At 43.9% G+C, this 128,262-nt stretch overlaps 1 protein-coding gene across 2 annotated transcripts; it reads left to right on the top strand.

Annotated features, from left to right (window-relative positions):
* Positions 1 to 46,925: 46,925 nt before the first annotated feature.
* On the top strand, positions 46,926 to 114,762 carry AMK2 (adenosine monophosphate kinase). 2 transcript variants are annotated; one of them, XM_086781843.1, is made up of 7 exons: positions 46,926 to 47,073; positions 47,359 to 47,460; positions 47,678 to 47,806; positions 47,987 to 48,121; positions 65,114 to 65,260; positions 100,993 to 101,067; positions 114,182 to 114,762. In XM_086781843.1, exons 1-7 carry the CDS (start codon positions 47,050 to 47,052, stop codon positions 114,302 to 114,304), a joined length of 735 nt encoding a protein of 244 aa, XP_086637969.1. In that variant the 5' UTR covers positions 46,926 to 47,049; the 3' UTR covers positions 114,305 to 114,762. The 2 variants fall into 2 exon arrangements, with proteins under 2 accessions (XP_086637969.1, XP_086637968.1); XM_086781842.1 differs by having other exon boundaries at positions 46,929 to 47,283.
* Positions 114,763 to 128,262: the final 13,500 nt, after the last annotated feature.

Below are 128,262 nucleotides of genomic sequence, written 5' to 3'. Positions count from 1 at the left end.
GTCATAAAAGCAAAGAGAGGGGGTAAAGAGATTGATATATTTAAGGTATGATTTTAAAAGGGGGAGAGAGAAGGTTTGTGTGTGTGTGTGAGAGAGAGAGAGAGAGAGGGAGAGAGAGAGAGAGAGAAGAGTAATCAAGCTTGATTTTTGACGAGCATCCTTGTCGTTGAAAACTGATGAGTTTGGTGTGTGTGAGAGAGAGAGAGAGAGAGAGAGAGAGAGAGAGAGAGAGAGAGTAAACAGGCTTGATTTTTTATAGGCACTCTTGCTGTCGAGAACTGACGGGTTTGGTGATTTATAGCAAGTTTTCTGGTATTTTAGTGCAATTTTTGGACGGGCACTTGAAAATTTTGCGAGGATTTTACGGCCAAAATGCTAAAGGGGGGGGGGGGGGGGGCAATGACAACTCTGAGAAAGCAACTATGAGGGTAATGCATTGTGCATTTCACGTGAATGGTCACATCAAGGGAGCTTTGAAGATTCTTGGAGATTATGTGTGTGTGTGTGTGTGTGTGGAGGGGGGTGTGAAGGTAATGGACTCCAGCACACAAGGACACAGGGGGCGGTCATAAAGGGAGGGGGGCCGACTCGACTAAGGGAAGACCTTAGTGAAGTGAAGGGTAAGCGGATTGATTCGTTTCCAGCCGCCCGTGTGGAGTCTTGTGACCACGCGTACCACCTTTGACGTTGACACGCGAATCAACCGTGAGCATGAAATTTTTTTAACAAATCCTTGCTTTTCCGTAACCTGAAATATCAATTTAAAATGTCACGGTGACATGAAAGCTTGCATTTTATAAAAACACCACTCACACAAGAGACAACCCCCACACGCATATCTTTTATTGATCCTCCAAGAGCTTCATAGACTAGCACAAACCTCACTCACATGCCAAGATCATTTCCTCTCCATCCAATCTTTAGCCCTCTTCTCCTCCATATAAGTTCAACCTATGTACTTACCCCTCGTACAAGCATGGGTAGTGCCCATCATTTATTGATCAATTTTGCCTGGAAATGAGATCGGGATCGAGTTCAACCTATACGATTACACATCGTAAATGCATGGCTGTTGCATATCATCTATGGACTAGGGACAAGATGAACTTTTGCATCCTACTCAACCTTTTCATCCTTGAGTTTCAAAAGGGCCCAATTCGTGTGAATAATCCTAATGTGGGCCTAGGCATGAGAGATTTCGTATCATTTATGGACTAGGGTCAAGATAAACTTCTCCATCCCATGTGGCCTAGGATCTCTTTAATTGTATCCAAGAGATCTCATATCATGTATGGACTAGGGTCAAGATGAACTTCTCCATCCCATGTGGCCTAGGGTCATGATGAACTTTTGGGGTCTCATATCATTTATGGACTAGGGTTAAGATGAACTTATGCATCCCATGTGGTCTTTTCATGCACAAAATGGACTAGGGTCAACATGAACTTCTAAGGTCTCATATCATTGATGGACTAGGGTCAAGATGAACTGCTACATCCCATGTGGCCTTTTCACCCACAAGTGTGTAAGGGCCCTAATGGTTATGTACAAATGGACTTGGACACGAGAAATCTCATATCCAAGAATTATAGGTGGCCAACATAGTGCCTAAATAGTCCTCTTTACACCCATAGGTGTGTGATGGGTTGTATGATGGGCTTAAGGGTGTTTATAAATAATTTAGGTAGGGGCTTGGATGTTGTAGAAGAAAATTCAACCATCCATCTCTCTCTTATGTGTGTGTTTGCTTTCAAAGAACTCAAGCTCTCCCTCTCCCCCTCATTCGCTTTTTGTGGTGTTATAGCCCTGGTTTATGGGAGACCTAAAGAGGCAAGAATAAGGCAAGCTACTAAGTGAAGATTAAAGGGCTTACAAATGCCCTTCCTTCTATTAGATCACTAGGAGATGATGATGATATGGTTTCTATGACCTTGAATGGTCTTAGCCAAGAATACAACCAGTTTCGGACCTCTATTGGAGTTCAAGAGAACTTCTTAATTTTCTCATACACGAGGAGATGAATATTGAGGGAGGTTCATCCTCTAGAAATTCACGTAAGCAAGCCTTCTCCTCAAATGTAGGTAGAGGTAGAGGCGGAGGTAGATCATTATCTAGAGACTAAGATGAAGGCCATTTTAGAAACAAAAATCATTGGCAGCAACAATAACAGGAATCTAATGTACAAAAAGTGGAAGAGGCCACTCTAGAGGCAGGGGAAGCCAGAGGGGCCGAGGTTGTTGGTAAAGAAATCAAAATGGTGATAATAGAAGTGAGCAACTAAGCACTTGCTTAGTTTCATGATAGGAGATTTGTCAGGATCATGAGATACTTGATATGTGGATTCTACCACCTCTAACTACATGACCAGTCATGGTGGTGAGTGGTTTAGAGATATGTAGAAAATGAAAAAACTAAGATATGTAGAAATAGGTGATGATACTATGCATCCCATTATACATGTCAGTAAACTGTCATTATCTATGCAAGATGGCAAAATGAGGTATTTGACATATGTACTTCGTGTTCCAAATAATACAAAGAACCTAGTTTCTATTGGATAAATGGTTGAGTAGGGTCTGCAAAGTGAGGTTTAATCCTCAAGGATGTTTTGTGGAAGACTTCAAAAATCAGTGGTGCTTGGTTATAAAGGGTAATAGAAATGCCAAGATATTTACTTTGGATGATGTTAACATATCAGAGGTGAAGACAATCATGTTTGTGCATGTAACAAGTGTCATTATAGATATTGACATATGACATAAGTGTATTGGTCATGTTAACATACCAGAGGTGAAGACAACCATGTTTGTGCATGTAACAAGTGTCATTATAGATATTGACATATTGCATAAGTGCATTGATCATGTGAATATACAACGGCTAAAGTCTATGTAGGCCCAAAATATTTGCAGGTTTGCCAAAATTTTAAGATTGATTATATACATAAAGTATGTGAAAAGCATGCTAGCTTGGTAAGTATGCCAACATGCTTTCCCATATGAAGTATTTTCAAGAACTAACTCATATTGAAAATCTACCAATATATGCGAGAGCCATGAACCAAATAAAAACCAAATGGAATTCAAAGTGTACATGTCATGACATCAAAGACAGCAAATGCATCATTTGAGAGGATGGTTGTTAGCACACTATCTAACCCTCCTCACACTCATCATAGCCATAAACAAAATAAAAACCAAATGGAATTCAAAGTGTACATTTTCAACCAAAAAGAGAGTGATAGAAAGGACATGGCAAATTCAAATATGAAACTAAGTGTCGGTGTCCAAAGTACTTGTGCCAAGGACAAGTCAAATACCCAAAACATCAAGATAAAAATAGTCATCCATTGCCACATATAGTGAACAAGGAACAATCCATATGATCGAGATAAAGATATAAAAAGGAACAATGGGAATGTCAGTGTAGTAGAAAATCTCCACCCCAAATGTAGCAAAAAGGAGCAAAAGAAGTCAAAAAGGGACTCTCAAAGCTCACTAGTCATTATAGGGGTTCAGCCCCGCATGAGCATCGATATCATCCTCCAAGTGCTCATCCACTATCATCCTCGAAGAAGAGCCTGCACTCGTGTAGTTGCACAAGTACAGATCTACGTAGCTAGAGATGATGGCATCATCTACGTCCATGATCTCCCTGAACAAAGGCATGCCTTTAGAGCGGCTGTTGTGCCACACCTTAACTCCAAGACAATACCCCGTGGATGACAAAGTAGCTACAAGAAGTATGACAAAAATGTATGGCTCCACCTCGAAGCTCCAATCCTCCACTACTGATAGTACGCTCACTCACTGGCAGGTAATGCATAACACATGAGTCCATGGCTCCCATTCACAATGCCTCAAACAATGGTATGCTCACTAGAGTGAAAGTGGGTGCAAACATCCCTCTTTTGCAAACAAGGTACATCATAGAAGTCTGAAACTGCATTTTCATTCAAGAAACATGTATAAACTCAACCATGCACAACAGAATCTAGTTACATAACACCATAGAAACAACAACGCAACTGCCAACATCATAGAAGTCTGAAACCACAGAAACACGTATAAACTCAACCATGCACAACAAAATCTAGTTACATAACACCATAGAAACAACAACGCAACTGCCACCATAGGGCATTAAAAGAGCAAGTCACATTACCTATGTCATGCTGCCCTCTTGTTCAATGTAACCGTATGTCATGCTGCCCTCTTGTTCAATGTAACCGTATGCCGAGTGATGAAAGACAACAACCCAGTGCCAAACCTCCATGTCATATACTCTGGAGTAGCACTTAATCCACCTCATAGAATCTCCTACACAAACCTCTTGACCAAGTTGGATCCTACAACAAGCAAATGGTGAAACAAAAAATTGATTTCAAGGAAAGCTCTAACCTTGCATGTAGGACACCACCAACCAACCAACCACTATTAGAAAGAGTAGCAGTTGCCAAAGATAGACCATAATAACAGACATGGTCCTCTATAAACACATCCCATGGAGGCCTAGGCCTATGCACTCCCGTGGAGACTCCCTCCAAAATGGGAGGTCCAACAAAACAAAGTCTGCTGCCCATGGGACCTGTTTACATTTCCTAGTGTGCACACAACTCATGGGGTTATTCTTCATTGTGTAGAACTCGTGGATGTGGATGTACATCTCTCTTACCATTAGCAAAAGCCTTGCCTATCACAATATAGTCCCCATGAACAGCCATACACGGAGAGACACCATTAAAGCGTATAGTGTGCTCCCTCAAAAAAACGAACGAAATGGGAAGCTTCAAAGTAGATGCAGGTGATGGAAGAATCTCTGCACAAGAGCACTAAACAAAGAAAAACCATCACACAAACACCACGATGCAATGGTCACTAGATTTACTAAAGGAGGAAGGCACCCACTCACTAGTACAAGCCAACTCATCCTCTTTGGTGGAAGGCAAGTCATCATCAATATGGTCCACATGCGGCTCAACAACATTGGCTCCCCGCTTTCTTTTTGTTTCACCTACAAGCCCACAAACAAGCTTAGGAAGAACAAATAACATATTTCACATTAAGTTTTCACAAATTGCCCAAAAAACCTTGTGCTGACAATGTGGGGGATCATCCGATGTATCCTTTCTCATCATAGAATGCATCTTGAATGCCTCTTTCTCTTGTTCCGGAATGTGGCCTTTCTCCATGTCCAACCACCATGGAAAATTATCCAACTCCCAATGGCTGAGGGAATGGAAAGTTTGGGGGTACATGGTAGTTTCCACAGTAGCCATAGAGATCCACTACCTTAGACAAACCACCCAAAAGCTGGCTCTCCTTCAAGGAGAGTAAATATCTGTTGAGAAAACAATTCATAGTCATGTTGCTTGCAAAACTCGACCAAAACACAACCAATCTACAAAGCCATGGAAATCAGGTTCCAAAGTGGAGAGTCTAGGTTGTATGTAGCTGAACACTAGACGTTGTGCAGCCATCTACACCATGTCCACTTTCTTTAGAGCTTGCACCTCTTTGTCTCTTGAACGGACCTCGGTCTTTCTCACCAATGCGACAGAAACATGTATCTCCTTGATTCTATCGTCACTTCCTCATAGTAATCCTAGAGTGTATAATCAGATGGCAACACAATGCCCTCCAGGATGGACACATAGTCTGCCAAAATCTCTAGGGCACGTTTCTGGATTTTGTCCAAAATAAGTTCCCTTGGGAGCCACCTGCTGAGGACACCACACCAAAATAAATGAAACCAATATCAAAAACAAATCGTGAAAAGAAACCACCCATAGAGCCATTGAAGTTGGAATATCACATTCTATACTCGTGGTCACCTTTGAGAAGAGCAAACATAGCTTTTGTAGTCTTGTTTGCTTCAAAAAGTGAAAGCCATCGCAACCTCACATCCGTTCTCACAACACACAAAGCAAGTAAATTAAGCTTCTTCAATGAAACAAAACTATCTTTACTCCATTTCAAAGATAGTATTGCCTTCTTCCATTCATCACCCAACTTTGGATCCAAAATATTCAGTATCTGTCAAAGCCAAAGAAATCTTCAACTCCAGGGTGGTAATGACTTTCAAGACATACATTGCAAGGTAGAAGCCAAAGAATGCACCAATAATATACCTTCCCTATTCTGTCTGAGTTTTTTTGAGTGAGGTTTTCACTTTCTTTCTTCTCCAACTCAGCAAACTCCTCATTGGACACTTGACCTTTGAGAGGACCAAGCCTCTTCTCCAACGTATTTTGAAATTGCACCTACATAGATCACATTATATACACTTTTAAAAAAAAAGCACAACACTACATTAGCTATCCAACATGTGCATGGAAACCTACATTATAAATAAGTTTTCCAAGGTATCCCCGTGTTAAGGGGAACCATGGCTCAACTCCCTTAGTGTTAAGGGGAACCATGGCTCAACTCCCTTAGTGTTTCTCCAAACGGATGGCATCCATTGTCTTCACATCCCGAATCGGGAAGCTCGCTCAAAAAATCTTGAGAGTTAGCTGAGCAAATATTTGCAATGTTGACAATCTCATCTCTGAGTGAGGGCACCACGTGGACATGTGCTGAGAGACTACATATAAAAACAAGAACGAAAGGTAAAATTTTGACAAGCATCCCCAAAAATAGATCACACTCTCAAAATATTTCAAAAAAAAATATTAAACCAAGAGACTCACTACACTCTAAAAATATTACAAAACAAAAAAATATTATGCGGAGAGACTTACATATTCATTCTTTGAAGTCCCGTCAATAAAGCAATTTCACTGACCTTCCTAGGATCAATGATTGTGCAAAACATTCTCACATGTCGACTCTTTGTGTCAGAGAACTTCTCTGTTATGATTGATGGCCATGCCACTATCCTATGTTTTCCCTCCCATATTCTCTGTTATGATTGATGACCATGACACTATCCTATGATTTCCCTCCCATATAAAACATGTGTCTAGATCAGATTTTCAGCTCGTCACTATGTGCGATGTCATTTTTAAACTCTGTATTGACAACCCTCCAGTGCTCATCCCAACTGTGCTCAATGTCATCGACCATGCTCTCCTCCCCAAGTGATGTACACAAGGACACTATAAAAACCCCCTTCTCCTCCATGTAACCCTCATGTTGAAAGGCTGCCTCTTTAGAGAAGAAACATCATCTCACAATCCACGAACTTTGGCATGTGGAATCAAGCGACATAAGGAATAGGTGGACAGACAGTAGAGCTCATAATCTTTATCTTCCTTATGATGTCCTCACCACGAATCATGGTCATGTCACCTTTGTCTCACTAGCCCTTGACTCATTCTCTGAGGTGGATACATATGGCATGATTTGAAGGGAAGCCTGAGTCTCATCAACTTGCTCTTCTCCCCTGCTTCATCCATCCCACTCCCATCTCCATAAGCCTCTTTCAACTCATCAATAGTCGGAGGACTAACTTTCTCCACAATTTCTTTGTTGCGATCCTTGAGCAACACTCGATTTCTCTTTCTTCTTGCCATTTGTTTTTTATTCCTACCAATTTTTCTCTCCATCCAGTGAACACAAAACAAAAACACCACTCAATCATGCATGAAGAATATGTATCCTACCTTATGCATCAAAACAACTATAACATAAGAACTTCAAAGAGACTCCATGTATTTAGCATTTCTTGACCATGGCTTGGGCATAGAAGTGACTAAGTATATTAAAGATTAACATCATATGCTCGTAGAAGTGATTAACATGAATAGAAGTGACTGTGGCTCAGCCTTAGCATTCACCTTGGTGGACCTAAAAAACTCATATGAGAAAGCAGCATTAGAAAACCACATATCTAATGTGCATATGTGCAAGCCACATATGAGTAATTAAAGCAATGCCCTCCAACTCAATAAAAAAGCAACCAACTGAGTGTGCAGGCCATACATGAGAAAGCTTTACAATGCTCTCCAAGTAATAGTAATAGTGTTGTGGGAAGCAGCCCGTGTCGACGCGAGTTGCTTCCCAACACTATTGGCCTCGGCGCGGGCTGCTTCCCAACATTATTAGCCATTGCTTGGAGGGCATTATGTTGCATGGACAGTATTGTTTCAAGACATCATGTATGCTTGGCAAAAGCTTCTTGTAGTATATTTGTGCTTGTAAAGTTAGGAATATTCCACTTATAAAAGGTAATAGTTTGGACAACATGAACACTAAAATACGAGGACGATTGATTTCGTGCAATCAAGAATTAATTTCAAAAATCAGAAACCGAACGATGATATTCCACTTCAGAATAGCAATCTAGCATAGGTTATGTAAAATAAATTGCTTGAAGGGCCAAGGCTTGGCAAAGGCCAATACACTGGCCAACACATGGCTTAGCAAAGGCCAATACACTGGCCAACACATGGCTTGGCCAAGGCTTGGCAAAGACCAATATTATTGGGAAGCATCCCGCATCGACGCGGGCTGCTTCTTCCCAATAGTATTTGTCATTTTGCCAAGGCCAAAGCTATAGCTCAATGCTAGCATTCTCCTCGTCTACTCACAAATGGGCCAAGATGTTTTAGAGGGAGGTAATACATACCTAGTGCTACTATCAAATCAAATTTGGTGGGGCATCAACCACGCTAGGAATAGCAGATCTTCACCTGGCTTTTTTTTTAAAGAAATTGCATCAATTTTTGACAAGTCTAGTGAAGTTTCTTCACTTGGAGCTCTTATTATCATTGAGAGTAAGAGCTTTATCTAAAATTCTCCATCAATTTGCATTTCTATCAGCTCAATTGGGATTAATAAGCTTAATTTCAAGCTCCATTTACAGCCAATTTCTTTCCTTCATTAATCATATCTACTTTCTTTTTCTTCATCCTGGTATCACCAGTCATTACCTCATCTTCTAAGTTCCCAGATAAGTTTAATGGCCAAGGATTTCATACTTGGAAAATTAAATAAAAGGAAACTTAATGAGAAAAAATCTATACGGTCTTGTGAAACCATTGAGTGAGAAAGAGGGGGCTGATACTAGAGCTACCATAGCTGCATTACAAGACAAAGATGAACAAGCCTTGGGAGTCATCATCACATCACTTGAAGATAATTTCATACACTACATAGATAAAGCCATTATGGTTGCCAAGATTGGGAAACCCTAGAGAGGATATTTGGAGCTAAGGCCAAACATTCCCCAAAATTAGCCTCAAAATGCAACTTTATGGGTTAAGTATGGAAACTAATGAGGGCATATCTAGTGTTGTAAATAGGCTCAAGAGTCTTATGACACAATTAGTGTATGTCAAATCACCCATTCCAGAGGAAGATTCCATAGCAATCTTACTCAAAATCATGCCTCACACTTTTGCTCAAATTGTGACCGTTCTAAAGGAGGATCCCATCCCTTCTTTAGAAAGTATTATTAACTCTTTGTATGAAGAAGAGAAGAAGGCTTCACACATCCTAGAAGGCGCATATGCAGTGTCCTACTCCAACAAGAAGAAATGTGCTCATTGTGGAAAGACCAATCACTCATCCAAAGACTGCTTCATTAACAATCCATGCTCTCATTGTGGGAAAACCAACCACGCATCTAGCAGGTGTTATCTCAAGGAAAAGAAGGAGAAGAAAAAGGAGAAGGCTCTCATTATTGAGGCAGAGGAGAGCCATGTTATGGCAACAAGTGGCATTGAAAACTTTCATGATTCTTATGCATTTAAACTCTTTTGTCCACTCTTTTTTTTAAAAGCCTTCTTTTAATCCATTCCCTTGATTATTGTAAGAGAAGAGTACACACACCCTATTGTTATAAAAGGGGGGTCTCTATCTAATTGTTTCAAGGAGGATAATTGTAGGCTAAGTCCATGTATTGGGTGTCTTTCTCAAGTTTAGCTTAGGAGGGTTTGTTGCAATAAGCCCAACTTGTAATCCCTAGCCTTTTTGATTATCTTGCATAGGATATCTTTTATCCTAAGATCAAAGATGTAATCTACCAAATTCCATAAGCAATGATATCATCCCAACAATGTATCTAGTCACATTGAGTGTACCTCTCATGGCTATATAAGCCCTATGTATAAGATCATTTGATAACAATGCAATCAAGCTCTTTTTTATCATGAATGGCTCATTTTCTTTTCCTCCTTAATTCTAATAGGTTATGCAAAGCCTTTTTTGGCTTAAAGGAGGCACCTAGAGCATAGCCAAACAAGATCAGGGAGTATCTTGTTACCATTGGATTCTAATGTAGATTTTTCACTTTATGTGAAAAAGATAGATAGAGGGATCATGCTATTACTTGTATGGATGACTTAATTATCACCTTGGTGATAGTGATGCTGACATACATGATGTTATGATGATTTTGAAGTAGAAGTTTGAGATGAAGGATTTACGTGAGCTATGGTATTTCTTGGGAATAGAGGTGGTGAGATCACCTCATGACATTTTCATATTATAGAGGACATGTTGTCCAAGGATGGTATGACAGGTTGTAAGCCTATTTCAGTGCCATTAGAGTAAAACACAAAGCTTTTTACAGATACAGGTGAGCTTTTGGAGGACCCCACTATGTAGTACAAACACATAGTGGGTAACTTGATCTACATGAATATTTACTAGGCCAGACTTAAGCTAGGTTGTTGGACTTGTGAGTTAGTTTATGTAAGCCCCAAGGAAGCCACACATGGATGTGGCTAGATGGATTCTCAAGTATATAAAGTCCTCAGTTGATTATGGACCTTTCTATGAGGCTAGTAGAGAGAGACAGCTACATGGATACATAAATGTTGGGTGGCTTGGTAGTGTAGATATGAGATCTACCAGTAGCTTTATATTTTCTTTTGGGAGTGTTGCTGTCAGTTGGAGTAGCAAGATCAATTGTGCATTGTTGGGTATAGAGGTAGAATACATGGTCATTACTGTGGTAGCTTGGTTTCAAACCTTTCATCTCCTTCATGATTCAAGCTAGAGGGTAAGGGTTAACATTGCTCAGCGGCCGAACAATTGTAAAGATTGACCTATGGTCCCCAAAGTCTTTCCACATGCTCATTACCGCTAAAACCATTGGTACCTCCCAAAGGAGGGCGGCAATAAGGCAAGGGCTACCTTGAGAAGTCACAGGCCTACCAAGATAATAACTCCTTATCCCACTTATCATGAATCATCAAAGAGGTCCAAAATTGGGTTAAGCATGAGGAGCTAATGCTAAATGAGACATTCACATGTAAAGAGAGTGTTTGAATAAGGGTTTGAAGATAAGAGAATGGCAATGACACAAAATGCTCAATGAGGAAGCTTCATTCATTCATTTGAAAGGGAGAGGAGGGCTCCTTTTATAGGTGGAGAATCACCCTCTCTTCCATTGTTACAAATTACAACATAAAAATCTTCAACCCTTCAGTGACATAAGGGTAGATGTCACCATCAATTGTCCTCTTAGGCTAAGTCTTCTTTTGATTATTAAATTGAAGACTTTTTTACTTTGAAAGTGTGATGAGATAATAGCCAAGTCTAAGTGGCATGTAGGTGGAGATCCCACTTACACATGGCGGAATTCTCCTCTTCCATGTAGGCATTCAAGAAGAATCTTTCCCAATTATGCACCTACACACACTCCTCCACATGCCTTCCACACTCCCCAACTTGTAGTCAATACTATATTAATAATACAATTAAAATCCATGTGAGCATGAAGGCCCACTTTTATTTTCCACATCACTAGCCTATCTACCATACCAAAGTATTTATCAAGCATACTTGTGGCATTTACAGCGTGTGCACCCTAAATCAAGTAAAACCATTATATTTGAAGATAGAATGCGGTTATCAGGGTAGTTGTGGGCGCCGCAATCTTCTTGGACAAGCTTCCACCTTATTACCATTGAGAAACCATTAAAATATGTACAAAATTAAAAATGAAAGATATCAATTTTTCATGTCACATCTTTCCCCCCCAGCAGATCCTCCATGCTTGTCTTGGGGGTCTGCTAGCCATGGTGCTCGAGGGTAAAATATCTTTAGCCGGTACTCATTGGCACGTCCGGGAACCTCCTGGCCACTTGCATCCTCTAGAAGATAGGTGTTATTTTTGAACTTTTGCTTCCTGAAGGGGCCTTCCCATTGTCGAAGAAGCTTCTTATCTAGTCGTTTCTCCACACGGCTATCATACCTCCATGACTAAGCTTCCTTGCTTGAGTTATGGATTCTTCTTCTTCTTCGTGAGAGTGTCATGCCTTGCCTTGCGCCGTTGTTATGCAGTCTCTAAATTTTGAAGTGCCTGAAGTCGCATCTCATCCAAGATCTCCAACTGTACTAAGCGTTGGGCATGTGTTTCTTCTTCATTATTCAAGCGTGCAAAAGATGTGCGAAGGCTTGTGATTTCCAATTCTATTGGCAAAATAGCCTCCATTCCATAAACTAACTGAAAAGGTGTGAAACCAAGAGAGAGTTTGTGAGTTGTCCTATAGGTCCATAGGACCTCTGGCAAATGCACATCCCATAACTCCTTATCCCACTTATCATGAATCATCAAAGAGGTCCCAAATTGGGTTAAGCATGAGGAGCTAATGCTAAATGAGATATTCACATGTAAAGAGAGTGTTTGAATAAGGGTTTGAAGATAAGAGAATGGCAATGACACAAAATGCTCAATGAGGAGGCTTCATTCATTCATTTGAAAAGGGAGAGGAGGTAGGTGGAGAATCACCCTCTCTTCCATTGTTACAAATTACAACATAAAAATCTTCAACCCTTCAGTGACATAAGGGTAGATGTCACCATCAATTGTCCTCTTAGGCTAAGTCTTCTTTTGATTATTAAATTGAAGACTTTTTGACTTTGAAAGTGTGATGAGATAATAGTCAAGTCTAAGTGGCATGTAGGTGGAGATCCCACTTACACATGGTGGAATTCTCCTCTTCCATGTAGGCATTCAAGAAGAATCTTTCCCAATTATGCACCTACACACACTCCTCCACATGCCTTCCACACTCCCCAACTTGTAGTGTTATGGTGAATACTATATTAATAATACAATTAAAATCCATGTGAGCATGAAGGCCAACCACCTTATTACCATTGAGAAACCATCAAAATATGTACAAAATTAAAAATGAAAGATATCAATTTTTCATGTCACAGTATCACCCATTATGGTTGTGCCTAAAAAAAATGAAAAATTGTGAGTATGTATTGATCTTAAAAAGGTCAGCAGCAAACAACAAGATGAGATCATTACCCCTTGCCATATTCAAAACACATACTCAAATAAGTAGCTAGCAAGGAAGAATACAACTTCTTAGATGGTTATTCAGGATATAACCAAATTTCCATTGCTCTGAACTGCTTTTGTTACAAAACACGGAGCATACGCTTATAGAGTTATGCCATTTGGCTTGACAAATGCACCAGCCACATTCCAACGGCTTATGATGAACACTGCCTTTAAAGATTTTCTAAGGACATTTCTTGAGGCTTTCTTAGATAATTTGTGCATTTATTCATCATGGAAGGAGAATTTATCCTGCTTATAAAAGGTATTTGAACGATGTAAACTTTATTACCTATCTCTAAACTCATTTAAATGCCAATTTTGGGTTAAACACGGAGTCATCTTAGGATATATAGTGTCCAAAAATGGGATTTACACAGATGAGAGTAAAATCAAAATTATCTTGGAATTAGCCCCGCCAACAAACTATAAGGGAGTCCAAAGGTTTATGGAACATGTAGGCTACTATAGGCGATTCACCCTCTTCTATGTCGAGATTACATGTCCCTTGTACAAACTTCTCATTATATTTGAATGGATAAAAGAATGCTAACAAGCCTATGATACGTCAAAGTAAGCTTTGGTTAGTGCTCCCATACTATGAGTGCCAAAATGGGATGTTATCTTCCATGTGGATATTGATGCTTTTAACTTTATAATTGGATGCGTCCTAGCCCAGCCAAGTGAACATAAACTAGACTACCCTATAAGTTTTGCCAGTCTTGGCAGTTATGTGAGGCGGCTAAGATCAATTATACCACCATAAAGCGTGAAGGTTTAGGAATGGTATATGTCGTGGAGAAATTTTGACATTACCTTCTAGCTAATAGATTTGTTTTCTATGTCGATCATCAAACCTTGCTATACCTCATCACAATAAACCTTGCTCCAGAGGGAGAATCACTAGGTGGTTGTTGATGCTTCTTAAATTTGATTTTAGAGTGGTGGTACGGCCTAGCAAGAAAAAATATCATGGCTGATCATCTATCTTGTGTGCCTAATGGTGAAGCACCAACTGGAATAGATGATGATCTATGTGATGCTCCACTGTTTAAAGTTGAGGGTATACTAGAGTGGAGTGAGAAAATCGTTAACTTTCTAGCTAATGGTTTTCTAGAGATAAAGGAGCTAAGGAAAGATCTAACAAGGAAGTTGCATAAAGAAGCAAGACCTTACCAATTGATTGTTGGAACTCTTTATAAAAGAGGTAAGGATGACATATTACGGCACTACCTCAACAAAGATGAATACTTATACATCATCAAATAAGAACACCAAGGGGTAGCCACAGTGGAAACTTTGCAAGAGATGTTATGGTAAGAAAAATACTCCAATCGAAGTATTGGTGGCCCACGCTCTTCAAGGTTGTGCACTATTTGTTAGAGGATGTCACGAGTGCCAATGATGCACTAAACCAAAAAAGAAGGATATGATGCCCTTGCACCCTATTAAAGTTCTTGAACCCTTTATAAAATGGTGCATTGATTTTATGGGACCCATCAGTCTAGTTGAACGTAGCACCTAAGTAAGGTACATTTTAATAGCTACAGATTATGTTACAAAATGGGCCGAAGAAAGAGCTTCAAGAAATACAGATGCGATGGCAACAGTTAAGTTTATTTATGAAAATATCATTACCCGCTTTGGTTGTCCTTTTGAGCTGGTGAGTGACCAAGGGAAACATTTTAAAAATGATGTAATCCAACATCTCACCACAACGTTCATGATCTCACACCGTAAATCCACTCCCTACTACTCGCAAGTAAAAGGTCAAGCTAAGAGCACCAACAAAGTCCTCATTTTCATACTAACAAAAATTATTGAAGCTCAAAGCAATGATTGGGAATTCAAGCTCACAGTAGCTCTATGGGCTTACCAAATCTCTTATAAAGTTGCAATTGGTTGCACACCATTTAAGATGGTATATGGGGTTGATGTGGTAATTCCATGGGAATTCATGCTACCCAGCTTAAGGGTAGCAGTGATGACTGAGAGACTTGAGGGTAACATATTGGCCGACCGGTTGTTTATTCTTGAATAATTGGAGGAAGAAAGATAAATTATTGTGTAGAACATGTTAACACAAAAGGATCACCAAAAAAGTGGTTTGATAATAATATCAAGGATAAGAAAATCAATGAAGGAGACCTTGTACTTATGTACGGAGTACATCCAAAAAAAAAACCTAAAGCATACCAGAAAAAAACCATTTTGAGTCTACAAAATAACACCTCAAGGTAATATGCATGTTGAAACCCTTGACGGGGTTGAAACCGTTGTCTTCCTTAATGGTAGTAAATTCAAAAAATATTATGGTTCTTGTTAGTTGCATTTCTACCCTAACATGGAAAACAAGAGAGTCACCATTGCTGCTCTCAGCCAATATCCATAATCGTCAATGAATCATACAACAATCCACACACTCTCTACCCAGCAACTACTCACAACAACTAACGTGAATGATCTAAATGCCCCCCCAAATATAAGGTAGGTGGGCACACCCAACTCCGGCACACTAGCTCTATAATAAAGTGAGCCATTCCGCCGTGTTTGACATCCAACAGCACTGACCTGATTTGGTAGTAAGGTGGTTGACCACCCCTACGGCTGTCCAACCGCCAACATTTAGCACGCTCGGTGGGTCGGATTCCCAATCCGACGACTCAAACCCACAATGATAGGGCCATGCCAGCGTTGAGCACATGATATGTAGCTAGTGCAAGTACAGTGCAACCATTTCATGGCAACATGCCAGGGCTGGGAACCCATCATATACATGGCCATCCAGCCATGATCATATAAAATGAAAACATAAACCCATGTGGTCATAAGTATGTCCATACTCCACTGGCATGGAGTAGACACAGGGTAGGCATAATACGGTTGACCAAAAAGATATGTTGAGGATGAAGCTCCAGCATCTGCTACATGCTGATGTACACCAAATGGCACAACACCTTAAGCTCGACTCGATGAGCATGGCACATCATCTCCAAAGAAATCTGCTAAATAGCACAAGAGTGTGTGCATAAGCAGCAAATGAAGCACTTGAACCACATCTACATCATGCTATGTAGGCTCATCAAGAATACTCAAACCATGCTCCACTGCATTTGGTATACAAGCATAATCTGTATGATCGACCTCCTCTTACAGCAAGGTGTCAAACCAAGCTGCATCAACCTCTGCAAGGCTATCACCATGGACAGGCACGTCGTCATTGGCAAGCAACATGTCAAACTAGTCTATGTCATCATCTCAACATGAAAGCTGGAAACTAAATTTTTTGGACTATCTACACCATGCGAGAAACCTAATGCAAGGTTAGAGACATCCAAGGGCATCACCTAGCTCTTCCGTCCTTCATGCTCCTTCCATGCTCTCTCAACCTTCAGCATAACCAACCCATCATCATGAATAAACATACCAAATGGATCATCTGAATCTCCCTCCCTTGCTCAACATCCGAGCATAAATTGTATTCTGGGCATTCACATGCTTATCCATCCAAGGGATCTTAGCATAAATTGTATTCTGGGCATTCACATGCTATCCATCCAAGGGATCTCAGCATGTGAGGGTTTTTCCGGGCTTTTGTAGCCACACTGCTCCTACCTGAGCACATCCTTGTTCTGATGCATCAAAGTATCCTGGAGATCATCCTCCATGCTCTCTAGCATATGTATCTGAGGGTTCTTGATATGAGAGGGCTTTTCAGGGCTCTCTCGGCCATATAGCTCCTCCATTGCCTCTATGCTCTCCGGTATATTCGTCTAAGGGGTCTCAACCTGTGAAGGCATTTCTAGGCTCTCTCGCCACACCATACAGCTCCTCCATTGCTTCACCCTCTTCCTTATCCATGGGTGTATGCTGCAACCTTTTCTGCTCATCCATCCGAGCATCTTTAGAAGAAACATACTGCTCATTCATGCGAGCATCCACAAAGCGAACCTCCTTCTCATTCATTCGAGCATCCACAATGTATGCATTCTTCTCCTTTATTTGAGCAGCCATCCGGCAACCATGCTGCTTCTCAAGCTTTGTCTTGGGTGTCATGGGACTGTCCAGCCACCTCTACTTTTGTGGATCAACATTTTCTTCGATCTCAAAGAGCTTGCTACTCCTCCACAGGTTCAAGATTCCATACAGGAAATTCAGCCCTATCATGCTGCTCCAAGGTAGCCATACCTTCCAGGAAATCTCCCTACAGGTTGTGTTTGTCTTTTACTCTTCCTTCCTCCATCATGGCACAATGCATTTGTTCCAAGAAATCCCATGCTTGCTTACTGAGCCCTTTATCAGCATTTTCAGAGATCATAGAATTCTGGGAAACTTCCTTCTAGATTAATAGAGTATTTGCATGGACATTTCCTTCCTCCTCCCTCTTCCATGTGTGAGCATCCAAAAAACTCAGATTAGCGGAATCACCATGAACTACATCATGAGCATGTGCCAGTGGTTCATACATCCGTGGCATTTTTGAGTGGGCTACAATTGCCATCTGGGTATCATCAACCAAATTGGAAATATCCCAGGTCAAACCTTCTCCAGGTACATCATGTACATATGCAACAAGAGCCTCCTCTTCCCGAATCATACAGGAATTCTGCCACCATCAACAGTGCATATGATGGAGATTCCAGAAATATTTTCTTTGATGACCTATTGGTTAGGGGATGGCCATCCTCAAACAAAAAGCTGGGGTCAAAGAAGTCCAAAAAACTTCAAGCACATAAGCTTGCTACTACACCTGCTACTAGCGCTGCTTCTGTCCAAAGGATTACTTTCCACTACAGGACACCAGAAAAATGATACAAAGCCTCCATACTATTGAAATATACAAGTGAAGCAATTTTTTCAATTAGCTCTTTTTCAATTAACCTCTATACCCCCAGCTGGTGGAGGAGCTCTCTTTCCCTTCACACATAACATTGGCCCAAACCCTTTTAGCCAAACATAGCTACACTCCCTGTCTTGCTTCAGCCTATCAAAATGAATCGCCAAACCGCCATCGTGTGCTGCAGATTCTGCGTTTTTTCAAGTGCCATTTTTCTGAATCAAAGCTAAGATCCCTTCTGCACCAGATATAATTGGTCTGATTCCTCTTGGCCCCTAGGGTTTTCAAGGGTGCTCTACAAGCTGGTGAAGATAGTTTTTTATTTCATCAAGTCTACAGTGAAATCTAAGCTCTGCATCAAATCTGCAGGTGACTTTGGTAAAATAGAGATTAAGCATTCAATGTTTGGTCAAATCTTGTGTTTCTTGGCTTAATCCTCTACTAAACTAACTGCTATTGATGGCTTTGAAAGGAGTTGAGCTCATTTGAACTCTAAGGCCCCAGATCTGGACTCCCCATATACTCTATTTTCGGCACACAAAATAGAGTATTCTTTTGGTAATCTGTGTGATTAATCAGCACTAATCACTATATTTTGGTAATCAATGTGATTAATCAGCACTAATCACTATATTTTGGTGCAATTGAGGGTTCAAATTAACCATTGGGTATCTGATACAGATCCCTATAGCTTCACATTACAATTCAAAGATGGTTTGATACTCCAACCATTCAGTACATATTTGTTACCCTTTACTTTATGTAATTTCTAGTGAATTTATGCTGATAAATCTGTTGTAATCATCACTTAAACACCAGATTGAGTTGTAAAAGGGTAGACACTGCCCTTGAATCTTGAAATTGGATCAAGAGGTAAGACCGCCTTCACATCATCATGAGCACGGCACAAGAGATAGCTAAATTTAATGGGGAGAGCAGTTTTATACATGGCAAACAAAAACCATGTATTTGCTCATGAGGAAAAATATGTGGGAGCTAGTTGAGGGAAGAGATGAATGCCCAGAGGTGAGTGGGAAAAATGAGTGGAAGAGCAGGAATGAGAAAGCATTAGGACTCATCGCACTCAGTTTAAATGATGAAATCATTCATCACATCACAAGGATACAATGAAAAAAAGATGTATGGGATGAACTCAATAAATTATTTGGCACTCAAGCAAAAAATTCGAAGATAAATCTGTTAATACAATTCTACAAACTTGATATGAAGGAAAGTGAACCTTTAATCACACACTTGAACAAATATAAAAGCATTAAGCAACAAACTAGCAGCCACCATTAGCAAGAAGGTAGAAGATGATGAGGCCCTAGCAGTGCTTCTGAAGAGTGTGGACAAAGGTGAATATGAAAACATTGTAGCAACCTTAAAGAATGTATCTGAATTGAAGTTGCACGAGATAGAAGGAGCTCTACTAGAGCAAGAGACCAAGGTCAAAGAGAGGAAATAGGTGGACTCAACAGCTGGAGAAGAAAAAGCATTCTTTACCCAAGGAGGATTCTCTCAAGGACGAGGACGAGGAAGAGGCAGAGTAGGAGGAAGTACCTTCACTTGCCACAACTATGGAAAGCCAAGACACATGGCAAGAGACTGCTACAGCAAACCCAATGGAGAAGGAATGACATCGACAAACTTCATGGAGGCTCCTAAGGAAGTGGAGTCAGATCATCTTTTCTGAGAGAGAGAGAGAGAGAGAGAGAGAGAGAGAGAGAGAGAGAGAGAGAGAGAGAGAGAGAGAGAGAGAAACCCCACAACCCAATGTAACCTGCCCCAACAGAGTAAAACCACCTCTGAGCCACCGATGATGTAGGCCATGTGGTAGATGTATGTGTGAGCACTTTAGTCAAGGTCACGGCGGGCACTTGTAGTAGCCTTGGATACATAGAGAGAGAGAGTGTGTCAAGGACTATGAGTTTAGGGACTTGAGGCACTGGTCACGGACTACCAAGTAAGAGGGAAACTTGGTATAGGGTCCAGGTGTGCTAGGAGTATTCACTTGAGAGGAGGTGTTGAAATATACAAGTGAATAGGGTGTGTGCGGGAACAAGCCCTTAGCAAGAGGCTATAAAAGAGAATCTGTAAATGAGAGAGAAGCTGTGAAAAGATGAGAAGTATCTACTAGGAGAGAATAAAGGGTAGCATGAGAAGATTTAGGATGTGTGGAGATATTTTGGAAAGAGGTGGAGAGAATCAAGCAAAAGAGGTGGAGTGAATCAAGGAGAGATCAGTGGGATTAGATGCTTGGATGTAAACTCTATAAATTGAGGCATTGGCCTAATGAGAATTTGCTGGTTTTTGATTATCCATGCCTACATTAAGCTATCAATTAATTGCTCACTAATCTATCTTAGTCATCGTCTAATCTCTTTGTTTAATGATGTTGATTCTAGCATTTGATCCACCATAGCTCATCACATTGCTGTAAATTTAACACATATAAGTGCTGGTAGAGGGCGACCCTCTGAGTTCCGCGAGCCATAATATCTAGTTCTTCGAATGTAGGACTCACCAAGATGAGACTGATCGGAGTATCCTGATGAGTTAAACCATCAACCAAGGTGGACAACCCACTTCAACCAAATCTAGATGCAATAGTGAAAGCCGAGTAGTCGGATGATGCTGAATTATTCTGAGTCCATCCGTTTGACGTTCTATGAATTCATTATGTGCGCTGCAAAGTATGGTAGATCCAGGTAGACTTGGTTGATGGGTCGAAAAACATGTAAGCATTGTGGCAGCAAGCAGCAGTGAATGTCTTACCTATAGGTAGTGTGGCCAACATGGCCATTGAACTAATGATTGCTTGTACCATGTGTGTGGCCAATGTGGATTCCAAGGTCACAGCTCCCAGGTATGCCCACATGCATTGTTGGAGCAGCTTGAGGATATACAGCACCGATGGCTCAAGCGGAAGAATGCCCGTGATATCGACCACCTTCTAAAGAGTAAAAAGAAGCTAAAGCAGTTTCTCAAAGATGTTGCCTCAACTCTGGAATGGCATTCCCAACACCCTCGAAGAGGAGATGCCTTGTTGTAGGAGATGGCATGGACGTTGATTGCAAGTGGAAACTTCTTGTCTGATGTCAAGCGTGCAATTGCAAACCTCGAGGATCAGAACAATAGCAGCCCGGAGAGTAACTCTAAAGCTTCTTATGTTGATCCAGAAACTGACTATGGTTGCCATGATAATGTAGCAGATATGGGTGTGGTTGACCTCTAAATAAGGAGCTTTTGGCTACCTAGAATGTCCTTGCATAGCATGGTGGTGATCAGCAACAGCACATTGATTATATCCCCCATGTCAGTGATGGTGCCTGGCATAAGCTGAATGAGTAGCATGTCCCCCTTCCCGACGAGGATGATGCCGTATCACTTATGGAAGAAACCCATACACCAATGATGAACCTGATGTATGGCACATGTTCTTACCAAGCAGAGCAGTAGAGTTCATGAACACATGGGCTGAAAGGTTTTCGAATTTTGGTTTTGTACCTCCTGCATACCAACATCCACATGATCAATTCGGATTAGGTTTTGGCCAAGTGTGGCCGGATGGGCAATGTTCTAATGTGGCAAAAGATGATGTGCAAACCTATGAGAGTCCCAGCAGGCAACCAGCTTTCGGGTGTGGCCGTGGGTAGAGTAGAGCTTTCGGGTGTGGCTATATGGCAACATCGTCTCCTATGAGAATCCCAGGCAACCAGCTTTCATGAGGTGAGTGACACACCCCGACTATGAATTTATGTGTTAGGCCATGGTAAATTGGTTTCTCAGTTGAGCTGTCTATGCGCCCGAGTGTGGTTGGGAAAAGCCCCATGACATTGGGTTGTCCCTGCATTCTTTCTATGGCACCACCAAGGCTTCCCAGTAGTAGCGAGGAAGTTTGCATTCATCATGGAAAGTCGCAAGCCTAGGGCCTACTGACCAACCCTAACTAAGGTCCTCTGGTTTCAAGATCAATGGCTTAGGGGTGGAATGGGCTCACTGGTGCGAGGCCCTTAGGCAAAGTGGCCCCCTAGTGTGACGACGCTCCCTGGCCAAGTTGACCCCATAGTCCAAACCTTGTGGAGTAAAATAAAAATAAGGGGAGTGCGGTGGGGTCGACGTAATAGCCTACTATTGGGTGGGTCATATAAGTTTGATGCTTTTCTTTTTGAGCTTATATGATGTTTAAAAGTTCTTGTAAGAACCTTGCATGATACAAAATATAGCATACTTGCATTGTTGTTTTAATTTTCCCTACTTGGTTGTGTTCTAATGTGTGATGAGAATGAATGGAATCAATGACATTTAAGTTTTTAAATTTGTGTCCATGTGGGTTCTTATGCTATGTGTTACCCCTTTGGACTTGATAATGGAATTCTAGGACCCAAGTGGAGACAACCCTTGCATTCCAAGCTTAGCAAAGATTCTATCTTTAGATATGATGAATCCCAGAACTCAATATTTACTCAGCCCATGTATTTACTCTTCTTAGCAAAAGTCTATGCTTTCTGAGTATCTCTAGGACCTTGCGAATATGCTTCTTATGATCAGGAGTAGACCAAGATATCAAATATAAGGACAAAATTATATAGATATTCCCTAAAAATTTCTTGCATCAATCAATAACATGGGAATTTTTCAAACTGAAGGACATTACTGTGAACTCGTAATGTCCGTACCTTATATTAAAATAGTCTTTGAAATGTCATGCTTCAATCCTGATTTAATAGTATCCTGATTTCAAGTCGATCTTGGTAAACATTTGAGCACCATGAAAATGATCTAACAGTTTTTCTATACTTATTTTTAATGGTCAAATAGTTCAACCCCCTATAATCAATACATAATCTCAGGGTTTATTTGGACACCATGTAAACAATCTAAGAGTTTTCCTATACTTATTCTTAATGGTCAACCGGTTCAATCTCCTGTAATCAATGCATAATCTCAAGAAGTGTTAATTCAATTCTAGGATTAACAAGATCTACCGCCATTATCTTACATCAAGGAGTCATGTTAGATACACCAAAGGGTCATACATTCAAGATATGAAGCAATAGTGTTCAAAGCTATAACCTGGATGGGTGCCCGTAATGGTGTGACGACAGAGTACTTAACGATTCCCGCTTCAAGAGTGTGTGGTAGCAAGTTAGGATGAAGTCCTAAGTGATGTACTTCATGGATATATTATGAGAGTAGTCATTGTAATAGCATTAGATCTCTTATGAGCCTAAAGTACCCGGCCGGTCATAGTTTAAGTGAGTGTGAATACCTATGGCCATGTATATAAGTGAATATCTCTCATAATACAACATACTCTCCCATTATGCAATTGAGTCTTGCTCTTGCTTATCCTCTCTTGCTAATATCTCTCCCTAATGCATGCTAGTGAGTGTGTGTGAGTGAAGTGAGGTGAGAGGAGGAACGAGCACCCGTAGTGCAACGTGGCGGTGTGACAATGCTAGTGGAATTGCTTCTCAAGGAGTTGTAGAGCTCAAGGGTTTAGAGCTTGGCCATTGAAAAGATCCTCAACACGATAGTTGCGGTTTACCAGGTAATCTCTTTTTGGATGTGTTTCAAGGAGGGTTAGGGTGAGCCATAACATTTTTGGCGTCGCTACCGGGGAGCTATCCCTTGGCTTTTTCCATTGTTTTGCCTTTAATCTACGCATAATCGATTGTCCTTTATTTTGATTAATGGCTTCTCATGAAAAAGATGTGGATTTGATGGTGATTTGTGTGAGATTTGGTGTAGAATAGCTCTCTTTTTTGTTTTTGAAAAAATTACCTTTTGCTTAATTTTTAGATTAATTTGTTGTTTTTGTTGTTGTTTTTGTGGTTTTTTTTGTTCTTAGGGCTTGCAAATAGTTTGTATTAGGCTTAGTTTGCATCCATTGCATCAAACAATGCAATAGATAGCAATTTTTAGTGAATGTTAGCTCTATTTAGTGTTAAACATAGAACTAAGATAATTAATTTTAGTTTAATTGTGTGTTTGTTGTTCTCCCCCCCCAAAAAGGGAAATTTGTATTTCCCACTAGACTCAAAAAAAAAATTCACGACGTGAACCATTTTTCTGCGCAACTTCATGCCGAAACCTGAGTTCATGCCCAAAAGGTTCTTTTGAAAACCGTGCGCAAAAAAAAAATCACGGCGTGAAACCATTTTCTACAACTTCACGGAATCTGAGTTCACGCCCAAAAGGTTCACGTTTTCGAGAACCGCACGCGCCAAAAAAAAACCTTCATGGAACCTCAAAAGTTCACAGAACCCCTTTTTTTTTAGTTCACGAAACCAAAAAAGGTTCACAAAAACCTCAAAAGTTCATGGAACCCTTTTAAAAAAAACTTCACGAAACCTTTTTTTTAAAAGTTTCACTGAACCTAAAAGGTTCACAAAACCTTAAAAGTTCATGGAACCTTAAAGGTTCACGGAACCTCAAAAGTTCACGGAACCCTAAAAAAAATGTTAAAAATCAAAATTTATAAAACCCTTGAAGTCCGTCTCTCAGAGTGAAAAGGGGTCCGTCGGCCCAAAAAAAAAAACTATGGAAAACACCCCTGTTTGGAGGCCCGTATCTCCTAAACCCTATATTCGAGAAGGCACTTAAGGCTTATCGGAAAGCTGACATCAAGCTCTTCGCCTTTGGACTCAGTTATCCCCGAAGTCAAAAACGACCATTTTGGCCTCCGACCAACAGCCTCAAAATTTGACCCGAAAATTGAGGCAAAAAACAGTCAAACCACAAAAAATCGCAAAAAATAGTACAAAAACAACGACGAGCCATATTCGGGCTACTTTTTGAGGGTCCAAATGACAAAATCACATACGACTCAGGGAAACAAAGTTATAGTACTCCAAAAATACTATAACTCCCTCATACAGAATTTTTCAAAATTCCTTTTAAAACACCCTCAAAAACGTGTTGCAGAAAAGAAAATAAACTCTAAGAATTTTTTTATTATCTTGAGTCAGTGATGGAAAATAGGTTTTAGGACCTCCTCTTCTATCTGGGAAGAGGACCTCCTCTTCCATCTGGGAAGGTACTAGCATACGCTTTTTCCAGAAAATTATCTCTAAGGTCGTTCACGCGCTATAGCGCCTAAGCTATTTAGGGCGAACAGACATCCGTTTGATCCAATGAAAAGTACGCCAAGCCTCTTGAGGCTGTTAACAGGCTGTGGGAGAATATAAAAAGCAAAAAAAAAATGTGTTTGCTCATCAAGGAGCATTTAGGCGCTCCGACTGCCAAAGATCACACAAGGACTAAACCCAATGGTGACATCTTCGAGCCATTGAGATCTATGCCGCAAATTCACCTCCCAATACCATTGGCCATGCCTATAACAAGCATGTCATTGGGTTTTACACCCCCTATCACTTCAATCCCACTGGGCTTTGGTCCCTTACCTAACATTCCCGCAAATCCTATAAGTACCAACCCTTTCCTGGATGCCCACACCCTAGACATACTGCGACTAGTCTAGGAAGGGGGATGGCCCAAGGACTCAATGAGTCTCTTCCAACAAGAGCACTTATATATGCCCTCAAAAATAGGGCCGTACAAATTTCCAAAATTAAGGACAAATATGACATAACAACAGACCCTGTTCAATTCATTCAAATGTTTGAACAGAGATGTGAAGCCTTTGGAAATCCCAACTGTCCCACCAAGGTACATGCATTGAAGGGAAAAGCTAGTCGATGGTTCATCACATTGATGCTTGCGATCAAGATCAACTTCAAAACCTTGAACTTAGCCTTTATACAAGGTTTTTTCAGACAAGGTGATCGGTGAAGTGCAGCAATAGAACTCTATTCAATTGAGCATCAACCAAATGAATCCATTAGAGATTTTATCCTTCGGATAAAACTCTTAAACTCACATTGTGAGTCATGGAAAAAATTAAACGATGTTCAATTAAAGAGATGTTTCATGATGGGCTTGAAGATTAACAACTAACACAACTTAATCATTGTATCCAATCCAAAAACATTCAAACAATGTTGTAAAGAAGCAATACGTTTAGATGACAACATGCTAGAAGATGATCATGCTATGAGGTGTTCCTCATCTAAACCAAGTGAAGTAATGGCAAAAGAAAAATCAATCTCAGAATTGACATTCCTAGAATTTTATGCAGCCTTGCTTAAAACCTTATAGCCAACATCTCTAAGAGAGGATGAAAACCTTCAAAACAAGACATCCTTTATGCCTCTAAAAGTGAGGAACGAAATGCCTTATGTTGAGTGCAATCACTACAACCATCCCAATCCTCATTGTGCATACAAGGCACCTATTCTTCTATACTACATATATTGTAAAACCTTTGACCACGATACTTAAAAGTGTCTTGCTTCATCCACAATTGACTCAAAACCTCCATCTCTCGGGTACCAGACAGAAACCATCCAAAGGGTAGAAACTACTTAGGAAGCAGTTAATCGAACACTTCAGTGTTTCTATTGTCGTGGACCTCACAAGGTGGTAGACTACCAGTTTGGAATACTTCCATACACCCATAGTCATTGACACTTTGCGACCCATGTGTAAACGATGTGGCATTGATCACATGTTCCAAGATTGCCCAAGACGAGTTGCTTCAATGTAACTTGTCTCACAAAATACAACTCTTAACATCTTAAGTGTACAAAACGGGCAATTGGCACAGTACCCTTGAATGTGCTTACACGCTTACAAGCTAAAGCATGAGAAACAATAAAAAAGAATGCAAAAGACAATACCTCAACATGGGTAAAAGAACATGCTTTAAAGTAGAACCCAAAAGAAAACGCAAAACCTTCTCAAACCAAGAAAACCCAAAAGAACATGCTTTAAAGCAGAACCCAAAAGAAAACGTAAAACCTTCTCAAACCAAAAAAAACAAGGGACAACAAACTTTCGAAACCAAGGTCAAATTAAAAGACATGAAAAATGAGCCTATGGAGAACATAAACCCAAAAGGGGACATAATCCCAAAAGAGCCAAAAGATACACAGGATGCAGAAGCATCTACATCAAATGCAACCACATACAACACAAAACCCATTTGTGCGACACATGATACAAAAGCCCAAAAGAAAATTCGATCTCTTCGCGTGGGTAAAAATAATGAAAAACTGACAAACCAAAGAAAGTCAAAAAATGAAACAAGTTCTTGTATGTCACTAAAGTGAGGATGAAACAAGTTCTTACTCTTCACTCAGTGCACCACATAGACCAATCAAGAAACTAGAACCCACCCAACCACCCCAAATGGATATTAGTAATCACATGACATATGCCGAATGCAAAAAACAAGTTCAGGAGAGCATGCTTAGCTTGGTTGAATGTCTTACAGGGTCACCAGTTGTGATTGAGCCTCATAATGCCAATCCTAAAAAAGCAACCAAAAAACAAACCCTAGAGGAGTGCCGCTTCCCCTTTCAAGAAAAAGACATACTCTCTATAGAAGAGTCATTCGAAACAGATTAGACGAGCTATACGTTTGAGAAAGCATGTGAGGAATTTGATAATTCCCTCACAAGATTAAAACAATCTCTCAAAACCTCATTCGAAGGAATGCTCTTATCTCATGAGATAAAGCCAGCATCACATCAGCACTTACACCTTTAAGGGCTCAACCTGAGTTATACCAAGACATTAAGAACTCCATAAAATAGGACTGTGAGGATTTGCAAGTTTCCAAATAGACCTCATTAAGAATTGTTAGAGGGCCAAGTGTCCAGTAGTGTACGCATTGGGTAGCCTTGAAAAAGCTGAGACCCAAACAATGGATGAAAGTGAATGGGAATATGAAACAAATACAGGATCTGAAGCTGAAACAAAAACTGAAACACCCATGGTTCCTTTGGAAGATTCTATCATGATATGGTTGGATTTTCCTACAGACAATGATGTTAAGTATAAACATGCATTGATTAGCCCTCGCGTTACTCATAACATCAATAGACACTTGGGTGTCATTGGGACAACCTAGCTCATCCCAATAGACAATAGCCTTGCAAGAGGAGCCAATGGACAAGACATTGAAGTTCTAGGTTACTTTAACTACACTACTCAAACAATCGATACCGATATGGAATTCACATTCCATGTTACCCTAGATTCCCTTGAGTATGATGTCATCCTTGGTGGAGCTTGGATAGGTGAATCGTTGTATTCAATAGATGAATCCACACAAATAGTGACATTGAACACTCCTACACGCAATGTACAATTGCTATTCGGGAGGAAGAAACCTCGCACAGCAGTTGGAACTTCCAACATATCTTACTAAAAAGATCCCTAGGATTTTGGTTGGATTGGAAATTTCAAATAAAATCACCACAACTCAAGCAGAGCTTTATCTAACACGAGAACACAATCTTATGACCCTCGAGCTATGGTATTTGTTAGGTCAACCAACACTCAAACGGCACATCCTGAAAGGATTACCTTTACACAAGACTTGAACATGCCATGTTTAGGGTACTTTGAACATACAATGTATATTGAAACTAACCCTCTTACTTGCAAGTTTTTTGTGGTTGAGTATGTGTTGGAAGCATATTTGATCTTGGGGCATAAATGGACTATTTATGCCCAAGCACCAAAGTGCTTTGCTAGTGATAGAGTCATCATGATGGTCAATTACAAAAAATTGACAATACCATACTGCAAGGAAGAGGATCCAACTTTAATGGAAATCTAACAAAGGAAGTCAAAGGGAAGGCCTCGGAGCCTATGCATCTTCATCGACAAACCTCACCAAAGGAGATAACCACATGCTCAAAGGCCTCGTTATCTCGACAACCACTCCACAAGAGACTCTAGCCTCATCATCGTCAACAATGCCTATGAGTCTCAAACCTGCAACCTCAACGCTAACCAAAGTCAAGGAGGGCCCCAAACCTTCCAAATCATCCTAAAAGAAAACTCCACACGACAACCACAATCAAGGTATCTTAATAGTATTAAAATGTAGGTGGAGAAGCAGCTACTTGTAGCTCAAGGCTACTATGAAGGTGCCAATCAAATTTGGGTGCCTCAATAATCAAAACCTCTTCCTCAACGCAGTACTCGGAGGCCAAGGAAAAAGAAAGTACTCCACAACACAGTCCACAAAAAGCCTATGCGAGTTCCTCAAAAAACTCCACCAAGTCATCAAGTGTGGGTACCAAAAACACTGCTGGACGCACAAGGGTACTACCAAAAGAAATACCAAAGCTTGGGTCCCCAAGCGCATCACAAAGTCCCCTAAGCTTGCACAAAGAAGAAAGCCTCAGCACCAAGCACATCAACTACCAGAGCTTGCACAAAGAAGAAAGCCTCAGCACCAAGCACATTGACAACAAGGATACTATGATGGTAATTCCATCATATGGTTGCCAAAATCGAACAATGTGAAGAAAACCTCACCACCGACTTCAACCTCAATAGCTTCACCTACAGCTCAACAAGAATGGAGGCCCAAGCAACAACAAACAAATCACTCAACCACTCTCGTGCATTCAGCACACCAACACAAGAGCTTGTGTGTTCAAGCAAACAATCAGCAGTCTTACCTACTGCCTCGACAACATCTGAGCAACAAATTCAAGAATCAATACCCACATCTGCATGAAGACTTATGAGCGCATCGAGGACAAAATAACAATGCTCTTGTCACCCCTCTAGATGTGAGAAATAAGTGCACAAGATGCTGTTGCTTGCAAGTCATGACCTAGCTGACCCATAAAATCATTTTTTTAAAACTATCAAGGTAAAAACCTGCAACTTCACGAGGTCAAAACCTACAATCTCACGGAATTCCAGTTCACAGAGCAGCCTATAAATTCATGGATTTAAATCTCATGGCCTTACACTTCACGGAATTCCATCTCACGGCTTGCACTTTCACAGGATTAACTTTCATGGGATTAGGCCATCTCACTCACGGAATATCCCTTCACGGCCAAAAAACCTACAATCTTACAAGTTTAGGTTTCTCACGAATTATAATCTCACGGCTTAAGAACCTGCACTTTCACGATTTAAGCCTCATCACACACGGATTAAGCCATATCACGCATTAACACTTTCCCAACGATCTTCAATAGCCATTATATTTTTGTTAAGCTTATTGCTTACTATTCTTTTGGTTAAATTAATGTAGCAACTGCTCCATGAGTACATATCCATACTCTTGCACTGGAGAACATTTGCACCAAGCCTCACCATCGACAACTTCTAGGTACATCTCTGGAGGATAGGGAGGCCATGGTGGGCAAAAGCTTGGTCAATGGTACAACCCATCGCCTGGAATTTTCCTTCAAATTACAAACCTCTCCAAATGATGCTACCATCTTCATAAATCAATGATCTATTTATATTAGCCTCCTCGCAAGTCAACGTAATTCTTTCAATCCTCACCAACAAGTGACTAATTCAACACAGAGCAGTTCAATACAAGTTTATACGACTCGATTTTTGTCCTTCATGAAAATCTGCTTCTAAGAGCACTTAAATATACATAAAAACATAAACAGCACATGGACAGAAGAAGAAAGGAACCAGTCCTTCTCAACAACATTTGACAAGAATCCTGCCACATAAAGGGACATCATCAAAAGCCAATTACTTCAAAAGATGAATGTCGTTTCAATGAATCAAATGAGGAACTGAGAATCACCATCTCGTTCTGATGATTAAGTCTACGTTCCTCCGGATCCTTCCCTCTCTTCTCTCCCATTATTAATATCTTTTAGTGTCCCCACTAACAAAAATCCAATGTAACCTTGCCGATGATTGCCAAAAACAAATTGAGCAAAAAAAAAGGGGGGGCTCACACAAATATAAAAAAGTAATCATTCGTAAAAAAACCCCCACCCCGTTAGGAATTCCCAATACACCACTAACCTCTTCATTCATTAACTAGCTTTTCTTATTCCTTCTAGAGGAACAAAGATCATTGAACGTCACTCAAAATTAAAACCATCGCCAAAGCTTGTTCTTTCTCCCCACATAAAGGTCTTCAACGCGATCACAAGGACACGATCACCATCAAGAAAGGGGGGATGTTAATCCAATTCTAGGATTAATAAGAGCTATCGCCATTATCTTACATCAAGGAGTCACGGTAGATACACCAAAGGGTCATACATTCAAGATATGAAGCAATAGTGTCCAAAGCTACAACTTGGACGGGTACCCGTAATCGTGTAACGGAGTATTTATGGCGATTCCCGCCAAGATCGTGTGGTAGCAAGTTAGGATGAAGTCCTAAGTGATGTACTTCATGGATATATTATGAGAGTAGTCATTGTAATACCATTAGGCCTCTTATGAGCCTAAAGTGCTGGGCCGGCAATAGTTTAAGTGAGTGTGAACACTTATGGCCATGTATATAAGTGAATATCTCTCATAATACAACATAATCTCCCATTGTGCAATTGAGTCTTGCTCTTGCTAATCTCTCTCCCTAATGCATGCTAGTGAGTGTGTGTGCGTGAAGTGAGGTGAGAGGAGAGACGAGTACCCATAGTGCAACACGGGGCGGTGTGACAACGCTCACGAGAGGCACGGTGGAATTGCTTCTCAAGGAGTTGTAGAGCTTGGAGACCTCAAGGGTTACGAGCTCGGCCATTGGAAAGATCCTCACGACAGTTGCAGTTCACCAGGTATTCTCTTTTTGGTGTGTTGCAAGGAGGGTTAGGGTGAGCCATAACAAGAAGGTTCCATCTTTCTTTCTCTAAAAACGTACTAGTGAACCCCATGTAGATACACTTGGCTCAACAAAATCCTATTCTAAAAACTACCTCAATTATTCCTTGAGCTCAATAGTAGCCTCTAAAAAAGCACTAGTACACCCTATGATGCAGATACACTTGGTTGGACAAAATCCTATTCTATAAACTATCTTAATTGTTCCTTGAATTCAATAGTAGCCTCTAGAATAGTCCTTTTATAGGCTTGCAGAGTTGGTTGAGCTCCAAGTATTAACTCAATTTTGTGATCCATCTCCCATTACTAGGGGCATTTCTTCTATCAACGCCTCAGGGAACACATTAGCATAATCACTCAGCCATTCAAGTTCTTTGAAATTTTACTCCTTGTACTAGTAGGGTTAAGCTTGACAAGATAGATTGGTTGCTTTTTTATGAGCCCCTTCAATAATTTGGATGCTTTCACAAGTTAGAAAGTTTGAGCTCCTGTTCCTCTCATGCCTTGTGCCTTGTGAAGATCAATGAAGGAGATAATCCCTTTGTGGTGATGAATGCCAGCCTAATTTGAGTGATCCAGTCCAATGAAAGAATCCCATCATGAAGACCTAAGGGTAAGACTTTAAATTTGCAGTCAATCAAGTTCCCATCTAAAGATAATTGAATGGTATCTATCTCATGGTGCATAAAAAGCAACTTTCCACTAGCCAACTCGACTTGCATTGGTTTACCATGTCTATGATTGAGCTCTAACTTATGCAAGCATCCAAGCGAGATAAAAGAATGAGTGTTTCTTAAATCGACTAAAAGCCAAATTTCTTACCTTGGTAACTTGCTAGTGCTTGAATAATGTTCCACAAAGCGACAAATTAGAATTGTTTACTGAAGTCAAAGATGTCCTTATAGGAGGAGCAATAGGTGGCAATTTCTTTGACGAAGAAGCTTTCTTAGGAAATTCTTTCACTAAATCCATGGCCATTTTGACCGCTTTAGAATGGCCGAAGATTGCATTACATTTTGTGTTTGCTTCAGGTAACTGAAGTTGGCTTTGCATTTTTTACTAGAGTGTCCACTTCTAGATGAACCTATGAAGGAGGGTTGCCTCTCATTCATGGGTGGAGAAAAATGAACCAGATTCACAGAAAAGCTTGATGATAATTGTCAATAGTTTTTCCCTCCTAATAAAGTTCTAGGAATTCGTTCATTTTATCATCTTAATATCTTGGAGGGCAAAAGCTTCGATGAAAATAGGCCTTCATATCTTCCCATTTGACTTGATCCTGATTCAAGTGAGTAGACTCTATGTGATTTCTCCATCCTAAACGAGCAACTCTTGTAATTTTAAGGAAAGCGAGTGCCATTTTTCTATGCTCGTTATACCCTACTATATAGAAGTATTCATCCATAGCATCTGTCCACTTCTAAATAGCCTCTATAAGTTATTCCCTTCTCCATGAAATTAATTAGGCTTAGACCTATGCAATGTCTCCTTAACATCATTACCTAACTCTTCCACAAAAGGCATTATGTTCTAGGTTGACTTGCCCTGTACAATTCATGGTTGTCTAAAAAAGAAAAACTTCTTTTTCTTAAAAGCTTCATAATAACCATTCAATCTGAAGAAAATAACAAGCTTATAGTAACAAATGATAACATCTTTATTTCTCAAAAATTTATACATCAGTGGGAAAATTCAAACCCTTGTTCTCAATAACTAGACTCGTTTATTCTACCCAACTATTATAAATTTTTGGTTTAGAAGATACATACTCAAATGATTTAATATGGCCAAATACTCATCTAAGGTTTATAGGCTTCTACCATGGAACCTATATTCCTTTACGAGGTTAAACATAAATTTGATGTAGAGCATGGCAGATAATCAAGCTCTATCTCCACACTAAACTTTTCTTCTGTTTGGTCCTAAATGTGTCTCCACATAAACAAAGGTTGGTAGGGTTGATCAAACTAATACTCCCTACAATTTCGATAATAGGTAATGGCTAGCACCCTATTATTAACCATATGCTAGAATGCAACATCAATAGCTTTTTGATCTTGTAGGGAAAAACTTATGGGCCATTGTTACAGTTTTCAATTTACACTCTTAACATTACAATAGAAAATAATATACAAACAAAATAAAGAGAAAACATCAAGTCTTTTATTTTACATCATTTTTTATTTTTTAACAAGGACCAATCTGACTATAAGAAGTTCAGATTCTCAAATACAGAGATCGCACATATGCACATGTAGACATGCTACGATAAGTCCTATATCAGAGACATGTGAAGATACAATAATCCTATGTGGAGGAATATAATAGCTAAGACTTCTAGCTTAGTGGACTCTAAGATCATGCCTTATAGGTTCGTATAGTGTCATCTTTGAGACTATGCCAATGTTGTAGATCAAAATCATCACAATCAAGATGTTCTCTACCCACATCTCACTGCTAACCATAACACTAATCCTATGTTTCCAATACTAGTGCTATCTCCTAAGAACACGATAAGTCCCCAATTATCTCTTGAGAACACAATAAGTTCGATGCTTTCCTTTTCAAGCTTGTACAATGTTTGAAAAATCTTGTAAAAGAACCTTGCATGAGCATGTTGTACAAAAATATAATATACTTGTATTGTTATTTTGATTTTCTCTACTTGGTTGTATTTTCTTATGTGATGATAATGAATGGGATCAATACTATTTAAGTTTTTGAAATTATGTCCATGCAAATTTTTATGATGTGTTACCCCCTTGGGCTCCGTAATGAAATTTCGGGACCCTAGCGGAGGCAACCCATGGATGCCAAGTAGACCCAAGGGTAGGTGGGATGACACCTCACTTCCTCAGTAAAGAGTGTAGAATTCACAAACTAGTGACACCAAGTGGCTAGGTTGGACATAAGTGGATTAAGGGAGTGTAGTGTTCAGGAATGACATGGATTAGTCGAAGAAGAAAAGGGTGGTGAGGGCACGATGGTGATACAAGGTAAGATGGTGTGGAAGATAGGGGTGGAAATAGGGTCCGATAAAAAATATTGAATTACAGTAAATAAAGAGCTAAGGATTGGTTGATGAGAATAAGGGTATCCACCATGGGAGGCCCACTTATTGTTGGCAAGGTATTAAGGTCCACATACCATGAGAGAAGCATGACTAGCTTCCTTTGGTCACCCCTTCCAATAAGGTATCATTCGAGGCAAGGTCTTCCATTTAATGAATTTTGGCATGTAATAAGTTATCACCCCTTTCTTTGGTCACCCCTTCCAATAAGTTATCATCTAAGGCAAGGGTTTCCATCTAAGATTTCTTTGTGGAGGAAGTCTTAATAGGTTACTTCCTGAGAAGTCGCTTTACTCATTATGTCATTATACTCGTCTTGGAACTCAGTGAGAGTTATGGTTATCTCATGTGATGTAGCAAGGGCAACACCACACTCCTTTGCAAATTGTTTAGCTGCACAGACTATGTGGGCCCCTTTGACTTTAATGTACTTAAGCTTATCTAGGAGTTTATCTCTTTGGGCTTCATGTGCTAGGGATACCACAATGTGGATGGTTTCAAGAGCTTGGTATTGAAGTCAAAGAGCATCCATGTCTTGCTTGGTGAGTGTTGGGTAGCTCCTCCTGGGTAGCTTTGGTGATGACCACAAGCTTATTCTAAAGCCAATGGATTTCACGTGTAGCTTTCTTGAGTTTGGCTTCAAGCATGGCATTCTTCTCATAGATATCCTAAATGAATTATTTTAGAAATGGCTAAGGTTTTGACTCTCTTTCTAGATGTATGAGTGTTGATGTTAGAAGTAGTGGGGCAAGCTACAAAATCATGGGCTAGTTCTAGTGGAATGAGATGGTCCATGAGACCAATCTATAACATCCTTGAGGGTGTCTTGAAGGTGGGTATGGGATGCTCACAAAGGGAGAAGGCCAAGAAAAGTAGATGTGGTGGAGATTGGGACAAAGTAGGAGTTGGTTATGGATTTGGGAAGGGTGGTGGGAGCCGTATAAGGGTACTAAATCTCCCTTGGTGCTCGTTCTTAAGCCATAAATAAACAATGGTGCCTTCCATCTATCCACCCAATGTCGGTTCCTGATGTGCTACACCATGAGGGTATATTGGATTGGATAAATTTCTACTCCAAGAGGTTTCTCAAATTTTCTTTGATTTTGATAGCCTTAGGAACAAAAATTTTATAGGCTTTCTTTTATAGTAGGTTACACTCCAAGTATTAACTCTATTTCATGGTCCACTTCATGAAAAGGGAGCACCTCTATCAATTGTTTTGGGAATATATCAACATATTCACTCAGCCACTCAGGCTCTTTGGAGTTTGACTCCTTATTAACAGGATTAAGCTTGATAACATAAATTGTGTGCTTCTTTCTTAGATTCAAGCATCCTAAATGTCTTCTTTCTTAGACTCAATCATCCTAGATGCCTTCACAAGTTGTCAAGTAGGAGCTAAAATCACTCTGATCCCTTGCACCTTGTTCATGTGGATATCCATAAAGGTAACGGTCCCTTTGTGGTAATGAATTTCAACTTGATTTTGAGTGAGCCAATCCATTCCTAGAATACCGTCATACAATCCTAGAGTCAAGACTTTGAATCTACATTCAGTTATGTTGCCATCCAGAGAAAATTGAATGTTGTTTATCTCGACAGGTGAGGCATCTTCCCATCAGCTAATTCGACTTGCATTCTTTTACCACTTCTCTAGTCTAGATTCAGCTTTCACAAGTAGCCAAGCGATGTGAAATACCAAAATCAATTAGAAGCTTAAATTATTTACCATGGGGTAGTATGGAGAATTATTAGTTATGAGCCTGCTGATGTTAAATGGGTGCATGAATTCACCCTCTCTCTATAGCATGGAAAAGTATTGGTCTAAGCTAAATTAATAGAATGGACTAAGGTGTATTCCCTTAGTCCTTTTTCATCAATTTATCTAAGGTTTAAATGGTCAAAATAGCATAAACTATCATTAAATAATTAATTTCTTTCCTTTGGTTATTTACAGGGATTTAAATAGTGAATGAAAAATTATTTCATACATTAATTTGAAAACATTCAATTTAAATAAGAAAAAGTACAATTTGTACTCAATAATATTCAAATTTAAAAAAGGATAAATAGGCTCACATGTGTGGAGTCTTGATAATGATGTGCAAAGGTATTGCAAGATACTATAATGCGAAAATAGACTTCCTCACTTGCTCTAGGAATCCATGAATTTTTCAGCTCAAGAGATGTGTCCAAATATGCCTAAAGATGAAGTACTATGGTAAATATGACACCATTGCTGGGTACTGTGACAATGTAAGAGCCTATAGTATTATTGTAAGAGATACTAATGGCAACACTTAGCATCTATACCCTCATGAAAGATGCATGGAAAAAATGGGGTCCTTTTATAGCCTGACACCCCCCTTGCATGCATGGATATGCCCCTTGAAAAGTGGATGCCCTATCATGCACTTAAGTAATTAATGGATAACTCAAGTAAAATGGGTGCTAACCTCATGGTTCTTGTTCACTCAAGATAATTGTGAGCTATGGTGGGCTAGATTAAGTTTTAACAATTGCATAAGCCCCCCATTCACATTAGTTCACTGAAGTGAACCAATGCATGTATGCATGACATCCGATTTTTGGATAAACCACTTTTACTACTTACCATCCTTTTTTCCAATCCAAGGTTTGCATTTACTACTTCCCATTTTTTGCCCTAGTTTTTTACAATGCCACGGCTTTTAGAACATTAATCAATTTAACCTTTACCCCCATTTAATTATTTATTTACACACACCTTACTCTAGGTAATTTTAATTATTTTCCAAGGGGGATACCCATATCATTATTAGCTGAATACCTATTCTGGGGTAACTAGCACGTGCTGGAATCATTGGGTCTATTTTTTCAAATTCCCTCATCTTTAATTTATTAGCCTCTAGCTGCTGGCTGGTGCTAGTTGGGCACCCTTGGCCGACGATGAGCCCCTATCTCTTGGTTTGGGTGGGACAACTTCTACATCTTTGTCTTGTAGGTTATCTACCATGTATATTGCCTAATGGCGGCATCACTCATCAAATATGTAGTACCTAGAATTGGAGATATGTGCAGCCTCTTGTTCTTAAGACCGATCCTAAATTAATATATGGAGTGATAAGTCATCGAGCCTTTCATGGGTGTTACGTCTCATCGAGCCTTTCATGGGTGTTACGTCTCATAATGAGGAGATACTTGGTTCTAGCAATGTAGTCCCACATTGTTTTGCCTTCCTCCTGCTTGAGGTTACAGATCGGTGAGATATGACTCCATCTGGCTCCACTAGGTGAGAACCCACTATAAAAGTGTGTCTCAAGACCTCATAAGATGGCCTTTTCACAACAAGTGGGTTTAGTGACTTAAACCATTAGCCTTCTTTGCCGTTAAGGCAAAGTCTGAATGAGCAAATCTTGGTGGGGATCATTAATCCATCCCGTAGCCTCACAAATTTGATCAAACTTTTCTAGGTATTGAATGGGATCTCCAATTCCATTAAATTTTTTCATTATCCTTGAGATGTGGATTGGCTTGGTTTTGCCCAACGCTAAGCCTCGAGATGCTATTTGCTTGCAAACCCTCCTTCCCATTTCAAACACCATCCTCATCATATCTTCTACATATTTATGTGGTGGTGAAATGTAAGGAAGCGGCTAGATTCTCCCCTTTGGTTCAAGGTACATGATCTCTTGCTCTATGGGGTTGGGTTATGTGGCTTCTAATGGCACTTGTCCTTCGTTGGTGTGACTTTGAGGCTATAGGTTTAGGCGACTGAAACATCTTCTGTGAATGTCCTTGCACTTTCCTTTGTGATGAGGAGGTAGTCCCTAACATTGGCTCTTTGCCCTTCCCTATGTTTCCTATTTTTTGTCCAAACAAAGAAGAACTAGAACTTGGTTTCGTGATAAAGACACTTTTATAATGGGCTCCTATAGAGAGTGGGACTCCTACTTCTTACGTTGTGTAAGCTTGTTGTGTGCATTGAGGAGGAACCCCTAGTGGTACCAGCAAAAGTGACATGTCCTATTTACCATAATTGCGATTGTTGAGTTGCTTATCGATCATGGTTTGCTTGGGATAAACCCACCTCAGAATCGACACCACAAATGTTTGATGCATTGTGGCATCTAACATTGTTTGACCGCTTCATGTGTTAGCGAACCTTGAGGTTCCTAGTATTGCTTCCGCTCCTTCACTAGATAAACCCACCTCAGGATAACCCACCTCAGGATCGACACCAAATGTTTAAAACATTGTGGCATCTGACATGGTTTGACCACTTCAGGTGGGAGCAAACCTTAAGCTTCCTGGTCTTTCTCTTTCTCCTTCACTAGAGTTACGCCCAAAAATAGGGTGGTTGAATGCCTTCTTCATAAAATTTAAGGTACTGTTTTATTTTCAAAGCACGTTACAAACTCACTTTTGCAAACACAGTCATGCAAATATTTTTTTTAAAATCTTGAATATGTTTACATCATTGTATGTGCATTAATCTGTTCATAAACTTAATTTATGCCAAAATACAAACTCTCCTTTACCAGTATTATACAAACATTATGGTATGTAAATACAAAGTCAAGAAGTAATGAAAGTAATGAGAGAACTTGAGGGCCTCTTTGGACAACAAAGTGATCAAGCTACATAGTTTGTAGAGAGCTTTTGACTAATTTAGTAGAATTAAGCATACACCAGATCAACAAACGCTTAGAACATTTATGCAAAGTGCAACATCATTGCATGCTTAAAAAAGTATTTCAATTGAAGAAGCCTAAAAAATGCCTATCTTGAGTAGGTGCCTAAAAACTAATGCTATGCAAAAGTTGTCCACTCAAGTGAAGTGAAGGTTTTATGCATATGACAGAAGGTTTATAACACTTATGAAAAGTGCAAGAGAACACCACATCACATCATTGTTCACATCGCTGTATGCTTAAATAATATTTCAATTGAAGAAGCCTAAAGAATGCTTCTCTTGGAGAAGCCTAAAACTTGCAAAGGAGACATTTGAAGTGGTGGCACGTAGTAGCTTTGTCGCTACCCCAATTTGCCAACCAAAGAAACCTAGCTAGATCTTCCAATAGAAGAAAATGCTAGCTCAATTTGCATGCAAATGCAATCCTTACTCTTGAATCGTAGCAAAACTAGTGTAATTTTAGGGGGACAAAATTGCCAAAAAAAAAAAGACAAGGGAGATGGAGAGAAGTAGGAGAAGAGTAAGGGTCCTCATAAAAAAAGTTATACCTTTTTTTTTTCACTACGCCTTTTCTTTTATCTTTCTCTCCAATGCTATGCTGATTTTTTGCTAGAAGAAAAATCTACCTAAATTTGAACAAGTAGACAAAATACATTGCTTTGCAAGATGGAAACCCATAATTAAAAGAAAAATGTTATCTTACCTCTATTGCCACTCAAATAGGTGACAAAAATTCACTAAAAACTCTCTAATCAAGCCCAAAATTGGCAATCCTTTTATATTTTTTGAGAAATAAACAAGTTGCAAATGGTTTTCTGCATGCAAGAGTTATTTATACTAAGAGCCATCACTTCTAAATTCAAAAGAAAAAAAAAGATTCGAACTGAGAGTCTGCATGCCCCGGTGTCGTCCATGCACGTCTGCCTATCTGCATGCACCGCCCGCCCCTTTCTCTCATCGTCTCCCCCATCTTTCTCTGCTCGCTGAAGCTCGCCGCCTGTAAGGCCCTCCCCTCGTGAGGGGGGAGCTCTACCCTAAGATGTCGCTTCAAGACATCGTGCTGCTCGGCTCTAACCCTCTCAGAGAGGGAGCAGGCCCCTCATCTTTGGTTCTACATCAAGCCCCTACTGAGCCCCATGGAGGTTTCCATTCTTCACCAAAAACTGGTCATTTTCCCTCTCCTCTGCTTCAAAAGAAGGTCCGTGTGGGATTGCGAGAAGTTGAAGATGGTCCTGCTCAGGAGACACATCAAGGCAGATTTACTCATGCTCAACCCGGTCCGGTTCAGCTTGGTCAACCTATTTCCTTCGCGGAGGCTGTTTGTCATCCGAAAGCTGGTCGCGCTATATCAGGTCATGTTCCCTCTTCAGCCCCCCTTAGGTTAGATGTTAACCCAATGGTTAATCTCTCTCAAAACCCTGCCTTTGAAGAAAGGGTCGGTGTTGGCGATGCTGATGATGAAGGTGCTGTCACCTGTGATGATGATGAACTTGCTGCATGGCAGGATCACCTGTCCTCTCACTCGCTGATCGCCCTCTGTCATGGGGCTAGACCCCCTGTTTTGACGCTCTTAAGTACTAGATCAAGAATAACTGGGAACAGAGGGGTATAAGAGTTGCTTCAGTCCAACATCTACCTAATGCATATTACATGTTTCATTTTGAGGATCCTGAAAGTGCCACCGCTGTAATCAACAGTGGTCAATGGATTATTAGGAATACACCTTTGTCTTTCTTTAGATGGTTTGAAAGCTTTGACCCTAAGGGCCCTAAACCAACTAAAATCCCAGTTTGGCTTGAGTTAACAGACATGCCAGCTAAGTTCTCTCTCTGGGCCAAAAGGATTGGAGGTTCAGTTGGTAAAGTGCTAGGGCAAAAGCCCTTTCAGGTGGTTAACCCTCAATCGGCTTATCAGATGCTCATAGAGGTTGACACAGCCAAACCTCTAAAGGATAAAGTCCCTCTTAAAAACAGGGAAGGGCAGGTCATATATGAAAATTTGCCCAATGATTGTTTTAATTGTAATAAACAAGGCCACATGATTAGGGATTGCCCTGACCTACATCAACCCACAGATACCGCTAAGGCTCCCGGCAAGGATGAGGCCTTTGTGGTTCCCCAAAAAAAACATGTTTTGAAGAACAAAAATCACAAAGCGAATTGGCACATTCCTGCCAATAGGTTTGCTCCTCTCTTGGCAGATGTCCAAGATGGCCATGTGGGGAAAAGTGAAAGTCATACTCTTGAAAATTATATCCAAGCCAAGGAGACTCCAAAGGCAGCCCATTTCGGGGAGGAACATTTTTCTCCTGGAATGATTGCCCACAAGGACAGAGTCTTGTTCAGCCAAGAACTTGACTCCCCTATGGATTCAGATGATGACTTCATAGATAAAACTCAACACATTGATAATGTGTTCAAAACTTAGTTGGAAGCTAAAGATGTGGCAATGATGAAAAGAATGTCCCTCTCCCCATCTAAGCATCCCGAGGAGGGAGGGTGCTCTCCCCTTCCTTTGAGTGCCAAGATGAAGAGGAAAAAGGAAAAGGTCTAGGAGGTATTGAGAACCTCTATGTCCTCTGGGAAGCCCTCCAAAGCTAGTAAAAAATGAACCATATAAACCTGCTCTCTTTCAATTGTAAGGGGCTCACTAACCCTGAAAGGGCAGTGGCCATTAATAGATGGGTTAGAGACATGCCATATGATTTTGACTTTCTGAATTTGTAAGAGATTAAAGTTGGGGGGGGCCAGCTTCATCTTAATCTTCAAAGAATCTCAAAGAATGCCCTTTGGTTTTTTACTAATCATCCTACAGGTAAAGGGGGGTCCGCAGTTGGCATTCATAGAAAGTGGGAACACTCCATACAGGATGCATGGTCTGATGATATTCACAGTTGGACAGCGGTTAGATTGGGGAATCCTTTTAACTTCACAGTGGTTTCTATTTACGCTTCTTGTTTGGCTAGTATGAGGGCAGCATCATGGCAGTCTATTAATCAGATTGTGGGTCCCATTCTGTTGGTGGGAGACTTTAACATGGTTGAATGTCAAGGTGACAGAAGTAGATTTCTGGGAAGAACTATTAGTGGCCTTGAGAAGGATAAATGGGATCTTCTAAAGGTTGGTAAGGCCCTTTCAGACCTCTCCCCTAAAACAGGGTTCACCTGGTCTAATCTTCAAAAAGATCACTTTCACAGGGCTGCTAGACTTGACAGACTTGACACTTTCATAGGGCTGCTAGACTTGACAGACTTTATGCCTCTAGTTGCTTGGTGGACATGTTCACAAACATCAAGTGCCTTACAGACACTTCCCTCAACATCTCAGACCACTTTCCCTTGATCTGCAATCTCTCAATGGATCAGGCTAAAGGTAGGGCTGGCTGGCCACACCTGGACCCATCTCTTTTCCTACTTTCGTATGTACAACAAGAGATAAAAGATTTCATCTCAGATGCCTTCAGTCAATTTGTTTCCCCCTCCAAGGGTTGGGCTTTGCTGGTCAATAGGGTGCATACTATTTGCAGGGACTATAAGCTTAAAGCTGCTGCTATTCGTCTGAATTGCAGAGTTCAAATTAGAAAACAGATTCAAGTTCTCCTGCATTCTAACAAGGGTTTGACCGATCACACTCTAATTGAGCTAAGGAACAAACTTAGACTTGAGGAACTGCTTGCTACCAAGACTACTATGCTGTGGTACAGAGAGGCGTGGGCTGGAAAAATTGACACCCCCCACCCTAAGATGTTTTCTTTACTCAAAAGGAAAAAATCTAGAGATCTTATTCCCCTGGTTAGGAAACCTAATGGCCAGGTTGCTGCTTCTGAAGAGGAAAACCTTCAAGTCATCAAAAACCATTTTCTTAACTTGTTCTCCCACTGTCTCCCCTCCCACTCCGAAAATTATTGCAGCTAGAGCCAAAATCGCTCTCACTAGGAAAAAAATGGTTAATCCTTCATTGGCTATGAAATTAGATGCCCCCTTCTCTAAGAAGGAGGTGAAGGATGCTAACAATCACCTCAAAAAGGGGAAGTCCCCTGGGGAAGATAGGATCCCTAATGAATTCTTCCATGCCTTCAAAGAGGAGCTCACCCCACACATCTTAAACATCTAGAAAGAAGCCACGAGGAAGGGCTGCCTTGCTGATAAGACCAATGTGGGGGTTATTAAGCTAATTCAAAAAAAAGATGAGAAGGATGACTTGGGGAACTGGAGGTCCATAACATGTCTCTCTTCTCTCTACAAAGTCTTTGCTCATATTCTGACTAGGAGAATCAACCCCTAGAAAGATCAACAAGGTGGCCTTTCATGTATGCTGTATAAACAAAGAACAGGGTGGTTTGGGCATCATCAACATCGGAATGCTGGCAGAAAAACTTGCAGAGCAAAGTGGATTCAAAGGGCCATCTTCTCCAAGGATGTTTGGGCAGACTTGCTTAAAAGAAATCTGGAAAATTTTTGTTTAAAAAACAAAAGAGCTTGGAAAGGGTTCTCACTCAATGAGGTTCTTTTCTCTAAGGCCCACCTCTCTCCTACTGGCAGCAAGCTCTGCTCTGCAGAATGTGGGAGTCATGGATGGGCTTCAAAAATCTCTTTTCTTTCCAGATGTATACCAAGAGGGGCCGGTATGCGTATGCAGCTGATTCAGTTTGGTTTGGTCATCTGGTTAAGCCTATTTCCAATGATCACTTACAGATCGGCTTTTCTTGTTTCAAAGTAGGGGTGAAGGTGTGGGCAGACCTATGCGACTCGTCTGGTATGTTAAAGAGTGTTCAAATCAGTAACAAGTTTTCCTTACAGCGTGGTGGTGTTGAGCTTATTGTTCAAAGATGTAATGAATTGAATGTTGTCATTCGTCATGCAGGTAAATGTGATGTAAAGAGTTTTTAAAAGCTCTTAGATGGGGATCTTCCATGAACCTTCTCAAACTCCCAAACCCACATATTGTAGTAGCCAACTTGGATTTCAAACTCAACAAAAGGTGGTCTCTGAACTGGAATAAGCATCAATGGTCATTTCGCTTCAAAATTATTTGGGCCTTTGCCCAAGAAAGGAAGCATGCAATTTTGGTTTGGCTTGTGGTCCACAAAGCAATTTGGACGCAGGAGAGGGCTCGGAAGTTGGGACATGGGAATGGTATATGCCCTCGGTTTGCAAATCAAATCTGGAGACTGTTTCTCATCTCTTTTACTCATGCCCAGACACAAAACAGTTCCTGAGAGTGCTAAATGATGCCTTCGAGAAGATTAGAAGCTTCTCGCTCAGCTGGAAAGAAGTGCTTTTAGGGGAATGTCGTCAGCTAGACCCCTTAACTTGGCAGTCTGTCAGATGTCTCCTGTTGTGGCATGTCTGGAAACAAAGGAATGAAGCCCTCTATGACATAAAAACTAATCACAATTTCTTTCTATTTCTTGACAGTATTCTTAAGTTGGCCAAGCAAATTCAACTTAGAGGTGAACGTTTGGAAGCTGGTCTCGCTGGCAGGATCTTCCGTGGAGAAAGTGGAGGAAAGTTCTGAGTTCTTCTATCTCCAACACTAGGGCAAGCATGTGTCAAGGTTTGGAGAAGGAATGCTTCAGAAGGCTTCATTATGTTGATCATCGGGTTTAGTCCACTGAGGATTTCAGAGGGGTACAACACACTTTTTCATTCATGTACTTTACATCGTATACAGGTGGTTCACCCTCAGGCCACTAGTTTCTCTGCCATTTGTCTATGGTTTAGTTCGGTGTTCTCTTCTTTGAGTGCTTTTGGATTGTAGCTAAGGCCACTTATTGGCTTAGCTGTCTTAAGGGTCCCCCCATGGACCTTCCTCATGGGTCGATGTAATATCATCCTTTTTTAATATATTTTCCTGTTTCTACGAAAAAAAAATTCAAAAGATTATAAATGTAGACATTTGTTGAATTATTTAATGAGAATCGTCAGTTTTAAATGTAAAAAGACTCCGAAGGGAGCAGCTTTTTAATGAGAGTCATCACTTCCAGATGTAGGTAATATAGTAAGGAGTGAGTGCTGGGCAACTTTGTTCAGTCAAAGCCATCTAGTCAAATTTCTGAAAGGTCCAATAGTTGTGAGAATTTTGTTTTTTGTTCTTTAATATTTGAAGTTGCTATGCATGCCATCTCTGACAAGTTGAATATAATTACAAAGTTAATATTTGAAGTTGCTATGCATATGACATCTCCGACAAGTTAAATATAATTACAAAGTTAATGTGTGCATAATTCTCTGGAATGTCAGTTGTTGGCATTAATGATTTTAACAAGAAAAGAACTTCAAAGCATTAGTGAAGGAGATGGCCACGATGAATTGTCCTAGAATATGTGAAAAACCAAGGTTAAACATTAAGGACTTGTGTTACTAAATGCTTTGTAAATTGTAATTTGTAATTTGTGACCACAAGAATCCTAAACATGAGTTTAAATAACTAATGTTACATTCCCTACCTAATATTGGACTAACAACTTATGCTTTTGTGAAGGCCTTAGTCTTGGACCCCTTTTCCAAGTACTTCCTTATATCCGGTTTTTATATTCGTATATGTTTATCTATTGATTTTGAGTTTTTTTAACAAATATAAATCTTATATTTAATTATAAATAAACAAATAAATGAACACACATAAATTATAAATACAAATACAAATAATAATATTTATATATACAAATATATTGTATAATACCATTGGAATGATTTATCTAGTGTACTTAAATGCCATTTTAACAAGCAAATTACATATTGAGGCCTATTTGAACAAGCAAATTGGAGGAGACTTTGCAAAGGATGTTTTGCAACTTGTTTCACTTCAGGACTTCTACATATATAGCTTGCCATCCCCAGTTTCAAATAACAAAAAAACAATTTAAAAAAAGTAATTTGTATCCCGACCATTGGATCAATGGGAAGATGTTGACCATATGACTGTTGAGTGCCCAAACCATCCTACTCTTCTCAGTGTCTTGCAAAGGTAGAAGGAAAAACCAGTGGAAAAATGGCCACCATAGGATCATCGAAGATTTTAACTACTTTATGTTGAGTGCCCAAAGTAGTCCAACCCTTCACATACTTACCTTTGATTATTTGTCCATACATGGAGGCGAGGTTGTACCTATCCATACATGGAGGCGAGGTTGTACATAGCCCTTCGTGGTTATAAGAGGCCATTTTTTTTATTAACTAACACAAGGATCTGTTTCTCGGAAAAAAAAACCCTTCACATACTCTTGCAAAACTGGAAAGACCAAAAAGCTCTTCTACCCTTCCAAATTTGACGTTTGAACCCTTAAGCTTCGATGTAATCAGTCAAAGACTAGAGTGCATGGTCTGATTTTGATTTTTCTTTTAATATATGAAGAAGCAGGTGGAAACGCTTTTAGCCCTTGGGCCTCCATTGAATGTGGGAAGCCCATGCTTCTCAAGTGGAGGGAATCCACATTGGCACATCCGGACAAGGCTTCTCTCCTACTTCAAAGACCAAAAGGCTCTTCAACTACACACGAGGCGGGTTGTCACACAACGGCTAACAAGCTTCCATGGCTGCTGCTCACACCTCTCTCGTACCTCCTCCGACCAATCTCCATGATCTCTCCCCTTCTTCTTCTTCTGCTTCTGCTTCTGCTACACTTCTTTTGGGTCACCACTCTCCTCTCTCTCATCACTTTGCACCTCTTTCATCCTCATCCACAGCATTTTCCATCTCCCCTCTCTCTCGTAACAGCCTTCTTTTGAAGACTCACAATAGTTCCAAGCGGTCGCCCATTTTCTTTGTACGCTTTTTTTTTTTGGGCTACGCTTACGCTGCTTTTTATAAATGATTACTGATCGTTTGAGACTTTGATCAGGTTTCAGCCGAGCTTAACAAACGTCACGAGCCTTTGAAAGTGATGATATCAGGGCCACCTGCATCTGGAAAAGGCACTCAGTGTGAGCTCATTGTAAAACATGTAAGAGTCACATACCCTACTTTAAAACCATGGTAAAACCACGGTAATCTGTTTGAAATCTCCTTCAATTTGATGGTGGAATCATGGTAATCGTAGCTTAAATCAAGGTAATCATAGCCAAAACCATGGTAATCATAGCTAAAACCAACAATAGCCACGCTAATCTGTTATGATATCTAAATTTGATGGTAGTGAGCGGGTTTTAGCTTGTTTGCAGCATGGCCTTGTCCACATTTCAGCAGGAGACCTGCTTAGAGCTGAGATTGCAGCTGGGACTGAGAATGGTAAGAAAGCCAAAGAGTACATGACAAAGGGAGAATTGGTTCCTAATGACATAGTTGTGAATGTAAGTCGAGCCATTTTTTCCTATTTCAGAACGAGCTGATTGATAGAATTACCCATATAGAAGAGAAGGCTATGTGGAGGGTGTATTGATCACATAAGCTTTTATATTAGTTGATTAATGTGGTTTGAGCTTGCAATCGGTACATCTTGTTTATGAGTTTTTGGAAATGAGATTTTGCAGATGGTCAAAGAAAGATTAAGTCAGCCGGATGCACAAGAGAGGGGATGGCTGTTAGATGGTTATCCGAGAAGTCAATCTCAGGCTGATGCTATAGAAGCTGTGGGCATTAGACCAGACGTGTTTATTTTACTGGAGGTGAGTACTATCAATGCTTTGTCCTTTTTTGATCAAAGGGTTGCCAACTGTGCAAAGCGTTTTTTTCACTAGAGGGAGTAATATATGAAATATATTTTCCTTCTTTATATCTAAACCGACGAGGTTGCTGCCTCCCCGCAAGCTACCCTTCTTAATTTAAGGGTCACTCCACATGTGTGTTTCAACATGGTACAATCTAGCTAGGTTGCCCATGTGGGGTGCATGTGATGTCTATGTGGTCAAATGCCTACTGAAATGATGCATGATGTGTTCATATCTTATTAGCTATAGCAGTGAAATGGCTATTTGGCTGAAAGTCAAGGATGTGGAAATATTTGAGGAATCTTACACTTGATAAAAGCACGAAATCAACATTTGGATTGGATGCATCAGGTTAAGAAGGTGAGGGCATAGATTGCCAATTCAACGTGGAAGTATTGGGAGAACCTACGAATCAATTATGTGGTCAGGTCCGAAGCCTGCAAAGCTGATTTGGACAAGTTTAAAGAACTCCGTAGAAAGTTTGAAGTATGAGGTGTAGAATCGACAACCGTTTAGCTTTTGGACATGCACAGATTGGAGTATTCACTAGGGGTTGAAACTTAGGAGAAAGTTGCCTTGGATGCTGGAAAGCTTCCAGGATTGGAAGTTGCTCAGGAGGCCATTTCCTTGAGTGTGGAGTGTAGACTAGTGAAGGATTGAGAAGAAGAAGTGCTGATGTCTGCAACAGAGTCATTGCTGCTGGAAAGCTTCAAGGATTGGAAGTTGCTCAGGAGGCCGTTTCCTTGAGTGTGGAGTGTAGACTAGTGAAGGATCGAGAAGAAGAAGTGCTGATGTCTGCAATTGAGTCATTGTAAGCACACGAGTCTTGCTTGGAGGGCCAACCAAAGCCAAAGTTTGTGGCTGACCGACTGTCACTTGTCACTTATCATGATGGCTGGACGGCCGACTGTCACTTGTCACTTATCATGATGGCTGGACGCCGAACGCATTGTTTGGTTCACATCTAGTTATGGGCGAACACATGTCAACAAATGATTGTACATGAGCACTGCGGAAGCATATTGATTAACGCTAAGTAATGCAGATTTGAGAAATAATCCTGCAAATACACAAAGTTGTCACCTAATCTACTGTACATTGCAAAGGCGAATATCTACAATGCTGTGAACTCGGAGTGGGACCGAGATTTGGACTCCTTCCATGCTAGCGTTAAGCTACAATGCATGAGCAAAGGTTGTCCAGCTGAACTGAAGGTTGAGCTACTGTTCCAACTGTGCGGGCTGTAAACTGCACATCAGGGCTGCTCGTTGTCTAATTCGGGAACTCGCCTCGCCACCTAGACTCTGGCTCTACAATCTGGCACCAGCCCATCCTTGAATAGATGCGTAACTGCTGGCTGGCTAATCTAGCCCATACTTGAATAAATGCATAACTGTTGGCTGGCTAATATAAGGTTCGTGATAACTTGATGTAGTTGGTTAAGTGACCTAAATTGACCCTAGCCCATAGATGCATAACTGCTGGCTGGGTCATCTAGCCCATACTTGAATAGATGTATAGCTGTTGGCTGGCTAATCTAGCCCATACTTGAATAGATACATACCACCCACTCCAACCACTGTCGTTAATCAAGCCCCCACTTGCACAATGATCACCTGCGCCCAAAAGAAGGCTCTAGGAGGAACATCCACTAAAGAAAAGTTCGTAGATGCGTCTCCTTCCCGCAATATTGTGGACCATGCATTCCTACAAGCATACAAGGATCTTTTGACTACACCACCAGAGACTGCTATGCATGCTGGCTCACCATCCGTAGTGCCACCTGTCCTAGAACCATCACCACCCCCAATCCACTCCTTTCTTCAAGACTGTCGACTGGGAGTGCCACTTCATGATCTACTTCAGTGGAGTGCCTGGTCTTCCTATGGAGTGACAGTCCCATAGGTAAGACACAAATCCAGGCACGAGCCTCCCTATGGAGTGACAGTCCCATAGGCAAGACACGGCACAAATACTAGCTCTTCCATGGCATGACAATCCCATGGATAGAACACAGTCCAGGTCACACACGGGTGGCACCAGTCTAGCTCCCGTCCATATGACACCATCCTGCTAACACACGGGTGGCACCAGTTTGGCTCCCATCCATGTTATGCAAAAATACTGCCTTCACATGAGACACTGGCCTGGCCTCAAGTGAACGAGACACAAATCTGGAGATGGACCAAATGGTCGGCCAATTGGTGACACCATGGGATTGGGAGAACCATAACCGATCGAAGGCATGGCAAGAAGCCTCCCAGTGTTATCTCCAGCTAAGGGAGGACGCACTGGTCAAGGTGCCTCTTGTCAAGATGTCACTCCGTCCAGCCAAACCTGCCACCAACAATCACCCCCCCATTCCTCTTGAAGAGCTCCCTCCCACCTAGCAACATGACCATCATGGCAACTCCAAGATTGACCAATGCCTAGTCCATGACTCCACCAAGAGGCTGTTGTCAAACCCCACTGGATCTCCTCGTGATCGTTCCTGGTACAAGACTCGAAACCTGCAAACAAACAAACAAACAAGGGGGTGCAGGCCTGACTCACCTCCCAACCATGACAGCCGTGGGCAAGCCCACAGTCTTGGATGTCCCCAGTGAGCCATGAGCTGAGCTAACTAGGTTAACGTACCGACCAGCCTCTACCACGTGACGTCCCATACCGCCACGAAGCTACCCTCGCGGGCCTCGAGACTGCTGCCGGCCTCGGCTGCAGAAAGCAGGTGCACGTCTGCACTAGATCCAGGCTCCAAGACCATAGAGCTCTCACAAATCACGCGAGACTCTATATGACTAATGACTAACCTTGGCCACCCTTTTATAGGCTCTTGGCCGGTCATCGGGCGTCCACACTCGGGTGCCCGCCTGTCCATACTTGGGTGCCCGCCCGTTAGTCTTTCCCTAACTTAGCTCGCCAATCAGCCTGCCTACCTCCAAGCTTCCCCAAACACACCGTGCACATGACATACTCCCCTTCCTCTAAGAGCTCACTCCTAAGCTCACTAAAAAGCCAGGGTAATCTCTCTGAAGAGTAGTTAATGTCTCCCATGTAGCGTCCTCCTCAACACGACCCTTCCACTTGATCTTGTATTCCGTGATAAGCGTATTACGTAATCTTCTTTCACGAAATCCAAGAATCTTTTCAAGTTCGTGCGGAACAAATGTCATGTCCTCAACATCTATAATTTCTTGAGGAGTAACTAACTGGTCTGTTTCACCCAGTACTTCCTTAAGTCTACTGACATGAAATACAGGATGAACTTTCACATGAGAAGGCAAATCCAATTCATATGTAACTGAACCAATCCGTCGTGTAATACGAAATGGTCCACAGTATCTAGGGGATAATTTCGGAGATCGACCTGTCCGTAAAGTCTCGGAATCTTTCGGAACTCGCAAATACACCATCGTTCCTTCAGAGAACTCTCTGGGTGAACGATGTTTATTAGAATAAAATCTGTCTCGGTCTTGAGCACTTCTAATAGATTCCTTCGCAACTTGTAACATTTCTTGCATATCTTGCAAAAAATTACGTGCTGCATCGTGCTGAAGTCCTGAGAATCCTACTGTAATAGGTGATCTAGGTTGAAAACCATACATAAGCATGAAAGGACTAAAACTTGTACTCGTATGCTTAGTACTGTTATATGCAAATTCTAACATAGGAAGATAATCCTCCCATGAACTCTGTCTTTTGGATACATAATATGCTCAAAGCATATCCTCCAAAATCTGATTCACTCTTTCAGTCTGACCATCAGATTGAGGATGATCTGAGGAACTCAAATTCAAAGTTGTTTCCAACTTCTCAAAAACAAGTTTCCAAAAATCACTCGTAAACTTAGAGTCCCTATCACTGACTATGTCCTGTGGTAACCCGTACAGTCTAAACAATTGCTCGATAAACTGCCGTGCTAATTGCGTAGCTGTAATAGTCTTCCGGGCCGGTAAAAATCTAGCCATTTTTGTCAAGCGATCTACCACAACCCAAATAGAATCGTGGCCTTGATGTGTTCTTGGCAATCCGGTAATAAAATCCATGGAAATACTTTCCCATTTATTACCTGGGATTTGCAAAGGATGCAACAACCCAGTCTGTCTAAAGCGTTCAACTTTATTTGCCTGACAAATTTGACACTTGAGAACATAATCTTCTACATACCCTTTCATCTTTGGCCAATAAAAAGTGTGTTTCACTAACAATAGTGTCCTGTGTACCCTAGGGTGTCCAGCAGAAGGGGCGTCGTGACACTCCTTAAGAATCTTGGACCTAATGTCCGGGATCTGTGGTACACAAATTTTGTTATTACGGAATAGTAAACCATTCCGAATCATCCACTGGCCTCCTGCAGCCTGAATGGTAGACTGCTCAGTCATCGAGTCTTGGTCAATCAATGAGCTCCTGTCCTAGATCTTCTGCCAAAATGGACCAAAATAACTATTAGTCCTGCAAAGCCCTCTCAATGACTGAAATAAGTCGGTAGAAATCTCGGTGAACGACAAAGTATTTACCTCTCGAATTCGACTAAGCGCATCTGCAACACTATTCATGGACCCTTTCCGATAACGAATCTCAAAATCAAAATCTTGCATTAACTCAGCCCAACGAGCTTTCCTTCCTCTCAAATCATCCGCATCACACACATACTTGATTGATTGATGATCAGCCAATACCACAAACTTGGAGCCATATAAATAATGTCTCCAAACCTTGAGAGCATGAATCACAGCATAAAGCTCTTTCTCAAGGGTTGGCCAACGAGATTGAGTGTCGTCTAGCTTTTTACTTTCAAAAGCAACCGGTCTACCATCTTGAAATAGAGCAGCCCCGATAGCATAGTCACTGGCATCAGTTTCAAGAACATAAGGCCGACTAGGATCAGGTAATGCTAAGATAGGTGCTTTCTTGACTTTATCTTTCAAAAGTCTGAAGGCCATATCTAGATCTTTATTCCAAATGATAGGCTGATTGGACTTACGTCCATGACCTTTCAACAAGTCGGTCATCGGTAGTGTGAGCTGAGAGTACTCCCGCATGGATTTCCGAAGAAAAACAACAAAACCGAGAAAAGAACGAAGTTGTTTCACTGTACCCGATATAGGCCAGTCCAGAACCTTCTGAACTCGGTCATAGTCAATGCTCAATCCATCTCGAGTGATCTTGTGTCCCAAGTAAATAATGTCGGTCATAAAGAACTCACATTTACTTAACTTAGCATATAGTCAAGGACAGCCTCACTCAGAGACCATCGACGACATATTGACTAATCTTATCAACAGGTTTGGCATTCGAACTAAATTATCCAGGCTCGCTGAAGTTTTCGCCCCCCCCCTGCTCGCGCTGCAGCCTGCACGCACTCCCCCCTCCCCGCCCTCGCGACTGTTCCCCCCGCCTGCCCTGTTATCGCCGCCCTCGCATTTGCTCCCCCCATGCTTGGTCTTCTCGCGCCCCCCGCCCCAGCTCTGTAGCGCCCGCCGCCCCCTGCTCCATCTCCTTCGCGCCCCCCTGTTTCTCCCCTTCTTCAGCGACCCACCCCCTCCGCCTGCCTCCGCCCTCTCTCCCCCCACCCCCTTTCGCGTTGCCTCCACCCCCCCTGCTTTTTCGCCGCCGCCTTACGCCCCTCCCCCTCTTTCTGTGTTTTTCCGCCCCCTCTGTTTTTCTCTGTCTTCTACCTTTCCCCCTCCTCCTTTTGTGCAGCTCGGTTCTTGCAGTACTCTCCGCATTCGCTTCGCCTTCAACCTAGCTTCAGACACTGATGGAGACTCCTCCCGCCCCACCTCAGAGGGACTCTTCTGCAGCCCCCTCGCCCGCCCCTGAGGATACCCCCATCAGGCTTTCTCTTTCGCCAGAAGAGGAAGCGAGCCTCGTCGCAGAGGTGGAACGCCTCCAGGCACATTCCACCATCTGCCGTATAGTCGGCACTCGCCCCAGCAGAGGGGAGATCCGGGATCTTCTCCAGGCCCGCCTTCTTGCAGATGTGGGCAAGATCCTGGACGTTCAGTTACTGGGCCGTGGACACTACCAAATTGAGTTCGAGACAGCCCAGAGTGTGGCCCAGGTCCTAGCCATGAGTCCCCTTGACATCAGGGGCGCTCGGGCATTCTTCAGACCTTGGCAGATGGCTTCGACCTAGCAGCGGCCGAGCAGGGAGAGCGCCTATTCCATGTCACAGTTTGCTTCCCTGGACTCCGCCGCGAGAGTTTGAGGATCCAGCCCTACCTTGGGGAGTTGATTCATGCTATACCCAGACAGGATTCGTCAAGGAGCGCAGTATCCTTGACAACATTTTCACCTTCTGGGAGGCGACGGCCCGAGCTAGATTTCTCAGTGAGGACCTGGTCGTGATGCTTCTCGATTTTGAGAAGGCATACGATAGAGTCGATTGGGGTTTCTTAGAGGGCACTATGCTTCGCTTGGGCTTTGAGCCAGTTTGGATTCGAGGAGTGGCGGCTCTATATTCCATAGCTCGTAGCCAGGTGCTGATGGCAGGAGGACGGGGGCCGAGTTTTGAGTTCACCAGATCAGTCCGTCAGGGGTGTCCTCTCGCCCCGTTTCTTTTTCTCTTCTTTGCTGAGGCTATGAGCATGTATCTGACGGCAGAGGAGGTTGGTTTGAGAGAACTCCAGCTCCCAGTCCGGGGTGAGGACTTGCTCGATGCTGAGTTTGTTGATGACACGGGATTGTTTTTGCATGGCCAGGAGGCCAATCTTCAGAGGGTAGAGCAGTCGCTACAGGTTTTTAGTGCAGCTTCGGGAGCATTGATCAATTGGCGCAAGACAGTGGCCTTTTGGATCAGTAGCGCTCCCACTCTGGCATGGAGCCCAGACCGGGGTTTTAGATGGATTCCTCCTGGCACAACAGTGCGGTATTTGAGATGCCAAATTGGACTAGATTTGTCACCTGAGCAGCAGATCGCCCCGCTTCTTCTGAGCATTCGGAAGAAGCTTTTGTATTGGAGTACAGCTCGGCTATCCTTGGCTGGGAGGGTGGTGGTGACAAATCAGGTGCTTTTAGTGACCATGTGGTACATCACGTCTTGCTGGATCTTCTCGAGCTCTTGCATCAGCCAGGTACAGAGGCTGATCAGGAACTTTCTTTGGTCTGGGCGGGATGGTCACTTAGCCCGGGCTAAGGTTGCTTGGGCAGTTATTACTCTTCCGCTGGCCAGGGGGGCTTGGGCATTATAGATCCAGTTGATCAGAGTAGAGCCTTATTGGGGAAGCTTATTGTTCGGGGGCTGCTTCCAGGCGCTGAGCCTTGGAAGGAGCTTCTTTTTCAGCGACTGCAGGCTAGGGCTCCCCCAGCAGGGGGCACTTGGGCACCAAAGATACGATGGATCTTCATAGAGATGAGGAGGACAGGCCTCAATAGAGGATGGGAGGACAGATTTGCCTTGAGCATCCTGCAAGCTTGGGAGTTGCTGAGACCGGGGCTTTCTCAGAGACCTCCTACTTGTGATGAGGAGCGGGCCAGACAGCCGCTCATCTGGAGCCCAGCGGTACGCACAGAGCAGGGTCATATGCTGGGTTCTCGGCCTCGTCTAGCCTTGGGACCATTGGCGGCAGGCCCAGCACGTAGTTTTGGAGACTGGCAGGCCTTCTGCAGTCTCCCAGAGGAGATCCAGGTGGAGAGGCTGAGTCACTTCAGAGGGGGGCTGATTATGAGGGATGACATTCAGGAGGCACTCACAGAGAGGTGGTTCACGCCTCTCGAGCCAGCGGCCCCACGGTGGATGGGAGCTTTTACACAGTTGGAGATCCTGATTGCTGTCAGAGCTTGCGCTGAGGATGGTAGATGCCTCTACTATGAGATCCAGGATGAGGGCAGACTTCAGAGAGTGGAGGCGGAGTCGCCTTTGGTTGCAGAGTGCATCTTTCAGAGGATATGGGTAGTGGCCGCCGCTTCCCGGAAGTGGCGTATTGATCCACACCTTGGAGATGTGGACTCTGATTGGCGCATATGGGCATATGCTCCGCGCCCCTTGGCCCCCGGCTCCAGTGGGACCCTGGCGAGTACGAGTGGCATGATCCTTATGTATCCCCCGAGGCCACAGAGATCACCTTTTTCCAGTACACTGTTCGGTTGGGGAGACATATTTTGACTGCGAGGAGGATGGTCTCTCCAGCTGCATCGAAGCATTGGCGGCTACAGGGACTCTCACAGGAGTTCCTGGAGGATTTTTGGACCAGGCTTTGGGCTAGTTGACAGGCACGCAGGATCTCGACTTTCTAGTGGCTGGTCGCCCACAGGGGCTCTGCAGTTGGCACCTGACTTTGTCTACAGTGGTCTTCCGGCGACCTGCGTCCGATGCGCCCACCCTTTAGAGACACAGAGACACTGCCTATGGGACTGTCCACAGGCGCAGCAGATTTGGTTGCGGATGCTGCGCATTCTGGCCCCCCTCTCTCCAGAGGGCATGTATACGTGGGGTGCCGCTGCTTGGTCGACTTCGTCAGGGCCTACTTTGGGATATGAGACGGAGCAGGACAGCCAGGCCATCAGATTCATTAGGGGCCAGCCTCGCCTTGTTCCTTCACTGGATTTCTCGTCCGTCGGCTGGACACAGGAGAGGGATCTACGATGGGAGCTCCTCAGTAGCCTCACCATCTGGTTCACCTGGAGAGCTCGGTGTTCCAGGGCCTTTGAGGGGAGACTGGAGCCACCAGCAGAGACTGTTCGGGGGATTTGGCAGTGTCACGATTGTGACTTAGTTCATTATACACAGTCTCCTTATGGTTACAGATACTGAAGTGACATTATTACAGAGGACCCCTACACTCGGATGGTCACGACTATTCGCTCTAGATACATGCCTCTTCATCAAGAGCCACACTCCTTCGACGACTGGTCACACCCCTTCGCTCTAAGGTTGCAACTCTTCATCCAATGGTTGCAGCTATTCGTCCAAAGGATGTGTCTCTTCGCCTAGAGTCATGACTATTGGTCATGGGATGTGTCTTTTCATTCGTGTCTCTTGGACTCCTATATAAGGAGCCTGTTGTATCACAATTTCAATCAATCAATCAAACATCTGTGTTCAAGTCTACTTTCAGTTTCAGTCTTAAATACACAGATAAGTGGATGAAATACTAAGTAATAACAGTAATCCTCACAGTGGTATCAGAGCAAAATTTTTTCCCGGGCCTACGGTTGTGAGCCTCTCACCCTCTCCGCTCTACTCTCCTCTCGGTGTTGTATGGAAGAAGCAGAGCGATGGTGGACTTGGCGTGAATCCTTGCTCGCAGTAATGTAAACAAGTACACAAGGTCTCACACCCATATACACGTATTGTGTGTATAGCAGAGAGGGACCCCCTGCTGTATTTCCGGAATACCCTCCCTCCCTGCTGACCGGTGGTGTTCGGAGTTCGCAACATGGCAGGAACTGCCCCTTTCGCTGCTGAATATGGAGCCCCCCCCTCTCTTCGCCTAGGTTGCTGCCAACGTGCGCTCTTGTTTGCTGAGAGTGGCTACCGGTTGTGAGCCTCCTTAATACATGCAGCGACTGCTGGTGGCACACTGTTCGAAGAGGCGCTGTTCGAAGAGGCGCACCCGGCGACGTGATCCAGCCCTTCGAAAAGGCGCACCTCCTCGCATCCAGTCGGCGACGCGTACAGGCCTTCGAAGCGGCGCACCCTTTCCAGTCGGCGACGCGTCACCTTTACACACAAAAAAATAAAAAAAACAATAAGCCTTATAACTTAAGGCTTATAATTAAGCCTTATTATATACGTACGTGAAGCAGCCGGCAGCCAGCACCGAACGGCCACCCGCCAGCGCAAGGAAACCCAGCCGCCGCTGACCAGCGCGCACACAAAAAAAAAGAAAAAGAAAAAAAAGAAGAGACGGCCAGCCAGCGACCTGCGCATTAAAAAAAAAAAACCCCATACACTTACGGGTTCCTACGAAATGGCGCCTGCCTTGGTCTTCTGCGCGCCAACTTGCTGCCGCCTCCCTTCCTCGAAAACAGCCTTCTTCATTGCTACGCTCCTGCGGTCTATGACGGTGTTTTCCGCAGCTTGACGACTATGACCTTGTTGCTTCTTCTCCAGCAAAACTATTTATTATGACATTCACAGCAACAAGCTGCATTCCAGCGGTTTGAAGCCATGTTCCATCAACAACCAAACGCTTGTATCGATGAGCTTCAACATGTTTCTCAACAAAAATTCTCTCAGCATGGTTCTTCAGAGACAACTAGACACAAAGTATCTTCGTGCGAGCAACGCAAGCCTCAGCATGGATATTCTTGGAAATGTTACGGTTCTAAGCAACCAACTTCTTATTGGAATCATCAGCAACAGAAGCAGCAACATGAAGCTTCCAAAGGATCACATCTTGGAAAGAAATCAGCCATATCAAGATGGGCTTACTTAGTGGCACGTGTGTCCGACCCTAGTCGAGTACTCGGTCGTGAACGCCGCGACGTTGGACAAGTTTCCCCTCGCGAGCAATGCCCTACATTCAAGTCCTTGCAAGCTCTTGGTGGCAGTGTTGAAGACTTACTCATTCTCACGTTGTGCAAGAGGATCCTTGAGAGGTCTAAGAGGCGCAAACAACCTCAACCTCCCCCTTCTACATTGGAAGCCTTAATACCTGCTGAGAAAGCTGAAGATTCAGAAGATTCTGGTACATGTGTGACAAATACAATGTCCACAACCCCTTTTCTTGCCGTGACCCAGGCAGAAGCAATAGCCTCGTCACCGCCCGTGCAAAACGGAGTCTTTGCCTCTGACCAGATATCGGACGCCGTGGTGAATGATGATTCTTCAAAAATGAAGACTCCAATCCTTACCTTCAGTGGTGCAAATGAGTCTTTGGACATAACTTGTCCCGAGAACAACTTTCTGAGCACAGAAAAGCATATGGAAGATATTTCTTCTCAACCTACGACAACACTTGAAGACTTTTGTGTTCCAGAAAAATCAGTGGAATCCCTTTCAGACATCCAACAGGTGGTTGTCGCCTCTCAGCCGGAAAGCGTGGTGACACAATCAGATAATTTACCAATAGTTTCACTTGAAGCAGATAAAGATTCAATCTTTTCTTGGACAAAGCTCGAAGTTACCAATGATGTTAACAAAAGTTCTACTCAAGTTACAGATATGATTCTCATGCTTTTGGTAAAGACAGTGAGACAAGTTGCAGATGCAGTTAATATTCAGTTTGGTATATGCAAGATTGTTATGGTCAACAATAATGCCATGACATGGGATCTAGCAGCTAGAGCTTTGGATGCAGAAGCAATTCAATCATTTCCCTTCTTCCAGAGTCTCAACAACTACCCCTGAGTCTTATTTTAAGTGGGAGGGAATGTCACGATTGTGACTTAGTTCATTATACACAGTCTCCTTATGGTTACAGATACTGAAGTGACATTATTACAGAGGACCCCTACACTCGGATGGTCACGACTATTCGCTCTAGATACATGCCTCTTCATCAAGAGCCACACTCCTTCGACGACTGGTCACACCCCTTCGCTCTAAGGTTGCAACTCTTCATCCAATGGTTGCAGCTATTCGTCCAAAGGATGTGTCTCTTCGCCTAGAGTCATGACTATTGGTCATGGGATGTGTCTTTTCATTCGTGTCTCTTGGACTCCTATATAAGGAGCCTGTTGTATCACAATTTCAATCAATCAATCAAACATCTGTGTTCAAGTCTACTTTCAGTTTCAGTCTTAAATACACAGATAAGTGGATGAAATACTAAGTAATAACAGTAATCCTCACAGGCAGGAGTTGATCCACACCCTGCGAGGATAGTATGACCGCATCCGGGGTGACTCGGATGAGGCGATCTTGCGGCGCCAGGCCTTTCACACCACTTGGCGCAGCGGCCCCTTCTATACCCTACACGCGGGTAACCCCCCCGCTGGCACTACAGGCCACCTGTTTGGCTTTTCTCCCTTCCTATTGTATGATATAGCCTCTCAGTTCTTTGTACTGATATTTGTACTTTTTTTGCACCTAGGGAGAGTCTCCCTAGCTGCCTTGATTGGATCTCTGCTCTGCTTTCTTATGAGCAGGAGAGGGTTTTTTTTGTAGTCCAACGGGCGTTTTTTTATATAACTAATGAAAGGATCTTTTCTCGGGAAGAAAAAAAAAAGCATATAGTCGATTCTGTCTTAAAATAGATAAGACAATCGTGAGGTGTCTAACATGATCCTCAAGAGTACGACTATATATCAAAATGTCATCCAAGAACACCACCACAAATTTTCCCAAATGTTCACGAAAAAGATCGTTCATCATCTGCTGGAAAGTGGCTGGAGCATTGGTTAACCCAAAAGGTAATACGAGAAACTCGTAATGACCATACCTAGTCCGAAAGGTGGTTCTTTCGACATGCCTTTCATGAATACGTATCTGGTGATAGCCAGTACATAAATCTATCTTCGTGAAATATTTCGCTCCTGCTAACCGGTCAATTAGGTCATCTGATCTAGGGAGAGGATAACGGTTCTTAATTGTCAGCTTGTTCAATCTCTTGTAATCTATACACATTCTCCAGGTGTTGTCCTTCTTTCTCCTAAGCAACACAGGTGCACCCCAAGGTGATTTACTTGGGCGGACCTGGCCCATCCTCAAATAATCTTCGAGTTGTTTAGCCAACTCATCTTCCTCAGCTTGGCTCATCCTGTAAGGTGGAATACTGACAGGATGAGCACCAGGGATCAAAGTCAATACGATGATCTACTGCCCGTTCAGGTGGTAAACCCGATGGCAGTTCCTTAGGAAATACGTCTTGAAACGAATCAAGTATCTTCTGTAATTCTTTGCTTTCAAACACACTTAATTCATTTACATCCATGGAAGGGATGAGAAAGGAAGAAAGTGGAATCAATACACAATGGAAAGGGATATGAAGAATCCAATATATTTCCAAAATCAATTGTATTTACAAGAGGTCCCTGAGAGGGATGTATACAATCACCTAAAATACTATACTGGGTGTCCTTATGCTGAAAAGAAAAAGTATGACTAGACCAATCTATCTGGACTTGAAGAGTCTTAAACCACTCAATCCCTAATAACAAGTCTACATTTTCTAGGTGCATTACATAGCATTCCAGAGTATCTTTGTAGTCCTGAATCTGGATTGGAAGCATCTCCACCTTTCGATCCCATACTTGCCTTCCCGCAGGTAGGCGTACCTCATAGATATGATCGCTGGGTGTCGTATCAAGACTCAATTTCTGCACAAGTTTGTAGTTAACAAAGTTGTGTGAGCTGCTAGGGTATAGAAGAATGTGAATCTTATGGCCATTCACTTCTCCATAAACGTGGAGAAGATCATGCAAGCCAAATACCTTAGAATTGAACAGACAATCAGAACAAGTACTAGGGCGAGAAAGTACAGTAATTGACGTACCTGTCAAAGACAACTGGTTAGCTGTCTTTGGCTTGGGTCCTACGCTGGTCTTTGCACCCTTTTGCTTTGGGCACTCGTTACGCATGTGTTCTTCGCAGATAAAACAACGTCCTTCCTTCTTGAGCTTTAAAGCCCTAAGGAGTCGTTTCTTCTTCGCTGGAGTCGAACTTGAATTCTTCGAAGGTTGGTCCGAAGACTTTCCTTCAGTCGTGTTAGCCATAGGTACAGAGAACTTTCGTTTATGCTTGTTCCCCTGCTCGGTAACGGGTTTCGACTTGGAAGAGACCATTGTATCATCATAGATACGAGTTGAATGAATGGCCTCGTCCAATGTTTTGCATTTGTTATTTTTAACCTGTAAACGGTATGAGTCTGGTAAGCCAGTTACGAAGAACCCCAAAAGAGTAGTGGGATCCATCTTTGTAGCTTTCATCTGCAAGTCCCTAAACTTCTGGAGGTAGACCTCATAAGTGAGGTGCTGCGAGGTCATGGTAAAACCGGGCAACATCATCATAATCATCCTCTTTCTTGAGGAATTCCTTCTTGAAGACGTCTTCGAATTGTGCCCAAGTCGTTGGCTTAGGGTTGAGTTCCTTCCACCAAAGCAAAGCTTTGCCTGAGAGGAACCCTGTTGCTAATTGGATCTTTTCTCCATCATCATATGGATGAAACTGAAAATGGACCTGCCACTTATGTAGCCATGTGTCCACGATCTCCTTGGTACGCTGCTTTTGCTCGCCCCCGAACGGTTCCAGAGTAATGTTGGGGCCTAAAGCAGAGGCCAAGGTATCCATATCTGAAAGAGTAGAGAGGGTAGTGGTCAAGAGAGCGATGGAGTTCTGCAAGGCTTGCATTTGGGCTGCGATTTGTGCCTGACGGTCCGGCGAAGAAGCTTCGAGAGCTACTTTGAACTCTTGGAAATCTGATTTTGACACATAATCGTCAAAAAGATCGGCATGGGTATCTTCCGTAGCTGGCAAGCCTTCGCGTTCGACAAGGGGCTCCAACTCCGATTCTTGGGTCGACATCGTGAAGAGGACAAGTGGAGAGAAAATTCGATCTTTGCACAATAAAAGTGCGAGGGAACTTGAGAGCTTGAGAGCTTGAAAACTTGAGAGATGTGTGGCAAGAAGCCCACTTAAGGGGTTTATATAACTAGCCCCAAAAGCTACTTGAGCTTTTGCTTTTGTTTATATATATATATATATATATATATATATATATGGATATATATATTCTGTTTTCTTAAAAAAAAACAACACCTTTAATCGTTGGAGGAGCTTTTAAACTTTAAAAAAAAAAATTTAATCTAAAAAAAACAAAAGCTCCCTCCTGGATTAGCGCCGCCGCCAACTTTCTGCTATCGCTTGCCTTCCTGTCGGTGCCTGAGTTGCATAGGTGGCCTACACTGGCCTGCGCCAGCCTACGCCTAGACTTGGCTGCCTGGCTACGTAGGCCTAGGCGCCCGCCAGCCTGCTGGCTGCCTGGGTAGGCCTTGCCGCCTGGCTGCATATGCCTAGGCGCCCGCCAGCCTGCTGGCCGCCTTGCTGCAAATGCCTAGGCGCCCGCCAGCCTGCTGGCCGCCTACGAAAGCCTGACCGCCTACTCACTTGCGCCTACAACTAGTACAACAGTACCTAGCCAGCAGTACAAACGACACACAGCGACAACCGGCGACTCTCTCTCTCTCTCTCTCTCTCTCTCTCTCTCGTTCAACCCAAAAGCAACCATGCTTTTGCTTTCTTTTTCTGTTTTCTCTTTGCTGAAATTGTTTATACAGTTCAAAACCATCTTTCCTCTTCTTTGCAAGGCAAGCAACCCTTTCTAGACCACAATCGCTATCATGACGGGTTCTTATGATGAAAAAAAAACAACATACTGAATCTGAAAACACCAGTAAGCACAGAAAAAACAGCAAGTTTTTTTGAACACATACCTTTCTTCGACCTCATCTTCTCTACCTACCGACTTGCTCGTTCACGAGGCATGCTCTGATACCACTGTCAAACCCCACCGGATCTCCTTGTGATCGTTCCTGGTACGAGACTCGAAACCTGCAAACAAACAAACAAACAAGGGGGTGCAGGCCTGACTCACCTCCCAACCATGACAGCCGTGGGCAAGCCCACAGTCTTGGCTGTCCCCACCGAGCCACGAGCTGAGCTAACTAGGTTAACGTACCGACCAGCCTCGACCACGTGACGTCCCATACCGCCACGAAGCTACCCTCGCGGGCCTCGAGACTGCTGCCGGCCTCGGTTGCATAAAGCAGGTGCACGTTTGCACTAGATCCAGGCTCCAAGACCATAGAGCTCTCACAAATCATGCGAGACTCTATATGACTAATGACTAACCTTGGCCACCCTTTTATAGGCTCTTGGCCGGTCATCGGGCGTCCACACTTGGGTGCCCACCCGTCCATACTTGGGTGCCCGCCCGTTAGTCTTTCCCTAACTCAGCTCGCCAATCAGCCTGCCTAGCTCCAAGCTTTCCCAAACCTCGAAGCTAGTCTTGCGTGTGTGTACACGCACACGGTAGATACACACTGTGCACATGACAGCTGCCCACGGAGGTGAGCTTCCTAACCCTCCGTGCTCTCAAGATCCGGTGAAGGAACTCAACCTTGGCTGAGCGGAGGGGCCATGCCCATGGAGGTGAGCTTCCTGACCCAAGATGCGGTGAAGGAATTCAACCTTGGCATAGTGGAGGAGTCACGCCCGATCTTACTAGCCTCCTGGTTGTGGGACCACCCCGCCTTGCTTGCATAGGCCTCTGCCTTCTACCACTGCTACAAAGATGTCTTCGCCGGCGGCTTGGACCTAGAAGGACCTTGAAGGTGTGCGCAAACATACGTGTGTGCACCATTCCCCTATAAGACAGTGCACGCCCTGTTCATGGGCATGCATACAAGTTGAATCCCAAGTATGTTGAAGTGGGGAAGCTGCAGCTGGAAAAGATGGAGGCTGCCAACATCATATTGCCAATCGAGCTCTTTGACTAGCTATCCCCCATGGTCATCACGCAGAAGAAGTCCAACAAGATATGGGTATGTGTCGACTTCCGCTCTCTTTTAACAAGGTGACTATAAAAGATGGCTTTCCTCTTCCATTTATGGACAAGGTTCTTGAGGATGTAGCTGGTCACGCCTTGTATAGCTTCATGGATGGGTTCAGTGGTTACAACCAAGTTGCCATTCACCCAGCTGATCGTGCCAAAACAACATTTGTAATTTTGTTACCTTGTGAAGCACGCGCCTAATCTAATCCAATGCAAAACTTATTTCTCATTGATCTCTCAATGACATTGTCCCTTTGACTGACGACCCACAATGGTTTTTCTCTCTGTATAGATACCACGTACATGGCCTCAGTTGTCATGACACATGCATCTGAGGCCTGATCATGTGACATATTCTCCCCTTTGTAATGTCATAATTGTGGGTTTGTATATGCGTAAGTGGGAGTGTTTTTATATGGTTCCTTGAAGTAACGTAAAGTTTGCATCTGTTAATGCTTGATACTCGGTCGTTTGCCCAAACTTCATAGCTTAGCCATTGGTTTTGTTGCAGGTACCCGATGATGTTCTTGTTGAAAGGGTTGTAGGGAGGAGGCTTGATCCCGTGACGGGGAAAATTTATCATCTCAAATACTCACCTCCTGAGAGTAAGGAGATTGCAGAAAGGTTGACACAACGGTTTGATGACACTGAATATCAGGTTTGCTATGTGCCTTCTATTTATTAAAGTGTCACTTGCTTGGCAGTAACGATCTAGTGCTGGCCTGGCAGGCCCGTGTGGTATTTTTTCTAGCATTGGACTGGGCATTTATATAAAATCTGTGATTAAGCTTTTATAGATGCAATGTTGACAGCAGTAATGATTGCTTTATACTACACACACATCCAGTCTGTAGCATGCACCATTGTAGTTTCCTTGCTGAGAGCTATCATATGATATAAAATATATGACTGTGCCCCCACATGTAGTAACTTGTCGTCACCTCATGACCTCATGTCTAGGTCATCACATCTGCAAACGTTTATCTTCTATATGAGTGCATATTTGCTACTCCAAATATACACCAAATCAGAAGAGTTATCTCAGTTTTAAATCTTCAATTTTTTTCTAAAATATAATTTTTATATCTGGGATCTTCTATGATATTCTTCTACCTCTGATATTTTTCTTCCATCCTCTTGCATAAAGTGATCCTCAAGGGAGAGCTCAGGACACCTGTTGGGCAGGTTTTGCCTCCAGGGCTTTCAAAAGCTGCCCAAACTTTCCTGTGTGCTTGCTGATTTGATCCTTTCTTTTCTGTCCATGAATGCTGTGTCTGGTCCTAGCTTGTAATTTTCATTGGCAAATTGTCTTAGGGACCTGGAAACCCATTACAATGCATCTAATACCTATGTCCCTCCTGAATCTCACCTTCACTTAGGGTTTCAAAATAGGGTGCACAAATGTCGAGCACCCTGGTAAACCCGAACCCTGATTTGTCATTGTTCAGATCTCATGTTATGACCAAATAGTGACAAATTGTCTCAGGCCTGGAAACCTATCACAATGCATCTAATCTACATATGTCCATCCTTAATCTCACCTTCCCTTAGGGCCTCAAAATAGGGCTCATGCTCACAAACAGCAAGTGCCCTGCTAAACCCTAACTCTGATTTGTCATTGTTCCTTTGTAGTCATGATATATACATTCTTGTAGGCATACATCTTTTGTGTCGGATCTCGTGTTATGACCAAATAGTGATAAAAAGTGGTGGGTCAAGTCATCATCTCTTGTGCATTTTTTTTCGAGTACAGGGCGAGGATCAAAGAACGAAGAAAAAGGAGGGGAAGAATGCACTTCTCGTCTGGCTTGCCGCTCTATGTGGAGAAGGCTATCTCATACAACAGGTAGGGGGGGGTGGTGGTCGATAGTGCCAAGTGGGCTCACCACCACTATTTGTGAGAAAGGGACCAGGTCACCAGAGCCTTAGGAAGGCTTCTTGACGCTTCCGCCTACGGTCAGAACCACCGTGAAGCTTCCCCCACTGGCCGTGGTGGAGGGTATGAATGATGTCGAGCTAGATGCTCTTGATGGACTCCGCAGTCGGAGTGTGGGTACCTTCGATGGCTTCGTTGCATCAAGCTCTCCAGATGTGCCGTGCGACCATGCTACTACAAGTCCCCGTCTTTGGCTCAAAACTAGGAGTCGAGTGACGGGTCGATGGGGCTGGAATTGGCACTATCGAGATGTGAAGGTGAGAAACCTGAAGGGCTAGTCCCCCACCTTCCTCCTCGTAAGCCATGACAACCTCGGCCTCAGTGGCGCAAGCAACGGGAAGAGGCCCTGTCCATAGTGAAGATGCAAAGAATCCACTTTGCTAAACCTATTGTGAGCCTTCGGGCAATCCCAAAGCAATGTCGTTGAGACTGCCTGGGATGGCCACATCTCGGACATATGATGTTGGTCTACTTGCAATGGCAAACCATGTGCCTACCGCCAAACTCCTATGTGCTAGTAGCCACAAAAAGAGAGTGATCTTCCGACGTCGAAAACTGTCCCATAGCCTCTTCTAGAAATCTGAGAGAAAGTAGGGTACTCGGAGTCTCCTCCTTGTTTGTCGGATCACACCAAGTCCACTCCCCCCTGGGTCCCACTGGAGGCGCGTGATGAGCCGGAGCCGGATCTCCTAGATCCATAAACGCCAGAGTCTCTCCTTGGCCACCTTGGCCGGTGGTGGGTCAATGTGCCACTTATGTGCATGGAATCCGATCACCCTCGCGCGTTGTAACGTGCATCCCCTGAAGTCCTCCATGGGGGGCTTTGCTCTCACTAATGTGCCATGAGGTCCAATCGAAAAGGTGAGCAAGGCGGAGCTCTTTGAAGGGTTGCTTCTATTGGCTGGCATATATGCTATGAGTAGTGCCACATGTGAACATGGGCTAGCTAACCAAGGGCACTTTTCTCCCTTTGGGTTTTTCCCCTTGGATATCTGGTGTGAAGGACACAACCACTTTTATTGTATTTTGATATTATGGAGTTGATTCTCCCACTCCGCTCATTCCAATGCAATCTTCTTTTGCATCATTCATTCTCTTCACTCTGTGTGTGTGCTTCATTGTGCGTCTGCTGCTGTGCCAAACCCTAGTTCAGCTACAACTTGGGCCAATAGTGGTATTAGAGCTGCTTCCCCTCGGTGATCGCTCACAAGTTCCGTTCGGCGTGCCAACTCCATCGACTGCACGTTCCATCCGCTGTTCTGGCGGACTGTGTGCCTTGTTTCCGGCGACTGCGCGTGCCTCCTATCCGCCGCTCACCTCGCAACCCTTGTTTTTGTCTCCGCACGCGGCGGGGCTAGTGCGCAGAGGTCCACCTTTGCCCCGTCGGTCGGCGGTGCTTGCAGCACATTGGGCGGCCCTCCACCCACTTTGTGCCTTACATGGCATTTGACAAAATTTCTAGTTTTTTTGGGTCCCTTGCGTTTGGCATTTCTGCCGTCTGGTGTCAGTCTCCGCTTCGGCACGTTGCCATCCGCCAGTTCGTCGGGACTTCCAGTGCCCTTGCCGTTGCCAGTTAGCCGTCCTCGTTGCAGTTCGCCGTCATTGTCCGACGCCTGCCTGCTGCTGTCATTGCCTGTTGCCGTCTCCTTTCATGCCTACCATCTGCCTACCCGACTGTTGGCAGCTTGTTGCCGTCCTTGTGCTCGCTTAGCGAGTCACTAGCCTGTTGCCGTCCTTGTGCTCCATCGCATCACCTGCAAGGCGACCACCTTTGCAGTGTTGCAAGACGACCACAACTCTACAGAGGCAGATCTGCAGGGCTTATAGGTACTTTTTTTTGGGTACTGTTCTTGGGGCTTTTGTGGTTTGCATGCTTCATTGCAAAACTACAGGTGTAGCTAGCAGTTTGGGGCAAGATTTGGTGCAGGGTTGAGTGGTGAAAATTGGGGATTTTTCAAAAATTTGTGCTTAATTGCACAATTCCAGCTACAACTTTCAGAAATTTGTGCTTAATTGCACAATTATAGCTACAGGGAAGGCTCAGACTGCGGGTTGAAATCCGGGCCAAGAGGAAATCCTTCCAAGGCTCACCACCGGGTAGGAGTCCTCTGACAATCAACTTGCCCAGCAGGGCACGGCTCTGTATAGCGGGATCAATGAGGCCAAGCCCCCCTCTGCTCCATGGCTGAATGATCACTCTCCATGGCACCTTGGCCTTGGCTGGCCTCAGCAAGGAGTCAGCAAGGCACGGCTCTGTATAGCGGGATCAATGAGGCCAAGCCCCCCTCTGCTCCATGGCTGAATGATCACTCTCCATGGCACCTTGGCCTTGGCTGGCCTCCCATCACTTCCGGCCCACAAGAAGTTCCGAATCAAACGCTCAACCTAGCCAGCACATGCCCGAGAAAAGGCCCAGCACAAAGTGATAGCAGTGCCTGGTTTGCCACCACCACTCTGTCGGCTAGGGATAGCCTCGCCGAGCTCTAGTATAAAAGCTTCTTCTGAATACTTGGAAGAAACGGAGCAAGCTGCTGCTCTCTCGAGAGATATCAATGTCAACCTGGCAAACGTGGTAGCGGACTGGAGTGCCCCTCGGGATCCACCGGAAAGCCTCAACTGGTTGCCAAGTTGGGGTGGGGGCTGAGCGAGCCTACCCAAAAACCACACGAATTGTGCCAAATGATCTGCGCTCTTGATGCACGACAGAAAATCTCTATCGCCTCCGCGAATCTCTGGAGATTCCCAACATCTCCAGCAAGGTAGGCTGTTTTGTCGTCTGCAAACTCTGAGTCCAACAACTCCTCTTGCGTGCGGAGGGGAAGGCGCAATCCCTGAAGTCCGGTCTCCTGGCAGAGAGAAAAGTACTCATGGCCTCGGCAACAAATAGAAAGAGGTACGGCGCCAGAGGACAGCCTTGTCGAACCGAGCGGGAAGGGAGAATCTGTCGCCTCGGGCTCCCTGAATGAGAACTTGGCTGTGTGATGTTGCATAAAGTCCTAAGAATCCATGGGGACCTGACAAGGATCCGGAGTAGAGACGGGCTCAGCATCGACATCGACTCACCTATCCCTCAGGAGTGGTTGACTCCTATCCCAGACCCGACTCCCCCAGTTTAGCTAGGCGTATTTACCAGGCATGAGATTCTTGTGGCAATACATGGAGCGGATGAGGGCAACGGTGTGCTCACTTCTTCTATTGGATCCCATGGCAGATTAGAGATATCTGAGCTTCCCTTAGAGGATTTCAGTGGCTACACCTTACAAAGGGTAAGGATGATTGGATTTCAGGCACGGGAGTGGCACATAGACCCACCACCGACCAAGGTGGCCAAGGAGAGATTTTGGCGACTATGGATATGGGAGTGCCAATCTCTTACGCGCCTTCAGTGGGACCTGTAGAGAAACATGAAAGCAATAGCAAAACTAGAAATGAAACAAAAACAAATGAAAGACAAAGAGTTACCTTGAGATGAGTGTAGACAAGACACAAGATTGATGCTTTCATTGATGTGACACCTACAATATATAGGTGAGAAGTACAAGATTGAGTAGACTGACTTATGGGATAAATGTAGAGATGCCACATGGCACTAGACTCAAGACACAAAGACTTTAAGTGAAACTAGACTAGAAATAGTACACCTAGTGTGCACTTATTTCCAACACCCTCCTTAAGTGGACACTAGGAGGAAGACAAAAAAGACAAGACTAGAAGATAGACATAAAGACTGATAAACTGAGAGACTAGACATGAGAGAGAAAAAAATCCTGAGACACCCCTCCTCAAGTGATATCCTCATGTGGGTCCACAAGGGTAGGGACAAGATGGATCTAAAACAAGACACAGTCAGATTGATAGACAGATAGATAGACAACAGATAGATAGACAGACAAGACTAGATAGACAGAAGACTGACTGTAGAACTGACTGTAGACAAACAGATGGACCTTGAAGACATCCCTCCTCAAGGGCAATCTCTGCCTCTCAAGTAGGGACAAGAGAGAGGTCCTAAAGCAGAATGAGTAAGACACTAGAACCCCTTGACCTACATCATCGGTGGTCAAAGTGGTAGACAAGAAAGGTGAAGTAATCAGAAAGCCCATTCCTCATCATGTGAGGAATGAACAGCAAGATCTGCTGATGTAGATGCTGTAGCAACATGGGCTGAGGTAGATACAGGGGCTGATGTAGAGGTTTTAGAGTAGCAGTCCTTCTCCCGGTGATTATCACGGCCACAAATGGTGCATGGATGAGCCTTGAAGCAGTCCTTCTCCAAATGATTAGTTTTTCCACAATGGGTGCAAGGCTTTCTTACCTTAGAACCTCCTTTCTTTGCTAAAAAAGCAGTGTCAGTTACCTTTTGTTGTTTTGTTCTTTCCTCTTCTTGGAGAGCATTGATGATACCTTCAAGAGTAGGATTATTGTGATACTTGAAGGTAGTGACAAGAGTAGCATAGGTTTCAGGTAAGCTTTTGAGAAGCACAGCAATAGCAATATCTTCGGAGATGGGGGACTTCACTGAAGCAAGCTGAACCATAAGACTGCGAAAATAATTGACATGAGAGGCTATAGTAGCTCCCTCCTGCATATATAGATCAAAGAATGAGATCATAAGTGCAATCTTAGAGTTTTTAGAACGAGGTCCAAAAAGGGTATCCAAAGTGATCCATGCTCGAGAAGCAGACTGTATGTCGGAGATGTGATGAATGTAATCATCGCCAAGACCGAGCAGGATGATAGCATAGGCTTTGTCATTCTTGGCAGTGGGAGCATAAGTGATAACTTGCTCAATGTCTGAATCTTCGGGAGCAGCATGGTGAACAACGTCCCAAAGACCTTCTTTCATAAGATGGCACTTGATTTTGATTTGCCAAGTATGAAAGTTGGAGCCATTGAATTTGTCGATAGACATGAGAGAATGAGTAGAAGAGGCCATGTGGGAAGGTCTTACCTCTTGCTAAAATGCAAGGGCAGTGTCTATTCCCTTACAAGATTGCAGAAATGAATGAAAAAGAGATCCAAACTGTTTTTAGAAGCCGGCTCTCTCACCACTTGTCAAGGCCATAGCATGTGACAGCCTATCGAAGCATGAGGAACTAGCAGTTTGCAGATATGAGGAAAGGACTGACCAGCAAACTGAAGGAGACAATGTAGCATGTACCTTGTAGATTCTTCAAGAGGAGAGGGAGACCGACAGTAGCTGCAGGTATGGAGTGATGCGCAGCCTGTAGAGGGTGAAGCGCAGGCAGCAGCAACTGTAAACAGGCCGGCGGACAGCAAAAGCTGGCGGACAGAAGGTTCAGAATGTGCTGGGCAGCACGTGCAGCTTGAGAGGTGACGTTGGACAACAAATGCAAGTCAAGTTACACAACATGTGCAGATCTACGCAGGGCAACAGATGGGCTGCGCTGAGTTGAGTGGGACAACTTGGAGAGAATGGCGAAAGCTCATAAGAAAAACAAGGAAACCCTAAAAACTTGCTCTGAAACCATGTAGAGAAACATGAAAGCAATAGCAAAACTAGAAATGAAACAAAAACAAATGAAAGACAAAGAGTTACCTTGAGATGAGTGTAGACAAGACACAAGATTGATGCTTTCATTGATGTGACACCTACAATATATAGGTGAGAAGTACAAGATTGAGTAGACTGACTTATGGGATAAATGTAGAGATGCCACATGGCACTAGACTCAAGACACAAAGACTTTAAGTGAAACTAGACTAGAAATAGTACACCTAGTGTGCACTTATTTCCAACAGGACCCGGGCGAGCAGACTTGGCATGACCCCGCTCATCGGGAGGAGACTCTAGATGCCGCACCCTTCTTTGCATATACAGTACGGCTAGGCTACAAGATCCACATGCCCGAGATTGATGGCACTCCAGCAACAACAGCACGTTGGCAGTCACAGAGCTTCTCACAACGTTTCCTCTTTGATTTTTGGAAGAGGCTTTGGGAGAGTTTTCGGCCCATAAAGATCACCCTCTTTCTTTGGCTGATGGCACACATGAGCTTGGCGATCGGCACTTGGCTGGCAGTTGGAGGTCGGCCAACAGCTTGCCCAAGGTGTGGCCACCCCCAAGAGTCTCAGCGACATTGTCTTTTGGATTGCCTAAAGGCTCAGCAGGTGGTCAGGGCTTACGAGGAGGATGGGTCGCTTGGACCACAGAGGCAAAGGTGGTCAAGGCTTACGAGGAGGATGGGGGTGGGCTAGCTCTTCAGGTCTCTCACCACCGCATTTTGGCAATACCAATCACAGCCCCACCTACAGATCACTGGCAACCAGGCTCATGCTAGATATGCAATAGCATTGCAGCCTAGCACATATGGCGAGCTAGATGCAGCGAAGCCATTGAGGGTACCCACACTCCACCAGCAGAGTCTTTCAGGAGCATTTGGCTCGATATTATACATACCCTCCACGGTCAGTGGGGGAAGTTGCATGGTGGATCTGACCGCATGTGGAAGCGGCGGGAAGCTTTCTTGAGGATTTGGTGGCCTAGCCCTTTTCTCACTGATAGAGGTGTTGACCGCACTTGGCATTACAGACTACCTATGTGGTTGTTCCCTCCCCCTCCCCCTCCCCCTGTATAAGATAGCCTTCTCATAGAGCAACTAGCCGGAGGAGAAGTGTCTCTTTCCTCTCTTTTGATTTCTTGATTCCCACCCCATATATGAGGCGAGTTTGTATCTAGCCCTTCGTGGCTGTTTTTTAGTAATTAATAGAGGGATCTTTTTCCCGGAAAAAAAAAAGATCCACTTCACTGCTTGCCAATGCTTTGTACCTGGGCTGAACATAAATTTGCTACTCTGTGAAACCCCAAACTGAATATCCGGGCAGGTGTTACATAAGTATATGAGGCAGCCCACGGCTTGGCTGTAAACACTCATATCAAAAGGCTCTCCAACATCATACATGCTCAACTTGAGCCCTACCTCCATCGGAGTAGAGATGGGCTTACAATCTTGAAACCCAAATTTGTGCAACAACTTTTAAATGTACTTTGTTTGCTGTACATAAATCCCAAAATCTGTCTGCACAAATTGTATGCCCAAATAATAATGCAACAATCCCAAATCTGTCATCTCAAATGACGTTTGCAATTCAGCTTTGAATGCTGAAATTTTCTCCATATCATTCCCAGTTAGCAACATGTCATCCACATAAAGAATGAGCATAATCAAAGTGCCATGATCCTCTTTCACATAGAGGGTGCTCTCTGTTGGACTATTGCGAAAACCATTCCTGGTCAAATAAGTATGTATATTCTCATACCAGGCTCGAGGAGCTTGCTTGAGACCATAAAGTGCTTTTCGAAGCTTGCATACATCGTTTTCATGAGCGTGCATCACAAAACTAATGGGCTGATTTATATAAACTTCTTCCTGCAAATCCCCATTGAGAAAAGCTGATTTAATGTCCAACTAAAGCACTTTCCATCCATGATGGGCAGCCAATGCAGCAATGAATCTAATTGTGGCCATACAAGAAGTAGGTGCGAAAGTCTCATCATAATCAATGCCCTTTTTCTGGGCATATCCTTTGGCCACTAGCCTGGCCTTGTACCTGTCAATGGTACCATCAGACTTTCTTTTCGACTTGTATACCCACTTTGTGCCAATGGGCTTCTTGCTAGCAGGCAAGTATACCAAATCCCATGTGTTGGTTTTATGGATAGAATCCATCTGATTTTGCATGGCTTTTTTACCCAATGCTCATCCTCTTCAAATGAATTTGGTTCATCTACATGATGGTGTCCGCATAGGACCACACACATCACTGTGCACTTTTTTAGCTTGTGCCACAAAATGCTGAAAACATGCAAATACATCAGATTTTGCTTTCAAGGGATACACCCAACATCGATATAGGTTACAAAGTATAGATGCTTTCCAATAGATGGTGTCCATATAGGACCACACACATCACGGCACACAAGCTGGAATTTCCAAACAGCCCTTGTTGATCCATCTTTTGGGAATGCATTTCTGTGCATCTTACCCAATATGCACCCTTCACATACATGTTTTGGTGTGGCAGTTCTACATGAGGCGTGTCCTACACCATTTGATGCCTTTGCAATAGCATCAAACTACCATAATTCACATGCCCAAACCTGGCATGCCACAATTCTTCTTGCAGCATGGCAACTGAAAGAGTGGTAACCACATGAGCATCATGCTCGCTCCTGTCAAACATGTCAAGCTAATATAACACATGGTACAATGTGCCGGAAGTGACTAATGCATAGCCACCTTCATGGTCTTTGACTGTGCACCTATCGTCCTCTAAGTTCACTGCATATCCTCTTTTAGAAAAAGAGGAGATGGACAACAAATTCTTCTTAATCCCAAGCACATACAATAGATCTGGAAGACATAAGTCTGCACCATCTGTTGTTGTGAGGATCACCTCACCAACACCCTGAACTAGATAAGAAGAATCGTTTGCACATGTTACCCGTTTGCCTTCAAGGTCAACCATAAGCTTCTTAAACAAACTCATCTGTGAGGTAATGTGTTTAGAAGCACGATTGTCAAAGTACAATGTGTCGTGTCTTTCATTGACACTGAGAGACATATGCTCAGTGGGAGCACCAAAAACTGTGAAGGGAGGCGGAGAGACACGGAACACCTCTATAGCAATGCCTTTCCACAGTTCGGAGTACACACCAACATCAAGAAAAAAAGGGCACCAGTCAGCTACTCAGTGAGCTGACACAACATTTAACATCTTAAGCATGAAACCTTGTCTCTACCCTCATTCAATTTTCTAAGTAACTGGAGGGAGCCTACATACATTTGATCAAGACATGCAAGGGGAGATGGGCACATCAACATCTGCCACCCTTTACTCAATTGATACATATGCATATAGGTGTGCACCCTTATTATGAAATAGGCTCACAGCCATAAGCAAAATGATCACCACAGAGAAATGGTGAGAGAACCACTTGACATAAACAAGGTTACATTCCATCAAGTATGAGCTTTCTGCAAAACTTCAGTTTCCCAAGAAAAGACAACATCAGTAAGGAACTTCAATTCTCCCAATCCTGGCAAGCAGTGTGTGACTAGGAGGCACAATCACTTTATGGTCTTCAGTCTGTCTGTTGAAGAAGCGTACCACCATACATACATATTCTCTCAAGCAAACCAGAGGGCTGTCTTTCTCATACACATGAGCTTTCCACAAAATCAGAGAGCTGGTTATCATATACATGGGTTTTCCAAAGCCACAAATTGGTGATTCCTCATATATATATGAGTTATTTCACAAAAAAGAGAACAAAAAACTGGCCAGCCGTCACTTACATTGCATGGGTTGTCATCATGACAGAGAGCCGCATTCTTTATGCGTGGCACCTTCTCTTCATTCATACAAGTGGCGTTGCAGCTTCTCCTCCCCTCCTACACACAACCATACAAAGTACATGCGCAGCTTCTCTTGTACACATGGCTGCGCTTCTCCCCTTACTCACACTGGCTATGCAGGCTCTCTGAAAGCTTTAGAGTAATGAACTCTCCCTATCACACTTATACATATGGACTGCACGGCTCATTGAGAGCATTAGAACACAAACTCTCCCACACACATGGGTTGCGCTAAGAGCATTAGAGTTGCGAGTTCTCCCTCTTACACACACATGGGCTGCGCAACTCTCTGAAACACACATGAAAACTACAGCTCCCCTTATCCACATCAGCTTCGCAGGCTCTCTGAGCGTTAGAGTAATGAACTCTCCCCACACACACTCTGCGCTACAGCTACGCTTTCTCTTTTCTACACAATGGGCTGCGCACATGTACTGCGCAGCTCTCCTAGAGTCTTAGAATGGCGAGCTCTCCCTATCACTCTTTGAAAACTATAGAGCCCTTCTACACACCAATAGAGAGTGCAGCGCTTCTCTCTGAGAGCCCTTCTACACACCAATGCAGCGCTTCTCTCTGAGAGCCTCCTCTACACAGAGAGAGCTGCGCTTTCTCACACTCTCTGCTACGCACAGCTACGCAGCTCTCTGAGAGCATTAGAGTACGAGCTCTAACCCACCACACCTTCTACGCAGGCTCTCCTCCTCTTATACATGTGGGCTGCGTTGCCCATTCAACCAAAAAAGAAAACATTATACTATTGATAATACTCCAAGGCATGTCAGGTTGCCAGAGAGCTCACCCCCACCTCCATTCGGCGCTTCTTTGACAATTGAGGCTAGTTGAAGAATCTTTTGAAGCAATCCAAGGCCACCTTCTCTTCATAGCAAGCCTTGTATTAAATCCCATGGTGACTCTTGCATTCAAGGAAGTCTTTGCACCATTTTAATAACATCTTGTGGACCACAAATACCTTTGTTTCCCATGAAATGCCAAAGACCGGTACTGTAGCTGACCTCCTCTAACGGGTCCCTGTCCAGCTTTTTAAAAAAAATAGTGCTCTGCATGCTCACATTATTTGTCAACAAACTTGTCCACATATGATAGTGCTAAAACCTGCCTTGTGAAACTGATTCTCATCTCACACCCCTTTTATTTTCCATTTATCAAGGTAAACCAACAACTAACTGTACACATTGCATATTTTTGTTAGATCCGTCCACATGTGGCCTTATACCCCCTTTAGCCCTTGGAGATGGACACCCTTTATTTGTAAATGCCATGCATGAGTGTGTACACATGCCAAGAAAATATTACCAAAAAATACCTAACACCGCCTCCCCTCGCGGGGGGCCCCACCCCCTCCATGGAGCAGATTCCTGAGGATCCCGGGCCGCACTCTGCGACCCCCGGCCCCTCTTCCCCTCACTCGGAGAGCACTCCTTCCACCCCCCCCTCTCCCCCCCCAGCCCCCCCCCCCTCCCGCCTCCCCCGGCGGCCCCCCCGACACCTCTCCTCTGGCAGATGCCTCTCCATCCTCTCCTCGCTCTCCCCCCTCCTCTCCGCGAGCCACCATCCCTCCCTCGGCCTCTCCAGGATACTCCTCCAGACCACCCACTGCCCCGGGGCAGCGCAGCTGGGTAGGCCAGAGTTCAGTTCAGTGGCTGTTCCACCGCCACTCCGGGCCGGTGGAGATGGCGATCCTAGCTTCGCCCGCCACAGAGTTCTCTCCAGCCTCCCCTGGGGGGCCCCCGCGAGTGATGGGGCTCCCAGTGGATTACGGTTTTTTCAGGTGTCTCCAGCTGGATGCTGGCCCGTTCGAGACACTGGTCGCGCCCTTGCGAGTTTGCGTGGTGTGGCATCCCTCTCGTTCTCCTTCAGTGGTGAGCAGCACGGTGGCCTTCTCCTTTCCTCTCAGTGTTGCCTCAGACACAGCATGGGATTGCAACTCTGTAGAGGAAGTCTTGCGTGATCAGATACTGGAGTTTTCTCACCACTTCAGTGACTTGGGGCTCACGGACCTATTGCAGACCCGATTACACTCAGCCTGCATGAGCTTGTTTGGTATAGGAGATTGGCGGGCGGATCCGGTCCACACCTCAGTTGAGGCGGTGCTACTGATTCTCCTCCATGCCGCCCCGAGGATGCAGCCTACCTTTAGATACATATATGCAGAGGATTGGTCTCACGCCTATGCCCTGGACAGGGCGAAGGTGGAGTGGGGCTGGACACAGAGACAGGTCACCCTCTTTTTGGAGAGACTCCGCACCCGGACAGACAGTGACTATTCTCCCTCCAAGCCGGCGCCCAAGACTCACAGAGTGGAGGGCAGCTCATCCGGGCCGGCTGAGAGGGGTGAGCCAGTGGCGGCTGCTTCACTTGCCATAGCTCATCCATGAGGATCCTCTCATGGAACATCCAGGGTCTTGGTGGACCTCGCTGCTACATTGGTCGGGGCAGACTTCGCCAGGAGATCCAGAGGGCTCTCGTTGGAGGACCCATAGATATCCTTTTCATCCAGGAGCACCACCTTTCTGCCGGGCGTACCCGCACCTGCGGGAAGATCTTGCCAGGCAGGAGTCACACTTTTTGGTCACCGGCATATGGCTCCCAGGGGAACCAGGGTGGAGTATGCATCTCAGTCAGCGAGCAGCTTCTATCCGAGGTTGTGGATTCTAGCACTCTGGTCCAGGGTCGAGCGCAGTGGATCATCCTTCGGGTTGGGGAAGACCGCATTGGCTTCCTCAACTTCTACGCCCCTAATGGGGCGACCGGGAGAGCTGAGTTCTGGAGCACCATTAGGCAGTCCCTCCCCATGGCAGACCATTGGTGCCTAGGGGGGGGATTGCAACATGCTGGAGGATGCAGAGGACAGGATGGGGGGCAGCCAGGAGACCATTCATGGGCCGGAGCTCGCTGCCTGGGAGGAACTAGTGCTGCAGGTGAGAGGCCAGGATCCGTGGACTCTCTCGGAGTTTGGCAGGTTGCAGGGGAGTTTATCTTTCTCGCGCTCGGATAGACGGGCCACAGGAGTTAACCTTTCCCGCATCGACAGGTTTTACATTGATGAGTGGGCTTGCGATAGAGGTGGCACTGTGGGTATACTTGCAGGCTCCTCGTTTTCAGATCACTTTCCAGTGCGTCTCCAGATCGAGGACCCTACGAGAGGAGAGCGAGGCCAGAGCGTCCGGATTCCAGATTGTCTCATAGAGGAGCCCGAGATTGCGACCAGAGTTGAGCAGGTCTGGCAAGAGCTTCAATTCAGGAGAGGATCGGCAGCCAGCGATCTTGACAGGGGTTTGTAGGAGATCAGTAGGATGCTCAGACAGGCTGCCCTGGACCGTCTGGAGGCTTTCAGAGAGCAGGAGAGGAGCCTGCGGAGGAGTCTAGCTTCCCTTCAGAGACTTCAGGAGAGGGATCCTACGAGCCCTTGGATTTCAGAGCAGATGGAGTCAGCCTGCACAGAGATCAGATCCATCGAGGAGAGGAGGGTGGAGTTCCGATTCCATGCTCGGGCTTCTTTTTGGACACAGGCTGGAGACAGAGTGACTCGAGATTTCTTTGAGGCGACAGGGCCTCACTTCAGACGAGAGGGGCTCAGGCGTCTTCGGCAGGCTGATGGCCAAGTAGTGGTGGATCCCCCCAGGGTTCGGGCGATCGCCACAGATTTTTACAGGGATCTGCTCTCTGCTGAGCCAGCAGATGACAGGGTGAGAGAGGCTCGGGAGGCAGTCTGGAGCTTCACGAGACCGGTTGTGCCGGCCCATTTGCAGCACTCCCTTCTCTCCCCCTTCTCGGATACGGAACTGGAGGCGGCTCTTCAGGCACTTCCTCGGGGCAAATGCCCAGGAGAGGACGGTCTCTCAGTGGCTTTCTTCCAGAGGTACTGGGGTCTCTTGCATAGGGGTTTCAGATTGGCATTCCAGGAGATCATGGAGTCGGGAGACATGCCGGAGAGCATGGCAGGGGTTGATTCACTTGATCCCCAAAGAGGGAGGAGACAGACTGGAGATTAGACAGTGGAGACCGATCACCTTGCTAGGCACGGCCTACAAGGTCCTAGCTAAGGCGATCAGCAGGCGGCTTCAGCCTCACCTTCCGGACATCATCCACTCCACGCAGACAGGATTCATCCAGGATAGGAGCATCCTGGATAACATCTTCTCTTTCTGGGAGGCTACGGCTTTGGCTAGATTTCGGCAGGAGGATCTGGCAGTGCTCCTTCTCGACTTCGAGAAGGCATATGATCGGGTGGACTGGGCCTTCTTGGAAGGCACTATGGAGAGGATGGGCTTCCCCCCTCAGTGGATCCGTGGGGTCTCTGCACTCTATACATCGGCTCATAGCCAGGTGCTGATACAGGGCGTGCGCGGAGAGAGGTTCCAGCTCTCGCGCTCGGTGCGGCAGGGGTGCCCCTTGGCGCCCTTTCTTTTTCTTTTTGTGGCGGAGGCCATGAGCACTTTCTTGATGGCACAGGATACAGGTTTGCGGGGCCTCCAGCTCCCCATCCGCACCTCGGAGGAGCTCCTAGACTCGGAGTTTGCGGATGACACTGCTGTCTATCTTCAGGGAGGGGAGGAGAACCTCCGCCGCTTCGCCTCAGCCATGGACAGGTTTTGCAGAGCTTCGGGCGCTTTGATCAACTGGCACAAGTCGTGTGGGTTGTGGGTCAGTTCTGTGCCCCCCCCGACTTGGAGGCCAGTTGATGGGTTTCAGTGGCTGCCCCCCGGCACTACAGTGCGCTATTTGGGATGCTATGTGGGCATTGACATATCTCCGGAGCAGCAGATAGCCCCCCTTCTTCTGAGCATTCGGAAGAAGCTTCTGTATTGGAGTACCGCTTGTTTATCTCTGGCTGGCCGAGTGGTTGTGGCCAACCAGGTTCTGCTTGCTACCATGTGGTACATCACTTCTTGCTGGGCCTTCTCTCGGGCGTGCATTGGCCAGGTGCAGAGGCTCATCAGGAACTTTCTTTGGTCCGGTGGCGAGACGGGCGGCCCGCCAGGGCCAAGGTGGCATGGGCTGTGATCACTCAGCCGAGGGAGAGAGGCGGCCTGGGCATAGTTGATCCTATTTGTCAGAGCCGAGCTTTGCTTGGCAAGTTGGTGGTTCGTGGCCTCCTACCAGCGCTGAGCCGTGGAAGGAGTTCCTTGTTTCCAGGATTCTCAGCCGCACTCCTTCTCTTAGCGGCCCCTGGACCCCCAGCATCAGGTGGATCTTTACATAGCAGCGATCCAGAGGAGTGGGCCTTGGCTTCGAGGAGCGTTTTGCAGCTAGCCTTCTGAGGGCCTGGGAGCATCTGAGGCCGTCACTCTTCCAGACTCCCCCGGGCACCGATGAGGAGCGCCTGAGGCAGCCATCGATCTGGAACCCCTTGATCCGACTTCCCAGTGGTCATATGGTTGGATCGCGATCTCACGTGTCGTGGGGCCCGTTGAGCTCCGGCCCAGCCCAGTCCCTAGACGACTGGATATGTTTTCAGCAGCTGCCTCTAGAGGTTCAGGAGAGGAGACTCAGCGGGATGAGGGGCAGAGAGTTGATGAGGCAGGACATTGAGGCGGCCATCCCCCGGGAGTGGCGGACTCCAGTACAGGACCCTCGCGATCTCACGTGTCGTGGGGCCTGTTGAGCTTCGGCCCAGCCCAGTCCCTAGACGACTGGATATGTTTTCAGCAGCTGCCTCTAGAGGTTCAGGAGAGGAGACTCAGCGGGATGAGGGGCAGAGAGTTGATGAGGCAAGACATTGAGGCGGCCATCCCCCGGGAATGGCGGACTCCAGTACAGGACCCTCCACCTCCACAGTGGATGGGCGTCTTTACTCGGCATGAGATCCTTCTAGCGGTCTGCGGCTCAGCAGAGAGAGTCGCCCCACTCACCTTCGAGGTGGGAGAGGGAGGCCAGCTTCAGAGGACCCGACTAGATTTGGATGAGTTCCAGGGTTGTATCTTTCAGAGGGTGCGGGTGGTCGGCTTTCATCAGAGACAGTGGCATGTAGACCCCTCACCGGCCTCGATAGGGGAGGACTGTTCTTGGAGATTATGGGCTTGGGACAGCAGGCCTCTTATTCGCCTTCAGTGGGATCCAGGCGAGTGGCTTTGGCGAGATCCCTATTCGACCCCTACCAGCCCAGGCACCCCCTTTTTTCAGTACACAGCGAGACTGGGGCGGCGGATCCAGAGGCACAGGATAGCGGGCACCCCGGCGGCGGCCGAGCATTGGCGGCGACAGGGGCTCTCCCCTGCCTTCCTTAGGGACTTCTGGTAGCGCCTTTGGGCCAGCTTCCGGCCCCGGAAGGTGACGCTTTTTCTCTGGCTTACAGCGCATAGAGGACTGGCTGTGGGGGCTTGGCTAGCTTTTGGCAGACACCCAGCGTCCTGCCCTCGGTGCGGCCATGCACAGGAGTCGTAGCGGCACTGCTTATGGGATTGCCCACAGGCACAGCAAGTCTGGCAGCGCGCTCTCAGGATGGTTTTTGCAGGCTCGCCAGGTGAGATGATGGTGACGTGGGGTGCGGTGGCTTGGGCCACGGACAGCGGCCCGGCCCTTGGATACGAGGACGTCCCTGGCAGTGTGACCATCCAGGTCTTTGACAGGGCGATGGCGGTGGTTCCGACGCCAGACTTCTCTTTAGCAGTCTCCCAGGAGGGGGACGGGCACAGATGGGAGATGATCAGCAGCATGACGGCTTGGCACATATGGAGAGCCCGATGCAGGGAGGCCATAGACCGCCAAGCGACTCCACCGACGGAGGTCATACAGGCCCTCTGGGTGGACATCATTCACACCTTGAGAGGACACTGGGGGAAACTTCAGGGCGACTCGGATCGCATGAGAGATCGCCGCAAGGCGTTCCTCCGCACTTGGCAGCCTGGCCCTTTCCTCATCGCGAGGGGCGAGGATGTCACTTGGCACTACAAGCCTCCAGTTTGGCTCTTCTCACCTCCCGCATGTACTACTAGGTAGCCCCCCCCAGAGAGCGGCCAGCCACGGGGGTGGAGCTCCGGTGTTCACTGTGTTTATTATCCCTCCTTGTGAGGTGAGCTTTGTAGCCTTATGGCGTTTTCTCATTAACTAATAGAAGAATCGTTTTTCAAAAAAAAAAAAGCGTACTTATGATGCAAATACAGTGGCTGCCCACACTCCTACTATGCATGATGCAGAGCTATGGCATGCTCGTTTTGGGCATGTAAATTTTCGGAGTTTGATGCCCCTGCAGAAGCATCATATGGCTGATAATATGCCGCCTCGAGTCTCCACCAAGACATGCATGTGAGGGGTGTATTTTGGGAAAGATGCAACGAAAACCATTCCCCAAAGATGGAGCTGTTAGAGCTGAAAGTAAATTACAGCTCATACATAGTGATGTATGTGGTCCAATGGGGACACCATCCATAGGGGGGCATCTTTACTTCGTCACATTCATTGATGACTACTCCAGGTTTGCTTGGGCTTACCCCTTGAAAGCAAAAGCAGATGTGTTTACATGCTTTCGACACTCTGTAGCAATGGCTGAAAATATGTGTGGTTGTAAAGTCCAAACACTCCGCTCAGATAGAGGTGGAGAATATATGTCAAATGCTTTCAAGGATTATATGCTTCAAAAGGGCATCAAACACCAATGTGCTGTGCCTTATACACCGCAGCAGAAGGGTGTAGCTGAAAGGAAAAATAGATCTCTCATGGAGATGGCAAGATGCATGGTGAAAGCACAAAAGTTGCCTCACAAATTTTGGATGGAAGCTATAATGTGTGCAACTCATGTGTTGAACAGGTGTCCAACAAAAGCTTTAAAAACCATAACACCATTTGAAGCTTGGTATAGCCGAAAGCCAACAGTGGACTATATGCGTACATTTGGGTGTTTGGCATATGCACATGTGCCAGAACAACTCCGAACAAAGCTAGATGACAAAGCAATGAAATGCATATGCACATGTGCCAGAACAACTCCGAACAAAGCTAGATGACAAAGCAATGAAATGCATTTTTGTGGGCTACAGCAATGAGAGCAAAGGTTACCGTCTTTATAATCCAACTACAGGAAGGATTTTTGTAAGTAGAGATGTGGTATTTGCTGAAAATTCAGAACAGCCCATGTACAGCTTGTATAAAAGCAATGATGCAGGCATACAGGACATGTTTGAAGGACTTTTACCCATTGCAATTAGGGGGGATTCAGATCAGCCAGCCCCCCCCTACACAAGAAAATCCTCATGTAGAACATGTGGAACAGCCAGCCATTCAGCCCCCTTCTATGGAAGAAGTGGAAGATCTTGTCAGGGAAGAGCAAACAGCCATAGACACAGCCAAGTCAGTGCCAAGATGGTTGCTGAAAACATTGCAAGAAAGCAAACTTGCAGCTCCACTCACAGGATAAAAAACTATGAGAGCCAAAACACCTGAATCGGAACGGTTTGGGGGGGGGGGGGGGTGGACCATGTCTCCTAGACTGATGGCGAGGATAAGCTCCCATCTACTTGCATATGAAGCATTGGCCTAGGGGGGGGGGGGTGGACCATGTCTCCTAGACTGATGGCGAGGATAAGCTCCCATCTACTTGCATATGAAGCATTGGCCTAGGAGGCTAGAGTACTCCACTCTTTGAAGAATAGGGGCTCCCTGAAGGCAAGGAAGAGATATGGCGTGAGACAGTCTCTGGAGAGGCTATGCAGATACCAAGGGATGGAATCCCGGCCGCTCGAGCAAGAACTGAAGCGGCGGTGGAGGGGAATTCCGTTACTCTCCCGTTAGCACCACCTATCACTGGGAGAAGAGGAACGTATTCCTTCCTAAGACTTGGGAAGCAGATTGTCACGGGAAAGCCTGAAAGTGAGCCAGAGGGTCGGAAGCTGGGTCGTAGCCGTGCTGCCACCGCGCAAAGAAGGCTTGGGCCGTACGCAATGCGACGGGGCTCAACCGCAGGACTCTGTCCAAAGCTGTTGGCCAGTCGAACTCAACTTGGTAGTAATCATGCCCCAAAGGATGAACATCTGTGATCTTTCTAGGCGCGCTGAGGAGGCTAGCTTGTAATAGATCCCTAAGCTGTCCGCACGACGGGTGGCTATGCACAAACTTGCATACCAAGGTGGAGGCCTCTAAGGATGTGACTATCAAAGCAAGGAGTTGGAGGTCCGCTTCTGAGAAAGAGAGGTAAGGGACGGCAGCCTCGATTGGGGATGATAGAGTGGTTGCCATGGTGTCCTGGGGGTTCAACACCGGAAGAGGCCGAAACTTGCCATGGATAAAGAAAACCAGAGAGAGAGAGAGACAATAAGGCGCAGTACACCCGATTGGGTCCCAAATACCCTCTGCAAGCCCCCACAAAGGATGGTGTATCTGCTTTATTGAATGATGAGAAAAAGACTCAAATCTATAGATGTTCTCGTGGCTATAGACTTTCAGCTTGTAGATGATCTGACTCTTGACCTTCAACCTTCACCTTTGCTTTAGGCCCCCTTTGGCTGTCTTGGCACATTGCAGACAATCTGGAACGTGTGTTGGTCCCAATCAATGTCCAAGTTAAACTTGTGAAACCACTGGATTCGTAAGATTATGTCTGCTCCTACAAGAGGGGCAACCATTTTATTTGTATAAATTCTGTCTTGTATGACTAATTTAGCCCGACGAGCTTCAAACTTGATGCTCGTTGTCATGCTTGTGCTAAATCCCTCCACTTTCTTGTCTACTCAGAGGTCAACGAGAAACAAGCTCGCCGAGCGGCTTGTTTTGTGACCACGTCCTTTGTACTGCCACTGTCAAACAAGACGACGACTCTCTGGCCACCTATGTAGCCGAAGGTCTTGAGCAATTCGTTACGCTCATACTCCGGGTCATGGTTGCCCTTCTGCCTATCTTGAGCTCCCGGTTGACAATGGCGGCAACCGAAGGTGTGGGAGCTGGAGGATGAGTGACAGCCTGGGGGGTCGGTGTGGGAGGCTGGCTCACCATGGAAGCTGTCGAGGCCAGGTGGTGGTCTGAGCAGGGTCTTCTTAGGGAAAGCCCTAGAAGTGTCCTTGGGGTCGGTGTGGGAGGCTGGCTCACCATGGAAGCTGTCGAGGCCAGGTGGTGGTCTGAGTAGGGTCTTCTTAGGGAAAGCCCTAGAAGTGTGTCCTTTTGTATGACAAATGCATTGCCCCTCCTTGTATTGTTCTTGCCCTTCAAGACTAATCTTACCACCTATCTTGCCATCTAGAGCCTTCTGGTTTGGAATAAGGCGAGGTCCATTGTTTGAGTTCTTGGAGCTAGGGACACCCTCGGTGTGGCTACCTTGGCTACTTTGGGCTGGGAGGTCTTCGGTTTCGCGTTGGTGTACTTCATCTCGGCACTTTGTTCAAGTGAAAGTGCCCGATCAAAAGTTTCTGGTTTGAACATGCGTACATCCCATTGGATTTGCATGTCCAAACCGTAGAGGAATTGTCCTCTTTTGTCTGCGTTTGACTTTTGCAACTATAAAGTTAGGTGAGTGACTTTGACTTTGTTTGCAACCCTCGAGTTGCTTAAGATAATGAGATTGTAGAAACTTCTTGTTGAGGTCAGTGACAAACTGGTCACTCCTGTAGTACTCAGCAACTCCATGGTTGGAATTGACTTGGGCCTAGTGAGTCCATCATGAGATGGCTTCCCCTTCGATGTAGCAACTAGCTAACACCACCTTCTCGATGTATGACTTCCTACCAGCAGCAAAGCAAGCTTCAAACTGATGAATCCAAGAATGAAGAGTTGTTGGATCGAGTTTACCGTTATACTTATTGAAGTTCACCTTCTCATGAAGATGAAGTCTCGGGTACGGACCTTGTGTCGAGAAGTGCAAGGTATCGCTCGTGCTCCACTTGTTGTCGTCGAGTGCAGCAGCGCGGGCTGCTGCCTGTGTTCAAAGCTCTACCTCCTGTACTTGCATTTCATATAATGCACGGGAATGTTCTGTTAACTCCTCAAGGGAGATAGCCGAAACATGGATCTGGGAAGGATTCTGGGAATGGTGCTCGGTGATGATGTTGGGGAGGGGGGGGTGGTGGGGGTGTCGAGGTTTCTTGAAGAGGTATCCGTTTCTCCAAGGCATGTTTAGAAGCCATACGTGCATGCATTTGTTCCCCTTGTTGCGCAATGACGCGCATCTTGAAACATGGCGTTCGTGTCATCCCGAATACCCTCTGCAGGGCCCCCACCAACTATGGTGTATTTGCTTTATTGAATGATGAGAAAAAGACTCAAATCTGTAGAATTTCTCATGGCGGTAGACTTTCAGCCTGTAGATGATCTGACTCTTGACCTTCAACCTTCACCTTTGCTTTGGCTGTCTTGGCCCTTGGAGTTCTTAAGCACTTTGTGAAGTCTTAGATGCCTAGAAGACTTGCTTTGCTTATATAGTCTTCATATGTGCTGGTTGGTGGTTGCTAACAAGCAGTCGGCCTGTAGAAAAAGACCTCCACGACCTGTTTTCATGATTTATATTGGCCGCCTTGCATATGTTATATATGCCTGCTGTCCAGCCTGCACAAGTTCCGTCCAGGCTGCCTATTGTACTGGCTGCCCATGGGGCTAGCCAACAAGCTGTCCAGGCAATCTAGGCCCGGCCGACAGGCCCGGGCCATCTAGACCTGGCCGACAGCATGCCCAACCATGTGTTTGGCTGTAGGGCCTGGCCATGGTCACTCTTGGCCCCTAGGGTGGCCTACAAGGCCTACCCTCTTCTTAGGCAAGGGTCTAATACCCTCTTCTGGGGTGGCCCATCCAACTACATGCAACTACATGCAACTACATGCTATTCTACTCAGATGCCCGGTATGCTTGGTATCTGGCTACAATTCGAACACCCAGAAGACTTGTCATCATTCCAGAGGGTGACTCACAGTACGGATTGGCACTACCTCATGTGCGGGACTTGCACACCTGACCAAGACTATGTACGGGACCTGTACACCTGACCTTGGACGCTTAGAGTGGGACCTTGGTTGACTCATCTTGTACTGGGGCTTACAGGGACTAGTTCGTGCACCTCCAAGTGCGGGATGCATTTGACAAAGGCTTTGTGAGCATTTTGTAAGTCTCCTTGCACCTTCTTGTGCACTTGGAGGTCCACCAATGGAAAAGAACTCCGTGTTAAATTTTGGTCCATGGTATCTATGTTGTGCTCTTTGATCTTCCAGCAAGTGGTGTCTCAGAGTTTGAAGGATCTTCAAGACACTTTTCATCTTTCCTTTGAAGCAATCAAAGGAATCCAAAAATTATCTCTACTCATGTAAAGCTATTTGTTCTTCTCAAAAATAACTGCAGGAGACTTGCACATTCTCACTCAACAAACATAACTGCAGGATTGAGTCCAGTATCAAGCAGGAGCTAAGACAACCTAGGCTTAAGGGGATGAGCTAACCTAGGACCAGATAAGGCTGAGGGTTAAAAGATAACCTAGGATTAGAGTTAGGGGTTAACCACACTTAGGGCTGATAAGGACCTGCCCACGAGGCTAAGGGCTAGCAAGGATGAGGTGTGGATTGGCCATCGGTCACTTCAAAAGCAAATTAATGGCTAAAAACAACAAAAAGTCTAATAATAGGGCTAGACTATAATTGTGATTATCATGAGGAATCCTCAGAATAGAGGCATCTACTAGGCGTGTTAGCTCTCAAGGCTAAGAGTAGCAGGCGTGCGTCTTAGTGGTATGGGACGCCAAGGCAGAGCTAAATCACACCAATTTAGACCTTAGGCTTGGGAGGTGAGCCGCGAGCTAGATTATTGCAGTCATTGATCTTGAGTTCAATGGGGGTTAAACCCTAAGAGGGTTCTCAAGTATGCTATCCTTAAATTGGTATCAGAGTCAGACTTGCTGGTTGAGAGCTTTAATCGCGAGGTGGATGTCACGTGACCTAGGGTTTTCCTGATGTATGATCTCTACCTCATCACAAGACTCTCTCAGAAGATTTTGGGCCATACAGAGGGCTGTGCAGGATGGCTGCCAAGGACTCTCGACGTAGTTTGACAGCAGCACGATGGGCTTGAATCCAGATTGAGAGTCTGGCCCTACACAACAACGTGTGGGCAGAAATGCACGACGAGGCTGTGCAGTTGTGGCACATAGACGGTACTGATGTTGCACAAAGCCATGGGCTGAGGTGAGGGACTATGCATGGGCAGAAAAGCAAGACGAGATGAGCGCCTATGTGTGGTATAGAAGAGAAAAAAGTTTTAGAAAAATAAAAGTCGGTGCTTAAGTTGACCAAAGCTTTTGTGTGTGGGCCAATCAAGAAACTAAATGGGGTGTTTCCCCCCCATAAAAATCAGCCTTGCATACACTTATTTTATCATTGATTTTTATGTAAGACCTCACATGACCTTGCCCAAGAAATCATTTGACGTGGAACCACATTAGAGCGAGGCCTAAGGCTCACTCCCCAGCCATAGAGTCACTCTGGACTCACCCCCGAGCTAGAGGCCATAGCTACATCCTGGGCAAAGCTCCCATGTAGTAAGACCTAGCGTCCCATACCACTTGGCCACACCCTATGCAAATGCTGTTTTGTCTCTTGATGCACTTCTAGTCAGCTTGATGTCACGTGCACGCCTGTGCCATGGCTAATCCTTAGCATGAACAGCATTAATCCTTGATTAATCCATCAGTTAGGATAGCATGTAGGACATCATGAACATCATCATCATCAGCTTCTCTCTCCTCTATCTTAATCATGTTTAAATCAACATGTTATTCTTAATTAGGCTTAGGGTTGTGGATCAGTACATCAAAGGCTTCCGTGCATGCAACATTGGTATCAAGGTTTTCAGGCTCAGCCCACTAAGCATAGTCCCAAGGAAGGTGCACAGATCCAACAGAAGAATGTAGCAAGGTAGCAGATGGAGTGGTTTGAAAAGATGCAGGGGAGAAGAGAGCTTGAGCTCTTGCAAGCACACACACACTCACAAAACCCTAAAAGAGAACACACAAGGTGAGAGGCTGAAAATCTTCTTCTTCTTCACACAACACTCAACACACCATATACAAAGATTATGTTGGGGTAAAGGCATTATGCCCACCCTTATAGTGTGTACAAGCCCATAAGTTATAGTACATAGTACACTTAGTACTTTTAATGTACTAAGTGCATTATGTGTACTAGTGTGCAATATACATGTGTGATAGGGGAGTCACACACTCATGCTATTGATGAGTTGACTTATCCCCACAACTCTCTCTCTCTCTCCCCCCCTTGTGCTTCTCTGTGTATGTCTCCCACATGACCTAACCCTAATTCTTCCACACAACTGGTATCAGAGCCATAACCAGCTGCACTTATTGAAGGCGGTGCTATTCATCTCTTCCTCTGCTCGAATAGGGTATGCCCACCCTTATAGTGTGTACAAGCCCATAAGTTATAGTACATAGTACACTTAGTACTTTTAATGTACTAAGTGCACTATGTGTACTAGTGTGCAATATACATGTGTGATAGGGGAGTCACACACTCATGCTATTGATGAGTTGACTTATCCCCACAACTCTCTCTCTCTCTCTCTCTCCCTTGTGCTTCTCTGTGTATGTCTCCCACATGACCTAACCCTAATTCTTCCACACAAGTGGTATCAGAGCCATAACCAGCTGCACTTATTGAAGGCGGTGCTATTCATCTCTTCCTCTGCTCGAATAGGGTTTCTTGCATTGATGGCTTTTACAGGCATCCAGCCTTTGCATTTGGGAATCCAGCAGGAGTAGCTGGCTGCTAAGCGTAAGCGAATCAGTCGTGGACGTGGAGCTGGTGAAGCGGGAGACTAGGCAGTCGGTAGAGTCAAGCGTCGACTACAAGCGTGTAGCGCTGGGCGTCGGCTGGCGCTAGGCGAAATTGAAGCGAAAGCAGCGAGCGAAGAATCGTCGGCTGGCGCTAGGCGAAACATGAGCGAAGGCGGGCGTTGAATCGCGGATAGGCGAAGGCGTGATAAGTACCGGGTACGTGTAGCGCTTTTGGGGTTCGCAGCTGTTTTGTGCGCCGGCTCAAGTGATCGCCGTTTTGTATGCCTGCCGCCTGCCGCCTGTGCCCATCAGCCGCCTCTGCGGTAGTCGCCGGTGCCACGTGGCAGCGCCACGTCACCTGGACGGGCTGCGCTGGCTAGGCTATGGCTGCGTAGGGCTTCTACTTGGCTGCCCCCTTGTTGTACTGGCTGCAACCTCTTCACACGATTAAGCTGCTGCACCTGCAACATGGCAGTGAAGCAGCATCTCTCTTTGCCCATGTTTTGGGCTGCTCTCTTTGAGGATACTCATGCCTGAGAAGTCCCTCATCTGCATCAGATTTCTGCAGCAGCACCAAATTTGCAACAACAAAATTCAGCCTGCAAATTGAAGAAAAAATAAAAAATTACAAGGTATTTTCCTCAAATTTTTTTTGGGATTTGCAATTGAGCAAGTACAATCAACAATTGAGCAGGTACAGGTGCCCAATTGCTCAATTTTTGAGCAAAATTGGCAAAATTGGGTGACATTGGTCACAATCAGGATCAATTTGCAGGAAATTGGTCACAATCAGGATCAATTTGCAGGAAATTGGATGTCGAAATTTGGGGCTTTTGATGTAACTATGCAATTAAGCACTCATACATGCTGTATGATGTGAGAAATCGCACATTTGGGCAAAAATTGCAGCAAATTGCAGTGCAAATCAAGGGGCTTTTGTGCCGATTTGGTTGATTTGCATGCAGGCACTCGCAGTTGATGCTGTGGATAATGTGTTGATGCCTTACAAGCACTCAATGTGCCTGTAAATCAAGGGGCTTTCATGTATTTGATGTATATGTGACCAGGGGGAAGCATCGTGAACACTCTGGATACCTTTATGTGCGTCAATGTACCATGTATGATCAAAAATTGATCTTAAATCAAGGGGCTTTTCAAGTTTGTATGCTTGTTAAGCTTGGCAAAGCAGCAGGCAAGACATTTATGCCTTGAATCCTCAAAAATCAGCTTGCAGTCAAGGGGCTTTTGCCCAATTTCTGTTCGGGAATGTTGTATGCAGTGTACAGGACTGTAAAAGTCTGATTTTCACTCATTTGGACAGCCAGGGGAGCATTTATTGCTATTGTACCTGCTGGTACAGATTTGGCACAGCTTTGAGCAGGTTTTGGCATGGCTGTACACTGTTTTGAGTGACCAAAAGGTTCAATTTCAGCTGCTGAACTTGCCGGTACAGGTTTGGTACATCATTGGTGAGCACTTGGTACTGCTGTACAGTACTTTGGAAGGGCAACAGAGCACATTTAAGGTGCTGTCCAAAATCTGCAGCAACCAGATTTTGGTGTTTTCATCACATACAGTGGGAGAAAAGTTGCATTTGTGCTTCCGCAGTGGGAGATAAAGCTTGGGAGAAAAACTGTGAGCACTTTGTGTGCTTTTGGTGCAATGTTTGCACATTTTGCAGGGAGTCAGGCATTGACAGGTTGCATATTGCTATGGCAACCACAGGTGAGAGCTCTTCATTGCTTCACATCAAGAAGCTTGAAGGCTCGCATAATTATGATATTTGGCAAACCCAGTGCTACAATGTGTTGCTCCAGAAAAAGCAGCACAAGCCTATCCAAGAAAGGGGTGTAATGCCCGCTTCTCTTACTGCTGAAGAGTGGGAAGATATGGATGAGCTGGCAAGATCTACTATCATGTTGTTTGTGTCAGACTCATTACTTTTCAGCATTCGTGAAGAGAAGACAGCTTGGGGAATGTGGCAGAGATTGCAGGACTTGTATGCCCAACAAAGTGCCTCAAGCAAAGTGTATTGGTTGAAGAAACTCATAGGTCTTCAGATGAAGGAAGGGGCGTCTATGACAGCCCATCTAAATGAGTTTAATGGTATTGTCAGCCAAGTTATAAATCAAAAGTTGGCGATGGACGATGAGTTCAAAGCCACTTTTCTGTTATGCACTTTGCCAGAGAGTTGGGACACATTCAGGACAGCCACTAGCAATTCGCATGCTATGCTATCATATGCAGATGTTGAGGGTGCTCTTCTTCAAGAAGAGATGAACAGGAAAAACAACTCTGTTGGAAAGTCCAATGCAATGAATGCACGTGGGAGATCCCAGCAAAGGGGGAAAAGCCAAGAAAGGGGAAGGAGCAAGTCTTGCTCCAAAAAGGATTTGGAATGCCATTATTGTGGCAAGAAGGGACACATTAAAAAGCAATGCTACAAATGGAAAAATGATCAAAAGGAAAAGGGAAAAGGCAAAGACAAAGAGAAAGATGAAACCAAAGATGTAAAGCCAAAGGGCAAAAGTGGAGTCAAGATTGAAGAAATCAATGTGTCACATGCAGGTGGCAGTGAGGATGAGGTCCTATTTACTTCTTCACTTGATGCCCATTCACTTCTTACAGGTGGTCATGGTATGCACTCATGGATCATTGATTCAGGTGCCTCCTTTCATGTCACAGGTTGCAGAGACTTGTTTGTCAGGTATACTGCTGGCAATGAAGGAGTGGTTTATTTGGGTGATAACCATGCATGCAAGATTCTTGGCAGAGGTGATGTGAGGCTTGTGTTTTCAGATGGCTCACAGCTTATGCTCCATGATGTCAGGCATGTGCCTGAGATCAAGAAGAATCTGCTTTCTACTGGACAGCTTGATGATGCTGATTATGTTACCACATTTGGTAGTGGAAAGTGGAAAATTAGTAAGGGCTCACTGGTTGTTGCCAGAGGCTCTAAGGTGGACACTCTTTACTTTATGCATGCAGGTGTTTGTCACCATGCTAATGTAAATGCAACCGAGCTGCCGGAAATCTCTATGTGGCATAGCCGGAAAGATGCTCAGTTAGAGCTTGTGCATACAGATGTATGTGAGATGCCTCAGCTTTCTTTGGGAGGGGCAAAATATTTTGTGTCGTTTATAGATGATGCCACACGCAAGGTGTGGGTCTATCCTCTTCGTTTGAAGAGTGATACATTCTCAGTGTTTGAGAAGTTTGTTGCTCTTGTTGAGAATCAAACTGGCAAAACACTGAAGGCTTTGCGTTCCGACAATGGTGGAGAGTATATGTCCAAACAGTTTCAGGACTTTTGTGATGCTAAAGGCATCAAGAGGGAGCTCTCTACTCCTTATGATCCTCCACAAAATGGGACAGCAGAGAGGATGAACAGGACCATTCAGGAGAAGGTCCGTTCTATGTTGTCACATGCTGCATTACCTCATGGTTTTTGGGCTGAAGCTGTTATGACAGCCGTTCACCTTATAAACAGGTCACCTAACACGAGGCTTGGTGGGAAAGTGCCAGAAGAAGTATGGACAGGGAAGCCTCCGTCATACAAGCACTTGAGAGTGTTTGGTTGCGTTGCGTACGTGCACATACGCAGGGAAATGCACACCAAACTTGATCCTAAGTCTCACAAATGCATATTCCTAGGATATGGTGACAGAGGTGAAATGGGGTATAGACTTTGGGATCCCATGAATAGAAAGATCATACGCAGCAATGATGTCATTTTTGATGAAACATGCATGTATAAGGAGCCTGCAAGGCAACAGGAGCCTGGCAGAGTCATCTTTGATGATGATGGACATCATGGACAACAACAAAGGGCTGTAAATCAGCCATTACAGCAGGAAAACCAGCCCTTAAATGGTGCTGAAAATGGTCCAAATGGACAGCCAGATATGGCAGAAGATATCCCTATGGATATACCACAGTTAGAGGAGATACCGGGCATTATATTTCAGCCTTATGGCATGGAACAGGAGCCACCAATGGGTGATATGCAGGCTGGACAGCAACCTGCAAATGATGGTCATTGGGTACGGAGGTCCACTAGACCCTCCAGAGCCCCTGACAGGTTTGTTCCAGGGGTTGACTACTTGATGCTCACTGATTGTGGGGAGCCCTCATGTTATAAGGAGGCTTTACAGAGGGCAGACAAAGCTCTATGGGAGCGTGCCATGAAGTCAGAGATGGATTCTCTGCTTAAAAATGGAACTTGGAAGTTGGTGCAATTGCCTGCAGGCAAGAAGGTTCTGCCATGCAAGTGGGTTTACAGGCTCAAAGTTGCACCAGATGCAAAGCCAAGATACAAAGCCAGGTTAGTGGCTAAAGGCTTCAAGCAGGAATATGGTGTGGACTTTGATGAGATCTTCTCTCCAGTGGTCAAAATGACCACACTTAGAGCTGTGTTAGCTTTGGTTGCGCATGATGATCTGGACTTGATTCAGATGGATGTGAAGACTGCTTTTCTTCACGGTGATCTCCATGAGGAGATATATATGCAGCAGCCAGAGGGTTATGCAGTGAGTGGAAAAGAGAAGCTTGTATGCAAGCTGAAAAAGAGTCTTTATGGGCTCAAACAGGCACCAAGAGAATGGTATCATAAATTTGATACATTCATGAAATCTCAGAAATTCAGGAGAAGTGACATAGATCACTGCTTGTACACCAAGAAAGCTTTGGATGGCAGTCTATTGATCCTCATCTTGTATGTTGATGATATGTTGATTGCCGGAAAATCTCGTAAGGAGATGGATGCCTTGAAGCAGAGGCTGCATCAAACCTTTGATATGAAGGATTTGGGTGATGCAAATCACATCTTGGGTATGCGGATACTTCGGGACAGAAATCAGCATGTGTTGTCTTTGTCTCAGAAGGAATACATTGGCAAAGTCTTGCAGAGGTTCAATATGGACGGGGGGAAGAAGACTAGTACTCCTTTGCCTCCATATGTGAAACTCAGTGCTATGGACAGCCCACAGTCAGATAGAGACAGGGCTGATATGGCCAAGATTCCGTATGCTTCAGCTTGTGGCAGTCTCATGTATGCCATGGTTGCTACTAGGCCGGACATTGCATTTGCAGTGGGAGTGGTTTCTAGATACATGGCCAACCCTGGCAAGAAGCATTGGGAAGCAGTGAAAGGTGTCATGAGATACCTGAAGGGCACACAGGATATGTGCATATGTTTTGGCAAACAGGATGCATTAGTGCATGGTTACACGGATTCGGATTATGCCGGTCATCCAGATAACCGGAAGTCTACTACCGGTTATGTGTTTACATTCACAGGAGGTGCTGTGTCATGGATATCCAGGATGCAGAAGTGCACAGCCTTATCTACTACAGAGGCCGAGTATATTGCAGCCACAGAGGCTTGCAAGGAGGCATTATGGCTATCTCGGTTAGTGGTTGATTTGGGCTATACAGGGGATATTCCATTGTTGCATTGTGACAGTCAGAGTGCCATTCAGTTGGCAAAGAACCTTGTTTTTCATGCAAAGACGAAGCATGTGAATGTGAAGTATCACTTCATCAGAGAGGTGATAGAGAACAAGCAAATTCAGCTTGTTAAGATTCATACGGATGACAACCTGGCTGATTTGTTGACAAAGAGTTTGCCTCCGGAGCGGTTTGCTCATTGCAGACACTTGATGGGCATTGGATGAGGTCAGTTTCAGCCTTGATTTGGCCTTGTATATTATCATGTACATGCTGATTTTTCTTTTCCTTTACTTAAGGGCACTTTGCCTTTAAGTGGGAGGTTGTTGGGGTAAAGGCATTATGCCCACCCTTATAGTGTGTACAAGCCCATAAGTTATAGTACATAGTACACTTAGTACTTTTAATGTACTAAGTGCACTATGTGTACTAGTGTGCAATATACATGTGTGATAGGGGAGTCACACACTCATGCTATTGATGAGTTGACTTATCCCCACAACTCTCTCTCTCTCTCTCTCCCTTGTGCTTCTCTGTGTATGTCTCCCACATGACCTAACCCTAATTCTTCCACACAGATTAGAGTACACACAATATGAAAAGGTACTCAACCAAATACATACTAGGGTTCTCTATACTGTGAACCCAACTAAATGAGCTGGCGCTATAACTATGCCAGTCTCTAGAATGGCTCACACAGCCTGTCATCCCACTGGCCGCATATCACCCATGATCTCACCAACCATGCCAGTGGTGTAAGTGTGGGGCCTATCCCCCCAGGCGGGTCATCAGTGTCCACCGCCTCACTAGATGAGCTCGATATCTCAACACTCCCCCTCGAGCTCAACTCCATCTCATGTACACCAAGCGAAGCCGTGAATCTGTGGAGCTTCTCTGTACCCAATGCTTTGGTGAAGATGTCAGCGACCTGATCCTGTGTGCTGACATAAACAAGGTCAACGTCTCCTGCCAAAACCTTCTCTCTGACAAAATGGTAGTGGAGCTCTATATGCTTTGTGCGAGCATGAAAAACTGGGTTTCTGGCCAACTGTATACTGCTAATGTTGTCACAGAAAATGATAACTTGTCTATCCACTGATAGACCCAAATGTGCAAGTAGCTTTCTCAACCAAGCTACCTCACATGCTGCCATAGCAGCATCTCTGTACTCGGCCTCTGTACTGGATAGAGCAATCGTAGGCTGCTTCTTGCTGCTCCAAGTCACAGCAGCACTCCCCAAAGAAAACATGAAGCCACTAGTAGATCTTCTATCTGAGATACTACCAGCCCAATCAGCATCTGTGTACCCATGTACACATATCTCTGTCCCAGTTTCATAAAATAGTCCACAATGCAAAGTAGATACCTCACATACCTCAGTATGCGCCTCAATGCATCCAAATGCGGCTTCTGAGGAACCTGCATAAACTGACTCACCAACCCAACAGCATAGCTCAAATCTGGCCTGGTGATCGTCATGTAGATCAAGCTTCCTACTATGCGCCTATACATAGTAGGATCCTCCAAAATCTTTCGTGAATCTGCACTTAACTTGCCATTCTGATCCAATGGCACTGAGATAGGCTTACAGCCTGTCATACCATACTTGGACAACATGTCCAAGCCATACTGTCTCTGCAGTAATCCAATACCATGTGGTGACCTAATCACCTCAATGCCCAAGAAATATCTGAGCTCTGCCAGATCCTTCATCTCAAACTTCTGTCTAGGCAAGATCTTTACATCAAAGATCTCTGCATCATGGTTCCCCGTAATGATCAGGTCATCTACATAGATGACAACAAGCACAACCCCTCTATCACTGTGTCTCACATACAGCGAGAAATCTGCATTGGCTATATGAAAGCCAATAGTGACAAGATATTCAGAAATCTTGTCAGACCATGCTCTTGGTGCTTGTTTTAAGCCATACAAGGCTTTCTTCAACGTGCAAACATGCTCGGGGTGACTCACATCCTCATAACCAGGTGGCTGCAACATATACACCTCTTTCTGCAAATCCCCATGCAAGAATGCATTCTTTACATCCATCTGATGTAAAGACCATTGCCTTGACGTAGCCACTGCTATCACAACTCTCACTGTTGCCATCTTGGCAACTGGGTTGAAAGTTTCCTCATAATCAAGGCCATATGTCTGCGCATATCCTTTGGCTACCAATCTAGCCTTGTACCTGCTTATGCTTCCATCACTGTTATGTTTTACTTTGTACACCCACTTGCATCCAATGGCTTTCTTGCCTTCAGGCAATTGCACTAAATCCCAAGTCTCATTTCCATATAGTGCATCCATCTCCTCATCCATAGGTTTCTCCCAACACACATTTCCAACAGCCTCATCAATGCATGTGGGCTCTACAACCTGTATAACTTTTGCCATGTATGCATAGTGATGTGCCACATAACCATCATAGGTAAACCTCTGCGCACGGGGTTCTTCACTCTCCCAGATCTTCGCAGCTTTGCATTCATGGCTTCCATAGCCTTCTTTACACTAGGTGTTCTCATAGCTAGTATCCCAAGATCCTCATCAAGGCTCATCTCTGAGCCACTAGACTATCCATCAACATGAGAATGCCCTGCAGAAATGTCAGGCATACTAAGAGGCTCAACCACTTTCTCTTTGTCCTTATGTGATGTACTAATCACATTTGCAGGACTGGTATTATGACGCAGCCTGCCACTCCATGGTCTATCAACGGAACCACTAGATGAGGACTCTCCTGGTCCACTCAAAGACTGTGATTGTTGACTTGCATTCTGTGCAACGACATTTCCACTCACATCAGTCCCAACAGCTTCTTTTTCAGCAGCATACCAGCTGATCATCTCATAAAAAACATCCCTGCTTACCCTCAACTCACGTGTAGCAGGGTTATAACACCTGTATCCCTTTTGCTCAAGGGAATACCCAATAAACACACATTTTTCAGCTTTTGGATCCAGCTTAGTTCTCAGCTTATCTGGCACATGCACATATGCAATGCATCCAAAGACTTTCAGATGAGACAAATCAGGTTTTCTGCCAGTAAACCTCTCCTCTGGAGTTACATGATGTAAACTGCTGTAGAAACAGTCTCAGCCCAATAGTTATGCGGCATATTCTTCTCTCTCATCAATGCTCGCGCAATCTCAGTAATGTGCCTGTTTTTCCGCTCAGTAACTCCATTTTGCTGCGGAGTGTATCTACATGTAAACTATCTCTGAATACCATTCTTCTGCAAAAATTCAGAGAACTCATTGGAGAAGTACTCTCCCCCTCCATCTGACCTGACCTTAGGCACTTTACATGTTTCCCTGTTTGCTTTTCAACCATAACTCTGAAATTTTGAAAATTAGTGAACACCTCACTCTTCTCCTTCATGAAGTATACCCACACTTTTCTTGTGTGGTCATCAATAAATGTCACATAATACCTGCAGCCTCCCATAGACATGGTCTTCGTAGGACTCCATACATCTGAATGCACAACATCTAGTGCATTTCTGCTCACATTTCTGTCACGTGGAAATACATGCTTTGTTTGCTTTCCAAATTGGCATGCTTCACATATTTTTTGCATACCTTCAACTTTAAACTTTGGCAGCCCTGTCACAATTCCTTTAGTCTGCATACATCATCTTTATGTGCTGCTTCAACATTTTCATCTCCTTGAACCACTCCCCATGACTTGTCATGTGGTTCGAAGCACCTGAATCAACGTACCATACATCATCTTTATGTGCTGCTTCAACATTTTCAGACATGGCATTAACGACATGCTGCATAACAAACAACCTTTCATTATCCTCATTGTTTCTGCTCGAGGATGCATAGTTGTTTTGCTGTAATTTTCCATTTTGCATGTCAGCCTGCTTCTTATAATGCCTGCACATGTCCAGGCTTACCACAATAAAAGCATCCACGTGTATCATTATACTGCCTTTGCCAGTTTCCACGACCTCTTTGACTCCCCCTGCCTCTGTGTTGTTGTTGTTGTGAATTCTGGGACTGTTGTTGTTGCTGCTGTTGGCCATAATTCTGATTATCTGTTCGGCCACCTCATCATCAACAGCATCAACATCATCTTACCATGTCAGAGGTCACCCCTATGGGGCTGCCCAAATGCCTAAGCCATGTACAAGCTTTTCAGCAACCTTTTTGTACCATATGAAATACAGAAAACCCTGACACCAATCTCTCTTCTTCTCTCTCTTTTGTCTTAATGATGTTTAAATCAGCATCTTGTTCTTAATCAGGCTTAGGGCTATGGATTAGTACAACAAGGCTTCTGCACATGCAACACTTGATGTTGACACGGGATCAGAGGGTTTCAAACACCCCTCGTCAGCTCTACCAGTATCTCAGGCTGCTCAAACTGTTCTCTCCTCATGAGTTGAGTCCTTACAGTTAAAGTTATGTATAGCTTCAGCACATTCAAGTGTCGAGCATTGATTTCTAGAAGGCTTTATCAGCATCTCTAGGGACTCTTGAACTAAATTGGGCATAGACTTTTGAGAATCATGGATTTATGAAATGAAAACCAGGTCTGTATTGGAGAGGCATAGAGAGTGAGCTTGTCATGTATATACAACAGTTGGTAGGCCAGGAGAACAAGCTAGGAAGAGTAACAGGTAGAACAGCTTGTTGAACTTGAACATGCATAAACTTGTACCCAGGGGTTGGTCATGGATAGTTTCCTCCAGTTTTTATTTGTTTACAAGGCATCCAGATTAGTCTTTTGTTTCATTCAGAGAATCTGTGAAATGCATTTTTTGAGAAGGTGGATGCTTTTTAAGTAAAATAAATCCTCACTAACCTGAGGGGTTGAAATTTGATCATGGGTTTTACACAGATTTTTTGGGTAATAGTGTGTGAATTAAAGATGGATTGATAGATTGCATGTTGAAACAGGCAAAGTTACGCTTGCAAACACACTCACAGAACGTTGATGCAGTTCTCTCAACTTACCAAGATGCCATAAAAAAGGTAATTAGGACTTGTATATTCTTTTCTTTCCATGTATTACCTCCTTTTCTCTGCCTGATAGTCATTCTCTTCTTCTATGGGGCCGTGCGTTAACCTGTCTTCTCTTCTCCTTTTGACATAGTGTTTATCGGTTGACTGCCTGCCCGCTGGAGGACCAGCCCATGACCAGCCAATAGCATTTTGAAAAGCCTTTTGTCTCCTATTAATAGGTCGCATTTCACCTTTCTGGCGCCCTCTGTGAGTTGATTTACTGGCCGGTATATACGTACTGAAACCTGGTCAGATCTCTGCTTGCTCTTGGCTTTCTGCTCCATGCTTTGGCAAGTCTTTTTTTATTCCATTTGTTCTTTTTTCCCTTTATAGCATGGTCTAGACTCTCTCAGCTGAACCCTAGGGATGTCCTAGTGTGAAACATGCATATGTGGCTAGTAGGACTTCTGCTTATCTGTGAACAAGTTTAGAGATTGAATCTCCAAGGTGTGTTGGCCTTGCATATTTTCTCGCTTAGTGCTTAGTATACCTGTACCATCCTGCTTTCCTTCCCTGATATGTGTTTAGCATAATGCATTCCACCGAATTGCTGAGCAATTTCAGCAAATTTGGTGTTTTCTTTTTCCTTTTTTTGCAAAAAGGAGACTTCTATTAAGTATGAATAGACCATACAAAATCACAACTGGAAGCCAGAAAAAAACAAGGCCTCATCCCTTTATAGCATGGTCTAGATTCTCTCAGCTGAACCCTAGGGATGTCCTAGTGTGAAACATGCATATGTGGCTAGTAGGACTTCTGCTTATCTGTGAACAAGTTTAGAGATTGAATCTTCAAGGTGTGTTGGCCTTGCATATTTTCTTGCTTAGTGCTTAGTATACCTGTACCATCCTGCTTTCCTTCCCTGATATGTGTTTAGCATAATGCATTCCACCAAATTGCTGAGCAATTTCAGCAAATTTGGTGTTTTTTTCCCTTTTTTCCCTTTTTTTTTTTTTTTTTTTTGCAAAAAGGAGACTTCTATTAAGTATGAATAGACCATACAAAATCACAACTGGAAGCCAGAACAAAACAAGGCCTCATCCCAAAATGTAGGGTGACCTCAACCAATATGGGGCACAAAGGTGCCAAGAGAGTCCTTTGGGGGTTGTTGAGAAAAAGATCCCTTGATCCCACTCCCTCATGAAAACAGTGTGTTTTGCATGCGCAGATCTGGATGGTCCCTGTATACAAGCCCATGTGGCCATAAGAGTGTGAATAGTATCTCCCCACATAGAGTGCCCTCAATAGCCTCGCATCCGGCCCTCCTATGAGGAATATCTTGAAGCATGCAACATTGGGCCACACCTTTGTGGATCAGACTGAGTGTTCAATGCTGGCTAGGCATTGTCAGGACATTTTAGTAGTATCAGTCCTCAGCAGAGGTGGTCTATACTGTGTATGAGGAATATCCTGTAGCATGCAACGTTGGGCCACACGTCTGCATATCATTATGGCGGTGTTCAAATCCCTGCCCTCAAAAAATATTTGTGGACCATACTGAGTTTTCAATGCTGGCTAGGCATTGTCAGGACATTTTAGGCTCTGATGATCCGTCTCGATCACAAACTTTGCACCACACAAAAAGTTGTTCCTTGTCTCAATGATGCATAGATGGCAGCTAACAGCTCTTTATCAAAGGTGCAAGGAGTTTTTTCTGACCACACAAAAAGTTGTTCCTTGTCTCAATGATGCATGGATGGCAGCTATCAGCTCTTTATCAAAGGTGCAAGGAGTTTTTCTGACCCTTTCAAGCTCCTGCTCCTAGGTGCAATTGGATTTCCACCTTGTTATAATACTATGTCGATGGTGTGAGTACTGACATGTCAAATCAGGTGAAATAGTTCATTTCACCATGCAAAGGCCAATATTGTACTGATGTGCAGTCTACTTCAAGCCAGAAAATCCTTTCTTGTTGCGTGGAACTTCACTCCTATAAGGATGCTTGTTAATCCTAACAAACAACTCAACATGTGATGTCGTAATTTGTCATAAGCACTTACCAGTCATTTGGCTAGCCTCCCTGGTAGGGTTTTATACCAGAGGCTGGTTTACAAGTGTACAAGGCTTGAAGATGGGTGGGTTATCCGAAGAACAATTGCATTGTGCATGAACATGCTGTTTGGCATTTGCGTCTCAAGTGTGAACCTATTCTTTGGTGTGGATGTTGCTTGGATTTAATGCATGTGAATGTCCATGGATCGAGGACGCCTGGAAACCGTGGGTGTGCATGCGTATACCAGAGGCTGGTTTACAAGTGTACAAGGCTTGAAGATGGGTGGGTTATCCGAAGAACAATTGCATTGTGCATGAACATGCTGTTTGGCATTTGCGTCTCAAGTGTGAACCTATTCTTTGGTGTGGATGTTGCTTGGATTTAATGCATGTGAATGTCCATGGATCGAGGACGCCTGGAAACCGTGGGTGTGCATGTGCATAATCCTGTTTGAGCTTGACGTAGACTATCTTAGTTTTGCAAGTGGTAAGTATTGGTTTTGGTCCATTTATAAAGTTCAGCTGTTTTATAATGAATTTAACCGGTGCAGGTTCACACTACACTAAAAACCCGAGGACAAATAATAAACAGGGCCGACAACTTATAAGTTGGGCATCCCTTCATGAATGAAGAGTGGACTGTCCCAAATAGTGGCCATGTGTGTGAGTGTGGGCAGCCCACGACGTGTCAACTAGCATGTCAGGACACACATGTTAGGACACACAAGGGGGGACACTAGTCAAGACATTCTGCAAGTTTGTGCAACCACACGTTATGGGCAGCCCATGACGTGTCAACTAGCATAGCATGTCAGGACACACATGTTAGGACACACAAGCGGGGACACTAGTGAAGACATTCTGCAAGTTTGCAACCATTTTCTTCTCTCCTACACATACAATTTTTAGCTCATATTGATTCTATCTCTTGCCTCTTGCCCTCTACCTCATTACCTAGTTGTTGGGACTGGTTCTGGCTACTTTATTATGCAAAATCACGCTTGCCCTATTGTTGCCTTGAGGAGCTCTACTACTGGTTGGCTTGTTTTGGGGCTGATTTAAAGGTTCCATAGTGCTGTTTGGAAGGTGTGAGAGGCTGCCCTACCACTATAAAAGCATGGAAAAGAGGTAAATTTAGCATATATTCATTTAAGCTTCAATTTTGAACTTTCACGTGATGGAACATCTTCTAAAGGCTTATGGGAGAACCAGATTACCTTGTGAGAGTGAGCATTCACCTTCGGTGGTGGGTAAAGTCGGTGATTGCAAGATCATTTGGGTGGCAAATGATCCATTGCACTGATACCCCTTTTTGAATGTTTTCATCTCTCAATTGTAATTGGATAATGCAAATGACCTGGTGGAGGTCTCTTGGTAATAAAACGGGGGCGCCCTGTGCCGCGGGGGGGGGGGGGGGGGGTGTTGATCCATCTTTGACCCCTAGTGGAGTGTTTATGGTCTGTGATTGCATGGTTTAATCTTTCATGTCGAAGTGTTAAATTAACTTAATGGTTAATCAGTTCGAGATTCACACTTCACGCTACAGATTGTCGAGTCAATAGCGATGTAATTTGAGCATGAAGCAACCAAGATCAATGAAGAAATTAGGAGGCATTTGTAAGAATACAGAATAACAAAGTAGGATCAACACAATACAAAGCATTGAATTGCAAAAAGAAGTGGAGAGTAGACAATATTATTGCTTGCAAACTTGATTACAATCTGATGGCCTTCACCGATCCATGTGCTCCGGGTAAGGAGCTTTGATGGCGATCTAGATAGACTCTGGACGCAGGACGTCTTGATTACAAGAGTGCTTGAACACAATGAGCTCGATGATGGACTAAGGTTGCCAAACTAGCCTATATATAGTACCTAGGGTCGGCATGGATGTAGGTCGACCACGTCAGCTAACCCGAGACTTGGTCCAAAATAACCAACCGATCATGTCATCCGACTGGGACCACATTAGACTATGACGATGTGAATTTAAGGGGTTCTTTTATAAGTTGTAAAGAAAATATCTTGTGTTTATATAAGAGCTAGGTGGTTAAACAAAACCGATTGTAGTCATCAATAAACGTGATGAAGTACAAGTGTCCTCCAAAAGATGGAGCCCTCATGGGGCCACAAAGATCACTATGAATGAGGTGTAATGGACGGACAGCCCTCATAGCACCATCTTTAGGAAAGGAATTCTTGTGCATCTTTCCAAGAATGCATCCCTCGCATACATGCTTGAAAGGAACCCGCATAGGAGGAAGCTCATGCACCATTCCTTGCTTTTGCAAGCGTACAAGAGATGGGAAATTCAAGTGACCAAACCGAGCATGCCATAACTCAGTGTCACTCAACACACGGGAGGTGGATGCAATCATAGCATCATGAGAATGAGTACTCCTGTCATACATGTCAAGCTTATACAAGCCACTGCATAATGTCCCAGAAAGCATAAGAGAAGTTGAATGTCTGCTGTCATACACTGAGCAACAATGGTCAAAAAACTGAACCTTAAACCCAGATAATGCAAGGGCTGAAACAGAAATGAGATTCTTCTTAATGTCTGGTACATATAAAATGTCACAAAGAGTAAAACTGTCCCCATTAAATGCTGTTAGCTCCACATTGCCAATGCCTTTAATGGAGTAAGAGGCATCATTGGCACACAAAACTATGCCACCTGGAGGTGAATCCTGCAAAGTGGCAAATAGATCCCTGCAAGAAGTTATGTGCTTAGCACCACTATCAAAGTACCAATCTCCAGCTGAGATAGACATACAAGAAGCAGGCAAGCTGCATGTAACTACTAATGCATAGCCCTCATGAGCAAAGTTAGCCTCTTCTTCAGCTTCCACTGTAGCAGCCAAACCTTGCTGCTTCTTTTTCTTTTCACTCTCAATGCGCTTCCTGCATTCCTCAATGAGATGGCCAGGTTTTTTGCAATAGTTGCATCTCTTCTTTTCTTGGTTTCACCCTCTTTAGACGAGGTAGAATCTGAATGGGCATGTGGTTTGCCATTAGGCTCACCACTAGATGAAGCCCCAGACTTACCTTTGTTTCGATCAAAGGCACCAAATGCCTGATCAACAAAAAGCATAGTAGTCCTGTTAGAACGAGGTTGCTCTTCCTGCAATAAGAGAGTCACCAACTCATCAAAGGTATACAAGTTTGGATTACCGTTCATGAGTAGACGAAGAGTAGTAGCAAAACCCTGATAGGATTCTGGCAAACCGTGAAGCACTGTAGATACAAGTGAACCATTTGGAATGACCTCATCAATGTTGATAAGTTGCTCTCACAAATCCTTGATGCAGGTAAGGAACTTGTCCATTGAATCATCCTCATCCATATGCTCAGACTCAATCTTCTTGCAAAGATAGGCAACACTAGTGTCATTGCGAACCTGATACAAAGAACCAAGTACATCCCATGCACCCTTAGCAGAAGTGCATGAACGAATGTACGGTATAACTTGCCTTTTGCATGAAAGGGCAATCAAAGCATGTGCCTGAGCATCCTTGGCATCCCATCTTAGCTGTTCTGGAGTGGGTGGCAAAGGTGCAGAAGATGTAGCACCACCTGAAGATACATCATCACATGCATCAATAGTCCCTAAAGTTCTTGCTGCTCGTGTAGGTACAATAGGCCTGACATCAGCCCCTGATACATAGACCCACAAATTCTCTGCAACTAGTACATGTTTCATCATATATGCCCACATAGGATAGTTTGTGCCATCCAACTTATCATCAATGGAGAGCATACCAAACAACTCACTAGTATTCCCAGACATGGCTGTCACAAATGCGTACAAACAAGTAGTGTGGCTGAATCAAGGCAAAAATCTGCAAAGCAATCCAATGTTGAGACACCCGAAAAATTGGGGGAAATGCCCCAAATGTGTCTTTATCACATGTTCCAATGCTGTAACACCCAAAAAATTGGCAATGCCAAAGAAATGTACCTATAATACCAAAAATGCGTGCAAATGTCTCTAATAAACCTGCAAATAGTGTCAATTTCTGCAAAATCCCCAAATTTCTAGTGCAATTATGCGCCAGATCTGATGAAATCAATGCAAATGTCGCAATTTCAGGCTCAATGGTGAAAAGCCCCAAAATCAGTGCAGCCAATTTGCTAAATTTTTCAGCAATTTCTGAAATTTTTGACAGAAATTAGAAATGATAACAAAGATCGTTATTGGTTACTGTTGGCACAGCTTTCGAGGAGACATTGCAGTCGAATGTGCAGATCTGTATGACAACACAACAGATAGGTACTAGGTACAGTTAGGCGGCGGCACTGTTCTGCAGGAGGTACAGGCGGAGGCATTCTGCGGCAGACAGCGAAGGGCGGCGGACTGCTGCAGACAGCGAAGGGCGGCGAACAACATGCAATGGCAAGCGGCGCATGGCGTCGGGCAGTCATAGACGGCGTAGGGTAGACGCAGGGCATGTGCAGGCAGGTGGCTCGAATCCCAATGCTAGGTGGCACTCAGCAAGTGGGCGAGACCTTAATGTGCACAGCACGTATGCAAAACCCTAACCCTAAACAGCTCTGATACCAATGTTGGGGTTGGGGAGAGCTTGCCTGTACACCACCACACACACAGAGTGAGCTTGAACAATAAACGTGGGAGAGCTTGTTGCTGGAAAAGTACTCTATCATAATGAGGTACAAAAGTACAATGAGTACAAATAATAGCCTAGGGCAAAGTGCCCAACACACATTAGTGTGTTCACATGGGGAAAAAACCTGTGTCTAGCCATAGGGAAAAAGTGCCTGTGAGTAAGCTGGGTTCACACCTGAACTAGCCGGGATTGGTCATGACCAACAGTACGTAATCTGGGGTGATTTCCCCCATGAATTTTTTGATGTAAACTCGACTTGGGCTTCCACCGAGAATATATATGAAATTCTTTTGATCCGAATTTTGAGTCATTTTGTTGTTTTAAATTGTTAAGATCATCTACTTGTGAGTGTAATTCAATCTCAAGTAGTGATTTTTTTAAAGAACAACAAATTTTGGATGATATCTTAAAAGAATTTTGTGATGTATTTTTGAGCGAGTTACCGAACGGCAGTATCTGGGGAAAGTGGATTTTTGTTTTCTTGGATGGTTATTGGAAGAGCACATACAACCATAGTTACCAAGGAACGGGGGAACGTTTTGACCTTGGGAACGGGAACGTTTTGAACCCCCGGAATGGTGGAATGCCACGTTAGCAAACAAAACTAATGGAATTTTGAAAAATGTCATTTTAAATGATGAATTTTAAGTAGGATAGGCTAAAACTTTGAAAATTTATGTTATGTATGCATAGTTGAGTGGAAAAATGTTTAAATTTTTTTTTTTGCCCTTTTTGAAAGAGTTTTTGGGTTTATTACCAGGGGGAATGTTTTGCAACGTGGGGGAACGTTTCCCCCTGGCCGTTTCTTGTGGGGGAACGTTCCCCCACATTTCGGAACTTCCAAGAGTGGAGAACGGCGTTCCTCCATTCCTTAAGAGGGGGAACGGTGTTCTTGAGTAGCTATGCATACATCTCAGGGTGGTCTTGGAGATTCTTGGACGAGAGAAGTTGTATGCGAAGGAGTCACAAGTGACTTCTTCAAACAAGAACTCTTGTATGTGGGTCATGTCATCTATTGATGGTGTGAGAATTGATCTAGATAAGGTTCGTAAGGTCTTGGAATGACCTATTCCGTGGACAATTAGGCAAGTGAAATCATTTCTTAGTTTCACTGGCTTTTTCAAGAAGTTCATCAAGGCTTATGCCAAGATTGCTGCCCCCCTAACTCAACTTTTAATGGGATTGAGTAGCAAGAAGCAAGGGTGTCATCTTTGTTGAGGGTGTGAGAATTGATTGAGATAAGGTTCGTAAGGTTTTAAAGGGAATGTCATCTTTGTTGAGGGTGCGAGAATTGATCTAGATAAGGTTTGTAGGTCTTGGAATGGCCTATTCCACGGACGATGGTGTGACAACGATAAAGTACTTGTGTTAGGGAGTCCACGTGTTGCCCGGGCACGATTCACCCACTAAAACTCTTGAAATATGGTAGGTTTCGAAAAGGAATTGCCATACCTGCTGCTGGATCATTCTGCTCGGCGCGGACACATGTACTTCTAGATGGATCACCACTCATTGAAGTATACTTGTGATCAATTTGACCTGAGGGGTCGGAAGGCCAGATGGATCGACCTCATGTAGGAGTTCGACTTTGAGATTCCTTACCATAAGGGAACAACCAATTGGGTTGCTGATGCCTTTAGTAGGATCCTAGAGGTCAATGCTATCTCTTTTGTTGAGATAACGATTGACTTCTATCTATCTCAACAACACTTTTGGGTTGCTGATGCCTTTAGATGGATCGACCTCATGTAGGAGTTCGACGTTGAGATTCCTTACCATAAGGGAACAACCAATTGGGTTGCTGATGCCTTTAGTAGGATCCCAGAGGTCAATGCTTTCTCTTTTGTTGAGATAACGATTGACTTCTATCTATCTCTCAAGGGACGTTCCCAACATGATTCCCATTTTGGTCGAATATAGCAATTGGTCCAAGCCGGTTGTAGCCATGAGATTCGAGTGTTCCAGACACTACGATAAGTGTTGTTGAGAGAGAGATATTGGAAAAGTATTCCATTAGAGGTGGATGGCAAGGTTTGTGTGGCCAATGATCCGGAGGTCCAAGCTTTGATGTTGCATGAGTGCCATGCACCTAGTTCGGGGCACTCGGGCGGCATACATACAACCTTGGCCTTGGTTAGCCGGCATTTCTATTGGCTGTGCATGAAATCCTTGTTGAGGAAGTTCAAACTTTATAAAATTGGAACGCTTAGAGCTGCATTCTTTGCAAATTCCCGAGAATAAGTGGCAAAGTGTCTCAATGGATTTTGTAGTTGGATTTCCTTGGACTACTAGGGGTCATGATTCAATCTGGGTCGTAGTTGACGATAAAGAGTCTTAGCTCTTTGTAAAGCACCTTGTATAAGCTCTATGGACTGCCTGAGGAGATTCTCAGTGACTGTGTGGCCAGTGATCCGGAGGTCCAAGCTTTGATATTGCATGAGTGCCATGCACCTAGTTCGGGGCACTCGGGCATACATAGAACCTTGGCCTTGGTTAGCCGGCATTTCTATTGGCCGTGCATGAAATCCTTTGTTGAGGAAGTTCAAACTTTATAAAGTTGGAACGCTTAGAGTTGCATTCTTTGCAAATTCCCGAGAATAAGTGGCAAAGTGTCTCAATGGATTTTGTAGTTGGATTTCCTTGGACTAGTAGGGGCCATGATTCAATCTGGGTCGTAGTTGACGACAAAGAGTCACGCGTTGGCTTAGTTAGCTCTTTGTAAAGCACCTTGTATAAGCTCTATGGATTGCCTGAGGAGATCTTAGTGACTAGGATTCCAAATTCAATGCACAATTCTAGCAATCGGTGCTTTCCAAGTTGAAAACATGCTTTGAGTATGCCATTTTTGGATTATCCTGAGTCGGATGGTCAAAAAGAGAGGACGAACCATACATACTATGGAGGATAAACTGAGGCCGTGTCTCCCCGAGACAGTCTAAGTGGGAAAGGTAGCTTACACAGAGGACGACCCATACTATGGAGGATAAACTAAGGGCGTGTCTCCTCGAGACAGTCTAAGTGGGAAAGGTATCTTACACAGATTGAGTTTGCTTATAAGTAGTAAACATGCAGCTACTAGTTTTTTAGCCCATGTATGCTTATGTACGGTTATCAGTCGAAGTTACCCATTGCTGTAGGACTACGGGAAGTCAAGTTGAAATTATCAGTGGATTTCTTGCAAGATATGTAGGATATGCTGAAAGTTGCAAGGGGAAGCTTAAGGAGTGCTCGATTTTTTGCTTACCGAGACGATGGACCCTGAGAGTTTTATGAGAGGTCATATGGGTGTATCTTAAAGTCCCAAAGGTCTATGAGGAAAGTTATCTTCTCATTGTTGTGGTCCTTACTAGATCACAAAGAAGATTAGTGACGTGGCTTATCGGTTAGCACTACCTCGTGGCATCAAGATTCACCGTGTATTTTTAACATCAATGATTTGAAAGAATGTTTGGGTGAAGGTGATGATATTGTACGGTTTGAGGTCAAGGCTACATGGCAGTCAATGCATAATTTGAAGAGTCACTTCCCCGGATTCATTTGCGGAGGGCATCAATGGTCTCAAGGGGGGAAGTATGTAACGTCCCAAGGCTAACCAAGGTTAAGACCTTCAGGTTAGATTAACCATAGCCTAGGGTTTAGGCATCTTAAGTGGGGGTTAGGATTATCTTTATGCTATATTAGCAGACATTCAAATTTCACATTGTGAAGAACTTTTGTCCAAGTTGCAGCCAATTGATATTGTGTTAATTCTTTCTATTTTAGGTGGTGCATATGCCCTATCAACTACCTTTTTGTTGTAATAATTCTTTCTATTTGTTATGATCCTTGCTGCTAGGCTTCATTATGGCTGAGTCTGCCCTGTATCTCCGGAGCTCTGACAGAAACTCAGTACACAGACCTTTGTATGAATGTATGCTCTTATGTGTGTGTGTGGTGCATTGGGGTGGTGGGGGTGGGATGATGACGTTAGTGGGGATGTCATAGTATCGATAAAGAGTCACGCGTTGGCTTAGCTCTTCGTAAAGCACCTTGTATAAGCTCTATGGATTGCCTGAGGAGATCTCAGTGACTAGGATTTCAAATTCAATGCACAATTCTAGCAATCGGTGCTTTCCAAGTTGAAAACATGCTTTGAGTATGCCATTTTTGGATTATCTCGAGTCGGATGGTCAAACAGAGAGGACGAACCATACTATGGAGGATAAATTGAGGGCGTGTCTCCCCGAGACAGTCTAAGTGGGAAAGGTATCTTACACAGATTGAGTTTGCTTATAAAGTAGTAAACATGTAGCTACTAGTTTTTTAGCCCATGTATGCTTATGTACGGTTATCAGCCGAAGTTACCCATTGCTATAGGACTACGGGAAGTCAAGTTGCAATTATCAGTGGATTTCTTGCAAGATATGTAGGATATGCTGAAAGTTGTAAGGGGAAGCTTAAAGAGTGCTCGATTTTTTGCTTACCGCCGACGATGGACCCTGAGAGTTTTATGAGAGGGCATATGGGTGTATCTTAAAGTCCCGAAGGTCTATGAGGAAAGTTATCTTCTCATTGTTGTGGTGCTTACTAGATCACAAAGAAGATTAGTGACGTGGCTTATCGGTTAGCACTACCTCCTGGAATCAAGATATGCATAATTTGAAGAGTCACTTCCCCGGATTCATTTGCTGAGGGCATCAATGGTCTCAAGGGTGGAAGTATGTAACGTCCCAAGGCTAACCAAGGTTAAGACCTTCAGGTTAGATTAACCATAGCCTAGGGTTTAGGCATCTTAAATGGGGGTTAGGATTATCTTTATGCTATATTAGCGGACATTCAAATTTCACATTGTGAAGAACTTTTGTCCAAGTTGCAGCCAATTGATATTGTGTTAATTCTTTCTATTTTAGGTGGTGCATATGCCCTATCAACTACCTTTTTGTTGTAATAATTCTCTATTTGTTATGATCCTTGCTAGGCTTCATTATGGCTGAGTCTGCCCTGTATCTCCGGAGCTCTGACAGAAACTCAGTACACAGACCTTTGTATGAATGTATGCTCTTATGTGTGTGTGTGTGTGCATTGGGGGGGTGGGGGTGGGATGATGACGTTAGTGGGGATGTCATAGTATCGAGTCCGTACTATGCAAGTTGGAGTTGATGGTTTATTGTCTTGTGGATGACTACCATGAGGTTATAAATTGCACTTATAAATTGCACTTTCTTATAAGGTGAATTTGGGCATGTTCTTGGATTCATCTAGGTATATCTTAAGTGGGGGTTAGTATCTTTTATGAGACGTGCTATATTCGGCCTTGGTTTACTGGAGGTCTATATAATTGACTTTATAGGAGGCTAACCAAGGTTAAGACCTTCATGTTAGGTTAACCATAGCCTAGGGGTAAGTTATCTTAAGTGGGGGTTAGTAGCTTCTACGAGACATGTGCTCTATTTGGCCCTGGTTTATTGGCGACTTTTATGAGTTAGTTTGAGGGAGAGCTCCTCAGACCTAGACTCGAGGCCTTGAGACTACTCCGTGCTTACATCCGCCGATGGGTGTGTGTATTGGTGGTATGGGATGCTAGGGACTTTGCACATGGAGCCATGTCTTGGCTACTATCCCCCTGTGCTAACCAGGGTTAAGACCTTTAGGTTACATGTGCTATATTTGGGTTGTGGTTTATAGGAGGCCTATATAAATGACTTTGAGTCAGTTTGAGGGAGAGCTCCTTCTTGGACTTGAGGCCTTGAGACTATTCTGTGTGTATTGGTGGTATGGGACGCTAGGGACTTTGCATGTGGGGCCATGTCTCAGATCGTACTATCCCCTTGTGCTCGGTGGTGAGCCTGAATGGCTTCATGGTTGGGCTGTGAACTAGATGCCAGTGTTTGCGTGTTTCCTTTATGTTTATGCTTAATCGCAGGCAAAAACCAAGAGCTGCCACATTGCCCATGATGGGTCATGAATCCACATCAAGATCTGGATCGATGGCTGGCCAACATATATGCCCAATGTGCTTTCTAGTTGCTAGCACCTCTAGAGGCACATACATCCCCATGGGCCTACGGAGGCTCAGGCATGCTAAGGCACATCGCCTCTCTACCTAACCAGCCCTCCAGTCTTCCACCAAAAAACAAGCTTGGGGGAGTTGAAAATTCTGATGACTTGACTCTATTGAGTTCTTGCCTCAATAATTGAAATGGTGGTAAAGAAGATCATGGGATGTATCCACTTAGCTGCTCTGGCATCGTAACAATTCTCAGCCCTTTGTGATTAAAGATGCATGGTTGAGGACAGGGCTAGCCATGCCTACCGTATGTATGTAAGTAACCAGCTGAAATGAGGCATCTATGTGGAGAGGGTAGGCTGCAAACTGAGAGAGAGAGAGGGAGAGAGAGAGAGAGAGAGAGAGAGAGAGAGATTTCCTGCATGGTGGTGTGATTAGTTATGCTTACTGTCTGTAGTTATCTTAATTTGTACAGGTTGATGGAAATCGTCCAAAAGAGGTGGTATTCCAAGAAATAGACAATGTCCTTTCAGAGTTACTGGAGAAGAATTCAGAGTCTGTGATTGCTTCGGCTGGTGCCCCTGGCCCCAAGTCATAGTACGGTAGCTCTAAGATGCATGGAAGGCATTTCTAATTTATCAGTATTGATTGCATCATAAAATGTGAAGAGGGAAGTGGTCAATCGTGTGCTTAATTAAGCAAGTTGGTAAGGCCCATTATTATTTGAGGCATTGAAGCTTTGAGGGGGGCTTATCATTATAATCCCCTGCTTATAGTCGGCTATCTCAATATTTAATTGACCTCAGGATCATTAACGTTTCAGTTATCATCTGAAACCTCACCGTTTTGAAAGGCTTCCAGTTACTGTGGAAATTAATAGGGATTGCAAGAAGATGTTGCAAGAAATGAAGTACTCGCAAATCTAATTGCTTCTGTGATTGCTCGCCAATTTACATGCAGCCAATAAAGACTAGTCATAACATTTGAAGGATTCACTATCAGCTTACCTTTAGGGAATTGAATTTGAATAATAGATAAACTGCACATATTATCGTTTATGGTTGTGTGATAATGAGATACATGATGGAATGGTCAAACTTGTTTACATGTGGCAATGTGGTTGGTTCTTGTATGAGTTGCTGCTTTGTGGAGGATCACTTTCTTTTTTTCCCCAAAGAACAGATCCTTCCATTAGCTACCAAAAATCAGCCAAAACGACTAAGTACATGACCCAATAGAAGGAAAAACAGATGGATACAGAGAGGGGCTCTTCCTCGCTAGCTGGCCGCTCTCGGAGGAAGGCTATCTCGTACGGTTTATATATATATATATTTTTTGGGGGTGGGGGGGAGGGAGGGAAAACCAAACAGGTGGCATGTAATGCCAAGTAACCTTGCTGTCTCTAACCCTCAGGAAAGGATCGTTGCTCCAGATCTGCAGACAAGCATCTTGGCATTCTTGCTTACGCTCAGAGCCACATTGTAACTTCTCCCAGTGGCCTCGGTGGGTGTCATGGTAGTGCCCTCTATGGCCTCATTGTAGCGAGCATGCCAAATGTGCCATTCCAAAGGCCAAATCTCCCACCTGTGAGACAGGTGCCTGTGGTACTCCTCCCCTATGGGACTGCTGAAATCAGGGCTGTCGTGATCCTGTGGTGAGAGAGGAGAACCGTGAGGCCTTATCCCGACTCCTCATAAGCTAGGGCCGGTGTTGACTCAGTGGCCCATGGTGCGGGCAGATGCCTGGTCCATGGTGAAGATACGGATGATCCTCTGCCAGACCTGCTCTTCCTTGGGACAATTCCAAAGGCAATGATGCCGAGACTCCTGAGGGTGTCCGGGTGTCCACACCTAGAACAGAGTGCCGGTCGACCTCAATTGCCAGCTAGGTGCCCGTTACAAAGCTCATATGAGCTATCTGCCAAAGGAAAAGAGTAATCTTCCATGGCCGGACATTATACCCCATAGCCGTTTCCAAACCTCAGGGAGAAAATGTGTGGGGATGTCTTGGGTTTGCCGATGAACTGCTATCGTTGGTGTACTATCAACCACTGGCATCTGAATCATGCGGCTCAGATGGACTATATACACATAAAAGGGTTGTCGGGGGCGTCCTCGAGGGTGAAGGGATATGCCATTTCCACTTGCCTGGATCCTGCTTTAGTCTCATTAGTGGTGGGCCCTTCCATAATGTTAATCTCCATAATCTTTCTATGGCCACTTTGAGGATCACTCTATCTTAGAGTGAGGTGGTTGACATTCACTTAAATTTTTCAATAAATGAACTTTGAGTGTAAATGCACATCAAAACATACTACCATATATATATATCATATACATATACATCAACACAATGCTTCCAGCTGACCAATTGGGCATTAAAGCTCTTTTATCAGTTATCATATGTTTTTTGTAAAGTTGCTTAATATTTAGTATTAAGAGTGTTAAATGTTTTACCAGTTGAGCACTAGTTGAAGCTAATGGTGTGGATCTCAATGTAGATAATACTTGGGAATGCTGTATGAATGAGTTTGACTCCGTTGATCACTCTGTAAACGGGGTCGAAGTGTCTTTGTACATAAGTGCAAGCCCACCACTCTCGGTAGCCCATAATGACAGCGCAGGCTTTTGTTAGTTTGAAGGATGTGTAGTGTGAGTTTAATGAGTATATATTGAGAGATTGGACATTAAGTCTACCTAATATAAGGCTGTCCATTGTTTGCTTCAAATATGAGCATGTTCCATGCTATCATTAGTATGATGGTTCACCCATACTCTATGAATATTGAATGTCACTTTGTTGTATTGGGTCCTAACATTGGAAAAATATTGGTGCCTTCCCTCCATACGTTGAAAAATTTAGGGCTTGCAAGGTGCAACCTTGGATTAAAATACATTTGCACCAACCGGTATAAGGTATATTTACACCATGTAATTTGAATGAATTCATAACAAATTTAAAGTACGTTTACACCATGCAAAGTTCTTAACATGTAAGCTTTCCAAAGTTCCATGTGTAGGGTTTAGTAAAAATTTGGAATACCACCATATCCTACTATGAGGTAAAACAAATAAAACTTCGGGGCTCGTGGCACCGGGGTCGCAATGTATGTATATCTCGGCCCCATAGGTTGTTGAGCGCGTCATAGCGCGATATAACCTTGTCGGGTCACACCCTTCTCATGTATCCCCGGCCCGACTCCATGGCCTTGTGGTCTCGGGTCATTCCATCCATCTCGAATCCATGATCCACTCGGCCCGGCCTCATCGGCTCAACATGGCTCGCCGTCCTTGCGGCTCCATCGTGTTGTTTCCATTGTTTTTCCTTTCGTCGGTTTCATTTCCGCTTCGGCACGATCGCCCATCCCCCGAGGCACATGGCACCCAGTAATCCCCACGGCAACCCGAGAGGCCTAATGTGCCTACCCGGTGCATGAGTGCGTTCTAGTGTGCCTAGATATGGGTCCATGTTTCGCCGCTCCTTACAGTTTGTCCCCATATAGATGCAACTTTGGCATGGTCAAGCATACCCCCAAAGCCCCATGGGTCTCGGGTTGGTTTCCCGACCTCACATACACCTACTACATATCCCAAGGATAGTGTTAGGTAATAGAAAAAAAGGAGACCTTGAAAGGTAAAAAAAGCTTTGCCAAATTTAAGATTTTAGAGAGAGAGAGAGAGAGAGATCAAAGAGTTACAATGTACTTCCATGAAGTGATAAAACCATGAGAGAGAGAGAGAGAGAGAGATAGAGAGATCAAAGAGTTACAATGTACTTCCATGAAGTGATAAAACCATGGAAAAAAAACAGGATAAGAAAAAAAACCCAACTATAGTTGAGAGAAGAAACATCCCTATAAGTGCCATTGGTACAATGGTACAATGAGAGGGGATTCAAGTGCGTCTTAGACATCTATGAATGTATAGAGGCTCTCCACATCCACTGCTTGTAGAAGGGCACTCTTGAATCTTTGGAGGATCTCTTGGATTTGAAGCTATGGAGTGGAACATCTCCTTGGACCAGTGGGTCTCGGTTGTGTAGCTTGCTGCACGTGAGTCGTGTCTAGGGAGACACCTTTTAGGCAAGGTGGCACATATGTTGTCATTGTGAACTATGCCTAGTCCATTGAGCAAAGGAATCTGGGTTAGGGCTATCTCATGGTCGTTGGCCGAGGGCCTCTCCATCTTGGTCGGATGAAAGGAACTAGTGATGGTGCACTGTCAGGTATCCAAGGTCTACCTCTATGCCTCTTTGTAAAGTTGATGTATGTGGTGGTGTAGCTCAATCAATTGTTGATCTAGGAAATCAATGAACTGAGATAGTGGCCTGAATCCCTCCTTGAAGAGGCAATGAAAACATATCTCCTCATAGGCATCTACAAAGATAGTGCAGTGCTCTTTTGTCTTGACCTCTACGGAACATAATCAACAAATCTATTCTCTCTAGTAGTGCCTTTTGCTTGCCTAGTCTCCACCCTCAAGCAATACAAAACCCTAACATGTCTCATCTTGGCTAGTAGTGAAATGGGGGCATGCGATCCATATGAAGTGCATGTGAGAGGAACCACTTAGTAACCTTGGCATACAAAACCCTAACATGTTTCATCTTGGCTAGTTGCGTAGACAACTCTAGGGAGCTTACCTCTGTCCAAGATATAGATGCAGTCTATGAAGATCGTTGTCTAGAAAAGGGCTCCTTCAAACACTGCAAGAATAATGGAGTAGGGCATTGAAGGCCTACTCCAAATCATCTATGAAAACATCATGACTTGCAATCCCTCTATCCTCCAGTTAATCTTCTCAAGGTCTGCTCCCCAAAAGGAGACCCCATAGTGTCACAATGTGTCCCCTTAATGGCACCATAAATTTCAACACTTGTCCTTAATGCCATGATGTATAAGTTACTCCAAGGTGGTTGGATGTGAATTACAAAAGATCCATTATCACACTTGACCACTCAAGGTGGTCAAGTGTGGTATTACAAGATATCACTCCCTTGTGTGCATAAATTGTTACTCTCAGGTGGTCAGGTGTGATAAAAAAACAAAGGACTAGGTCTACTCATTGGTGATCTTTTACAATCATGGACTAAGGTGGTGAGGCTTATCGATGTAGCTTTCATTTATAAGACATGCTCGTTTGGGGATCTTCACTTTGCTTGATGAAGCCTTCATGTAGTTGGCCTCGTGGTTCTTCAATATGGATTCTTCTTCCTTGTGCTCGAGTTTGTTTTGCACTATCTACATTTGGGCTTTTGTTTGAGTCTACATTCGCTTTTGAAGTGTTCTTTCCTTCTGCACTGGTAGCATTCTTTTATGCCCTTGGTGTAGAATGCTTCTTCCCTTGTTGTACTTTGTGTTCCATTCTTTAGCTGCTTCTCTTCTTCAAGTAGGGATGAAATACAACCCTCAAATGTTGATTGAGGTAAATTCTTTAGAGTAGTCACTAGTGCACCATATTCCTTTGGCATGCTATCTTTGCATCAATGCCATCCAATTGGGTCATGATGCTTTTCATTTTGCTTATGAATTATACAAGTGACTCATGGAATTCCATCTTTAAGCCATAAAATTCTATTTTCACATGGGTTTTTCGATTTGTGACCTTGAAACAAAGTATTAAATTTAACTGATCCCATGTTTGTTTTGATGTGGTTTTGGAATCAATGTGATGAATAAGATTAGTACCCAAGTGCAATCCAATTAATGACAGTGTCTGATCATCTTTTTCAATCTAATCCTCAGTTGGATTAGTGGGTACATTTTTCTTAAATTTTCTCCATAGCCTCTTGTGCATGAGAAGATGCTTCATTTGTGTGGCCTAGGTATGAAACCCTTTCCTAATGAACTTCTCAATTGATGAAATGTTTGTAGATGTCATTTGCAAAGGTTTTAGCAATTGAACTTTTGAGCTTAATATGGTAGCATTTAGTTGCATACAGTTTGGCAATCAAAATGCGGTGAAATGTGATCAACTGCTTCCGGCCTATAATCCAAATGCCAAATGATGAATTTTGATACTCATGCAAGATTAAATGACCCAAAGAACCCAATGTTAACCTTCAATTAAACCAAATTTTGCTAATGATCTCTTAATGATAGTATTTAAGGCTGAAAATAATGATTAGCAATTGTAAAACTTGGTGGATCAAATTGAGCATGTGTGTGCAAGCATTGAGGAGGGATTTTGCAAAAGCTTATTGTCTTTGATGAGGACCGATGTCCCAAGTAGAAGAACCATCTCAAAAAGCCTCGAAATCGCGTCATTTGTAGCGAGTGATCTTCTACGTCTCCCGGCTTGTATGTTGCGTCAACCGTCTTGAGATTTGGGTTGTGTAGACCTTGCATTAGGTACTAACCATCACTAGAAAGGCTTGAGTCAATTTGGATAACAAGCGATGAATGGAACGAAAGATCGGTTTGTAGAAAAACGTCAAAATCAAATGATTGACTTAGAATTGGATGAAAAGCTTGGAGCAATGAGGTTAGCAAGACGTCTCTAAGAGGAATTTGGCAATGGTTAAGAGGGTGTGGAGAATCAAGGTAAGGGAATTTTGACCACAAGTGGAAGCTAAGTGGATAAGATACAAAAAATTGAGATTAGGGTTGATGAGCATGAGATTAGTGGTGAGAAGGGATTAATGTGGGTTGAGGCTACTGGAGAAGCTCATGAGGAGAGGGGTGGCTTTGATACCATGTCAAAAGATGGACCCTCAACAAGCATGCATGGCAATGGTGTGCTTAACTCTATTTATTATATTAAGGAATACTAACCCTATGGTGGGTGTAGCCTAATTAACAACATAATGATGATGAAAAGATTATGCTAACTAAGCTTAAGACTCAAGCATAGTTAAGTTGTAATTGCCATATCCACCTCTAGTATTACCATCTCACTCAACTACTTCCTTTAAGAACTACACTAGTACAATAGTACTCCGTAACTCTACTTGCTCAAATAAAAACCCAAGAACATGAGAGCTATGAGTCTTATGAATAGTAAGATGCACATTAGATGATCCCTATAGGTATCACAAACAGGCTTCAACTATAAATTATTCCTCTTGGTTTAAAGCTATGACTTCAATAATATGGTATGTAGGTTTGTCGGTCAATGTAATGATTTTGATACATGGACCCATACTATTTTGTGAAGTGTCCTTAATAAGGACCCTGCACCAAATCTCCCAAGTACTCCAAGTACTTTGAATCCTTTGTCAAATCCTAATATCATTGCTTATAAAGGCACATATTACAAGTCCGGATTTGACCATGGTTATAAGGATTGCCTCAATAAAGTGACAACAATTGCCCTAGTGTCAAAAGAATTAGCAACCACTTTGATGTGCCTTAACTTGTTGAGTGTATAAGGTTGACTTCTTTATGCAATCTCCAAGCCAAGACAAGGGCAGTAGGTAAGGGAACATCCAAGGATGCTTATAAGAAGAAAGGCTAAGCTTTAACTTCAAAGCAAGTAGTAAAAGAGCCTGAGGTACAAGCCTAGTAGCCCTAAAAAGGATGATGAAGGTCCCTCCCAAAGGCTGTAGCAAGCTTAAAAATGCTAATGAACCAGAACCGGAGGTCCAAAAGAAGAAGACCTTGAAGAGCACATGAAAGCATAATGCACGATCAGTTATTAAGGATAATGATGTCGTGACTATCAAAACTGGTTTGAACAAGAGCTTCGAGGAGGCTGCCATAGAGATAACAAGCAATCTCTCGCTCAAACTAGCTCTTTCCAAGAGAAGAAACCCATTGATTATACAAACATTCCGAAAGAAACTCAAGGAGTACTCCAACCCCAGGTTGGAGTGGAGAAAGAGAAAATGGGACAAGTTGAGGAGCTTATGAGGAAGGTAGAGGTTAAATTAGAGCCCATTATTGAGCTAGTGGTGGTTGAGTATGAACCACTGACCTTACTTGAGTGTATCCTAGACCCTATTTGAAAGCCAATCATAGAACCTTTGAGGGAGCTCTTGAGCAAGCCAAAGGACTTAATGAAACCCATAACCATTCTCATTAAGAGGCTGTAGAAAGAGCCAATTTTAGATCCTTCACCTCTGGAACTAATTCACCTAGACCCTATATTGCTACTAGATATAGTGCTATATGAGGGTCCAATGGGAGGCGAAAATTGGCCTTCCATGGGTCATCATAGTTGCCATAACATTTTCTTTGAGGTGATTATGAGATGGCTTCATTTTGACCTCGTTAAAGACCATCTCTTGGGGTACATTCGTCGGTGCACATCCGCATCCCTTACCCACCTCCAAGTGAGTGTAAACCAAAGTGACTGCAAATATCACTCGTGTGACATAGCAAGCTTCACAGCCTTCTTGCCTCAAAAGTTAGAGTTTCAATAAGTTCTCTTTTTCAAGGAAATACTCAACTTTGGTGAAATTTTTTGATCGAATGAATGGGAATCTAAGACTCCACATAGCTGAGATTGAAGAGGAGGATGAGCCTTGCCATATTGGACACTCTCCCTCAATATCCGAAAACCAAAGAATAGCCAAAAGTGTCCATGAACAAGTTGGGACACTACTTTGAAAGTGACAATATGAATGTCATGTTATCTGTCATTTATAAAGGAATGATGGTCTCCACCCGCAATCTTGGATGGTGGTGTTGGTGTCACCATAATCATTCAGGATTGTTGAGAAACTTGGGGAAGCCCACCACTCATATGTACCAGCCTGTTGGTCAAGCTTCTCAATGAGAACATAGCTAAACCATTGGGCATCATCCTTTAAGATGTAATAATTTCGACCTTTCGACTAAGTTTTTACCGCTCATTCATTGGTGATGAATTTTAAAGAAGAGGATTGTAAACCATGATCCTCGGAAAGCCTTACATGAGTGACAATGATATTGGTTCATGATTAGAAAAAGATCACATTTACAACTGTAAAGGTAACTAGTCCTTTAAACTAGATTTGAAAACATGGAATACTCATCCCATACATCGAGATATTCTCACCAATGAGTCTAACACAACCACCCAAACCGTTTTGGTCAACATACATGCCTAAAGGTTATAACACGTTATTGTATAGTGAAGATGAGAACCATGATTATGAGCTTCTTCCAGAGTTTGAGTGACTCTGAGGATTGGCTTCATGTCTTAGCAATTATGGACACTCTTTTATAGAACTTTGGAACAAGGTTTGCACGATTGGATGGGATGAAAATTTTACAGCATCTCTTTTGGAAGAAAAGAGAAAAAATAGTGACTTTGAACCAGGGGTAGCTAATGATTCATTTAGCAAGGACTCCTCTGTATAATGATCAAGTTGAGAATTACCATGGAGATAGATCTTCATGGGGTTTGCTATGTTAAGGTCATGCATTCACATGAGACTTATTCTAGATAGTGGGAAGCTCACCTAAACAAGATCACCCTTCAGGTGAAGACAATGGCTTAAAGGGTGAAAAAGAGCCCACAAGCTCTGAGTGCCTTAAGGCAAACACCTAATAAAACAAAAATTAAAGAGGCCATTAGTCACAAAAGCATGTAGATCTCTGTACATGTGGTTGACCTTCAGGACGCAATTGAAACTAAAACAATGGTGGAACCTGCTCGGTTTGAGCTGCTGGAGTTTCCCCGAAAAGACCACCTAGCTTTGTAGCATGCCTTGGGAGAGATAGTCACAAAGTTTTGCCTTGGGAGACGTGGACCTAATTAAGCCACCTGCCCCTCACACCATCCACATCTACCATTAAACATCTCAATCAATGACCATCGATTGTTTTAAAGTGGAGTCTTTCATTGTACTAAACATTCACCTTACAAGCTTACAAGTTTTGTTTGACTTTTTTGCAAGTATAATAAAAGAGTGCATTGTCCTCAAAAGGCGATGGATTGCAACCACTCAGATTACATAGTCAGCTGGCAAAAGCAAACCATGGTACTTAGGCTACCCCACGGAATGGTTACCATACCCTTGGTGGATGAGCACACCCTGAATCTGCAAGTTTTGCTTAAGATGATTGGGCATAGACTGTACATTGCAGATATGACCCTTCTGTTCTTGATGTATGCATGTGAGTGGTAGAATCGGATGCTTGGTGCTTTAGTAGTGCTAGTAAGCACATTACTTCACAAAAAAATTTGTTCTCATCTCTGGAATGTATCCCAAGTGCAGGGACTATCACATGTGCAAATGGTTCCTCATATCCTATCAAAGGAGTTGGTAGAGTTGTGCTCACTGCTGCAAATGGGGGTGCATTTAATCTTTCTAAAGTTTTATATGTGCCAAGCATTAAGAAGAACTTGTTGTCAGTTTTAGCCTTAGCCTTGTCAGGCTTGATGGTGAAATTTGTGGATGATAGATGTACAGTTTAGGATAGAAATGATGGTTATTCTATCATTGCCTCTCAGGTTCATGGCCTATACAAGATGGATGTATTTGAGAAGTTGTTATATGATGCTTGCTTAGTCTCTACGACTCATGCTATGGGTGATGCAGAATTATGGCATGCACCATTTGGCCATCTGAATTATGGCAGTTTGTTATGCCTTAAAAGGCATGATATGGTGTCTGAGTTGCCAACTCTTGAGACCCCTACTAGACATGTATGTGAGGGGTGTATTCTTGGTAAAATGCATCGAGCATCATTTTTAAAGGATGGATCTGTGAGAGCTATTAAGAAATTTCAGCTTATACATAGTGATGTATGTGGTCCTATGAGGACACCATCTATTGGAGGATATCTCTACTTCGTCACTTTTATTGATGATTACTCCAGATATAGCTGGGTGTATCCATTAAAGCAGAAGTAAAAGGTTTTTATGTACTTTAGGAACTTTGTATCCATGACTGAAAATGCATGTGAATGTAAAGTTGGCACCCTTCTTCAGATCAGGGGGGAGGGGGGAGTATATGTCCAAGGAATTTCATGCATATATGGTTGAAAAAGGCATAAGGCATCAATGTACAGTGCCATACACACCTCAACAAAATGGTGTGGTTGAGAGGAAGAATAGGTCTCTCATGGAGATGGCATGATGTATGGTGAAAGCCCAAGATTTCACTCATGGTTTTTGGTTAGAGGCAACTATGTGTGCAAACTATGTGTTGAACAAATGCCCTACCAAGGCCTTGGAGTCTAAAACTCCTTATGAAGCTTGGCATGGCAGGAAGCCTTCTGTGGCTCATTTGCGTGTTTTTGGTTGTCTTGCTTATGCTCTTGTGCCTGAGCAACAATGCAGTAAGCTTGATGATAAGCCAATTAAATGCATATTTGTGGGATATAGTTCAGAAAGCAAGGGATATAGACTCTACCATCCGGCCTCAAAGAGAATTTTGGTAAGTAGAGATGTTATTTTTGTCAAAAACTTAGTTTATCCCATGCTTTCATGCAAAAAATAGCAGAATGTATTCTTACATGACACGTTTGATTCGCTCCTACCTTTGTTTAACAGAGGACAGCCATATATAGAGCAATTGAATGCTCAACCAAGTGCTGAAATTCAACCTTTGCAGGTGCACAATCAGCCTTTTGATGAGGTAATTATTGAGGATGTAGTGGATGAGGAGAGAGCAGCCATAGAAGAATCTAGGCGTATGCCAAAATGGCTTGTGCAGACATTGAGGGATACCAAGTTGGCAGCTCCTTTACCTAGTAGAACTTGTGTAGGTTCTCATCATGCAGATCATTCTCATGTGGATCATGTTCTTGTTTCTACTTTATGTAATGAGGAGGAACCTGTTTCCTTTGAGGAAGCACAGGATGATGATCATTGGATGCATGCTATGCAGGATGAGTATAACTCTATACTCAAGAATGACACCTGGTATTTGACAGATCTACCTCATGGTTGGCAAGAAGGCCATTGGTACTAAGTGGGTTTACAAGGTAAAACGCAAAGCAGATGGTAGAATTGATCGTTACAAAAGACAAGACTTGTTGCAAAGGGGTATGCCGAGCAAAAGGGCATTGATTATGATACCTTTGCACCCACATCTCGTATGACTACCATTATGTGTCTCATTGCTTTGGCAGCACATCATGGGTAGAATGTACATCAGTTGGACATTAAGACTGTATTCTTGAATGGTAATTTACATGAGGAGGTGTATGTATCACAACCTTCTGGTTTTGCTGTGAAAGTATGCAGGTTGAAAAAGGCTCTTTATGGCCTTAAGCAGGCTCCTAGAGCATGGTATGAGAAGATTCATGCATATTTGGTTGCAAATGATTTTTGCAACAATCCAACAGAGAGTACCCTCTATGTGAAGAGGAGTAAGGACAAATTTTTGGTTGCAAATGATTTTTGCAAAACAGTCTAACAGAGAGTACCCTCTATGTGAAGAGGAGTAAGGACAAATTTTTGGTTATCGTTCTATATGTTGATGACATGCTGTTCTCACGGGACCCGATATAGATCAAATTTCAGCCTTTAAGGCTGATTTTTGTAGTTATCGTTTAAGATGTCAGATTTGGGGTCCTTGCGTTACTGTTTGGGGATTCAATTTATGTAGCGCAATGATGGCATTGTTATGCTGCAGTCTAAATATATACAGAAGCTATTGAAGAGGTTTCATCTTGAAGATTGTAGACCTGTGGCTACACCTATGAAGACAAGTACTCGATTTAGTCTTCAAGATGAAAGAGACTCTTTTGATGCTAGTTTGTATCAGCAGGCTGTTGGATCCCTTCTTTATGTGTGCAACATGAGGCTAGATATATAGTATGCGGTCTCACAATTGAATAGATTTATGCATAGCCTAGGTACGAAGCATTGGCAGACTGTTAAGCAGATTTTTTGCTATTTACAAGGCACTTAGTGTTTGGATTATTTTATCCAAAGGGGGGTGAGTCACAACTGCATGCTTTCAGTGATTTAGATTGGGTTGGATGTTATGACACACCACGAGGGGGTTTTGCTTTCACCTTGGTGATTCATGTTTATCATGGCTAAGCAAAGAAGCAGCCTACAATGGCCACTTCCAACTGTGAAGCTGAGTATAGGGCAAATTTTACAGCTACAATTGAGTGTGTGTGGTGGCTCAGACGTCTTATGGTGGCTGATTTGGGTGTTAGACAGTCGTCTAGTACACTACGATTTTCACTGATAGCAGAGCGCATTGCAAGAAACCCATTGTTTCATGCTCGCACACTAAGCACATTGAGGTGCATTACCAGTATGTCAGGGAAAGACTCTTTGTCACCAAGATTAGCTTGGTCTATGTGCTTACACATGAGTGACAACATGATAGATTTATTCACGAAGACTCTTCCTCATGAAAAGTTCAAAGCTTTTCATAAAGCTTTGAGCTTATTGCCTTTTCCGGATTGATTGGCCATGTTCACATCATCACTCCTTTCCATAGGGGATTTGTAGCATTATATGGTAGTGATGTGTGTGAACACACTTAGGACCGTCGAGACACTTTTTCCCTCACTAGGAGGTTTTTTTTCCCGTGCATATGTACACCCTCTTATTTACTCATTTTGGGGTGTGTACTTATCTCTTGTATCTTGCACACATTTGTTCATTCTAATCTAGTGAGTTTGTGTGCTCTCAAGCTTCTCTATCTTGTGTGTGTGCAGTGTTGCAACCCTAACCATAATTCCAACAATTTGTAGCATTATATGGTAGTGATGTGTATGAACACACTTAGGACTGCCATGGCACTTTTTCCCTCACTAGGAGGTTTTTTTCCCCGTGCGTATGTACACCCTCTTATCTACTCATTTTGGGGTGTGTACTTATCTTTTGTATTTGTTCATTCTAATCTAGTGAGTTTGTGTGCTCTCAAGCTTCTCTATCTTGTGTGTGTGCATTGTTGCAACCCTAACCATAGTTCCAACATCAACCAGTTATGAATGTATGACAAGGCAAATGGTTGGAGTATTTGGTAAACTTTCATATGGCTATTGAATATGTTTCTAGTCTTTCTAATGTGGTTGCCGATGCTCTTAGTAGAATTCCTCAAGCCTTAGCGATGGTGATTTCTATAGTTCAGATCGATATTTTAACAACTTTTATATTATGTACCTAGCACTAACCCTTGGGGTTAGGAAATAATCTAGTAGGGTTAGGGGAGCCTTGGGATTAGTTATTGGCTACTTAAGATTTGAATATTATTTGTAGTAGTAATAAGCATTGCATAAGTGATTCTTGGGTTATTATTGATGTTTGGATCTAGACCCAGAGGCTATTGCTTTATTCTTTTCTGAGTGATGTCTGCACTATGTAGTCTGCTTTCTTCCAGCTGCATGAGATGCTACATCTGCTGGTTGACTGATTCCTCTGGGCTGAGCCTTTCAATCAGGGCTATTTTGAGGTTGGGGACAACATATTCCATTGAAACTACTACCTCTAAACCATAGACTAAAGAGAATGGGGTGAACCCACCAATGGTTACCTTATGTGTTGTGTGTGGAACAATCAGAGTACAGAATGTAGCTTTTCATCCTAGTCTATTATGTTTAGATTGATTGTCTTCTAGAGGATTCGCTTTAGCACTTGATTTGTTGATTCCGCCTGACCGTTAGCTTACGGATTGATTGTCTTCTAGCGGATCCGCTTTAGCACTTGATTTTTTGAT

The sequence above is a fragment of the Cibotium barometz genome, chromosome 43 (genome assembly GCF_041138505.1).
Source record: "Cibotium barometz isolate CiBa-2024 chromosome 43, ASM4113850v1, whole genome shotgun sequence".
Taxonomy (NCBI): domain Eukaryota; kingdom Viridiplantae; phylum Streptophyta; class Polypodiopsida; order Cyatheales; family Cibotiaceae; genus Cibotium; species Cibotium barometz.
The sequence above is the reverse complement of the archived record's forward strand: the minus strand, read 5'-3'. Positions and strand labels throughout refer to the sequence as shown.

Bases quoted from the DNA above. Each gene is read 5' to 3' on its own strand.
- AMK2 (XM_086781842.1), top strand. From the start codon at position 47,050: ATGGCTGCTGCTCACACCTCTCTCGTACCTCCTCCGACCAATCTCCAT. The intron at 47,807-47,986 runs GTAAGTCGAGCC...GAGATTTTGCAG, and splicing joins CTAATGACATAGTTGTGAAT to ATGGTCAAAGAAAGATTAAG. The intron at 101,068-114,181 runs GTAATTAGGACT...TAATTTGTACAG, and splicing joins ACCAAGATGCCATAAAAAAG to GTTGATGGAAATCGTCCAAA.